Below are 123,996 nucleotides of genomic sequence, written 5' to 3' on the forward strand. Positions count from 1 at the left end.
TTGAGATCTTCCAGCATATGTCTTCACTCTCCAATTGGTACCTCTGGAGCTTCGGCAGCAGTGCTTTCATCATTGTTCCCTTCAGTTTCTTGTCTTGTTATGTTCTAGAACAGTGGTTCTCAACCTTCCTAATGCCACGACCCTTTAATACAGTTTCTCATGTTGTGGTGACCCCCAATTTCATTATTACAAATTGAACATAATTAAAGCATAGTGATTAATCACAAAAACAATATGTAACTATATATATGTGTGTGTGTGTGTGTGTGTGTGTGTGTGTGTGTGTGTGTGTGTGTGTTTTCCGATGGTCTTAGGCGACCCCTCTGAAAGGGTCGTTCGACCCCCAAAGGGGTCGCGACCCACAGGTTGAGAACCGCTGTCCTAGAAGAACCCCTGACTTCTGAGTTTAGAAACAGGTGGCTTACTCCGAAGGGTAGAAAGTAAGACTTTTAAAAGATGTTTTTATTGATTTTACAGAGGAAGGGGAAGGGAGAGAGAGATAGAAATATCAATGATGAGAAAACGTCATTGATTGGCTGCCTCCTGCACACGCCCCACTGGGGATCCAGCCTGAAACTGGGGCATGTGTCCTGACTGGGAATCCAACCGTGACCTCCTGGTTCATAGGTCAATGCTCAACTACTGAGCCACGCCAGTGAGCAAAAGTAATACTTGTTGATAAACATTTTTCAGGGCTTTGTCATTTGCAATCTTTTTTATTTTGTACATGTTATGTTTTATATTTTGCTTTTGGAAAACTTGGGAAACCAAGGACGGGCCAGACAAATAAACAGGCAAATAGAAAGAAACAAACACAATCATGTGGTTTCTTCCAGTAGGAAACAGGTCTCTCATGGCAACCAACATCCGTACATAAATTTCATTCATCATCATGACAGAAGAGGAAAACAAAGATCTTGTATTCTCCAAAGAATTTCATCAGCAATAGTAAATCCTTGTAAATTGTAATTATATTTAAGCATTCAACTTCTTTCTTTCTCACACAGTTATTAAAATTCTGCTCCTTATATTTGTTCTACTTTTTAAAAAATTAAAAGGACTTTTATGTCATCTTTATCATATTTCATATTATCAAAGATTTTGTCATGGCAAAATATTATTATCTCCATTTTGTGATAATTATAGTATTGACATTATATTTGCACAATTATTTAAAAGCATTTCATTCATAAAATAAGCCTTGAGGATAATTTCCCCATTTTATAAATGAAGAACATAAAATGTGGTGAAGTTGTAGCTAAATCGGGCTTAGTGGAGGTCTGTAACCTCACTTTCTAATTGTAACTTTAGAAAAATTAATCAACTTGCTTAAATTCTGGAAACTGAATAGAATCCTGGGCTTCTGTATCCCAGCTTGTCATTCCTTTTTGACCACCCACACTTTGAACATTGATCCCATTTGGAGACAATTACCTACCCTATGAATCCCTACCTCTCTCTATAAAAACCTGGTGCTCGGCTCCCAAGCCTCCCTGGAAGCTGCAGTAAAGGTGAAGAGAGCCAGAGCTAATGTTCAGATGCGGCAGTTGGGAGGTTCTAGCAGAATCATCACTGTCCAGTCAGACAGTTCCTTAACCAACATTGTTTGGTCACTTTTAAGGTTTACTCTCTCCCTTATCATTCACTTTCTACCCAAACCACTGTCTCTGGTTTAGCAATATGAATACAAAGGGGGGTGAATCTTTAGTTATAAAAATGCTGCTGTGTTGAGCTAACTTATTTATTCAACAAATTTAATGCTAGGAAAAGCAGAATTGGGGTCATGTGATCAAGGGTCTTAAATGTCATTTATTCAACAAGTATTTACTGAGTGCCTATTATGTGCCAAGCTGATTTCAGATGCTGATGTTAGAACTGCCAGTGCTAGAACTGGCAATATGTCTTAAATAGCTTTCAGTGATAGGACCACTATAAAAAGATCCTTCTGGCTGAAGCGTTGGGTGGAAAGGTTGAGAGGAGTGAATCTCAAGAGGAGACCAGTTATGCACCATTTGACATCCTATATAATAAAAGGCTAATATGCAAATCGACCAAACAGCAGAACGACCGGTCACTATGATGCACACTGACCACCAGGGGGCAAATGCTCAACACAGGAGCTGTCCCCTGGTGGTCAGTGCACTTCCACAGGGGGAGCGCCACTCAGCCAGAAGTCAGGGCTGGCGAGCACAGCGGTGGTGACGGAGCCTCTCCTGCCTCCATGGCAACACTAAGGATGTCCGACTGACAGCTTAGGCCCGCTCCCCTCTGAGGGCTCCCGGATTGTGAGAGGGTGCAGGCTGGGGGCTGAGGGACCCTCCCGAGTGCACTAATCTCATCACTGGGCCTCTACTTTCAAATAGAAGAAGATGGTAATCTGAATAGAAGGGTGGCAGTAAGGTAGAAAGAAGTGAAAAAAAAATGAGCAATTTTTATAAAAGTTGGAAATCTATAGTAAATGCTACTTAATTGGATGCGAAAGATATGGGAAAAAGAAGAGATGAGCTTGGGGAAAAACAAGGCATCTGGCTTGAGTGGTGACAATTACTTAGATAAGTGAGACAGGAGGAGAAGCAGGATTGCGGAGCAGGCTACATAGGTAGAGATGACAGTAGGACATATGAATCCAGAGTTCAGGAGCAAGGTCAGGGCTATAAACAAAGATTTAGGTGTCTTGAGCACATATCACAATAATAAACAGAAATCATGGTCATGGATGAGAACACCTGGGAATAATGTAGAGAAATGAGATAGTGTAGTAGTTCTCAAGGTGTGGTTCAGGGACCCTGTGGGTGCTCAAGACCTTTCCAGGGGTCAAAAAGGTGAAAAGCACTTCCATAAGTAATACTTAGATGTAATTTGTCTTTTCCACTCTTATTCTGATACAAATGACCAATGGAGTTTTTCAGAAGCTACATGAAGTGTCATTATGTGATCACTTTGAAGGCTAATGGATTGTGTGCTTGTGTATTCCTGCGTTTTACGGATTTTTCCATTTATATTTCTAATAGGGTAAATGTTGATAGATATAACCCACCGGAACATAAACTCTTTGGGGTCCTCAGAATTTGTAAAGTATAAAGGTGTGATGCTATCAGAAAATTTGAGAACCTGTGTGCTAGAGAATTTAGCATTGATTCTACAGACAAGGGTAATCATTAAAGATGTGTGGGCAGGAAGAACATAATCAGAGTCATGTTAGTAGAAAATTGTTCTGATGGCAGTCTTGAGGATACATTTTGATAGGGATAACATAAATTTGTGAAGGTGATTTGGTTAGTTGGAATTACACCTCAGGTATGAAGTTATTATGGACTTGGACTATGGAAATAAGAGTATGAATGACAATGGACAGCACAAAAGGAAAGTAAATCTGACTTTATTATGAACTGAATATGGTTGCTGTTGAAGAGGTGAAAGGAGTAAAGATAACTGAAGTTGGACCTATGTGAGGGAAGAAAGGTCTTGCTCTTCCTACAATTTTAAGCCCAGAAAAAGTGATTCCTAGCATCTGATGAGGATTCATGAGATGAGCATTGTCCAACAGAAATATAATAAGAGCTACATATGTAATTCTAAATTTCCTTCTAGCTGCATTAAAAATGTAAAAAGGTGAAATTTAATAATATATTTTATTTAACCCAATATATCCAAATAGTATAATTTCAATATGTAATTAACATAAAAACAGAGTTGGTTTTTTTAGGGGGGTTACTAAGTCTGAAACCCAGTGCATATCTTACACTTACAGTACATATCAATTCAGACTAGTCACATTTCAAGTGCTCAATAGCCACAAGTGGCTAGTTTTAGACACAGCAGCTTTAGACTACTCTTTTGCTTGAGTCAATATGATCAGAACTCTAATGTCGATTTGTCTGTGGTTGAAAAAAAAATCCTTTCTGAGTTACTTATCCAGAAAGGGATGGCTTTGTATTGAGTCATCTAACTCTCTTACCTCTTTGTGACCTCACTCTGGTACAACATAATTATAGGCGCATTCTAAGGGGATAACCCAACAGTGGTGGCTTGCTTACTTGGAACTGATTCTCTGACCTGCCTTTTACAGAGAGAGCCCCTACTGAATGCAGCTAATCAGCCCAGCACATTGACATTGGTTAGTGGAAGGGAAAACATAAAGTTTGAGTAATGTGAAAAGACCATATTAATAGTTTTAAAAGGATATGACAATCAATGAAGGGGGCAGCCATTTTGGAAGGTAGGGAAAACAGATAATTTAAGTGCTGAAAAAAAAAAACTAAGCTCTTGACAGTGGCTGATGAGCTGAGAAACTGCTTTGATATTTCCCATTATTCATGTCCACAGAGCGATCATTATTTTCCCGCATGTGAGACCCGAGCTGTCCCATAATGCAGGCACATTGAAGGCACATATGGTAGCATCTCAATAAAGGTTCCTGAACACATGACTATGTTTATGAAAAAGAATTAACAAAAGAAGAAGAAGGAGAAGGGAAAGAAGAGGCCAAGATTTCCTAATAAGCTGAGTGGAGATGAATGTGTCATGCACTTCTTCAGGGAGACTGTAGTTTAGGGAAGGAAAAATGCAGTAACACGATGAAAGATTAGACCTTGATTGTATATAGAAAATTATCATAGTATGCCTCCTCACCATATGCTCATTCCATGGTAAGTTTATATGCCAAAGTGAAATAAGAAAGTAAGATGCATGACATTTGGGTTTTTGGAAAGAATAATAATAAATAAATGAACAAACAAAATAGAAACAGACTCATAGATACAGAGAATAGATCAATGGTTGCCCAGAGGTGAGGAAGGTGGAGGGGCTAGGTGAAAAAGCTGAAGGAATTAAGAAGTACAAATTAGTAGCTACAAAATGGTCACAAGGATGTAATGTACAGCTTAGAGAAAAGAGTCAATAATATTTTAATGACTATGTATGGTCCCAGGTGGGTACTGGAAATATTGGAAGGTTCCCTTTGTAACATATATGATTATCCAACCACTACACTGACACTGAAATTAATACAAAATGATATTGAAGGTACTGTAATTAAAAAATAAAGTTAGAAATGAATAATAAAAGAAACTTGCATGATAAAAAAATTCCCAAACAACCACATCCAAAGATTAGTCATTTTCAAAGTTCAGTTATCACATACACTTATTTGCCTTATTGTTTTGGAACGCTATTCTGCAAATGTATCAGATCTTTTTAATCTCAGGTCCCTATTTTTGATTCCCTTGCTTATGTAAGAGTTACTCACCCAAAGTCTGTTTTGCTGATGGGTTATGAACTCCTCGATTATTTGTTGTTGAAGCTTTCTTTTGATTATGAGAATCTAGGAGTCATGATGTAGTGTTGCTATGGTAATGAATATGTACAAATAGAAGATTAAGGGCGGGGGGGAGGTTAAATCTTGTGACACATTAGCATGTAAATTTCTTTTCAGCGAAATAAAAAAGTCTCAAATGTACATTTTTCCATGTTACATATACAAAATATGAAAGATGTTATATCACATCTTGAACCATGCATTTGTATTGTTTACATTAAATAACAGAAGTTAGTCAATGTACTCCAAAGTGTATTTTCTTAATAATATTTCATTTAAAATATATTGGATTAAGATTGAGTTAATTTCCATGTACGTATGTGTGTATGTATAAATAAGTTATACTTTTAAGTAAAAAATGAGACATGTTGTAAGGATGAAGATCTTTTCTTGGTTGCCATAAAGGTGGCCTTAAGAACTCAAGAATATAAAAATATTATAATTGCCCAAGAATGTCCTTTATCTTCCAAGCTTCTGTATTATTGATATTGGAAGAAGAACATGCACAAGATGACAGAGGGAAATGGTTTTTGAAGACCTAGTTTAAAATACTACAAATTAAGAACTTGGATTTTTAAATTTTTAAAATTTATTTTATTTTATTTTTTTAAAATATATTTTATTGATTTTTTACAGAGAGGAAGGGAGAGGGACAGAAAGCCAGAAACATCGATGAGAGAGAAACATTGATCAGCTGCTTCCTGCACACCCCAAACTGGGGATGTGCCCGCAACCAAGGCACACGCCCCTGGCCAGAATCGAACCTGGGACCCTTCAGTCCACAGGCCAACGCTCCATCCACTGAGCCAAACCGGTTAGGGCAGAACTTGGATTTTTGACATATTAACCTTTTGTTGTTGTGTCACAGAATTTTGCAACCAGAATTCATGATTCTTTCATTGGCTGGCCATATACTGACTGTCAAGGCACTTAACAATTCTTTTGGTGTTTTATACTGTGCTTAAGACAAAGATCTTTGCTACCTGATGAGGATTCATTAGACCAGCACTGCCCAATTGAGATATTATATAAACCACATATGTAATTTAAATTTTTCTAATAGCCATATTAAAAAGTAAAAAGAAATAGGTGAAATCCATTTAATAATATACATTATTTAACCCAATATGTCCAAAATATTTTTATTCAACAAGTAAAATATATAAATTATTAATGATATATTTTATATTCTAATTTTGTATTATGTTTTTAAATTCCAGCATGTATTTCATACTTACAGCACATGTCAGTTTGAACTAACATGTTTCCAGTGCTCACTATCCATATGTGGCTACTGAAGATCACACCGTGTGGCTAGCAGATTACCATAGACACAATGCACCATTAGACTAAGAGGAAAGTGGTGAATTTGTTAAACTATTGAAGTTTTTCAACACCAGAATTCTCTGGAAAAGAACCTTGCTTTCTTGGAAGATCAGAGCTTTTCAACTTGCAAGGATGTTACTATTTTCAAGAGACAAAAGAAATATGTGGGGAGTAAATACCTGGCATTAGTGTTTACTGATGCCTTATGGCTTGGCACAGTGGTCACATTCACTACCCTTGTTAATCCCTGTCATGGGTCTGAGAAATAAAGGGGGGGGCGGGGTGCAAGTTCCATTTACTTTTGAGGAAGCAGGCCCATAGAGGACTCTACCTCCAGCTCCTTCAGTTCCAAATCTCTCCAGATTACCATGTAGGGTACAGTTACCAAATAATGAGCAAGCCAAGTCAGACAAAACATGTGTCCTAGCAATTTGTTGCCTTTTTTTTAAAGCATCTGTTTTGTGGGTGTCTGAAAGGGCTCAGGCTTGTCCCACATCTTTTTTTTTTTTTTCTGTTTTCTTGGATCCAGAATAAAATGAGAACAAAGTCTTTTTATGCTTGGGGATGTTTTGATTTAGCCAAGGTGGTGGTGGTGGTGGTGGTGGTGGTTGAAATCCTCAGGACTGTCACCATCATGCATCAAAGCCCAACCGTCATCCCACCCCGACACTGCGGGGTCCTTGGATGGTAAAGTCAGTTGTATATATCACTCCACCATAGGTCTTTCATAGACCTCAGAAAGAACACTTGGTTATTTCGAGCTGAGCTAGGTGAAGAAGCAAGTAATCTCTCTTACTTAAAGCAACTCATTTATATGACAATCACTTTTCAAGGTGCCCCATAACAGTAGAAATAACACCGGTAGTGGATTCTTGGCTTTTGGTTGTTGTTGTTGAGGTTAAAATACTACCATTCACGTCAATGTACGTGTAGGATTGAATTTAGGCTAATTTCTATTAATTGGTAACGTTGCCTTTGTATTTTCCATCACAATCCACATGGGGAGCACACCCATTATATAATAAACTCCAGGGATTTAAACAGCACTTAAACAAGTTTCTAATATATTACTTTAAATCGTCCTTCACTTCCCCTTAATCCTTGTGTATGATGTCCCCCCCGCCCCCTCCCCCCAATTTTTAATTGCTGAAAACTGTAGCTGCCCGAGATATATTCCATAGGATGAGTTCTCACCCTCATCACCTGGCGCAAGGGGGTCTAGCTTGAGTCGCCATTTCATACAGGGGAGGGTCGCAGGAAGTCATCCCGCAAGAGATGAAGTTTGTGAAACTAAAGCAAAGGGTAGCCAATGCAGTCGAATAATTGGTTATTTCCGGGGCTGAGCAGAGAGGGCGCCCTTCCACAGACTTGTGCACAGCCCGGACCAGTGGTGGGACAGGCTCGGCGGGAATGCACGGGGGTGTCTCAGGCTCAGTCTAGTTGGAAAACCCGTAGGGCACCGGACTACAAACAAACGCCAAGAGACCTGGACGGGTGGGTCTTCTGTAGCGACCTGCGGAGCGGACCACCAAAAAGCAATTGCTGCAGGGCTTAAGTTTTCTAAAGTCTTAGCAGGGCTTTCCCTGCCGTCCTGACTCCCACCTCCAGTCCAGGGGGCTCCACGCCACCCCACGCCCTTGCTTCCCCCCAGCTCTGGGCGGCCTCCGACAGCCGGCCCGACAGCGCCAGGCCCCAGGCGGTTCCGAGGGCGCAGGGGGCGGAGGCGCGGCGGGGGCGGGCCCTGGCACCCTCCTCCCCCCACCCCGCTCCCCTCCAGCGCGTCCCTGGGGTCAGTGGCAGGAGCGCCGCGCACCGCCAGCCACGAGGGGCGTGAGATGGGGGAGGCAGAAGAGGGGTGCGCCCTCACGGATTAGAGCCAACCGCGCACTTCCGAAGGCTGCGGGGCTGCGCTTCCCTCCCGCGCCCCGGGAACTTCAAAGCGGCGGGCGCTGCCCCGGCCGCCAGGTCCGCTCTGGGGCCTCGCAGCCCCGCGCGGCCGCCCGGTGGCCATGACCCGAGCGCTCGGCGCTGCGCTCCGCCAGGCTCTGCTGCTCGCCGCGGCCGCAGCGCTCTCCGCAGGTAGGACGGGCGCGGCTGCCCCGCGCTCACGCGGGGGGTGGGGGGGTTGGGCGCGGGGGAGTCGGGGATCGTCCCCGGGCGGGCGCGGTAGTTGAAGAAGGTGCTTGGAGCAAACTGACCTTCCACAGGGCGGAATGGGAAGCGCCAGTTGGATCGAAGGGGCGCTGAGTAGGGTGCGGGCACCTGACGCCTGGCAGGCGTAGGGGCAGACAGGTGTGTTGGGGACGAAGCCACCAGGGGGAGGGAAAAAGCTCTAGGGACTGTGTGGGGTTTGGGTAGTGGGTGAGGTAGGTGACAAATCTGGGGGCAGTTCGCAGAGGAGGAGAGTGTGTTGCTGGGTGTGCGCAGGGCTGGGAGCTGAGTGGCACCAGGAGTTCGCCCTGCAAGTGCCTGGGGGACGCTCTGTGCTGAGCTCCGCGCGGAGCGGAGCCAGGCGGTGGGAGGCTGCGGAGAGGTGGGGGCGATTCAGACCGAGTTTGAGGAGGCCAGAGATACCTCAGAAGCCGCTGGTGCCAAGCTATGTAGGCGGGAGTGGGAGCTTAAATCTGCGTGGTTTGCAACACACGTTGCTTTCGAGGTACGATTTTACCAAGAGTTGCAGGGGGAAAAAATTCTGGCAAGCGTCCCAGCGTTTATAACAGGTCTGTTTCTTGATAGGCTAAGTAGCCCGAGCTAGAAACCAAACGTTTCTTGATAATGTTTACTAGGAACTGGGGCAAATGCATCTTTGGTAAAAGCGAAGTGTGCCGAGATGAAAAACACATTTAACTCAGAAACTGTTTTGATTATAACATTATCCTGGGTTATGGAGAGCAGGAGCAGGATTCCTTGCTAACTCATTCTTGACACATTTCCGTCAGACATTTAAGACATTTGCACATAAAAGCCTGGTGTATTTTGGTAGAACTGCACTTGGCCCGGAGCTGACTTTGATGCGTTTTTGTTTTCCCAGATGACAATGTGTTTGACGGTAATAGCGATACTCCAGGGTGGGTAGTTTTTCTCTGAGTGACAATTCAGGAGAATGTTGTGAATAGTAGGATTGTTGCATGTACAGATTTCAGTGTTTCAGATGGTCTGAGAGAAACACTACATGCATTTAAGTGAAATTTTGATTATTGGGAGGGATTAATTAGGAAAGCAGTTACTCAGAGGTTATCAGGAAAATGATGAGAGAAAGTGACATTTTCATTCAGAGGTAATAAATTCATCAATAGGAAAAAAACAAAACTGACTGCGGAGTCTTTATAAGAAATGGGTGGGAACTCTGCTAACTTGGAAAGAATATTCAAAGTACTGATAGAATTTACAAAAAAAAAAATAGTCTTCAAGATATTTTGACTAGACACCTGTGAAATTGCCTCCGCAGGTTGTCCATTCAGTCTTATTTATTTAGGGAGCTAATAGCTTAGCTGCAGAGGTTTAAAAAAGACTCAATTATCTTTTTATATCTCTTGAAAGGTATGTTTTATTCTATGACAGAATCTTTTAGAGAATTTCAGAGACCCTGGGTATAGCAGCATGGCAAAGCAAGCCCTGCTATGTTCTGAAAAAGGAATGGAAACTTTTGACATTGAAATGTACAAAATAGAAAAAAAAAAAAAAGAATATCCATTCAAGTTTGATTGTTTCCTCAAAACCTGAAGGCTAAGAAAAATGCCTGATGTGGAGATAATGTGTCAATATAGTAGAAAGGTGCTTACCAAACTTGAACTTTACAATGAACTTTTGAATGTCACATAAATCATTTTCAAATCTCTTAAAGAAACTTTATCCTTCTTTGTATCCCACAGGAAAAAAAAAGTCTGTTGCTATTTACATTTTTGATTTTTAATATTTGTACAAATCTTTGATTATTTGGCAGGGGGATTCAAGGTTATTTATTTATTTATTTTGTTGTTGTTAATCCTCACCCGAGGATATTTTTTCATTGATTTTTAGGGTGAGTGGGAGAGGAAAGACAGAGAGAGAAACGTCAACGTGAGAGAAACACATTGATTGGTTGCCTCCTGCACGAGCCCTCACTAGGGCTCGGGCCAGGGAGGAGCTTGCAACCAAGGTATGTGCCCTTGACTGCAATCAGACCCGGGACCCTTTGGTCCACAGGCCGACACTCTATCTGCTGAGCCAAACCAGCTGGGGCTTATTTATTTATTTAACCTTCTAAGTTGTTTTTCTTATGTGGTTACCCAGTCACTTTTACAAATTACATTGTTAATCGTATTGGCCATTTTTGAAAATGTACATGCCATTATTGGCATGTTATATGAGAAGTTGTTATTGACAAGATGACATAGCAAAACTGCATGACAGAAAACGCCACCTTCCAGTTTGGCTCTGCTGAGCACCAGACCTAGGACCTTAAATATCTAAGGACATTGATAAACCAATAAAACGCCTTTTGCTTTGGCTGTTCTTCGCAGCAGCTCTCTCACCTCAGATGTGTCATGCATCAACAGCATAATAGAAACTATTGCTCTTGATGAGAATCTCAGTGGGTAATCACTGATGAGAATTTAGAGAAAATATTTATTGGTCCAGACTGGCTAAGAACTAGGCTCCTCTGAGTTACTCTCATTATGTACTTACTGGGTTTCTTGATGTTTCATAAGAAAGATCTGAGATAACCTCCCAACAGTTATCCTAGGTACTGAACAAAGAATTGGCAGAAAATGTCTCAAATTATAAGTTGTGCTTTGGATATTACATAGATTCATACATTCTCCACTAATTTTATGGAATTCCTTGGTCTTCTGGATGGGAAAGGATTACTAAACTGAAAACTGTTTCATTTAATAACCAGGGTGGGGGTTGGCTTCTCAGATAGTGAGATTCTTACCCCCGCCCCCCTCCGCTCCTCACTACCACCCTACACTTCCCACTATACATTTTAAGCTTTGCTGGATTTGAAAGTGAACACTTTGGATTGACTGGGTTTATAAATGCAAAAGGTATTGTCACCTTTGCCCTTCTTTAAGCACAATCATTTATTGGTTGATGGACACAAATGTGGCAAGAGGCTCTCTGTTTCCAAGGAACAAACTTCTCTAGCCCAGAAGAAACTCTGTGCAGAAGTCCTTGGGGGCATATTTCTTCACTGACTATAATGCTTCAACCTGTTTTCTAGCCTCAGATGTACGAAGTATAAAACAGAGAGTCCCCGGATTCACTATAATCATAGAAAAATAAAGGATTTGTGGTGTGAGAGAGAGGAAGAAAAGATGACACCACATTTTTGACCCAAGCCATGGAAGAATAGATCCTTACGTGGGTTGAGGCCTGGAGACAAGGGGACAGTGGCAGATTTGAAGCCCAGTTTTGGTTATGTTGAGTTTAAAGTGCTTATTAGACATTGAAGTGGGGATATCAAGTACGTAATTGGTTTTATGCACCTAAAGTTTAGGTTATAAGACTGGTCAGAAGATAAAAAATATGGAGCTAAGGGCCCTTATAGATAATTTTAAAAGATACATTAAATAGAGTCACAGGTTTAGTAATCATAGAACACTCAGTTAAATTGAATTTCAGATAAACAACAGATAATTTTTTATTACAAATATGTTCCAAATGTTACATGGTATATACTTATATTCAAAATTAATTGCTGCTTAATTCTACTTTAATTGGTGTTCTGTATTTTTATCTGGCAGTCCAACATTAAGGAGATATTGTGGTGAGATGACCAGCTTCTGATACATGTATTTCCAGCTCTTGCATCAGAAAGAGTAGTATAGACCCATTTCTAGTCCTTATCTCTTAAAACTGCTGTTCTAGCTCTGCTGCTGTCCCATATGCATCTCTGAATGGGTCACTGCCAGCTCTGTGCACTATCTCCATGCTTCTGAGTCAACAGGGAGGGATACCCAGCCTTTCCTGACCGTACATGAGTAGCTTATTAGGAAAGGATGTGTGAGAAAGATAAGAATAACTCTCTAGACTCCTTGCAAATGATGGTTAGTGAAAGAAGTTGGTTTTGCCAGCATTTATTGTCTTTTGAGTGTGATTGTTATTTTCAAATGTATTTTTAGAATACTTTCTTTTTGAATAAACATTTATATGTTTCTCTTATGGAGGAGCTGAGATCCAGTTTGTTGACTTTTTCTAGGCAGTGCTCGCATCACTTATTGTAAATAAGAGAAGGTTAAGAGGAGAGGTGAATGGATAGAGTCAGGGCTTGGAAGGGCTAGAGCCCCACAGGACCTGATAATCAGACACAGTTCGAGGGTTAAGAGCATGTTCCTACGAGAGTGATTGCAAGCCCTTTGGGAGAGGGGCAGGGATATGTAAATGTCAGCCAGAGGCTGTTTAGCTCCCGCTATAGCTATGTCTTGAGCTGCTACCAAATGACTGGTATTGGCTTTATTTGGCTATTTGTAGGGGAAAGTGTCCTATAAATGAATAACTGTAGGCCTGGGTCATTAAAAATCTCAAACAGATATGTTCAAATGTAAAGGGTTTATTTTAATAAACATTTAAAATGACGGCTAATTTTTAAGTATAAATAGAAAAAAGAACTAAAAAGGGGGGGAATGGAAAATTCTAAGCACAAAGATTATACTATGTATCATTCCTTATCATTTATATATGTGAAATTTTTTCTGGATTTTCCATTGCTTTGGGCTTCTGTGTCTTAAATTTTTCCCAGCTGGTATTCAAAATCTCAAGGTTTCTTTTTACATTGCTTAAGAAATTTGGATAATAATAGGATATGTTCATAAGTGATATAGAAATGCTACTTTTGCTAAGGAACCTAGGAATACCTAGATACGACCTTGGCTCAGTTGTGCCTAACTCTAGTCTAGAAGGGGTAACTAAGGGACACCTAGAAAAGGGAGGCAAAATAAGGCAAAGTAACGGTTTTGTTACTTGGTGTTTTAATCCTAAATTGCATGGCAGAACTCTAATATACTCTCCTTTTCTAAACTTTTACTAATTACTAAATAGCCTAAGGATAGAGAAAGGAGGTGTGGGATAAATCAGAATCCAGAATCCTGACACCGATACAGTCAAAAGTTTATGCAGTGCCTGGCAAAATAAAGCCAGCATACCAGAGCAGGGAACCTCTATTTTAATACCTGACCTTAGTCCATCCTCTATGGCAGCTCTGAAAAGAGTTCTGGGCGATAAACTCAAGGGTCACTGTTCAGTGAGGAAAAGTCGTGAGTCTGTGGAGAAAGGTGGTTGGGTCTCTTCTATGAGGAAGCAGGTCCTGTTATTCCCAACTTTCTATAAAGAGATGCAAAAGAAGGCATCATAAGCATGAGTCCTGTGCTTTTTGCATTCTTTGAAAGCTGGATCCCTAAAGCATGTGGGCCTCTTGGTTCCCTGGAATCTGAACAATATAAATCATTATTCCTCTCAATTGGGGATACAATAAAAAGTAGAAGGGAAGGAGGAGAGAGATTCAAAATGGCAGCAGAGTAAGTGGAAGCTACATGCACCTCCTTTCAGGATCAAACTGGAATTACAACTAAATTACAGAACAATCATACTGAATAACAAACTGAATACTAGCTGAAGGGTTTACAGAAGAAGCCACATTGATATGGGCAGGAAGCGTAGAGACATGAAAGGGGTTGGCCCCGCTCCCACGGGTGGCAGCTGAGGGATATCTCAGCTACAAGAGGGTTTCCCCTGAGAAGTTTGAGGTCTCAACCCCAGCCCAGAGCATCAGAACAGGGAAGAGGCACCCACATAACATCTGGCTGTGAAAATCAGTAGGAATTGTATCCATCAGGGAGGGACAGGAGTCTGCTAGAGACACAGGCACCCTTTTAAAGGGCTAACACATAACAGTTTATTCACAGTCACTTAACCAGGGCTGTGGTGAAGGGAGGGTGGAGCAGACTAGAGTCTGTGAAGAGAGTCTGAAGTTTCTGGCTCTGAGGAGAGCCCTGAGGGACAGCCTCCAGGATCCCTGTGCTGAGTCATTCTCCAATACCACAGTCGCCATTGCCATCTTTCTGGGGTGGAACACTCCCCTCTGTGTGGCATCAGCTTGAGGGGATGCAATAGTCCTACCCTCTGGCCTCCCTCTTGCACCACCCTGTGGAGCTCACATTCTACTGAGGAATCAAATGCCTTGGCCAGAATATAGAGGTCTGGGAAGACTCGGAGTGTCAGTGACTTAGTTGTGTGGCTTTGGGTTGGGGGCTATTCCCCCACTTTGCTGAGAACCTGACTGGTGCTTCCCCCTCACAGGAGATCCACTAGAACCACCTTCTGGGCTTCCGGCAGACCCACCCTGTGGGTTCTGGCTCCAGCTCAGAAGGCCCCGCCCACCTGACTTCTGGTGGCTCCACCCTGCCAAAATCAGGGCAAAATCTGACTGAGTGGTGTGGTTCTGGGGGAGGGGCCACACCACTCATATTTCCCGAAGCCTGACTGGTACCTTCCCCTCGTGGAAGATCCACTAGCCCCATACTCCTGACTCCCAATAACCCCACCCTTCTGAGCTCCATCTCCTCGTGGCAGAATCTGGAACAGATTGAGCTGTGTGGCTTCACAATAGGAGCCATTTTTTCCCTTGCACACCTGATCTGAGCAGAGGCCTCCCTTCACATGGCCAAATCGTGGTCTCTTTGGGCATGATAAATTCTGCCAGCCTCACCCTGATAACTCCCTGAGTCCCTGCTTCACCACAAAGGTGTGAGAGCACCCACTGGGTGGCAGTGACACCACAAGCCAGGCTCCCCAGCACTACACTAAGTTTGAATTTGTATCAGTCTGGTCAACATCACTCATCCCTATCAGGTGACTCATTGTGAATGTCTCATAGGCAACTTGAGCACACCCAGAGGTTTTTTCAGTGACTGAGCCTAACAGGTAGCCAACAGGTGGAAGCAGATGGAGGTGGATCTGGATGCCTTGGGACTTATGCTCACCTCCCAGGCAGGTGCTGGTGAAAGCCAGCCTTGGTGTACAGCTTGGTCCTTCCTGAGCACACCCAGGCCCAGCAGAGGCAGCTACAAACTTTAGATTGCTTGTAGCTCCAAACAAATTGCCAAGTGCCAGTCACAGGCAGCATCATACATTACCTGCACTAGAGTCCCTCTCAAGAGGTCCAGAACCAATAACTCAGTGGCCAGCTTCAGACAACACAAAGAAGGATCCAATAAGCTTCACAAGTGGCATATTCAAAGGGAGATCTCGGCAGGCACCAAACCCTGCTGAGTCAAATTTCACTTCATGGAGTCAGCATCTGCACAGTAGGTTGCATGCCATGGTAGGGGTTGAGCCTCACAGTTAGTCAGCCTGAGGGTCTGTCCCATACATGAATGGGCCAGGAGCAATCAAGACTCAATTACAATAAGAGGGCCCACATAATGCACACAGGGGACATTCATAGAGCACCCAGCACAGGTGATCAAGGAGACTACACCAATGGAGCCCAGAGGACACCTACTACATAAAGACTTCCCATGAAGACTGGGAGTCATAGCAAATCTAATACACAGAAAGAAATCCAAAGAGGTAGCCAAAATGGGGAGACAAAGAAGCAGGCTCCAAATGAAAGAACAGGATAAATCTCTAGAAAAAGAACTAAATGAAATGGAGGCAAGCAATTTATCAGAGTTCAAAGTAATGATTAAAAGAATGCTGAACAGAATGAAAAAGGACATAGAAACCATAAAAAAGGACCAGACAGAAATGAAAAATATAATATATGAAATGAAGAATACACTAGAAGGAATAAACAGTAGGTTGGATGAAGCAGAAGATTGAATCAGTGGTTTGGAAGACAAGGTAGAAAAAAACATCCAATCAGAGCAGAAAAAAGAGATAATAATTTAAAAAAAATGAGGATAGTTTAAGGGACCTTTGGGGCAACATGAAGTGTAACAACATCTTCATCATAGAGGTACCTGATGGAGAAGAGAGAGAGCAAGGGATTGAGAACCTATTTGAAGAAATAATGACAAGGCTTCCCTAACCTGGTGAAGAAAAAAGACATACAAATCCAAGGATCACAGAGAGTCCCAAACAAGACGAACCCAAAGAGGCCACACCAAGACATATTATAATTAAAATGGCAAAGTTAAAGACAAAGATAGAATTTTAAAAGCTGTAAGAGAAAGAGTTGGTTACCTACAAGGAACCCCAGTAAGACTCTCAGCTGATTTCTCAGCAGAAACATTTAAGGCCAGAAGGGATTGGCATGAAATATTCAAAGTGATGGAAGCAAGAACCTACAACCAAGACCACTTTACCCTGTAAAGTTACCATTTAAAATTGAAAGAGAAATAAAGAGCTTCTTAGACAAGAAAAAGCTAAAGGAGTTTGTTACCACTGAATAAGTATTACAAGAAAAGTTAAAGGGCCTGTTTTAATCATCATCATCATCATCATCATCATCATCATAGCCAAGTAGAGGAACATAGGTAAAAGAATAAAATGGCAATAAATACATACCTATCAATAATCACTTTAAATGTAAATGGCTTAAATGCTCCAATCAAAAGACACAGGGCAGCTGAATGGATAAGAAAACAAGGCCCACATTTATACTGTCTACAAGAGACCCACTTCAGAACAAAAGATACACACATACTAAAAATAAAGGCCTGGAAAAAGATATTTCATGCAAATACAAATAAAAAAAGCTGGGGTAGCTATATTATATCTGACTAAATAGACTTTAAAACAAAAGCTTTTGTAAAAGACAAAGAAGAATACTACATTATGATTAAGGGAGGAATCCAACAAGAGGATAAAGTGAAATAAACCAGTCAGAGAAAGACAAGCATCACATGATCTCACTTATATGTGTAATCTAATGAACAAAATAAACGGATGAAGAAAAAAGAAGATCCAGAGACATTGAAGCATGGAACAGACTGACATATTTTAGAGGGAAGGGGGCGTGATAGAAAGAGATTAGCCAATGAACTTATAAACACATATGCATAGTCCATGGACAGATAATAGTGTGGGTAAGGTCTGGGGAGGGGATGGAAGTGGGGTGGAGGAGATCAAAAGGGGGAGAAAAGGGGACATCTGTAATACTTTTAATAATTAAAAAAAAGAAAATAAAAGGTTATAATCCCAAATATTTTTGCACCAACATAGGAGCACCTAAATATGTAAAACAAATGTTGATGGACATAAAGGGAGTATGGAGCTTCGTCCATATATAGTCATAGTAGAGGATTTTAACACCTCACTGACATCAATGGATAGATCTTTCAGAGAGAAAATCAACCAGGAAATGGTGGCCTTAAATGACATACTAGATCAGATGGGTTTAATTTATATCTTCAGATCATTTCACTCCAAAACAGAAGAATATACATTATTTACAACTGCACATGGAACATTTTTGAGGATAGACCACATGTTATGACACAAAGCAAGTCTCAATTTTAAGAAGATTGAAATCACATCAAGCATCTTCTTTGACCATAATGGTATGAAACTAGAAATCAATCACAAGAAAAACCCCTGAAAAACACACAGAGCATGGAGGCTAAATAACATTACTAAACAATGAATAGGTTAACCATGAGATCAAGGAATAAACTTTAAAAAATACTCTGAAACAATTGAAAATGAGAAAAAACAACTCAAAATTTATGAAACACAGTGGAAGCACTTCTAAGAGGGAAATTCATACAGGCCTATTTCAAGGAACAAGAAAAATCTTAAATAAACAACCTAACTTTACGCTTAAAGGAACTTGAAAAAGAACAGCAAACTACACCTTTATAGTCAATATTTGACAAAGGAAGCAAAATCCTACAATGGGGTAAAGATAGTCTATTCAATAAATAGTGTTGGGAAAATGGACAGATATGTGCCAAAAAATGAAACTACACCACCTTCTTACCCCATACACAAAATGAACTCAAAATGGATTAAAAACTTAAATGTTAGACTCAAAACTATTAATATCCTAGAAGAAAAATAGTAAGAATTCTTGGACATTTCTCATAGCAATATTTTTTCTGATATATCTCCTTGGGCAAGGGAAATGAAAGAAAAAATAAACAGATGGACTTCATCACACTTAAAAGTTTTTGCACAGCAAAGACAACCATCAACAAAATGAAAAAGACAACCAACTGAATGAAAGAAGATATTTGTTGATACATTTGATAAGGGATTAATATTCAAAATTTATAAAGAACTTATAAAACTCATCACTAAAACAAACAATCCAGTTAAAAAATGGGCAAAGGACCTGAATAGATATTTCTTCCAAGAGGACATACAGATGTCCAATAGACATATGAAAAGATGCTTAATGTCACTAATCATCAGAGAAATTAAAATTAAATTTGCAATGAGATATCACTTCACACCTGTCAGATTGGCTATCATCAATCTACACTAATAAAAGAAAAACATGGTAATTAGCTTATGACCGCTACCCTTCCCATTGGCTAATCAGCATATCCTTATGCAAATTAACTGTCAGCCAAGATGGTGGCCGGCAGCCAGGCAGCTGGAAGCAAACATGAGGCTTGCTTGCTCCAGTGACTGCAGACTCCAATGTTCCCCGCCTGACTTGCCGGCCTCTGAGCTGCAACTCTAAGAAACATTGTAACAAATATAGAAGCTAAACAAAACCCCAGAAACCAGCTTTCAGCCAGCCGGGATCTCAGAGCTGGAGTTATACATTGTTTCGATTATAGAACGGCAAACAAACAGATACCTGCTTTCAACAGCAGAAGCTTCAGAGCTAGAGCCAGAGCTAAAGCTGGCCCAGAATAAAAAAAAAAAAAAAAAAAAAAAAAGGAGCGGTTGGGAGCTTCAGTCAACTGCCAACCTGAAAGCAGCCCTCAGCTACTCACCCAGACTGGCCAGGCACCCCAGTGGGGACCCCCACCCTGAAGGGTGTGTGACCAGCTGCAAACAGCCATCATCACCTCATCCAGGCTGGCCAGGCACCCCAGTGGGAGCCCCCACCCTGATCCAGGACACCCTTCAGGGCAAACCAGCCAGCCCCCAGGCCTCTATCCTATATAGTAAAAGGGTAATATGCCTCCCAGCACTGGGATCAGCGGAGCTGCGAGGCCTCCTGGCATCGGATCAGCGTGACAGGGGGCAGCACCCAAACCCCCTGATCGCCCTGCGGCTCTGTGTGTGACAGGGTGCGGCGCCCCAACCCCGCCCCCCCCACAGGCCCTGCTCTGTGTGTGACAGGGTAGAGCCATAACTTCCCCATCGGCCCTGCCCTGAGTGTGAGAGTGGCGGTGCCCCAACCCTCTGATTGGCCCTGCTCTGTGTGTGATAGAGGGCGACGCCCCAACCCCCCTCCCCACACGGGCCCTGCTCTGTGTGTGATGGGGTAGAGCCATAACCTCCCCATCGGCCCTGCCCTGAGTGTGACAGTGGCAGCGCCCCAACCCCCTGATCGGCCCAGCTCAGTGGGTGATAGAGGGCAGTGCCCCAACCCCCTGATCCGCCCTGCTGTGTGTGTGACAGGGGGCGGTGCCCTAACTCCCCTATCGGCCCTACTCTGTGAGTGACAGGAGGGAGCTCCTTAACCCCCTGATCGGCCCTGCTCTGTGCATGACAGGGGGGAGCTCCCCAACACCCTGATCGGCCCTGCTCTGTGTGTGACAGGGTATGGAACCCCAACCCCCCTGATGGGCCCTGCTCTGTGCGTGACAGGAGGCAGCGCCCTAACCCCCTGATTGGCCCTGCAGGGTACGGAGCCCCAACCCCCCTGATGGGCCCTGTTCTGTGCGTGACAGGGGTCAGCACCCCAACCCCCTGATTGGCCTTGCTCTGTGCGTCACGGGGTGGTGCCGCAACCTCCCCATCGACCCTGCCTTGAGTGTGATGGGGGCGGTGCCCCAACCCCCCAATCATCCCTACCCTGAGCATGACTGAGGGTGGCATCGCAACCTCCCAATCCGCCCTGCTCTGTGCATGACAGGGGGTGGCGCCCCAACTCCCCATCAGCCCTGCTCTGAGCCCCACCAGGGGCTGCACCTAGGGATTGGGCCTGCCCTCTGCCACCCAGGAGCAGGCCTAAGCCAGCAGGTCGTTATCTCCCGAGGGATCCCTACTGCGAGAGGGCACAGGCCGGGCTGAGGGACCCCTCTTCCCCCGCGTGTATATATATATATATATATATATATATATATATATATATATTTATATGAAGAAAACTCAGCTATTCTTTATATATATATATATATATATATATATATATATATATATATATATATAAAACCCTAATATGCAAATAGATCCAATGGCAGAACAACTGGTCACTATGATGTGCACTGACCACCAGGGGGCACGCGTGGAACATGGCAGGCATCGGCAGCAGGTGGTAGAGCACAAAACATGGCAGGTGTTGGCTGCAGCGGGATGGTGGAGCAGGTGAGCAGGGGCACCAGACCACGGCGTGGCACCAGTTGCTGTCATCAGGATGAGCCTCTGATGGTTACTGTGTGCCGTGGTCCCGTCCGGCGCTTGCACCTGCTGACAGCGCTAAGTGATCGGAGCCAGCGCTGAGTGCCAGCAGCAGGTGCAAGCAGTGGCTGCTGTCCCCTATTTCCCCGAGGGCTTCTCCACCTCTCCCTGCTTCTGAGAGGCAATCAGGGCAGTAGCCACAGCTTGTACCTGCTGCTGGCACCGACCCCAATCACTCTGCGCCGTCAGCGGGTGTGAGCGGGGCCAGCACCATCAGCACCTGGGAGCCGTGGCTGTGGAAGCGGGGTTGCTGGCAGACAGGGGGCGGGGTGCCACAGTGGAAGGGGCCAGATGGGGGTGTGGAGGATGGGCCGAGACCTGCCCCTGTGCCGACTACAGCCTTGTGGCCCATGGTTCCTTTCAAGGTGCACAAATTCATGCACTGGGCCCCTAGTAAATCAATAAATAAGTGTTGGCGAAGATATGGAGAAAAAGGAACCCTTGTGCACTGTTGGTGAGAATGCAGATTGGTGCAGCCACTGTGGAAAGCAGTATGGAGCTTTGTCCAAAAATTAAAAATGGAACTGCCTTGTTACCCAGAAATTCTACTTCTGGGAATATAGCTGAACAAATCTGAAACAATAATTCAAAAATATATATGCACCCCTATGTTTATTGCAACGTTATATACAATAGCCAAGTGTTCATCAGTAGATGAGTGGTACATTTACACAACAGAATACTACTTGGTTGTGAATAAGAGGGAAATCTTACCCTTTGCTACAGCATGGAGGGACCTACGAGCATTATGCTAGGTAAGACAAGTACATGATTTCACACATATGTGGAATCCAATGAACAAAATTAACTAATAAGCAAAATAGAGACAAACTCATAGAGAGCAGGCTGACATCTATTGGGGGCAGGTGAGGGTAGGTGGGGGACAATGGAGAAATTGACTAAAAAATAAAAAAAAGAAAGAAAACTCATGGACATGTACCACAGTGTGGTGATTGGGGAAATAAAGGTTTGGGGTAAGTGGAGGTGGGTATAGGAGGGATAAATGGTGATGGAAGGATACTTTATTTCGAGTGGTGAACATAGAATACAGAGTACAGATGATTTGTTGCGGAATTGTGCACCTGGAACCTGTATAACTTTGTTAACCAGTGTCTCCTCAATAAATTTAGTAAAAAGGGATAAACAAAACAAAAGGAAGAGCTAGCAAGGAGGTGAATAGGAGTATGAAATAGATAAAGAATACTTTTTTTCCATAGAAGCCAAAACTCAGGTATTCTCAGGAGATGTTCCCGTGCATTCTCACATGGCTCTTGGCTTCATCTACTTTGATTGGCCAACCAGGCTAACAAGGTTATGCTCTGTCCTGATTCTTCCCTTTTTCTCCTCTGGACTAACTCCCTGTTCCTTTTCTTCTTCTTTTTTTCTCTTTTTTCTCTTTTTGTTGTTGTTATGGTAGGTATGTGAAGATACTGTTTCTTTGGAACTGTTTTAAATTAACCCCCTCAAGAATTCATGGGTGAATCATTTACTATGACTCAAGAACTTGGCTTATTATTTTTTAAAACAATTTAAATGTGCCAGTGACTTAAGCATCCCAAATTAGATCAATCTACTTTTTCATTAAACTTTTCACATCAAGAAAATGATTAGTATACTCTAATTTTGAAAGTGAAACACATTTTTTCCTGATCTGTCTTACCATCCTTATCTCATGACAGGGTAAAATGACAAAGATAGATGCCATATCTCTGTATGTTGATTAAATTTCTTAGAAATTTTTGTTCAAAGCCATAATTTTTTTTGGTTACATAAATATATATTTATTCTCTTGTTTTCCTAACAAGAATGAAAGTTGATAAACCATAGTATTTCTTGTAATTTTTTAAAAATTAAATCTTTATTGTTCAGATTACATTTGTTCCTCTTTTTTTCCCCCCATAACTCCCCTCCTCCTAGCTCCCGCCCCACCCTCCGCCCTCACTCCCCACCCACTGTCCTCATCCATAGGTGCACGATTTTTGTCCAGTCTCTTCCCACATCTCCCACTCCCCTTTTCCCCGCAAGAATAGTCAGTCCATTCCCTTTCTATGTCCCTGATTCATTATAATCACCAGTTCATTCTGTACATCAGATTATTTATTCACTTGATTCTCACATTCACTTGTTGATAGATGCATGTTTGTTGTTCATAATTTATATCTTTACCTTTTTCTTCTTCTTCCTCTTCTTAAAGGATACCTTTCAGCATTTCATATAATACTGGTTTAGTGGTGATGAACTCCTTTAGCTTTTCCTTATCTGTGAAGCTCTTTATCTGACCTTCAATTCTGAATGATAGCTTTGCTGGATAAAGTAGTCTTGGTTGTAGGTTCTTGGTATTCATCACTTTGAATATTTCTTGCGACTCCCTTCTGGCCTGCAAAGTTTCTGTTGAGGAATCAGCTGACAGTCGTATGGGTATTCCCTTGTAGGTAATTGAGTCTCTTTCTCTTGCTGCTTTTAAGATTCTCTCTTTGTCTTTTGCTCTTGGCATTTTAATTATGTGTCTTGGTGTGGTCCTCTTTGGATTCCTTTTGTTTGGGGTTCTCTGCGCTTCTTGGACCTGTAAGTCCATTTCTTTCACCAGGTGGGGGAAGTTTTCTGTCATTGTTTCTTCAAATAGGTTTTCAATATCTTGCTGTCTCTCATCTTCTGGCACCCCTATAATTCTGATGTTGGTGTGCTTGAAACTGTCCCAGAGGCTCCTTACACTATCTTCGTATTTTTGGATTCTTTTTTCATTTTGCTTTTCCGGTTGGGTGTTTTTTGCTTCTTCGCATTTCAAATCTTTGACTTGATTCTTGTGCTCCTCTGGTCTGCTGTTGGGTGTCTGTATAATAGTCTTTATTTCAGTCAGTGAATGCTTAATTTCTAGTTGGTTCTTTATCACAACATCGAGGGTCTCATTAGATTTCTTGAGGCTCTCATCAAGTTTATCCGCAGTTTCTAGCAAATTATTGAAAGCCCTCAAAAGTGCATTTTTTGCTCTATATCCTCCATTTCTGTCATGTTTTTTTGTCTCTGCATTTTTTATGCTTTCTTGGTGCACCCCCTTGTGGTCTTTGTGTGCAGTCTTGTTGTAGTTAAGCCTTAATTGTTGTCGGCAATAGTAGGGGTGAATTCACCTCCAGGCTAACTGGCTATGAGAGCCAGCTGTGTCTGCAGTGGGAGAGCTTCTGTGCTGAATCTCTAGGGCGGTGCTAATCTAGCCTTTGCCTGAGGCTATCCGGCAAATGCCTCTGTGCAGGGCTTGGGCGGGGCGGGTCCCCGGGGATCTACAGGGCGGGCGGAGCGAGCAGTTATGGCTGCTCTCAGTTCCGTCCCCAGCTGCTCTGCAACCCCTGCAAACCTCGGAGAGAAAGCTGCCTTCCCACTTCTCCCGTTTGAGTGTGGGTCCCTAGAGACTCGCCCTGATCTGGAGCTCAGAGTCTGAAACTCCCTCCGGATTGAAAACAGCAACCGCGCCCTCCGCCGCCGGCCCGCTCCACATGCACTCCGAACCTTAGTATTTCACCTCCGCACTGCGCCTCCTCTGAGTCTCGGGATGGATTTCTCTTTCCTTCTAGTTGTAGAATCTCTCCTCAGCCAGCATTCCTGTGGTTCTGGGTGATGTCCATTCCGTCTTGTAGTTGTATTTTTGAAGTGGTTGTTCGAGGCAGCAAACTCCAGCGTTAACCTATGCCGCCATCTTGGTTCCTCTCTCTCAAAGCCATAATTGATTGAAATAAATACTCTGTGGTCAAAAACAGGATTAGAAAACAACCTAATCCATCCAGATCTGGACTATGATCATTTCATTATTTTAAATTTATCTTTATTGTTGAAAGTATTATAGTTGCCCCATTTTATCCTCCCATTGACCCTCTCCACCCCACTCCCACCCTCGCCCCAGGTCTTCACCACACTATTGTCTGTCCATAGATTATACACATATGCATATCAGTTCTTTGGTTAATTTTTATTTTAATTTAGTTTCTTAAATGCATGCTTATCCAAGAGATGTTAACTCAGAGGGTCATAATCTAGATTAACACAGCTTTAAAGAACCAGATTCATAAGTGGTGCTATGTTGTGTTTTCAACTTGAAGATGGACCAATAGAAATTATTATTATAAAATCATTACACTAAAGTGGGCACTGTCAAGAGGTGAAGTGGGAAGAGTGAAAAGAACCTAAACAGAGCATCCAAGAGGTCTGAGACAATATCAAGTGGTATAGCTTATATGTAAGTGTAATCCTAGATGGATGTAATAAAAAAATATTTTAAAAGGTATTGGTTAATAATTTCCCAAATACAATGAAAGATATCAAATTAGTGGAATAGAAATAGACTCATACATATATGATCAATTGTTCTTTTTATTTTAAAAAAGAAATAAAGGCAACTTAATAAAGGATAGTCTTTTTACCAAATGATGCTGGAACAGGGAAAAAAACCTAAAAACATGCCTCGCACGTCTATAATTGTTAATTCAGAATGACTCATTGACAAAAAAATCTAATAACTATAAAACCTTTAATAAAAAACACAGAAGAAAACCTTTTGATCTTGGGTTAAGAAACATTTCTTAGATGACAGTACCAAAAGCATATTCCATAAAAGAAAATATTGATGTATTGGACTTCATCAAAATGAAAAACTTCTATTTTTTGAAAGATGGTGTTAAGAGAATGAAAAGACAAGCTGTGGGCTGGAAGATAGTATATGCAAAACACATATTAGATAAAGCACTGAATCAGAATACATAAAAGATTCTCAGAACTGAATGAGAAAAACAAAGAACCCAAAAGAAGTGTGCAAAGCAATAGGCATATGAAAAGATCCTTATCATTACTAATCATCAGACAAATGTAGATTAAAGCCATGATGAGATATTACCTCATACCTGTATGGCTATTATCAGTAAATCAACAAACAATAAGTGTTGATGAGAATGTAGAGAAAAGTGAACCCTTGTACACTATTGGGAATGCAGATTGATGAAGCCACTATACAACACATTATGGAGATTCCTAAGAAAAATTAAAAATAGAAGCACTTTATGATCCAGAAATTCCATTTCTGAGTATATATATCCAAAGAAACATAAAACACTAATTTGAAAATATATATGCACCACTGTGTTCATAGGTGCATTACTTATAAGAGCCAAGCTATGGAAGCAACCCAAGTGTCCATCAATAGACAAGTGAATAAAGAAGATGTACATTTATCCAGTGGAATATTACTCAGCCTTAAAAATGAATGAAATTTTACCATTTACAACAATGTGGATGGACTTGGAGAGTATTATGCTAAGTTAAATAAATCAGTCAGAGAAAGACAAATACCATATGGTTTTACATATGTAGATCCTGAAGAACAAAATGAACAAATAAGACAGAAACTGACTTAGAGATACAGAGAACAAATCAAGGATTGCCAGATTGGAGGGAGGTTGGGGGAATGGGTGAAATGCAAACGGATTAAGAAATACAAATTGGTGGTTGCAAAATAGTCATGGGGATGTAAGGTGCAACATAGGAAATACAGTCAATAATATTGTAATTACTATGTATGGTGCCAGATAGGTACTAGAATTATTGGGGGATCACTTTGTAAATTACATAAATGTCTAACTACTGTGCTATACACCTGAAAATAATATTGAATAGAAACTATAATTGGAAAAAATAGTGCTGAATAAAAAGGGGGGGGAAAGAATTGGACAAAAGATTTGAACAGATAAAGAAAATACATGAATGGAAAAAAGAACACCCAAAATGCTCAATATTATTACACATTAAGGAAATGCTTATTAAAACCACAGTGACACCTACTTAAATGGCTAAAACAGAATGCAAATAATCCCCCAACAACAAACAAGCAAACAAAAAACAAAGTTAATACCAAGTGCTGACAGGAATGCTAAGTAATAGGAATTCTCACACATAACCCGTGGCCTATAAAATGGTACAGCCACTTTAGAAAACATAAATACACACTTTCTATCAAACCTAGAAATCCCACTCCTAAGTTTATAATGAAGAGAAATGGAACTTATCCTATATAATAAAGAGCTAATATGCAAATGGTCATCAAGCCCTCATGCCCTTGTGCCGGGGCCAGGGGACCTGAGGCCAGGCTGGGGGACCTGAGGCTGCGCTCCCCGCCCCAGTGCCGGGGCTGGGGGACTTGATGCCAAGCCTGGGGATCTGAGGCTGTGCTCCCCACCCTAGCGCCAGGGCCGGGGGACCTGAGGCTGTGCCCCCAGCCTGGTGGGGCTTGACAGGGGACCTGAGGCTGTGCCCCCCCCGCCCTGCAGGGCTTGACGGGGTGGGGCTGGCCGGGTCTGGGTCTCGCGCGATTTTGAGGTGCACACAGTGGGTGGGGACTTGACTCTGGGTCCCGTGGCTTGCCCCAGACTCTGATAGGAGGGAGATTTTCATATACATTTTACTAATTTTCTTTCATCTCTGACACTTCTATTATAGAGAAAGGGCAAATAGTAATATTAAAATATTTCCTCTAATTAACTCCCTTTTAATGTGCCTGAATTTCATGCACCAGCATACTAGTTTCATAAAATCTGTATGTCATTATTTGTTACAGGTTTATTCTTAATCCACAAAACCTGGGGATTAAGAATAAACATTCTTTATCTAGTGTATGGATCAACAAACTGTTGTACATTCATGCAATGAACTACTGATGTATGCAACAACATGAATGAATCTCAAATACCTTAAGGCAATGATGGGAGCCAGAATCAACAGGCTGCATTCATTTCTCATGTTGGAGAGGGGAAACCTATGGAAACAGAAAACATCATTGCCTGCCAGGGGCAGTAGGAGTTGTCTAAAAGGGTGTATGAGAAAATTTGGGGGGAGGGTGATTGAACTGCAGCTATCAAATCTCATAAGACTATATAATAAAAAGGATGAATGTTATCATATGTAAATTATATTTCAACTAGAGGCCTGGTGCACAAAATTTGTACACTTGGGGGGTGGTCCCTCAGTCCGTCCTGCGCTCTCTTGCAGTCTGGGAGCCCTCGGGGGATGTCCGACTGACAGCTTAGGCCCGCTCCCACCACCGCTGCTGCTCTCACCAGCCGAGAGCCCGGTTTCTGGCTGAGTGGCGCTCCTCCTGTGAGAGTGCACTGACCACTAGGGGGCAGCTCCTGCATTGAGTGTCTGCCCCCTGGTGGTCAGTGTGTGTCATAGTGACCGGACGCCCTACCTCACACCATATATAAAAAATAACTCAAAATAGATCAGTCCAGGCTAGTCATTTGCATATTACGCTTTTATGATATAGGATAAACTTGACCTCCTCCCCAAATTGGAGTGCATGTGTGTGAACTAAGTCTTATATAAATCAGGAAGTCAACAGATAATGTTTCAAATTGGTTTATCAAGAACAGCAGTATATTTTTAGAGGTAATGTCTTAAGATAGCAGTTCTCAACCTGTGGGTTGCGAACAATGAAAATACATCCTGCATATCAGATATTTACATTACGATTCATAACAGCAGCAAAATTAAAGTTATGAAGTAACAACGAAAATAATTTTATGGTTGGGAGTCACCACAACTTGAGGAACTGTATTATAGGGTTGTGGCATTAGGAAGGTTGAGAACCACTGTCTTAAGATAATGTCCTAAAGAACAACAACAAAAATAGTTAAAAATGGGTGCTTCTGGGAAGTGAGACTGGGTAGATGCTTTACATTGTCATTCTTTCTATACTATATTTTTTTATCATGTGCATTTGTGATATTGATTAAACAAACAAATAAAAGTATTATAAAATTAAAAATATTTGATTTACTTTTGTTGTACAAGTTCTATATAAGTAAGTAAGCAAAATGTGTTTTGTGTATATAATCTTCAATCTGTAAAATGGCATCAAGTAGATAGAAATGAAACAAAATAGGATGTTAGGCTGTGTTTTGTTCATGGGAGTGGTAATTTCTTCTCTTAGCAAAGGACATTATAACTGAGGGACATTATCCATACATAGATAAAGCCCTTTGCAAATGCAGCATTACTCACCTGCTCTTTTAGGTTAAAGCATTTGGTTAAACTTGAAAGGTCATTTATCACCTAAAAGGGAGCACTTATGGGCTGTTTGGGCCCTTTTAGCTGGTTTACTATAGCATTAAGCTTGCTTATGGAGAGTTTTGCTTGCATCTGCAGTCTATACACGAGCTCATTAATGCATTAAGAAACCTCATTTTGCTGAGTCAGGTTAGAGGTATCCCTTGTTCAGTACAGTGTCATGCACACTGTGGGCAATCAGCATTTTTTTTATTGTCTTTTTCACAGTCAGGGAAAGTCACTATGCCTGTTTTGACTCAATTCCAAGACAAATTACAAGATGACATGAGAGGTTATGGAAAGGTCATCAGGCTAGGCTAGTCTGTTGGTTTTGGTCCCCAAGGTCGGGTCAGTGTCCAGTGTAGCGTGGGAGTCATACTGTGATACTCATGAATTTTCAGGGTCAGCCCTGCTTTCAAACATGCTAACCTCTTTTCAGACTACAGAATCCAATTTTGAAAGAGCAAGAAGTGACTTTAACAAAATAATGTTGCCATTAGTTTCTGATCATTGCATTTATATGCATTCATTATATGAAATTAGGGAAAAGTGTTGAAAAATGTAAAAATTATATTTAGTTTCATACCTCAGAGATAGCCACTATTAATATTTTGGTATATTTCCTTCTAGTTTTTATTTCTATACATATATATGTTACATATATGTAAATTGAGATTATATCATGGGTGTTCTATGATCCTATTTTTTTTCATATTTATAGTGAACAATTTCCACTCTAAATATTATTAAAAACAGGATATTATGCCATCATACAGATTTTCAAAATTTATTTAAATGTGTTGTTGATTTGGGGACATTAAGGTTATTTCCATTTTTTACTTTTGTGAATAATAACTCTGCAATGGAAATTTGAAATAAAATTTTATCTTTTGATTATTTGATATAGAGGAAGTAGTAATACGACCCAATGATCATAAATATTTTTAGGACTCTTGAGACAAATACATAACATTGTACTCTGAGAAGTTTATACTAACTGATACTCCACCAACTGTGTATAAAGTGAAATTTAATTGATTCTCCCCTGCCATTTCTGGGTGTTGCAATTTTCAGTTGGGCAAATGAAAATTATATCTTTTTATTAATTCTCTGTTTTGATTATTAATAAAATTAAAGTTTTTCATGTTTATTGACAACTTTCCTTTCTTTGTTCATCTACTTTGTACATTTTTCTGTTGACAAATTTGTCTTTCCCAAATTTATTTGTCAAATTCAAGAGTTGACTGAGAAGCCAAAAGATGTGCAGTAACCAATATGAGAGTTAACAGCTTAGATACTCTTATTCTTTGATCATGCTCAAATGCCAAAGTTTTGTTTGTTTTTATTTTTTATTTTATTTTTATTTTTTTAAAATATATTTTATTGATATTTTGCAGAGAGGAAGGGAGAGAGATAGAGAGTCAGAAACATCGATGAGAGAGAAACATCGATCAGCTGCCTCCTGCACATCTCCCACTGGGGATGTGCCTGCAACCAAGGTACATGCCCTTGACCGGAATCGAACCCGGGACCTTTCAGTCCGAAGGCTGACGCTCTATCCACTGAGCCAAACCGGTTTCGGTTGTTTTTATTTTTTAAGCAAAAATGTTTGCTTTTTTGGAGGTGCTGATTTTATCACTTTAGTGTGGCAGTGTCATTATAGAAGAAAAAGTTCATCAAAGCTGGAAAGGAGTGTCAAAAACACGGAAAGTTATTTTTAAGGAGTGTGGTTTGGGCTTTGAATGTTGAACTCTCAACAGCTCATAATTTGTAATAGCAGGAGCTTAATTTTTAGGTGTTTTGTTTTTAAACATCTACTGTGTGTCTAAAATATCTTTTAATCACATAAAAATCCTGTGAGATAGGAATCATTATCGGTGCTTCACCATTGCATACTTGGATTCAGAGAGGTGGAGTCACTTTCCGAGCCACACAGCTGGTCTAGCAGTGGCTCAGGATTTCAGCTACAGAAGTGAAGTCTCCCAAAGCAACAGGATTCTTGCTGAATTCCAAAAAGATTAAACTCAATTGAACAGAGTTACTAAGATAAGGTTGTTTGTTGCTGTTGTTTTTTGTTCTCACCTGCCTTTGACTTGCCTTTTGTTCAGTCTAATATGAATCTTTGAGAATTCTCTGAGGTCCTCCAATTTCCTTTTTGTAATTCTTCACTTTTACGTCCTGAAATGTATTTATGTTGCTGAAAAAAAGCAGTTATTTTGTTTAATAATGCTTTGATAAAGAAAGGAAAGTACAATTCTAGGAAAACCCTTTAAACCACTTTCTAAAGCAGCTATGATATAGATATTAGAGGTCTGATGCATGAAATTCGTGCAAGAGTAGGCCTTCCTTCCCCGGGCTGGCTACCAGCACCGCTTCCCTCTGGCACCCAGGACCCAGACTTCCCATGCAGCCCTGGCTTCGCCCAGAAGGTTGTCTGGAAGGATGTCTGATCTAATTAGCATATTATGCTATATATATATATATATATAGCATATATATATAAAAGTTATAGATTGAAAAATTTTATCTCCCACTCCTCAGCTCCCACTGCCACCCATCTTCTCTGAATAGAGGGGCTGGTGATGCTATCCTTTTTAGTTTGCACAGTATGAGTTCTTCAGAGTATCTAAGCTAAATCTTTTGGGGTCAGTGTTAAGAAGGGCCCAGTTGGAATTAGTCTTTAAAAACTTTTCTTTAGAACAAGAGAGAAGATGGCGGCATAGGTAAACACTGGAGACTGCCGCCGTGGACAACCACTTCAAAAATACAACTAAAAGTCGGAGCGGACATCAACCAGAACCATGGGAAGGCTGGCTGAGGAGAGTCTCTTCAACTAGAAGCAAAAACAACAGCATTCCGACGCTCAGCGGAGGCGCAGTGTGGAAAATTTAAAGGTACGGCGGTGCGGTGGTGAGGGTGCTCGCGCAAAGCGGGCTGGCGGCTGAGGGCGCGATTGTCGTTTTCAATCAGGAGCGAGTCTCAGACTCTGGGCTACAGATCCGGGCGAGTCTCTAGGGACCCAGACTCAAACGGGAGAAGCGGGACTGTCTGGCTACGGCCCCTCCGAGGTTTGCAGCGATTGCTGGGACAGAGAGGCAGAACCCCTGGGGATGGACTGAGAGCGGCCATAGCTGCTCCCTCCCCCCGCCCTGTTGAGCCTGCCCCGCCCAAACCCTGCGCACAGCCATTTGCCGATCGCCTCAGGCAAGGGCTGGACTAGCTCCTCCCCTGAGGACTGAAGTTTTCCCACAGCTGATTTCCACAGCCAGTCGGCCTGGTGATCAAATCCCTCTAGTGTTAACTACAACAATTAAGGCTTGGCTAGAACAAGACTGCTCACAGAGACCACAAGGGGGTGCACCAAGAAAGCATAAAAGATGCGGAGACAAAAAAACATGACAGAAATGGAGGATATGGAGCTAAGAATCGCAATTTTGAGGGCTTGCCATAAATTTGTGCAGAGCCTCACGAAAACTAATGAGACCCTCGATGCTACGATAAAGAAATTAGAAAGTAAGCATACACGGACTGAAATAAAGACTATTATACCCAATAGCAGACCAGAGGAGCACAAGAATCAAGTCAAAGATTTGAAATGTGAAGAAGCAAAAAACACCCAACCGGAAAAGCAAAATGAAAAAAGAATCCAAAAATACGAAGATAGTGTAAGGAGCCTCTGGGACAGTTTCAAGCACACCAACATCAGAATTATAGGGGTGCCAGAAGATGAGAGACAGCAAGATATTGAAAACCTATTTGAAGAAACAATGACAGAAAACTTCCCCCACCTGGTGAAAGAAATGGACTTACAGGTCCAAGAAGCGCAGAGAACCCCAAACAAAAGGAATCCAAAGAGGACCACACCAAGACACATAATTAAAATGCCAAGAGCAAAAGACAAAGAGAAAATCTTAAAAGCAGCAAGAGAAAGAGGCTCAATTACCTACAAGGGAATACCCATACGACTGTCAGCTGATTTCTCAACAGAAACTTTGCAGGCCAGAAGGGAATGGCAAGAAATATTCAAAGTGCTGAATACCAAGAACCTACAACCAAGACTACTTTATCCAGCAAAGCTATCATTCAGAATTGAAGGTCAGATAAAGAGCTTCACAGATAAGGAAAAACTAAAGGAGTTCATCACCGCCAAACCAGTATTATATGAAATGCTGAAAGGTATCCTTTAAGAAGAGGAAGAAGAAGAAAAAGGTAAAGATACAAATTATGAACAACAAATATGCATCTATCAACAAATGAATCTAAGAATCAAGTGAATAAATAACCTGATGTACAGAATGAACTGGTGACTATAATGAATCAGGGACATAGAAAGGGAATGGACTGACTATTCTTGGGGGAAAAGGGGTGTGGGAGATGCGGGAAGTGACTGGACAAAAATCATGCACCTATGGATGAACTCAGTGGGTGGGGAGTGAGGGTGGAGGGTGGGGTGGGAGCTGGAAGGAGGGGAATTATGGGGGGAAAAAAGAGGAACAAATGTAATAATCTGAACAATAAAGATTTAAAAAAAAAAAACAAAAAAAAACTTTTCTTTATATCACTTGCTCTCCTCTTCCCCTTTCAACTCTTCACTGCTATTCTATTTTACTTAGATCAGTTTCTGACTTTGGGTAGTTTCCTTTTATTTCAAGATTAATAATTATCTATTCCTTACCATATCTGATTATATAAATGAACAGTTGTGGATTGTGATAGAAATTTCTGACAAGTGAGCCCCTGAGAACTCTTGAGGACTTTAACTTTTCCATTTTCTTTGGCACTTTCATGCTAAATTTGAGACAGTTTTGTGTCTTTTTCTCTCTGCCTATACTTTTTGCCCTGTAGTTTGATGATTAATTGTTGATTCCTTACTTTTTCTTTACTGATTTTTTTAAATCCTCACCTAAGGATATGTTTTTTAAAAAAATATATTTTTATTGATTTCAGAGAGGAATGGAGAGGGAGAGAGAAATATCAATGATGAGAAAGAATAATTGACAGATTGCCTCCTTCATGCCTCACACTGGGGATCGAGCCCACAATCCGGGCATGTGCCCTGACTTGGAATTGAACCTTGACCTCCTGGTCAGTGTTCAACCACTGAGCAATGCTGGCCGGGCAGGATATGTTTGTTTTTTTTAAATTGATTTTTAGAGAGGGGAAGGGAGAGAGAGAAACATCTATGTGAGAGAGAAACATTGATCAGTTGTCTTCTGTATGTGCACTGAGAGAGGATTGAATCCACAACCTAGGCATGTGCCCTGATTGGGAATTGAACCTACAACCTATTGGTGTATGGGATGATGCCCCAATCAACTGAGCCACCTGTCCAGGGCTTTACTGATCGTTTTTATTTGCCTCCTTTAAACAAGTCAGACCTTCTTTAGCTTTTAAAACCTTATGTTTTTTTATCATTAAATTTTTGTATTTTCTTCCATCTTTCCCTAACAGATAGACTGTGTCACACTCTGTTTTCATCACCAAACTCTCTGTACCCTCTCCCATTTGGTTTTTATCTCCCCTATCTCATGAAGATTATAATATAAAATTAGTCTTCTGTGACTTAATAGATCTCTAAAGTATTAACTCAGAGTATTTGCTTCAATCTTCACCAGAGTGATACAGTACTGTCCTGAATGGTTTTTATTGTGAAATCTACTTCCAGGACAGCAGCTTCTTTGTTCTCTGGGTGCGCAGTCACTCAAAGTGCTCTTTCTGATACTACATGGCCATTGATGCACTCATTTCCTAGGGTCCTAGGACTTTAAGGACAATTAGAAATCATCTAACTGAATTCTTTCTTGGACAGATCAGTTGAGGACACAGAAGCCTCAAAGCCCACATTCAAGATCAAGGATAAGAACCCTAGGTCTTCCACGTAGACCCTAAATGCACCAGACTGGATCAGAATTCCTCATGTTTCTCATCTTTACATGGATTCATTTTCCCATACATTTCAGCCACATAGTAGGAGCTATTTCCCCCTACTGTGGGGGAGCATGAGGCTGCTGTGTTTTCCTCAGGCTGATGGGGGCCAAAAGGAGGGTCTTTGAGGACTGCTGGGAGAGTGGGGGGAGGAGCAGTACTCTGCATCGGGGAGGGGAGAGGACTGAAGATGATGAACAATTGTGCTCCTCAAGACACACCACAAAGAAGCCTTTACTATCGCCCCTGCTCCTAACCCCAGCTGTATTAACCAGTGCTCCACCTATGTGTCCAAAGACACTATGTAGCCCAGTTGGCATGGCTTAGTGGTTGAACATCCACCTATGAACCAGAAGGTCACAGGTTTAATTCTCAGTCAGAACACATGCCCAGGTTGCAGGCTCGATCCCCAGTGTGGCGGGTGCAGGAGGCAGCCGATCAATGATTCTTTCTCATATTTGATGTTTCTATCTCTCTCTCTCCCTTTCCCTTCCTCTCTGAAATCAATAAAAATATATTTAAAACAAAAAAACAAAAAAGCAAAGACTCTATGTACACATCCCTGACTTGGTTTACCACACTATCATAATACTAGTGTCCTGGTGCATGGATTTGTGCACATTGAAAGGAAATTAATTAGAAGAAATATTTTAATATTGCTATTTGCCCTTTCTCTATAATAGAAGTGTAAACCAAATTCACAATCCACAATGACAGATCAAAACACATGCATGCGATTGGCGCCAGTGAGAGCTTTAGATGTATCGCGCATGCGAGAGTCAACTTAGCCTTTTAAATCTATACTAGAGGCCCAGTGCACGGGATATGTGCAGTCGGAGGGTTGGGGGGTCCCTCAGCCTGGCCTGAACCCTCTCACAGTCTGGGAGCCTTCAGGGAATGTCTGACTGTTAGCTTAGGCCTGCTCCCCGCCTAAGCCATCAGTCAGACATCCTTAGTACTACCGGGGAGGCAGAAGAGGTTCCTGCCACCGCCGTTGCACTCACCAGCTGTGTGCCCGGCTTCTGGCTGAGCAGCACTCCCTCTGTGGGAGCACACTGACCACCGGGGGGCAGCTTCTGCATTGAGCGTCTGCCCCCTGGTGGTCAGTGCGCGTCAAAGAGAGCAGTCGTTCTGCCATTTGGTTGATTTGCATATCAACCTTTTATTATATAGGATATATAAAAGCCTAAGTGACCAAACTACCGGTCAACCGGTCACTATGATGCACACTGACCACCAGGGGGCAGACGCTCAATGCAGAAGCTGCCTCCTGGTGGTGAGTGCACTCCCACAGCCAACCTCCTGCCTCCATCCAACTTCCCGCAGTCCCTCCCCCTGTTGACTGGCCCTGATGGCCCCAATAGGGCCGGCTGGCCAATCTCCTGTTGGCTTTGATCACCAGCCAGGCCGAAGGACCCCACCCATGCAAGAATTCGTGCACCAGGCCTCTAGTATATAGATAAACTTGCTTAATTAGACGTGCTTTCTGACTTAGCTAACCTTTTTCCAGCCAGTAAAGCACCCCAACTTCTCTTTCATGTAATTGTCAGCAACATAGCAGTAAATATCAACACAAAGCTGATTACTATTGTAGATCACGCAGGGAGAACAAAGGGTAAAATATTTAACTGTAGCAGTGTTTGACTATATTCTGCGTAGTGAGAAAACTGAAGTCATTTTCAAGTTCCACCATTTCTTACTTCTTTTCAGTTGGGTCAAGTTTCTAAACTTTCTAAATCTCCATTTTCCAGCTAATGAAAAGAAAATAGGACTCTACTGAGTCTCCTCTCTACTTACTCTAGGACTTCTGTGAGGATCAAATGAGAGTTGGCACAGGAAAATGCTTCATAGACATTTGGTTAAACTATAAAATGTTTGCACCTGGCTATAAAGCAAGTTGGGTTCCTGGGCTGAAGAAACTCCAAGGAGGCTAGTTGCTAGGGAGAGGAAGCCAGGCATTGCTACATGATGTCATTACCTGTCACCCACAGTGACCATTTCTGGGCTGGGCTGGGCTGTGGGCCACATTTTGTGCCATGGGGTCTTGGCAGCATTGGCTGCGATTTGGTGGGGTGTTGCTCTGGGGGTGGTGGCAGGGCCTGTGTCCCACTTGGGGGAAGCCAAGTGTTGGTTTGTCGGTGCCAGGTCCGTGGTGCCATTTATTTTTAAATGGCCAGTGCGCATCATGGCAGCTCCTGTGTTGAGCATCTGCTGCCTGGTGGTCAGTGTGCATCATAGCTACTGGTCGGATGGACAGACACTTAGCCTTTTATATATAGACAATCCTTGGGTTACGTCGGACTCAGTGTACATTGTTTCGTGGTTACGTCGCCATCTCCCATTTATTTATATAAAAAAAAGTTCCGTCATTTGGACGTATGTACACATGTGCTTTATGTTTTCTACTATTTATTTACCACAAGGTCAGGAACTGTTATCTTTCTTTTAAATTTGTTTACTGTTTCACTTCATTACTGCTGTGTATGTGCTCCATATGAATGATGTTGGTGTTTATGTAGGGGGGTTCTGACTTATGGAGAAAATCGTGTTATGTTGTGTTGTAGGAACGGATCTCCGACGTAACCTGAGGACCTACTGTATATAGATTCTTTAATTCAATAACACCTGTAAGGAATGTTCTTTTGGCTTTCCTCCTCTTTCTTTCTTAGCTCTTATCATAGTATTTGACATGTAGTAAATACTTGTAATGGTTAATTTTATGTGTCAACTTGGCCACAGTCACTAGATATTTGGTCAAACACCAGTCTGGATATTGCCATGAAGTTATTTTTAGGATTAGATTAACATTTAAATTCATAGTCTTTGAATAAAACAGATTACACTCCATAATTTGAGGGCCTCATCAAATCAGTTGAAGGCTTTAAGAGAAAAACAAATTGAGGTCCCCTGAAGAAGAGGGAATTCTGCCTCCAAACTGTCTCCAGAGTTGCAACATCAACTGTTCCCTGGGTCTATAGCCTGCTGGCCTACCCTCCGGATTTTGGAGTTGTCAGCCACCACAATCCAGTGAGCCAATTCCTTAAAACAAACCTCTCTCTACATATAGAGATAGAGATAAACATGTATATGTATGTATCCATATAGTATGTACTATTGGTTCTGTTTCTCTGAAGAACTTTAATACAATATTCATGTTTTTTAAATATATTTTTATTGATTTCAGAGAGGAAGGTAAAGGGAGACAGAGAGAGAAACATCAATGATGAGAGAGAATCGTTGATTGGCTGCTCCCCACCCCCTGCGCCCTGATCAAGCTGGCAACCTGGGCAGGTGCCCTGACCGGAAATCAAACTGTGACCTCCTGGTTCATAGATTGATGTTCAACCACTCTGCCATGCTGGCCAGGCACAATAGTCATATTTTTAAGTCTAGTTAACATCCATCACCATACATAGTTATAAGAAAATGTAAGATTCCACATATAAATGAAATTGTATAATATTTTTTTCTCTCTCTGACTTATTTCATTTAGCCTTATTTCATCATGCCTTTAAGACTCATCCATGTTGCTGCAAATGGCAAGGTTTCGTTCTTTTTTTTATGGCTGAATAATATTCTAATATATATAAACACAGTAGTCTCTCTTTATCTGGTTTCACTTTCTGGGATTCCAGTTACTTGCAGTCAACTGTAGTCTGAAAATATTAAGTGGAAAATTCCAGAAATTCATAAGTTTTCAATCCATGTTGTGTATGTTACCTGCTTGTTAGTCACTTAGCAGCTGTCTCAGGGGAGAGAGAGAGAGAGAGAGAGAGAGAGAGAGAGGGAGACCATATTTACATCACTTTTATTACAGTATATTGTTATGATATTTCATTATTAGTTATTGCTGTTACTCTTAATGTACCCAGTTTATAAATTAAACTTTATCATAGGTATGTATGTATGTATAGGAAAAACATAGCAACTATGAGGTTTGGTCCTATCTATAGTTTTAAGCAACCATTGGGGGCCTTGAAATGTTTCCCCCACACATTAAGGAGGAATACATTACCACGTTTACTTTATCCATTCACCCACTGACAGACATTTAGGTTGTTTCCATATCTTGGATATTGTAAATAATGCTTCAGTGAATATGGGGTGGACATAGCTTTTCAAGTCAGTGCGTTTGTTTTCTTCAGATAAATACTCAGAAGAGAAATTGCTGGATCATATGATAGTTCTATTTTTAATTTTGGGGAGAGCCTCCATACTGTTTTCCATATGACTGCCCTAATATACATTTTTGCTAACAGTGCACAAGAGTTCTCCTTTCTTCATATCCTTGCCAACACTTACTATGTTTTGTGTTTTTGATAATAGCAGTTAAAAAAGGTGTGAAATGATATCTCATTGTGGTTTTGATTTTCATTTCCCTGATGCAAATTCTTTCAATTCTTTAAAATTGTAACATTCTATGAATAATGATTTAAAAAATAATTTTTAATATCTGGGACTTTACCATAAAGTAATTCACTTATCATCTATCAAGGAGATTGTGTATTATCTCACACCACTATCAAATTCTTTGTGAATTTAAGGGTTAAGAGTGGAAGAAAATATTGAACATTTAGAAAATATCTGGGTGGGGGTTTGCCAAGTTTGAAGGCAAGAGAAGCAAGTGCTAACTAAAAGACTGGTAATCAAAAGGAAATATTTGGAAACAGTTTTTTTTTTTGTTTCTTTTTAAAAAACAATGAGGGTGGCATGTTAGGAAAAAAACATAAATATGAATGTGGGATAAGTTATATGTAACACATATGACAAAGGACGTATGTCTTTATAAAGAGCTCTTTCAAACTGAGAAGAATAAATTTAAAGTTCATCCAAGAGATAAATGGCATAAATAAAAAATTTACCCAAGAGGAAACCTTTGAAAGGAAAGGAAATATTTGAAAAACAAAAAGTTCAACCCCATTAGTAGGGAAATGCAAATTAAAATAATGCAACTTCCATCTATCATATTATTAAGATTTTAGTGAGACTAATGCTGACAAGTGTATTGTGAAATGGGTACTTTCATACAAGGGCAGTGGAAATCATAATTGGTACAACTTTTCTGGAAAGCCCTTTGACAACGCCTATCAAGAATGTCTGATGTTATAATTACACTTCTGGGATTCTAGCCTAGAAAATTAACTTGGTTAAAGATTAATCCACAAAGATATTCAACAGAGTGTTATTTAATTGCAAAAACTGGAAAGAACTGAAGTGGCTAAGAGTAAGGAAATTCTATAAGCCATCATTTAAGCTAATGTTCGGAACTATAAATGCCATCAAATAACTATAAAGAAGAGATTATAAAGCTCATGATGTAATGCTGTCAGAATAAAAAAAAACACTTAAAGCTGTGTATATAGGTAGAATTTGACTATAAAAAACTGCTATAGGAAAAAAAACACTGAAAGAAAACATAACACAATAATTATAGGGTTTTGAGTCATTTTATGAATTTGGCTGTTTTTCATTCCTCTGTACTTTTCAGTTTTCTACAATTTTTAATTTAATACATGTGTACTGGTTTTTTTTCTCATAGGCCATATCCTACTCTAGGTGTTGAGGATATGATGGTAGATAAGCCTGGAAAGTTCCCTGTTTTCGTTTTAGTGGGGCAGAAATAGTAAATAAGCTAATTTAATTACAGATTGCAATAACAACCAGAAAGGACGGGGAGCAGAAGATCATTTGTCCAGAGGAGTGTGTGAAGGTCTGTCTTAGGTGATGTCATTGGAGCTGAGACCTGAAGAATTGGAAGGAGAAGAAGAGCAAGGGCTGTGAGGGGGAAAGAACTTGTTATTTAAAGCTACAAAAGAGACCAGTGTGCCTGGGGGACTGAGATCTAAGAAACTGGGTTTGAGAAATAGGAAGAACCCAAACTTACTAGCCATTAGGTCATAATAACAATTACAGATTTTGTTTTATTTTAAATGTAATTGGAATCCATTGAATATCACTCTTCTCCCAAGCAGGAGACAATAAAATGTGTCTAGACTGAGCAGTTTGATGAGACATCACTTACACTGCCAATGCAAGAAAAGAAAATACCTTCTCAAATTCCATGAGAATTATATGGGAGGATAACAGAAGAAATGTGTCCTGTGATAAGGGACACTGTTTTTTTTGTTGTTGTTGTTGTTTTTGACATGATGCTTCAGATGGGAGACCCCAAATAGTTTTGTTTTTTTTCTTCCTTACATGACTACAAAGTCTAAAGTTGTGATCATGTGTATGTTGTGATTGAGGGATCAGGTCAGAGTCTGGATCTAATCCAACTAAGAAAGGCTGTGAACTTTCCCTCCACCTCCTCAAAATATCGGACTGGTATTGAAAAGAACATTAGATTCTCATAGGGTAAATATAGGACAAGAAAAATCATCTTGTTACCCACTGCAGAAGTTTCATTGAAATAACAGTGCATGATTTGGGGTACAAACCTGTCCTCCTTGGATGCTCTTTTGTAAACACAACTCCCTCTTTTTGTCTATTATGGATAAGATAACCCTAATGTTACTTATATAGAGAATTGGGACGCGAGCTCAGAGCAGCAGAGGGCTATAAAACTGGAGGGGTCTTTAGAAATCTTTTCATCTATTTCCTGATATCATAATATTTTAGGTGAGGAATCTACTAGTAAGATGTTGAGGTTGAGAAACTTGTCTGAAGCCTTACGTAGTTCATGGTAGAGGGGGGCTGAAAACTCAGGTTTTATTTAGTGCTGCTTTGGGACTGAGGACATTCAGAATGACCAGTACTATCATTCAAAACATGCTAGAACCTCTGTAAATAGAGCCCTGTGCTGGAAGTGAAAGTTCTCCTGGGCGGAATCCAGTTAGGGTGGACCCATCCCTTCTCAGCTAGAAAGATGAGGCTTTCTTGAATGGGAAACATAAATGCCACTTTGCATAAAGGGACAGTTTTCCTTTGTCCTGAGTATATTCCTCCTATATTTTAGGAATTCTGAATTTCCTTGGATTCAGCCTGGTAAATAGAATTTCTAAAAGTCGAGTCTCTATTAAAAGCTCATTTGATCCAAAAGTTTGCATTTATATTGCCCATATATTATTGCTTTCCTCTTCTACTCTACTTTTCCTTACTAATAAGAAAGAAAAATGCTTTTAAATGCTCGTATGACAAGAAATCAAAGTTCTGAAAAGGAACAGAAAAGGGAAAGAAAATCTTTGCCTGATTTTCTTTGCTTCTGTCTGGCTTTACCTCATAGTCATGATTATTAGTTGTATTGGCTTCTTTCCTGTTTCCATACTTTCAGATTCAGCACACTGATGAGCTTGAGTTGTATATTTTTTTAAATTCAAAAGCCTGCAAATGATGAATATTACATATTCAGCAGGTCAAACTTAAGAGTTTTCTGAAATTAAAAAATATTTTGTGTTCAGTAAGTAACCTGCTCTAAAATTAGGAATATTGGCCTGGCCGGTATAGCTCAGTGGTTGAGTGTTGACCTATGAACCAGGAGGTCACTGTTCGATTCCCAGGGTCAGGGCACATGCCTTGGTTGCAGTCTCGATTTCAAGTAGGGATTCATGCAGGAGGCAGCCAATCAATGAATCTCTCTCATCATTGATGTTTCTATCCCTCTCTTCCTCTCCCTTCCACTCTCTGAAATAAATTTTAAAAATATATATTTAAAAAATAAAAATAAAATTTGGAATATTGAATCAACTAATGTTTGGAAAAGAGGAAAGGGTATGTGTCAGAAATTTACATAACACACTGGTCAATAGTTATTTTATTATAGAGAACCAAAATGGAGAAAACTTAGGAAATATAAAACCAACTTATTGCAAATCGTATCTAATTCAAAACAATGATTATTTCTCAAGAAATATTTGATCACTTTGGTTCATTTTTTTGTAGTGTGATAGTTTTCACATCTCTGGACACCAGCGTGTGCTTGCCATCATCTGTAAACATGGACAAAAAGTTATTTTCTGGTTGATTAGAAATGTGCACATCCATTGGTTTCATGCAGGCAACAGATGTCTTGAGGGTAACAGATGTCTTGGCTTTTACAGACTAATTGACAAAAAGGCGGAAAGAGGATAATTAAAGGGATGGGAGGAGACACAGGGAAAGTGCAGTCTTCCTTGTGGGGAAAAATCCGATAGACCTCCTTATTATGGGTAATTACCTTCTTCTTCAATTTCATTTGCTATCTCTTTCCATATGACTCAAGGAGAGTATAACGGGAAAGTATAAAATAAAGAAACATAGGGCTGGACTAGTCTGCTAGTAACAGGATTTATCCTGTCATGGAATATTCTAGTATAATTGACTCATTTAACAGCAGTTTAAAAAAACAACACAACAAACAAACTATGAAAGCATAAGTCTAATCACTAATGGCAACTTACGTTTTCATTGGCAGTACAAAGGTTCTATGTTGAGGATGGTTGCCATAAATATGGTTTAATTGTATACCAAATGTGACCATGTTGTGGATTGGTGGGAAAGAAAAATTGCAAGACTGAATGAGGTGTGTGTTAGATATACATCTTAGGCTCTTGTAATTTGCTCTTTGTTCTCTGTCAGTGCTATAGTACTGCCAATTGACCTGAAATAAATGAGAACATTTAGCAGATGTTTGCAGCTGTTATCATCAACAAATTCTCAATTTTGTCAGTGTTTTCCATTGTGCAACATTCAAAGTAAGGTGTCATTTACTACCTCTTAACTGTATAACCTGAATCTATATTCGTCTGATTTATTCCTTTCACTTTAAATGAAGGTAATTTTATAGCCTGTTAGTCAGTGAGTATCCATGTTATTCCTTAATGAGAACTATAATGCAATCATTTTCTAAGGAGCTAGTATTGTTTTGAAGAGAAAGTATCAGGTTAGGTACCTAGAAGCTTACACTTATTTCAAAATTCAGATAACCTGAAAGATAAGGTTCTTTGGGCTTGATGCAAGGCCCAGGCTATTGACTTTTATTGGACCACCTGTATCCTCATAAAATAGGTAGGTAGAATTGTTTTAAACATATTAAATGTTTTAAAAGGTAATTGGGACAATGCAGATCAAAATCTCAATTATTAAGTTGGTTATTAATTTCCTCCTGCTGAATAAATTACATTTTATTCACATTCATTAGAAACTGGTGAGATGGGAGAATGCTTTCTGTCCCCATTTTTAAAAAAGTCAGCTTTAGTAAAATAGAAGCAACATTTGCTTGAGTAGTCTAACGACCACATTAATTCAGTCACTTGATCTTTTTGAGCCTCATTTCATTATCTATAAAATGGAGATAGTGACAGGTAACACCTACAGTTGCACTGGGAATTATACGCAGTGATAAACACATGAGAAACTAGCATATGTCTGGTTGTTGAGTACTTTACAGTTGTGTTCACTCAGTGGGTCCATAGTCCCTAATTGCCTTGGTTTCCAGGTTAGGCTTCTCTTGGAAATAGAAAATTCAAGGAGGCTCTGATGAGGTGTCTAGTAACAAACAGATTGAGATTGTGTGTCAGGAGATTTATAATCTCAACTTCAGCCCCTAAAAATATGAGATTGAAGAATAAACAGAGTAGAGTCAGTTTCTTTAAATCAAAGAATGTTTCTTATTTTGTAATTGTGAAAATCCATAAATTATAAATTTATAAAGTCATAAAATGCTGGTACCATATGAGACTTCAAGATTTCTGGTCTCATATGAGACTTCAAGATTTCTGCCTCCCCCAGTTTATTTCTCATTTTTTTAGAGGAAGGCAGTGAGAGTCCATGGAATTAAACATCTTCTCCAAAGTCAATCAGCCTGTGAGTGACAGAGCTGGGACTGGGACCTTCATCTTTTTATGACCTTTATCTGGACAGTCACCAGACACCACCCTGCTCTGGGACTGTCTACCTAGGTTCTAGCATAAACAACGAAAAGAATGAGAACATTGAATTTACTGAGCAGAGCAGAAAAAGATATATTTCCTTGTTATGCCTCTGAAATGGTCTGTGCACCTAGTTATTTCAGCCATTCCTTTATGGATCACAAATATATTTTGATTGTTTTCATAGGACAAGTAGCTTCATTTCCTTCAGTAAGAAAAAATACATATTCACTAATAATCGCATAGTACTTTCTATGTACCAGGCACTGTTCTAAGGACTTTACATAGGTAAACTAATTTATTCTTCATAACAACACTATAAAGAAGTATATTTCTCTTATCTTTCATGTAAAGAAATGGAAGCACAGAGGGGCCAAGTAATGCCCAAGATTACAAAGCTAGTATAACAAGGATTTGAAGGCCTTGAGGTTGGAATTGGAAGATGCTGGAGAGATTTCACTTTCAGAAGACACCTGGTGGATGGATCCTCATTATATGAGCTCTCTGTTTGCAAAGAAAGTGACTTAAAACTCAAATCACTTAGATTTTATATATCTAGTTCTGCTGAATACCAACAAATCTAGATTATAAAGTTCCACCATAGCACACAAATATCAACAACAGAGTACATTTATTTTATTAAAAAAGTTAAAAGTATATCCACTTTATTCATGTCCTTTCCCCTCTGCCCTCTTCCTCTCACCATTTTTAAAAGTAATTCTTTATTGTTGAAAGTATTACATATGATACCCTTTACCCCCATTGACCCCCTTGCAGCCCGCCCCTGCCCGAATGTACATCTGTTACCCTCAGAGTACATTTAAATTGATCACAATTGGAATAAATAGAAGAATAAGCCATTATGCTTGGTCCAAAGTTGTTAACAAAATAGTATTTTAGTTTATGTTTGTATTTCTCTTAGCCCATGGGAATGAAAATACTTATGGGGATGATATTCTACTGGTCAAGAAAAAATTATCAAAAGAAGATATAATTTCTATTAATCACTATGTAATTTTTTCTTTCTAACTCACCCTCTTATATAAGAATATTATCCATATTTGCTCTTATATTAGTAGTTGAAGTTGAGTATATTAATTGCCATTTATGTATTGAATATTTTATAGGTATAAGCTCAGCTCCAAATTGACCAATTAGTAATTTAAAGACTTTCATTTGAGTAAAAATGATTGCATTGTAAAAGTTTGGATAGTCAGATAATTGTTGGGGGCAGTTATAATTTTTTAAAAAGTTTCTTAAAGTAAAAATACAAAAGGCTTATTCAGTATTGTATTATTTTAAAACAATGGGACTAATAAAATTTAAGTAAATTGCTCACCACCACTGGACTTTTCTCGCTGATAGATACTTTACATCAGAATACAAGTACTGCATCACTTGGACCATGTGAGCTAATGTGTGTGTGTGTGTGTGTGTGTGTGTGTGTGTGTGTGTGAAGTGGGGAATGTGGAGGAAATCTGTGAAGCAAACAAATTAATTTAGCAAAATGTAGTTTTTTTGAAAGTTTCATTGCAGTAGATATATGAAATTGTATAATTGATGTGTTTTGCTTTATTGAATAGATGTGTTCATTAAAGAAAATTGCCTGAAGGTCATGGTGTATGTTCAAATGACTCTCATTCTAAGATGTATTCTTTAGTGAAGAGGGGGAAGTATAATGGCTCATCAGTGCCTTAAAGTTACTAGAAGAATAATGTTAAATGTTACAAAATATACCTGTAAAGACTCACACTACTTTTTTAGCTGTAAATATCTATGGTTAGGTTTGTATTTAGCAAATTCACTTAAAAGATTACAGGAGGAAGAGTAAGTGAACAGAATAAACTGTGCCGTTTGGTTACACAGCTGCTGTGATCACACTTGAATGTTCCACAAGTGATGCCAGACAGGCCCCTCTTGGTTGCCGTGTTACTGTATCCTAGTGTTTCATAGGAGCTATTGATTTAGGAATGAGCTGATTAAGCTTAAGAAGAAGGGATTTAGACAGACCATGGATGAGAAAATTGTTTTAAAATATAATAGCAATAAATTCATAAGAATCCAAACAAAGTAAGTGATGATTGGGCAACCTGTTTAAACAAAACACCTGACTGAGAGAGCGTTAATGTGTTCAGCATGTATTTCTCTGGTGCTGTTTATTTAATCCCTCCCTCAATTTTCATTAAGATTGGTTTTCTACACCTACGTTTGATGAAACACATTTGCATGATGTCTTTTGTATCTTAAAGCTTTTTTTGCTTGCCTTACACTTTTCAGGACTGAAGTGTGTATGTCTTTTGTGTGACTCCTCAAACTTCACCTGCCACACGGAAGGAGCGTGTTGGGCTTCAGTCATGCTAACCAATGGAAAAGAGCAGGTGATCAAGTCCTGTGTCTCTCTCCCAGAATTAAATGCTCAAGTCTTCTGTCATAGTTCCAACAACGTTACCAAAACCGAATGCTGCTTCACAGACTTCTGCAATAACATAACACTGCACCTCCCAACAGGTAAGGGGTTCATTTTTGTTCATTCCAAGTTTAATTTTACTCTTGGGAAATCATACACGTAGTAGAAATCAACCTGTTTTGTGTTTCTTTAAATAAAATCTGTTTTACAGTTCTCTTTCTTCTTTATCTTCCTTTGGACTGGTAAAATTGTCAAACGTTTAGGTGAGGTTGATTTTTTAAAATTGTGCAAGACTGTCAAAACATTGACAACACATTATAATTTTGAAGAAATTTGCCTATGTGAATTACATTTTTGGAAGTGATGAATGGACCTAAAGTAAATATAAATTTTTGTGGATTATTTTAAAGGAAAGACACTTAAATATACACCAAGGAAAGAAAAAAAGAGAGAAAAATAAAATATTGTAGACTTCCAACTTTTATGGAGACAGAAGCTTTTATTATGGGTACTTTCTGCATAGCTTCGTTATGTGCCCACACTCATGTGAAAACATTCAGTAGCAGAAAGTTATTATTGTTCAGATATATTCCTGCTTTCCTCCAATGTCATGGTGTTTTATCCCAATTTACAAAATACTGAAAATCTTAATCTCATATTTTATCAGCAATATGGGATCTGAAACTTTGGGGGATATTAATTCAAACCAAAAACTAACTTATGACATGAGAATGTCATGTTAGTGAATCTTCTTCGGTATTTATTAATATAGTAATAAGTAAGTGCTTGTTGATGTGTTACTGTCTATATACAGATACATACCCTTCCTTATAAATTAACATTTTAAGATACTGTTATCCACTCTTAGGCATTTGTATATCACCATATCAATATTCCACTATAGTACCTTTAAAAATTTTTTTCTTTATTGATTAAGGTATTACATATGTGTCCTTATCCCCCCATTGCTTCCCCCCTCCCACCTCATGCCCTCACCTCCCCATTGTCTATGTCCATTGGTTAGGCTTACATGCATGCACACAAGTCCTTTGGTTGCTCTCTCCCCCTTACCCCCACCCTTCCCGACCTTCCCTCTGAGGTTTGATGGAAGATCTGATCGATGCTTCTCTGTCTCTGGATCTGTTTTTGTTCATCAGTTTATGTTGTTCATTATATTCCACAAATGAGTGAGATCATGTGATATTTATCTTTGTCTGACTGCCTTATTTCGCTTAGCATAATGCTCTCCAGTTCCATCCATGGTGTTGCAAATGGTAAGAATTCCTTCTTTTTTACCGTAGCATAGTCTTCCATTGTATAGATGTACCAGTTTTTTAATCCACTCATCTGCTGATGGGCACTTAGGCAGTTTCCAAATCTTAACTATTGTAAATGGTGCTTCTATGAACATAGGGGTGCATATATCCTTTCTGATTGGTGTTTCTAGTTTTTTGGGATATATTCCTACAAGTGGGATTACTGGGTCAAATGGGAGTTGAATTTTTAGTTTTTGAGGAAGCTCCACACTGTTCTCCACAGTGGCTGCACCAGTCTGCATTCCCACCAGCAGTGCACGAGGGTTCCTTTTTCTCCACATCCTTGCCAGAACTTGCCTGTTGATTTGTTGACGATAGCCATTCTGACAGGTGTGAGATGGTATCACATTGTCATTTTGATTTGCATCTCTCGATTAATTAGTGACTTTGAGCATGTTTTCATATGTCTCTTGGCCTTTCTTATGTCTTCTTTTTTTTTTTTAATTAAATCTTTATTGTTCAGATTATTACATTGGTTCCTCTTTTTCCTCACCATAACTCCCCTCCACACAGTTCCCACCCCACCCTCCGCCCTCACTCCCCACCCAGTGTCTTCATCCATAGGTGTACTATTATTGTCCAATCTCTTCCTGCACCCCCACACCCCTTTCCCCCCCAAGAATAGCCAGTCCATTCCCTTTCTATGTCCCTGATTCTATTATAATCACCAGTCCATACTGTTCATCAGATTATTTATTCACTTGATTTTTAGATTCACTTGTTGATAGATGTGTATTTGTTGTTCATAATTTGTATCTTTACCTTTTTCTTCTTCTTCTCTTCTTAAAGAATACCTTTCAGCATTTCATATAATACTGGTTTCGTGGTGATGAACTCCTTTAGCTTTTTCTTATCTGTGAAGCTCTTTATCTGACCTTCACTTCTGAATGATAGCTTTGCTGGATAAAGTAATCTTGGTTGTAGGTTCTTGGCATTCATCACTTTGAATATTTCTTGCCACTCCCTTCTGGCCTGCAAAGTTTCTGTTGAGAAATCAGCTGACAGTCGTATGGGTACTCCCTTGTAGGTAACTGACTTTCTTTCTCTTGATGCTTTTAGGATACTCTCTTTGTCTTTTGCTCTTGGCATTTTAATTATGATGTGTCTTGGTGTGGTTCTCTTTGAATTCCTTTTGTTTGGGGTTCTCTGTGTTTCCTGGACTTGGAAGTCTATTTCTTTCACCAGGTAGGGGAGGTTTTCTGTCATTATTTCTTCAAATAGGTTTTCAATAACTTGCTCTCTCTCTTCCTCTGGCACCCCAATAATTCGGATGTTGGTACGCTTGAAGGTGTCACAGAGGCTCCTTACACTATCTTGGTATTTTTGGATTCTTTTTTCATTTTGCTTTTCTGGTTGGGTGTTTTTTGCTTCTTCGTATTTCAAATCTTTGACTTGATTCTTGTGATCCTCTGGTCTGCTGTTGGGTGTCTGTATAATATTCTTTATTTCAGTCAGTGTATGCTTAATTTCTAGTTGGTCCTTTATCATAACATCCAGGGTCTCACTAGATTTCTTGAGGATCTCACTACATTTATCGGCGGTCTCACCAGTCTTTTCGAGGGTCTTACTAAATTTATCGGCGGCTTCTAGACAGTTCTTGAGAGACCTTAAAAGTGTGGTTTTGAACTCTATATCCAGCAGTTTGCTTTCCTCCATTTCTGTCATTTGTGTCCTGTTTCTTTGTCTTGGCATTTTTTATGCTTTGCTGTGTCAATAGAGTGGCTTTCTGTGCTAAATGTCCCAATTACCTGAGGTAGACACTCTTGGTGCACCCCCTTGTGGGCTTTGTGCACAGTCTTGTAGTTAAGCCTTGATTGTTGTATATAAAGCTGGGAGAATTTGACCTCCAGGCCAATTGGCTGTGAGAATCAGCTGTGTCTACGGTGGGAGAACTTCTGTGCTGAAGATAGCCTTATGGGGCAAGACTTGCTTCAGTGGGGCTTTGGTGCTCACTGAGTCTGCCCCTTGAATGTGTCCCTTATAGATCTGAGTAGTTGTAATTGGATGGTCCCACTCTGACCACTGGGTACACTGGCTCTTGGATCTAAGGAGGTGCTAATCTAGCCTTTGCCTGAGGCTACCCAGCTGAAGCCAGCTGTAAAGCAATGCAAGTTGCCCTGGGGCCTTGGGGCAGCTGCAGTTTGTTAAATTATTTTCAGATTTCCAAGGGCCGGGCCTTTCATATGCAAAAGCCTCCGTGCACGGCTTGGACAGGGCGGGGTCCCTGGGGATCAACAGGGCAGGCCGAGTGAGCCAGCAGTATGGCTGCTCTCAGTCCTGCCTTCAGAGGTCCTGGCAATCGCCGATAGTGCCTCGGAGAGAAAGTTCTGACCGATGCCAGACAGTCCCGCTTCTCCCGTGTGAGTCTGGGTCCCCAAAGACTCGCCTGGAACTGGAGCTCAGACCCTGAGACTCCCTCCCGATTGAAAAAGACAATTGTGTCCTCAGTCACCAGCCCGCTCCACATGCACCTCCGCACTTTTGTATTTACTTCAGCACCGCACCTCCTCTGAGTCTCGGTATGCTTTTCTCTTTCCTTCTAGTTGTAGAAATTCCACTCAGCCAGCCCTCCTGTGGTTCTAGATGATGTCCGTTATGTCTTTTAGTTGTATTTTTGAAGTGGTTGTGTGAGGCAGCAATCTCCGGTGTTTACCTATGCTGCCATCTTGGTTTCCTCCCTCTTATGTCTTCTTTCGAAAATTATCTATTTAGTACTTTTAACCTATTTTAAAAATAATTTGGCTGTCCCTCTTTTTTAATGAATAACTTTTATTTTATTTAGTATCTTGGGATCACTACCACAAGTGTAGTCCATAACCATCTTTTTTAAAAAACAATTTTATTATGGTATAATTTAGATATAATGAAACACATTTTAAGTTGATAATTTGATGAATTTGACACATATAGGATGTCCCCAAAAATGTATACACTCTTTAACAGCTGATAGCTCAATTTTGAAAATGAAATGTATTATAATAAACACATACTCTGTATGTGAATGGTTTTTAATATCTCAATTTCTAAATGTTAATTGCTAGTATATTAAAATTAATTTTGTATATTCACCATATTTCCTACAAAGCTGCCAAAATAACATATTATTTCTAGTAGATTTTTCAGATTTTTGATGTTTTTACATATATAATCATCTGTGAATACAGGAAATTTTAATCTTCCACTCTGATCTGTATGCATTTTATTTCTTTCTCTTGCCTTTTTGCACTGGCTAACACTGCCAATATGATGATTAGGAGTGATGAGAGTGAAGTTCCGTGCCTTTTTCCTGTTCTGGGAGGAATGTCTTCACTTTTTTACCATTAAGTATGATGTCTTTTAGTTCTTTTAATGCCTGTCATCAAGTGAGGAAACTTACTTTTATTCTCACTTAAGGGGAAAGTGTTCATATTGTGAATAAATATTAAACTTTTTCAAGTATTTTCATGAATTTATTGAGATTATCACATGATTTTTCTCTTTTAGTCTATTGATATCACAGATTACATTAATTGCTTTTTCAACTATCTTTCATAATAGGGAAGATGTGTGTTGTCTATCCAGTAATTATTCCTATGTGATAATTCATTGAATTCATTTTCTCTTTACTTAAACTAAGAATGTGCTTCTGATCAAGGCATTGTGTGATCAGCTGACATGAAGTGGAACAGCACTGTATATGCAGTCGTCCAGTGGCAGGTTGTTCTCGCTGGGAGGCAGCACTAAATGGTTCTTAGCTGTGTTGCAGCAGCAGCTGTTTGGAGAGGCATTGGGAATCTCCAGGCTGAGCGCCGACACAGCCGGTGCCAGGAACACCGCTGCTTCAGTGTCATCAGTGAGTGTGATTGATATCCCCTGCGCTGCCTAGCAGGGATTTATCAATTTTAAATGCGATCACATACAGATGATATATACCGTATATATAGGAGCATTCTGAAAAATAGATCGTATGACATTTCTATAGTCATTAATACTCTGCATCACTTCCATGGGCCAAGAAAAGGTTGGGAGGTGATCAGAGGAAGTTGGAGAAAATCTGAGACATCTCTTTGAGGGAAGCCAAGTGGATCCTTGCCTCTTCGGCTCATTCATTCATCACCCTGACTGTGGGGCCATTTCTGGATAGCTGTCTTGATGTAGGGACGGTAACTCAGTCTTGTCATATTTCAGCTGGCCCTCTTGTTCCTTAGAGCCTGTGTGTAATATTGGGCTCTTGCTTCATTTCTTTGTGACAAAGTTCCCACCTTGAATACAGCTTGTGACATTTTTCTCCTCGCTCCTCTCCCTACTGGTTCTCTAGTACTTGGCAATTAGAGAACTGTAGGAACTCAAACTTGCCCTCCTAAAAAGCCTCTTATGTGTTTGACTAATTCCTAAAACTTTAGACTAATGACTCTCATACATGTTTCCCTTGTGACACACAGACAGATGTAAATTTTACATAATTTTCCCAACCTGCATTCACACACAACTGAAACAAGAATTTTATAAAATATTCTTACCATTAAAATGTGTGAGATACTCTATGCTCTTTCATTAAGTAAAAATGTTGGTCAGACCCCGCTAATAGGTTCTGTTTACAGTTTAAGAAACACTGTTTTGTTGATATTTAAAATGTGGTGATTTTAAATGGAGCAAGGACATTTATTATTTTAATTTATTAGTAAAATACCTATTAAGAATCTAGTTAATATTTTAATTTCAAGTGTTTTTTCTTTTAAAAGGCCTTTTTAAAAACCTTCTTACCCATTCACTTTTAAAACTAAATTGAATTAAATTTTTGTGTAATTAACTCAGATCTTGGTAAGCAGTATTTGCTTTAGATCATATTAAATTTAGTCACTTGCCCTTAAAACATACTTTCTTCTCTGACATTGCATGTGGATTTAATTTTTAGAAGTTAATAATTTTTTGATAGAAGTAATTCCATAGTTTGGTAGAAATACTTCCTTCCCTGAAATTTATTGAGGTAGATATGTTTTACGTCACTGGAGTGACCTTCCATGTTCAACTGTTATCACAAACTAGAGGCCTGGTGCATGAATTCGTGCATGGGTGGGGATCCTTGGCCTGGCCAGTGATCAGGGCCTATCGAGGCCATCTCGCCCAGTCCTGATTGGGGCCAATTGGGGCTGATTGAGGCCCGCCGGCCTGGGGGAGGGACCAAGGGAGGTTGGCTGTGGGAGTGCACTGACCACCAGGGGGCAGCTCCTGCGTTGAGCGTGTGTGTCATAGCAACCAGAAGATTGGTTAGGGCAGTGGTCGGCAAACTGCGGCTTGTGAAGCACATGCGGCTCTTTGGCCCCTTCAATATGGCTCTTCCACAAAATACTGACTTCTGCGCATGGGCCACGAAATTTCAATCTCACTGTACGTGCGCTCCTGCACATGGTATTTTATGGAAGAACCATACTGAAGGGGCCAAAGAGCCGCATGTGGCTCTCGAGCCATGGTTTGCCGACCATGAGGTTAGGGTCTACTGGTCTTAACGGTCGCTTAGGCTTTTATATATATAGATACTTAGAGGATTTTTTTCTATGTAAAACTTGATAGATAACAACCATTTCCAGAAACAACCATTTATTTGACTAGTGCTTTAAGTTAATGTTCCCACTAATGAGAAATATGTTATTTTCACAAAAGAAATTTGAAAAATTAAAAATAGACTATGCAAATCAGTTAAATAACAAAAGCATGTATATTTTATGTAGTGTACCCTGTCTAATATCGTCTTCCTGTTTGTTTTTAGACCAGATAAGAGTAGCTATCTTCAATTACAGAAATATCTGCCCATCTTTCTGGGATTCTACTTTTCTTGCTCTCTCTCCAGTGACCTTTGACCTAGTACTCTCAGACACCATTAATATACAGTAACTCATGCAGATTGTCCACTCTTAGCTTTCTTTGAAATTAGGAGAAGAGCCATGTTGGTGGGGAAAATTCACCTCCAAAAAGTAACTTATGTATTCTGAACTCTTTAAGAATATTTCTGGTTTGCCCTGACTGGTGTGGCTAAATGGTTAGTGTGTTGTTCCACGCATTGAAGGATCTCAGGTTCGATTCTCGGTCAGGTCACATATCCAAGTTTTGAGTTCGATCCCTGGTCAGGGCACATACAGGAGGCAACTGGTAAATGTTTTTTGTTTTTTTTCTCTTCCTCTCCAGATTCAATGAAAACAAAAACATATCCTCAGGTGATGATTAAAAAAAAAAGAATATTTCAATTTCAAAAATATAAGACTCATTTATACAAATAATATGCACTTTGGGGGTGGGGGACACCAGGTAAGGTAAACAAATAATAAACAAAAAAGTTTCATTCACATAGGAAGATGTTTTGGGTGCGTTTTTCTACAATGTGCTCTCTCTGTGAGCCCTCTTATAAGTTCTCCTCAGTTCTCACAATTCCTTCACTGATTTTACATACATTTGGCCTTCTGTAGCTATTCCCCATGCCTCTTAAACTCTCTTTCTCATATTTGAATTTCTGATAATTCCAATATCTATAGTTAGTTTGCTATTTTTATTCTACTGGCTCATATTCTTTGTGGCTGCTTTCCTTGTGTGTTTTGTGATTTTTGATTCTAAGGTCATGTTTTGGGGATCCATCTCTGGAGGAAATGTTTGAAACCTATATTTAAAATGAAATGTGCTCCTCCAGAGAAGATTTACATTAGCTCTTGCCAGGTATCTAGGGGTAATGTTTTGATTAAGATTCTTTGGCCAACATATGGCATGAATTCTGGCTTTAAGCCTGCCTGTATGGGTACATGCTTGTAGTAAAGAACTATTGAAGATATTTTTTTTTCTTCTGTGCCCAAAATCAAGGTTGAGACAGACAAATAGATGAGTATGTTCACTGTCTGTCTCTGAACACCATGTTCTATTTTGTCTTGTTTCCAATATAATGCCATTCATAGTTTCCTAATTTATACAAGGATCTCTAATCTGACCTTTCACTATTTCAGGAAGCAGGTTTTTTTAAAAAAATATTTTCATTGATTGTTTTAGAGAGAAAGGAAGGCAGAGAGAGAAAAACATCTGATCATTGATCAACTGCCTCCTGCACTCTCCCCACCCACAACCTGGGTATGTGCCCTGACTGGGAATCAAACCGGCAACCTTTTGGTGCACAGAACCACGCCTAACCACCTTAGCCACACAGGTTAGGGCAGGAACCAGTTTTTATCTCCTGATCTTGTGAACCAGTCTGGTAAACTAAGACTTAGCTATCAAGAACTGGCCAATACCTGTAGGGCAAACGGCAGCCCTGGTGCTCAAGAACCTCTCTCACTTTGCATTGTAATTTTGCCTGTTGAACAGTTCTTTTATTTTCCCAGCAGCTTAATTACATAATAGAAAAAAAGTCTTTTATTTATAGTTTATTCAGCATTTTTTGTTTGTGCTACACCAAGAAGGGCGTCTGTGGACAGTTAAGTGTAACTTGATAGAAGTGGAAATTCCAGGACAGTTTATTTTTGAAATGATGCTGGCATAATTATCTATCCATCTGGAAGAAAATAGGGCTCTACAACAGTGTCATACCATATACAAAAATAAATTACAGCTCAATTAGATATCTAATTGTGAAATGCAAAACAATTTAAATGTCAGAGGAAAATTTAGAAAAAAATGATTTTTGTGACTTTATAGTGTGAAGGCTGTTCTTAAATAAGACAGAAAATCCAACTGCTATAAAAGGAAAAGATAAATATAATTGGCTACATGCAAACTAAAATAAAAATGAATGGTAAAGATAACATAAATAAAACCAAAGATAAATTAAACATGGGATAGAAATATTTGTAGCATATATGACTGAAAAAATAGTAACTATAATATTGTCTCTATGATTTATTAACAGAGACTCAGTAAAGTCACCAGCCTACTTCCAGATTTCTTGTTATGTGAATCAGTGAACACCCTTATTATTTAAGACATTATTATCTAACTTTCTCATAATTTTATCTGATACTTTTTCTCATGTGTATCTTTTTATCTAATAAGAAAAATGTTGGGTTTTGTTATGAGGGATCTCAAGGTTCAAAGAAGATAAAAGTTAAGAAACATAGTTTGCTCAGGTTGGGTTGTCTAATAGAATCCCCATGTTTAGCGGAGATATCAAAGGTCTCTTTCCTTATTGAAAGTGTAAACCAGATATAAGCCCATCTTCTTATAATCCCAGAGAGGAAACTTGGGCTTATTATTTAACAGAGCAGGGAGAAAAAAGAAAGAGGAGAATGAGAGAGAGAAAGAGAGGTAACATAAAGAAATTATCCAAATATGTCAATAACACTTAAATGTGAATAATTTAATGTAAATAGATAAAACATTTCAGTTAATAAACAAAGATTATCATATAGGACCATCCAATTTAATTTTTTAATGTATAAAAATGAAAGTTTATAGAAATGTTGAAATTATTGTGATGAAAAAAGATAGACCATGCACATATTAAACAAACAAAAATGTTGATTTATTTTTATATTAAGAGCAGACAAAATAAACTTTAATATTAAAAAAAGAGTAAAAAAGGGTCAGTTTATAATGGTTAAAGTTTCAATTTACCAGCTATTCTTAATAAATTGAAATTTCTGTGTGCTTAAAGAGCATAGTCTCAAAAATAAGGAAAATATTTACAAATCTATAAGGAGAAATAGAGAAGTCAACAATTTCAAAAGGAGATTTTAATAAACCACTATGTTGGTAATTGATAGAAATAGATTAAAAAATTAGAAAGACTATATAAGGTTGAAAGAACATGATTAATAACAACCTAATATTTTAGAAAATTACAATTTACCAAAGCTGAATAGTCTTATGACATTAAAAACTTGAATGAGTAGTTTTTTAAAATGGTAGTAAAAATACCCATAAAGAAAAATTTAAAGCCCAAGAGGCTTTAACAGAAAATTTGCTAAACTTCTAGGAATAGGTAATTCTTGTACAAACTCATCCAAAACATAGACAAAGAGGAAACATTCCTTAACTCATCTGATGCATATCCTCGAGATAAAAACCCACCAAAGACATTATGAAAAAAGAAATTTAACACATTCTCATTTATGAAGATGTATGTAAATATCCCAATTTCAACATGGAACCACATAGGAAAAGGGGTTCCGGGAAACACAGTACAAGGGCGAGGGAATGAGTATTCCTTAAATCAGGGTAATGGTTACTCTTGGGGAAGGGATAAAGTTGTGATCATGTGGGAGTAAGGGGTCTGGGGGATTGGGATTTTATAATTATTTCTATGCTCAACCTGTATACATATTGTATGTACTGTTTTGTATATTTATTACATTTCATGACAAAAGAACAAAACATCATTTTAAAGTAATTTTTGAATATAGTAACTTTATGGAAGTTACACATTCTATTAACATCTGGAGTTGGTATTGTGAGCTATCTGGCCAAGGACATTATTTAACCCTTTTCTTATAAATTCTTATACTGACCTGTTTTGTTGCACATATGTTTTTTTTTCTAACGAAAAGAAATCTAATGGATGGATCAGAGTTTTTTGTTTTGTTTTGTTTTGTTTTTTTGTTGTTGTTTTTTTTTTTTTATTTTTCGCTTAAAGTATTACAAAGGGTATTACATAAGTGTCCTTTTTTCCCCCCCCGCCCTTGACAAGCCCCTGCCCTCCCTTACTCCCCAGTGTCTTATGTCCATTAGTTATGGTTATATGGGTGCATACAAGTCCTTCGGTTGATCTCTTTCTCCCCTCCCTCCTGTCCCCCAACCCTCCCTGGCCTTCCCACTGCAGTCTGACAATCAGTTTGAGGCAGCTCTGCCACTGTATTTATTATTGTTCAAAAGTTTGTAATGGTCTTAATTATCCATGAAAGAGTGAGATCATGTGGTATTTTTCCTTCATTGACTGGCTTGTTTCACTTAGCATAATGCTCTCCAGTTCCATCCATGCTGTTGCAAATGGTAGGAGTTCCTTCTTTTTAACAGCAGCATAGTATTCCATCATGTAGATGTACCACAGTTTTCTAATCCATTCATCTACTGATGGGCACTTAGGCTGTTTCCAGATCTTAGCTATGGTGAATTGTGCTGCTATGAACATCTGGGTACATATATCCTTTCTGATTGGTGTTTCTGGTTTCTTGGGATATATTCCTAGAAGTGGGATCACAGGGTCAAATGGGAGTTCCATTTCCAATTTTTTGAGGAACCTCCATACTGCCTTCCATAGTGGCTGCACCAGTCTGCATTCCCACCAGCAGTGCACAAGTGTTCCTTTTTCTCCACATCCTCTCCAGCACTTGTTGTTTGTTGATTTGTTGATGATGGCCATTCTGACAGGTGTGAGATGGTACCTCATTGTTTTGATTTGCATCTCTCGGATGATTAGTGACTTTGAGCATGTTTTCATATGTCTCTTGGCTTTCTGGATGTCCTCTTTTGAAAGGTGTCTATTTAGATCCTTTGCCCATTTTTTGATTGGATTGTTTATCTTCTTTTTGTTAAGTTGTATGAGTTCCCTATAAATTTTGGAGATTAAGCCCTTATCAGATATGACGTTGGCAAATATGTTTTCCCACGAGGTGGGTTTTCTTGTTGTTTTGTTGATGGTTTCTTTTGCTGTGCAGAAGCTTTTTATTTTGATGTAGTCCCATTTGTTCATTTTCTCTTTAGTTTCAACTGCCCTAGGAGCTGTATCAGTGAAGAAATTGTTTTGGCATATGTCTGAGATTTTGTTGCCTTGGTATTCTTCTAGAATTTTTATGGTTTCCTGTCGTACATTTAAGTCCTTTATCCATTTTGAGTTTATTCTTGTGTATGGTGTAAGTTGGTGGTCTAGTTTCATTTTCTTGCATATATCTGTCCAATTTTCCCAACACCATTTATTGAAGAGACTATCTTGGCTCCATTGTATGTTCATGCCTCCTTTGTCAAAAATTAATTGAGCATATTGGTTCGGGCTAATTTCTGGACTCTCTATTCTATTCCACTGGTCTATATGTCTGTTCTTGTGCCAGTACCAGGCAGTTTTGAGAACAGTGGCTTTGTAATACAGCTTGATATCTGGCATTGAGATCCCACCTACTTTGTTCTTTCTCAGGATCCCTGCAGCTATTCGGGGTCTTTTTTTATTCCAGATGAATTTTTGGAGAGTTCGTTCTAGATCTTTGAAGAAGGCCATTGGTATTTTAATGGGAAGTGCGTTGAATTTATAGATTGCTTTGGGTAGTATGGACATTTTAATGATGTTGATTCTACCAATCCAAGAACATGGTATGTTCTTCCATCTGTTTATGTCTTCCTCTATCTCTTTTTTCAACTTCCTGTAGTTTTCTGAGTAGAGGTCTTTAACCTCTTTAGTTAAGTTTATTCCTACGTATCTTAATTTTTTTGGTGCGATGGTAAATGGGATTGTTTTTCTAATCTCTCTTTCTGAAAGTTCACTATTGGTGTATAGAAATGCCTCAGATTTCTTGGGGTTAATTTTGTATCCTGCTACATTGCCAAATTCATGTATTAAGTCTAGTAGCTTTTTGATGGAGTCTTTAAGGTTTTGTATGTATAATATCATGTCATCTGCAAATAAGGACAGTTTTACTTCCTCTTTTCCAATTTGGATGCCTTTTATTTCTTCTTCTTGCCTAATTGCAATGGCTAATACTTCCAGTACTATGTTGAACAGGAGTGGTGAGAGTGGGCATCCCTGTCTTGTTCCTGTTCTTAGGGGAAATGGTGTTAGTTTTTGACCATTGAGTATGATGTTGGCTGTGGGCCTGTCATATATGGCTTTTATTATGTTGAGGTATGATCCTTCTATTCCCACCTTTCTGAGAGTTTTTATCAAAAATGGGTGTTGGATTTTGTCGAATGCTTTTTCTGCATCAATTGATATGACCATGTGGTTTTTTTCTTTCAATTTGTTTATGTGATGTATCACATTTATTGATTTATGGATGTTGTACCATCCTTGCATCTCTGGGATAAATCCTACTTGGTCATGGTGTATGATCCTTCTGATGTACTGCTGGATCCGATTTGGGATGGATCAGAGTTTACTATGACTATAAATAAGTATTTCAAAGATATCTAGTTTCTTCCAATACCCATTTAGTCCAGAGCCTAGACTTTTAGCTGGTTGTGTGGCTGTCCACCTAACAGACAGTATTTTCAGCTACCTATAAGGTTATAAGTGTGGTCATATGACTGAGTTCTGGCTAGTGAAATGGGTGGCGTGTTTTGGAGAACTTCTGAGAAGACTCCAAAACATTACCATGCCATCCTCCAGCACACTGCATGGAAGTAAAGGATGGAGTTTTAGCAGCTGCCTCGGACCATGGGGATAATGACTACACCTCAGGGATGGCAACAAGGGAGATGCAAGGAGCCTGGCTGAACTCTTCATGGAGCCACGTTGCTAACATTGGATGACCCATCTTCCAATTCCTTTTACATGAAAGAGAAGAGAAAACTTCTATTTGATTTCCTTTGTTATTTGTAGTAAACCCAGTTCTAATGAACACGGAAACAGCAAAATAGGTCATCCAGAATTTTATCTACTTATTGTATCTGGCCCACAGACAAGTTTTGTGTGCTCTACACAATTTCTGGAAAATAAAAGTGAATTTTTTATAATGTTAAAAGTTAAGAGTCTTAATATGAAAATCCTAATGTGTGATTTTTCATGAAAAATCAGGAGGTTTAGCATCCTCGATGTCTTTCTCTTCTTACCAGTTGGCTGGAGCTGAAGTGACTGACCCTTCCTTATTGGGCATGGGCTTTCCCTCTTCATTCATTCATTCAATATGCACTAGTATAGCCAATAGATATTGAAGTTGGTTATTTATAGGATTAATTTTGATAGGAATTACTATTTAGTTCATGCTTGCACTAATTACTACCCTTCATATGGAAATAGACTATTCAACAAAAACACTCAAGTCCCTGGCATCTTTTTGTTCCCCAAACACAGTGCTTGCAAGGCTAAGTATAATAATAATTTCTGATGTTTCCTTTCAGATTTCAATAGACTGTTTTAATAAAGCTATTATATTTTTGACTAACTCAGATAATTAGTTTTAATAAAGAAAATACATGCACAACATTAAAACGTAGGTGCTTTATTAACCTCAGAACAATTCCCACCTACCTGTTTTATTCTGTGTGTAAAGAGAAAAAGAAAACTGATTATTTGTATCAGTTATGAGTATGTGAACAATGCATATTGATTAGGCACATGTCCAAATTAGTCTTTCAATATAAACCAAACTGAAGGAAGATAAACTGCCAAAACATTAGAATTTAATGTATCAAAAATTAGTAATTTTAAAGCATGTTATAATTATAAAAAAATCCAACATTTAGATAGTGAACAATATTCTTTTGGGAGTTTAAAAGCCTTATTTGCATTTCTTTACATATTCATGGTTGTCTCTTTTATGGTTTTTTCCTTTAAACATAAATTCATTGATCTAGTCAGTGTAAGGTGACATCCACAGGCTGAGAAATGCTCATGGGACCCCTTGTGGAATTGCTCTGCTATCACATGAACAATCCATTTATAGCTCATTCTCTGAGAATTCAGTGCACACCTGGCAGGTGTGCCAGATGTTCCTCCCTCCACCCTCCCATAAAATGAAAGAAGCTATGAATTTTATATTTTGGAAAGTGCTGTGAAATACAAGTATACAAAGAAGTCGAACTTATGCTTTAAAAGTTTAATGTAGGAAGATAGGAAGCATTTCTTTTCTCCAGAAACAAGTATACTGATTTCAATTATGAAATTTTGTTCATAGGGATGTAATGGGACATTGAAAGTAAAATTTATAACCAATATTAAATTTAGGATTTTACATTATGTAAGCCCCTACTTTCTCAGTTCTATAGACACTATTACCTATTTACTCAACTATCTTTACGGGTGATTGAGCTGGGTCACAATACGATTATCTTACATCAATCTTTTCTAAGTGAACAAGCTGCTCTGTGTGAATGTGTTACCTGTGGGAGAAGTTATATTAGTATGAACTTTAGGACAGAAAACTCTAACTTTTCCTTTGTCATCAGTATTTTAATGTGCCTTCTCAGAACAAGGCTCTCTCCTGTGAGCTGGGGAGACAGAGATATGACTATGGGTGGGGCTCCAAAGGAAGTTTTCTTTTCCCCATGTAGAAGATTGGCTTGAGGAAAAACTAAAATATTCTTCGAGTAATTACTATCTAGGGTCTTCACAGAGGATATGCGTTTTGATGACAGATTAAGAAATGAATTTCTGGGTCCATGCCCTGAAATTAAGAAAAATGGTGGGGTCCATTTAAATTCTCTTTCTTATGTTGTATTAATCTCACTTCTGCTCGAGTCAAACTTTCTTCATATCCCTTGTGCCAAAGACTATATTCTTCAGTCTAACATTTCTATTTTCTTAAAATATAAAAGTATTATTATACTTACGTTCAGATGCTAGTGGATGAAAGAAGATTGGAAGCTTCTCCGTGTTCCTCACATACTCCCAGAAAATCAGCGGCACAAGAACTGTTCAGGAAATCTTTTTATGTGTGGTGTTCCCTGCCTGCCATACTCTCATCAGATCAGGCCAGATGAAGACAGTGTATGCTTTTCCATTTAGAGATTGAGCACAGACCAACAAAATGGTCTGTCAATGGCTCATCTGATACAGTTCAAAGGCAGAAATAATTCTCATGTTATTTCTATCACTGTCATGGCTCAGTGATAGAAATATTTTATAATCTCTAAGATAAAATATTTTATAATCTCTAAGATTATAAAATATTTTGATGCTGTTCAGTACTCGAGGTCCATGTTGATCAAAACCAACCTGTTTGACATGATTATTCTTGCTCTGAGAAAAAGGGAGACCATTTGCTGTTCTCTATAGTGGAGAATGTTGGAGGGATCTAACTGGAATAACTTCTAACTGGATTATTCCTGATGACATTTATAAGGGCGACTATGAGGACACAGGAGGCTAGGACAGGCGCAGGGTGTGGAGGGGCTGCCTGCCATCAGCGAGTATAGAATTGCATGGGGGTGTTAGATAAATAAAACTGGTGTTTGTGCTCCAAAGACCTGTACTCAGAAAACTACAAGACACTGGAAAAAAGAAATAGAGGAAAATACAAGCAAATGGAAGAATATACTATGTTTATGAATCGGTAGAATTAACATCATTTAAAATGTCCATACTACTCAAAGCAATCTATAAGTTCAATGCAATCCCTAATAAAATACCAACAACATATTTTACTATGCTGTGCACCTGAAACTAATATAATATCGCATGTCAACTATACTTTAATTAAAAAGATCTTTACACTCCAAATTGAAATTAGACATGAAAACAAACAAAAAAATAAGGTGTTTGTGACTTAGCTCCTTAGACTCATTAGTTACATATTCTTTTATATTGGACTAGGGGCCCGGTGCACGAAATTCGTGCACTGGGTGTGTGTGGGGGCGGGGGGGATGTCACTCAGCTCAGCCTGCCCCCTCTCACATACTGGGAGCCCTCAGGTGTTGACCCCCATTACCCTCCAATCACAGGATCGGCCCCTTGCCCAGGCCTGACGCCTCCGCCAGAGGTGTCAGGCTTGGACAGGGGACCCCCATCTCCCCCCGATCACTGGCTCTGACCCCTGCCCAGGCCTGATGACTCTGGCCCAGGAATCATGCCTGGGCAGGGGACCCCCATCTCCCTCTGATCGTTTGCTCCACCCCCTGCCCAAGCCTGACGCCTCTGACCCAGGCTTCAGGCCTGGGCAAGAGGACCCTCATATCCCCCCAATCACCGGCTCCACTCCCCACCCAGGCCTGATGCCTCCGATTGCTGGCTCTGCCCCCTGCCCAGGCCTGATGCCTCGGCCAGAGGAGTTGACCCTTATCACCCTCCGATCGCTGATCACCGGATCAGCCCCTTGCCCAGGCCTGAGGCCTCCGGCAGAGGTGTCAGGCCTGGGCAGGGGACCCCCAGCTCCCACCATTCCCGGCTCCGCCCCTGCTACCCACGATCTCTGGCACCGCCCCTGCCAAGACCTAAGGCCTCTGGTGGAGGCATTAGTCCTGGGCAGGAGACCCCAAGCTCCCCATGATCTCCCACTCTGCCCTGCCTAGACCTAATGCCTCTGGCCAAGGCGATAGGCCTGGGCAGGGAACCCCCAGCTGCTCACGATTGCTGACTCCACCCCTGCCCAGGCCTAACGCCTCTGGCCGAGGCCTTAGGCCTGGGCAGGGGACCCCCAGCTCCCCGTGGTTGCAGGCTCTGCTCCTGCCCAGGCCTAACGCATCTGGCCAAGGCGTTAGGTCTGTGTAGGGGACCCTCAGCTCCCCACGATTGCAGGCTCCACCCCTGCCCAGGCCTAAGGTCTTTGGCCAAGGCTTTAGGCCTGGGCAAGGGATCTCTAGCTCCCCGGACTGCCGGCTCTGTCCCTGCCCAGCTCCCATTGCTGGCTCCACCCCTGCTTCCCACTATCACTGGCCGGGCGGCAAAGGCGCCTGGTTCTCTGATCACAGCTGGGGGGCAGGACAAAGGCGGCCCCCAGGGCCGCCTTTGCCCTGCCCCCAGCTCTCAGCTCCCCCCCTGGGTTTCCAATCACCGTCAGTGACAGGGGGCTTCTTCCGTCCTTTCCCTTTCGCCTCCCAGCATTGTGCTACATATGCAAATTAGCCGCCATCTTTGTTGGCGGTTAACTGCCATCTTGGCTGGCAGTTAATTTGCATTTCGCCCTGATTAGCCAATGGGAAAGGTAGTGGTCGTACGCTAATTACCATGTTTCTCTTTTATTAGATAGGATTGATTCATCATGAATGGAACTCTTCATGATGATTTTTTTCTTCCACCTCCCTTGATCTTACAATAAGTTTCCTCCATATTTTTACTTACAAAATTGCTTTGGAATTGTCCCCTAGCTGGATCATGTATTTCTTGGTAGAGTCTAAATGCCACAAGGGTGTGGATGGTGCCCACCTTCTCTGGCATCCCCCTTAGAGAGTTGTCCTCGGTGCAACATTATACAAGCCAATCCATCTGGACCCAGTCTTTGAACCAATTTAGTAAAGCAACAAGAAACCAATTAGAAATGTATTTTCATTACCATCAAGCAAATGTTTGAAATGATGGTACCCACATATAAAGATGCTTTAAAATGGCAGGTTAAAAGATGGTCATCATGAAGGTTTGGTAGATTTCTCATTGCTTAGTGTGTCACTCTGTTTTCTTGAGGAATAAAATTATTAATTATTCATTTGTTACTACTCCCTTTCTCTGCATTGTCTTGGTTTAATGCATGTGGAACTTACATAAGGGAGATATTTGTGAGCTAGGCTATGACTAATCTAGACTAGTGCTTTTCTCTCTTTTGCTCCCCATCCTCTTCTATTTAATTACTAGGGAGTGAAGTAACTATAATTAGCAATGCAGCATTTCCCAGACCTCATTTTTGGGATTAACATATCCTCCCCCCCCCCATGGGGAATGCGTCTCAATTGACAATCTCAAAAATTGGGAATGATCAAATAATAAGTGTTCCCTTATGATAAAAAATGTAAAACCTGCTCGTAAAATTAATATGCTAATCAGAGGTAACTTATCAAAATGTCTTCTTAACTGCACCATTGTCTCCTTTTACCATGACTCATAGAGTGTAGACTACAGTTTTTTTTCATTTATCTCCTATGAAGATGACAATCAACATTTGACTTAGAAGGCTGTTTTACAAATGTTTGCTTTAAAAATTGCTCAGTGTTTTGGGAGGTCTTTCTGGATGGTGTTGCTAGCATTTTTCTAGCTGAGTAATCTTTTTTTCTTACTAACTTGTATCAGTAAATTTATTCACATGAAAAAGAAACATTACCCTTGTGTAATAAACATTCCTGAAAGCAGTAGCCTTCTCTCGAGCATTATTCTATTTTCAGGGTTGCTGACCTTTTGCTTCCTTATTGGTTGCCATAGTGATGATCTGAGCAATGCATAAGGGAGCTTTACTAAAATGAGGGAATCAATAAGCTTTTTAACTGTGATGTTTATATTGATAGTTCCTTATAACATATATCAAAATAAAATTTACCCATATAAATGTATCCAATAGTGGGATTTTATTTTTTAAAAATGTTTAAATAGATGTTTATGTAAATTGCAAGTGATCGAGTGTATTCTGTGGCTTTCTTAGAATACTTTTGTGAGCACATAAACATATAGATAAAACTTGAGATGTAAATTTGAAAGATCCATGCGAAAGGCTTAATAATGCTTTTATAAGCAAACTTCAGAAGTTGCAAGTGCCATGGTTAATGATTCTAAAGCAAAGTCAAGTTAGAAAACTCTTACCCTTTGTCTGTCGTAAGAACACTCAAGGCCAAGCTCTCCCCGTATGCCCCTGTACAACTTCTAATGATTTCACAGGAATCCTGAGACACGCAGGAGAAGGCAACCTGGTGATCTGCCAAAATGCAGGAGGCAAAGTAGAAGAACATGAGTTATGTTTGTTTCCAAAGTTCACTTAACAGCTTTAAATCTTTTACTCATTGGTTGTAGCTAGACTACTATTTTTAGGATTATAATGAAACTTCTATGTACACAATTTTGAGGATTTTGATTATTTGTCCTTTAGAATTGCATAACAATTGTTTTCAAATTATATTAATATATTCTGGTTGCAATGGTAAGTAAAATGTAATTACATTTAATATAAGTCTGTGGTTGTCAGTTGCAAAGAAGGAAGTCTGAGGAGTGACTTAATTCACAAGGTCCATTATCACGGTAATTTGTCTAGACTCTAAGGTGCAGGTGTTATGCTATTGATTCCGATGCCTCATGTCTAACTATAACCCTCTCACTGGCCTATGCAGAGCAACTGGTGGGGTGCTAGGGGAGGGTGCAATTTGCTCAAGGCACAATAGCCACATATAACCTGCTTCTCTCTCTCCGAAGCCTGCATTTTTTTTTCTCCTTGATGTTAGAGAACCTATAATTAGGTTAAGACTCCAGAATTATGTATCCCTATTCTATTAAATATACCCTAAGGTTTATTGAAAACAAAAATCAACATCCCCTGATGCTAGGACTAGAGGATAAAATTAAATTAATGCTGAGGCTGTCTGTAGTGCGTGAAAAAAACGAACTACATGCTTATTTCAAGTGTCAAAATAACTTCTTTGAAAAACGCAGGCAACATCTGACATCATAGATTTTTCATGTATCACTGTTTTTTTCTAAGTTAAAAAGATTTCTTAGATATAGGACGAACTTTAAAAAAAATTGGCTACATGTATTTTAAAATTAAAGTGCCAAATTTAATTATATCCTGATGTTATTTGGTTTCAACTATCATATTTATTTTTCTGAAATGAAAAATCTTATCTTTTACTTAATAAAAGTACAAAACTAGTAAAACTTCTAGTGACTCTGCTATTCAAGATCTAGTTACTGACCATCTACCACTGTAAAATGGGACATCGTTGGGAACAAAGCAGGCAAAGTTCTTCCTTTCATGAAGCGTATGCTCTTTGGAGGAAATCAAATAATAGATAAATGAATATATGATGTGCCAGGTGGCAGTAAGATCCAGGAATTAAAATAAAACAGGAAAAGAGTATAGAGAGTGAATGGGGGATGAGAAGGAAAGACTATTTTAGATAGGGTTGTCAGCCAAGACCATCATTTCCTGCCAGGATTATTTCATTAGGTTTCTCATTTGTCTCTTCTTGTGCTCCTAGTGACTTCACATAGCAGCCACACAGAATATTAAGTTGGATTATATTTCACTTGCTCAAAATCCTGCAGGAGCTTCTACTTAGAATACAATTCCCAGTCCTTTGAGCCTGTAAGACCTCACATGCCCTTCCTCTCTTTTTCTTCCCTGGCCCCATTTCTTTCTATCTGTCTCCTGGTCTACCTCACTCTAGGCCTAGGTTGTCCTGAACACACCAGTAGGTCTCTATCTCAGAGCACCTTACTCTTGCTGTCCCTCTGACGGAACACACTTCCCTGAGACACCTTCTGTGGTAGCTCTCAGAGCAGCCTTCTAGGATCAGTCTATCTAAAGTAGTGCTGGCCATCACACTGTCTCTTTCTTCTGCTTCCTTTATCTTCATAGCACTTATCTCCTCCTGCTGGGTGCGTGGAACATAAGTATCACAAGAGCAAGGATTTGGTCTCTCTCACCACTGTATCTCCACACCTGGAAGGGTGGCAACAAATTATTGCAGGAGCTCAGTAATTACTTGTGGCTTGAATGACTATGAATGAATGTGCTCTAAGAATAGGCTGCTGGAAAATGGGGAGAAAATAGGAGAAAAATGTCAAATGCTTAGAGGTTTTAAAAAGGACCCCTGCCCTCGCTGGTTTGGCTCAGTGGATAGAGCGTTGGCCTGTAGACTGAAGGATTCCAGGTTATTTCTGATCAAGGGCACATGCCTCGGTTGCAGGCTCGATCCCTGGCCCTAGTTGGGGCATGTGTGTGAGCCAACCAATTGATATGTTTCTCTCACATTGATGTTTCTCTCTGTCTCTTCCCCTCTCTTCCACTCTCCCTAAAAATCAATGGAAAAATAGTCTTGGGTGAGGATTAACATAAATAAATAAGGAAAGAAAGAAAGAAAGAAAAAAGAAAGAAAGAAAGAAAGAAAGAAAGAAAGAAAGAAAGGAAGGAAGGAAGAATCCCCCGTGTGAATGTTTTCCGTGGTCCTAATTCTGTCTCCATTGGCACCTGGCATAGCCATTCCTAGCTGTAGCCTGACCTCAGCCTCCTTTCCCATCCTTGTACACAACACAGCAAACCTTTGTCAACTGTCATCAGTGTACACTGCACATTATTGATGTGAAATGTTGGTGATCACATTTCCAGTTTCTAAAATATTTTAAATGGGTTGATTTATGGTCATGTTCTTTTTAAACTGCAGCCTCACCAAATGTCCCCAAACTTGGACCCATGGAGCTGACCGTTGTTATTACTGTGCCAGTGTGCCTGCTGTCCGTGGCGGCAGTGCTGAGCATCTGGGCATGCCAAGGTCGACAGTGTAGCAACAGGAAGAAAAAGAGGCCGAATGTGGAGGAGCCCCTCTCTGAATGCAACCTGGTAAATGCTGGGAAAACTCTGAAAGATCTGATTTACGATGTGACCGCCTCTGGATCCGGATCTGGTATGTGCCCGTGGTCCATTTCTTAAGTAAGGAAACTCTTATTTAAATGCTGGAGGCCCGGTACAGGGATGTGTGCACTGGTGAGGTCCCTCAGCCTGGCCTGTGCTCTCTTGCAATATGGGACCCCTCGGGGGATGTCGGACTGCTGGTTTAGGCCCGATCCCTGCAGGCCACCTGGGGGATGTGGCTGAAACCGGCAATCCGGGGAGGAGCCCAAGCCCGGGCCAGGCGCCACGCTGCTCTTGCTCATTCTGGCCCTGCTGACCTGCCGCCACTGCTTGGTAGCACTGTTGTAGAGGTGGGTGAGGCTCGCGGCTGCTGCAGCTGCGCTCACTAGCCATGAGCCCAGTGTCTGGCGCCCATCTGTCAGCTGAGTGGTGCTCCTGCTGTGGGAGCACACTGACCACCAGGGGGAAGCTCCTGTGTTGAGCATCTGCCCCCTGGTGGTCAGTGCGCATCATACTGACCAGTCATTTGGTCACTTAGGCTTTTATATATATAGATAAATAAAAACAGCCCTAGCCAGGTGGCTCAGTTGGTTGGAGCATTGTCCTATACTAGTACACTAAAAAGTTGTAGGTTTGATCCTCAGCTGGGGTGTGTATGGGAGGCAACCGATAAATGTTTCTCTCTCTTCCTCTTCTCTCTCTAAAATAAATAAAAACATATCCTTGGGTGAGGTTTAAAAAGTAAAGAAACCAGTAAAAACAATTTTTAACAAAAAAGGGCCCCAGTATGAATTCTGTCATTTCAAATGCTTGATCTGGTCCATGCTAAGTTCTGACATAGAAGTTAATTTTAGGATTAGAAGAAGAGAAAAAACTGTCATGGCCTAAAGAATGAAGTCTTTTCTGTTGGCTTTTGAGCCTTTAGGTATTCAGATTCTCATTCTGGCAGTCCTTCAGAATTCCTGAAGCATGAAAGAGTCTCTCTGCTCTCCCCTCTCCATTATGATGAGGAAGAAAAATTGTTGCTCTCCTGGTAATGGTTCATGTGCACAAAGGAGTTACTGTATCTAAGGAGCTGAGTTCTGAGCAAGAGAACTCAGTTATGCAAAGTGATGTACTCAGAGCACCTTCACTTGTGGTTATGAAGGTCTTCTGAATCTGTAGGTACCCCTAGGATGTGTGGGGGAAGTTCCCAGGGAGCTGACCTGAAATTAAAATCAAGACTATGTTCTTAAAGCACAGAAACGAAAGATGAAAGGGAAGAGCAGAGCATTGGTGTGCTGGCTTTTGCTGCTGAGGTTGTATGATAATTCTCTTCCTCTTTAATGGAACTCCAGGACCTGCTGACACAACTCAAGTACAGGGCTGTGTTCTGGCCTAAATGAGCCTTTCTCGTAGCACAAAGCGTCTGAGGGCTTTGTGGGATTCTGGTGATAGAGCAGAGGTTCCCCGTGATAACAAACTCCCGAAGGGGCAGCAGGCTCCCTGCCCTCATGTACACGTCCAGAAATCCTGTCAGCATGCGGTGCTGCCGAAATGTGGACTAGGGTGAAGCTAGCTGAGCCATGTCAGATGCCCCTGCATCTCCCCTTGCTTTGGAAGGATTATTAAGGATGATGACCCCGAACATATTTCAAGGAGCACACAGACAGGCACAGTTAACAGGGGTAAATGAGAGAGAGGCACTGGCATCTATATGAGCATCATATGTAATATGATATAGCTATGCACTTACCACAGAGTCCAGAAAAGAGAGGCCTGATCGTGTCACCCAGGGAACCCAGGTAGTTGGCTGCTTCTGGGGCAAGATTGCCTGCCCTCTCACTGACCAACATCTCAACGTTTACACCCTCACTGCACAGATTAGGTGGCGTATGTCCAGGGGAGGAGCATTGGCAACGTGTCTCCAAACGACAAAGTTTATAAAACTGAAATCCAAATCAAGTTATTGCCTAGAAAGATGGTATTCTTTCTTTAAAAGTAAAACTTGTTCAGTTCACTACTTTTTTCTTCCCCGAGTATTACATTTTGGGGCCCATTGTGCCCTAATATTTTGAGCGCTGGCAACAGTGTAGGCACAGAATATGTGCACAGAGAGCTCTGATTTGTGCCAAGTTCCTTGGAACCTTAAATAATTTCTTCACGAGGTTCAAGTGATTAAATAACCGTCTACTTAATTACCACCCAGACATTTCAGTTCACCCGTGTTAGGTTGAAATGTGTATTTTGGAGCAACTCTGAATATGTTTAATATGACCAAGGATTTTCCTTTCAAATAAACGCTCTAGAGATTTTATAACTGGAGACTGTATATTTAACTTAACAAAGTAGTCATCAGCCAGGACATACAATGAAAAACTAACATTCAGTTTTTTTGCTCCTTCTGTGCGTCTCTAAACCCGAGTCTGGATTTACTGATTGCTGGACTCTCTCCTCTTTAGGTTATCCTAAAAAGAAAGCTGTAAATGTACCCGTGCAGGGATGACTTTTGTAATGCACAATTCGAAAGAGCTTTAGGCACTGTTCCCCTAGGCCAGCTGCATATACGTCCTTGGCAGTGGCCACTGGCTAAAGTAAGTGAGGGCAGCACTGCCTTTCATAAGCAGAGCTGGTTTGTCTGCAGCAAGGCTTCTGCCACAAAAGCTCCCTCCCCCATCCCTCCCTGCAGAGGGGATCGGCGGTTCTACTTCTTTTAATTGGCCGGTGATCTTAAACGAGAGGCAACTTTGTTAAGTGCTGAGAAACAAAAATTGTGAAGCTTATCCTTGACCTGGTCAGGGACCAATTTCAAAGAGATGTAATGCCTGCGAGAGAGGAACATGGACCGCTGTGTTCCTGGGCTGTCTCTGAGAGTGGACAGTGTCTCAGTGGCTTCTAAGAGACTGGATAGGCTGCTGCTTTGCTCTCATGATAGAGCACTTCTGTCTGACGGTGACATGAAGGTGCCATGTTCCATCAGACATGTCCCATCAGACAGGCATCCGCTCCTACAACCCCCATGAAAAAGAATAAAATGAACCAGGAGGAGAAACAACATCCATGTATCTTCAAATGAAATTTCTAAGTGGACAACCCAAGAATTAGATTATCTTGGGGGGCTGCTTTGAATGATACCAAGGCAACTTTCATTTAGTTTTACAGTCTCAACTTAATTGCTGTACTGAGTACCTTAGGTCATGTCTTACTTTGTCCCTGGTGTGTGGCACTGATTGGGTGCTTGATCAATTTTCAGTTTGAAAGCATTGGCTTATCTAGTTCTCTAACCAAATATTGTTGCATTGTTGTTGGTAACGATTGTTGGTGGTGATGTTTTTGTGAGTATGTGTGTGCATGTCGGGGAAGGTAGGAGAGAGATGATTGAGGTTGAGATTTGGTTTAATAATTGTTAGTACAACTTTTATTGTGTGTGGTCAAATGGTAAAACTGACTGTAGCCTACAAAAATAGCCCATATAGTTTGCTGCTAGCAATCTTCCCAGCAGGGGAGAAATGCATCTTAGCCACTAAATCAGTGGTTCTCAACCTGTGGGTCGCGACCCCTTTGGCGGTTGAACGACCCTTTCACAGGGGTCGCTTAAGACCATCCTGCATATCAGATATTTACATTATGATTCATAACAGTAGCAACATTACAGTTATGAAGTAGCAACAAAAATAATTTTATGGTTGGGTCACAACATGAGGAACTGTATTTAAAGGGCCAGAAGGTTGAGAACCACTGCACTAAATGGTGAGAAAGCAAGAATCTGGACCAGCCGTGGGCAAACTACAGCCTGTGGGCCGGATCCGGCCCATTTGAAATGAATAAAACTAAAAAAAAAAAAAAAAAAAAAAAAAAAGACCGTACCCTTTTATGTAATGATGTTTACTTTGAATTTATATTAGTTCACACAAACACTCCATCCATGTTTTTGTTCCGGCCCTCCGGTCCAGTTTAAGAACCCATTGTGGCCCTCGAGTCAAAAAGTTTGCCCACCCCTGATCTGGACTGGAGACCAGTGGTTTAGTTGTAAATCTGCCTCCCCACTAACAGCTTATTCCGGGGCCGCTTCGTGATTACTGCGCGCCACCCCCCCCCCCCCCCCCCCCACCATTCTCTCTTTCCTAAAATGAATAAGTTGAATCAGATGATCTAAGAAGAACTTTATGGCTGTGGGGCTTTGTGACTAATTGTTGAGACCCATAATAGCAAATTTACAGTCTGTGCTTATTTAGCCATAGTGGGTGGTTCTCATGAGAATGAGAACATGTGAATACACCTTGGCTCATCTCAGGAGCAGAGGCGAGTCCTCCGGAGCTTGCGCAGTTGTTACTCTGAGGGTTTCCCCACTATCGAGCACAGTGACAACAACTGCACATGACTCTCTAGATTAAATTCTACTGTAAACTCTTTATCTGTTTTTCTCTAATTATAAGAGACATATACCCACTGTAGAAATTAAGAAAATGTACAATATTAGAAAGAAGCCTATCACAGTTCCCTTTGATGCCACTAAATAGAAGTAGCATTTAGTATATCTCCTTTTTCAGTCTTTTCCCTGTGCATAGTTTGAATAGCTGGGTACACTTACTTAAATGGATAGAATTTACTGTGCTTATTTTATTTAACACAGCAAAAGCATTTAACCAAATCATTAGGACATACCTCTTCGTAAGCAGCATCATTATTATTGGCTCTGAGTAATTTGACCTAAGACATAATATTAAGGACTAACTATTACTGAGTGTGTAATATGCTAGATACTGTGCTAAGAGCTTACCATGCTTGCTAATTCTCATAGTATCCCTATGAGATGAGGGATACTATTACCTCCTGTTTTTCAGACAAGGAAGCCAAAAATTAGAGAAGTTCAATAACTTGCCCATGGTTACCATGTGGCACAGCTGAAATGTGAAGCCAGGTTTTTCTTATTTGTGCTATTAATCTCTGCACTATCTATAATAATAAAAGCATAATATGCTAATTAGACCTGATAGCTAAACGACCTTCCGGACTAAGGACGTCCTTCCAGACGAAGCCACTGCAGCGGGGGGCCAAGGCAGAGGCAATTAGGGGCAATCAGGCCGGCAGGCAGGCGAGCTGTTAGGAGCCAGCAGTCCCAGATTGCGAGAGGGTGCAGGCCGAGCTGAGGAGATCCCCCCCTTCCCCCTGACCCCTGCACGGGCCTCTAGTATTTAATAATTTTCTATTATCAGACACCTTTCCTTATTTTTCCTATAAATAATAATATGTTAAACATTTTGACAGAAATTTTGCAATTACATTGAATCTTTGGGATAGAATTGTAGAGGTAGAATTATTGATTCAAAGAATCTAAATATTTTACATGCACTTAGAATATATTTTCTTTGATGTCTTTTATTCTGCAGAAAATATCCATTTGATATTTTCTATCATTGCATCTTGCTTTTAGATAACATGATTATCTTACTTGATTGTTGAATTTGATTCTTCACTTTCCAATTATAATTTGTTTTAAAAAAAATTCTCAAAGAATTCTTCTGCATTCCCAGTTGTACTAGGAACCAATATATTTTATTTTAAAGGCTAACAGCATTTCTTATACTTTTGTGTACTTAGTAATCTGACTGGCTTTAATGTACAAATCAGGGAATTCAGCAGCACTTCTAGAAAGATCAGACATCTGCAGCAGCAGGCTATGTCTAAGAAATTTGTATTTGTGAATAGGAGAAGAGAAAGTCATATTAAGAATTTGGAATATGTTTTTAGCATGCTTTGACATTAAAGTTTTGGTATAAAGGTGCTTATTTCTTCATCAATAAAATTATTAAAGTGCTTAAATTTTGGCCTTTTTGTGTGAAAATACCGGTCATTCTGACAGTTCTTTTCTGGCACTTACTGTTCTTCACCCTCCATCCCATCTTTTCTTCGGTTAGGGTTACCTCTGTTGGTTCAGAGAACAATTGCCAGGACGATTATCCTCCAGGAGATTGTAGGAAAAGGCCGATTTGGTGAGGTCTGGCATGGAAGATGGTGTGGGGAAGACGTGGCTGTGAAAATATTCTCCTCCAGAGATGAAAGATCCTGGTTTCGCGAGGCAGAAATTTACCAGACGGTGATGCTGAGACACGAGAATGTCCTTGGTTTCATTGCTGCTGACAACAAAGGTATTTTCAATCTAATCGGTTTCAGCAAAGAAAGTGTTTATGTCTATTATCAGATGAGAATAAATCATCTTTTTATTTTAATAAAGTCTACATAAAAGTCTAATTTATTTATTGAGAAAAGAAAAAATCCTTTCTCTTCTCCATAGATACACGTGCGTAACCATACAATAAAGCAGGGCAAAGAGCAAACTTGTCATATGAAATGATGATGACACTGTAGCCAGGTTGACATTTTAAATATTTGATGACTGGTGAACTTCCCAATCAGATCAGAAATTTCAACTGGAACAGAATCCTTGGAGAATCCTGCCATGCTGGTTTTTTATCCCTGTGGTTGGTGGATCATGAAGAGATCTGGAGGCATCTTGGTGGGGGTAGGGGTTGGGGTTGGGGCCGCTTTGAGTGTCCAGGGGAAAGGAATGTCACTGGGAGTTTTCAATAGTAGCTCTTAGCTAATCAGGACAGAAATACTTCAGTATTTTGATAATTGATACAAATATATCAATGAATGCTAGTTGAATGTTCACCTTTGCCAGGACTATAGTTTTCGTCTGTGCAACAAGCTTAAACTCCAGGATGCAAGCTTTCTGTGACCATTATGGGAATGGCTGCAAGCAAGACAATTTCAGTGAGATTTTCTATTGATGTACTTTGAGTATGATTTATATCTTGACCTTTAACATTAACAGCACCAAACAGTATCACTTTTTGAGTTTTGTGGAACAAGACAGAGCATCAACTTTCTGGTATTTAAATAATACTTAAAAAATATTGTATATATCCCTGAGCAATCAGGGACTGGATATAAAGTTTGTAGATTACCTATGCTCTCTTTTCTTTTTTTGCATAGCTTTTATTTATTTAACTGTGCATTAGTTTTCTTAAAGGGGAACAGGGAACAAAGGTGAGCGTATCTTCAGTCCATTGGTTTTTATTCGATTCAGTAATACATAAAGAAGTTTGGGAGGTAGAGATTGTAACCTCTAGCTAAAAAAAGCAAATTATCTGTGGATATCAGGTACCTACCAATACCTACAAAAATTAAAAATCTATGATTATTTTTATATAATACTAGAGGCCTGGTGCATGGATTCATGCACTAGTGGGGTTCCTCAGCCTGGCCTGCGCACTATTGCAATCCGGGACCCCTCGGGGGATGTTGGCTGGCCTGCGGAGATTGGGCCGAAACCGAAACTGGCAGTCCAACACCCCCCGAGGGATGTAGTAGTGCGCGAAGTGGCAGGCGGCCATGGAGGAGCCTGAGCCTGGGCTGGAGGCCACACTGCTCCTGCTCATCCCGGCCCCTCTGCACCTGCCACTACAGTGGCTCAGTAGCGCTGTCTTGGAGGCGGGAGAGGCTCGCACCGCCGCAGCTGTGCTTGCCAGCCATGAGCCCGGAGTCTGGCACCCATTGGTCAGCTGAGCACGCTGACCACCAGGGGTCAGCTCCTGTGTTGAGCATCTGCCCCCTGGTGGTCCATGTGCATCACAGTGACTGGTTGTTCGGTCGTTTGGTTGGTAGCTTAGGCTTTTATATATATAGATAATCTGGGTCATGAAAGTATTCATTATTAATTACATGGCAAAAGAGAAACTTAGGTTATTATACATTTTGGCCATGATTACATTTGCTGATGATTTATCTTATCTGGTTTGCTAGAGAAAAACTGTGTAAAGCCAAGATGAGCTTTAAAGAAAGATTCTTCCAGGAAACTTATATGCATACTAGAGGCCCGATACATGAAATTCATGCAAGGGGCTCAGCCCTTGCAGCCATGGTGGCTTGCTTCGGCCCTCGCAGCCACGGCTTCATCCAGAAGGTCATCTGGAAGGATGTCTGTAATGTCTTTTGGCTGTCCAGTCTAATTAGCATATTATGCTTTTATTATTATAGATATGCATAGCCCCTAGGCACAGACAATATAATGTGGTGAAGGCCTGGGATGGGTGGGTGCCAGGTGGAGGTGGTCAATGGGAAAAAAAAAGGGACATCTGTAATACTATCCTATATAATAAAAGCTTAATATGCTAAGTGTCTGGTTGTCCAGTCGGCCATTCAACCAATCAAAGCATAATATGCTAATGATATGCTAAGGCCACTCAACTGTTCTCTGTGACGTGCACTAACCACCAGGGGGCAGACAGTTGACTAGTCAACCAGTTGCTATGATGTGTACTGATCACCAGGGGGCAGATGCTCCAACCTGTAGGTTAGCTTGCTACTGGGGTCTGGCTGTGGAGCCCTCCCGTGCAGTCCCTCCCCGGCTGGCCAACCTCCCACATCCCTCCCCGGCCCCAATCGTGCACCGGTGGGGTCCCTCGGCCTGGCCTGTGCACTCTCTCAATCCGGGACCCCTCAGGGGATGTCGGAGAGCCAGTTTAAGCATGATCCCTCAGGCTAGGCCGAGGGACCGCACTGGTGCATGAATTTGTGCACTGGGCCTCTAGTCAACAATAAAGATAAATTAAAAAGAAATAAAAGATGCTTTCCAAATTCTTAACTACATATTCTTTGAAAATATATCCAGCCTATTGAAAATGAAACATTTCTTGTTAAGCTGTTAAGAAATTCTTTTCCTTCCTAATGTTGAGTTAAACTACCTACTGGTTAGATTAATTAGAATGTGGTGAAAGCAGTAATGACTTATAGTTATATGGATCATCTTGATGGGCTAATTTAATCATGATGTTTATTGGATTATAAAACAAGAAAGATCATTTGCACAAGAAAGATCATTCTTGATTTTCTCTTCTTCCGTTACTGGTCTACCTCTGTCAGTGGCTTCCTTGTCAGTAGCTTTGTGCCTGATTCCAAATGGTCTCTAACATCACTTTCATCATCATGCATTTTTGTATTTTTTGTAACACTTACAGTTTCACTTTTTAGTCAACTGTCTGACAAAGACATTGATGTGAGAAGGCAAAGATAGCCACTGGTGTTAAGCTGGGAGAGAGGTGTGAGTAAGGGTTAGTTTTATATAAGGTCAGTTTATTAGTAAACTTTATGATGTTATGTTTATTTTTTTCATTGTTAGGAAGTGTTTTCACTACCAGCTTTGGAAATTAAATGCTTGGATAAAGAGGAGCTCTTGTACTTAACACTAGGTAGAAAAAGTCCTTAGCAATGATTTTTTTATAGTTTTGTTTCTCTGAGCATCAGAACTGGTCAGGAATGCCCAGGGCTATTGTAGACACTTTATCCTGAAAGCTAAAGCTAACTCTAGGGACTATAATACCTAAAGAAGACTTAGGCTGGTTTTTTCTTCTGCTAACAATCTTTTATAAGCTTGATTAGCTTTTGGTTAAATGGGGGAGAACTATTTGAAAATGTCTAGTTATTGTATTTGGCTCTTAATATACAATATTTGGGGGAAATCATCAACTTCATATTAGAAAGGTAAGTAATATTAGCATTCTTAGAATGTTAGAGCTCCTATGGCAGTATGAATACTTTGTGTAAATTTTTTATATTTCTATTTTTTATTGGTACAATGTTTCTTAAAATCTCAAGAGAAATTTATAACACAACACTGAGCCTAAATGCATCTCTCAGTAGTTTCTCCTATAATGTGGTTGCTATCACTGGCAAATATCAATGGAATAAGAAAGTTGTTCAGTTAGAATCACTGCCTCGCAGCTTCCTATAGCTATGGTGGGAACATATAACAGATTATAATATATCAACATCTTCAGGAACTCCTTCAGACTTTTTACTTTACAAATTCGAACCGTCAGCATTATCCATGAAGGAATTAACTTTGCTTTGTTAATAATACAGATTTACTAGACGCACTGACATTTGCTAAAAACTTTTGGCTTCTTTTTCAACATATATTTACAGCACCCCAATTTTTTCCTGTTAGATAATGGAACTTGGACGCAACTTTGGCTTGTCCTGGAATATCATGAACAGGGCTCCTTGTATGACTATTTGAATAGAAACGTAGTGACCGTGGCTGGGATGATCAGACTGGCACTTTCCATAGCTAGTGGTCTGGCCCACCTTCACATGGAGATTGTTGGTACACAAGGTAGGTATTTTATTTCCCAGTTTTTCTCCTTAAATATGAAGATAGGAACACTAAGTTGTATTTTATTTATTTATTTTTGTTAATCATCACCCCAGAATATTTATTCCATTGATTTTTTTAGAGAGTAGAATGGAAGAGGGGGAGAGAGAGAGAACATTGATGTGAGAGAGACACATCATTGGTTGCCTCCAAAAGCATCCCAACTGGGGCCAGGGATCAAACCTGCAACACAGGTACATGCCCTTGACCAGGAATTGAACCCATGACCCTCCGGTCCACAGGCTGATGCTTTACCCACTGAGCCACGCTGCCCATGGAGGAATACTATGTTGTATTTTAGTATTTAGTTGTATTTTATTTTATTACAGTTATCAAATGTAAAGAAACACTAAAAGTACTTTATAAAGCTGAAGATTTTGTCATGATAGAACCAACTATCATCTACATACTTGTCATTTTGTATATCATCCATAATAACATTTCTTTTCTGTTTACTGAATTAATAGAATATTGGCTCTAGAAAGTCATTAGTTCAGTCAGAGTACTGGTTCTCAAATTTGGATTCATGATCCTTTTGATTTCTTAAAAATGATTGAGGACTCCCCAAAGATTTTTTTGCCTGTGAATTATATCTATTAATATTTACTATATTAGAACTAAAACTGAGAAATTGAAAAATACTAATTTACCTAAAATAACAATAATTAAATATTAGCATAAATGACATAATTTTAAAAAATTCACAGAATTTTTTATAAGGCAAAAACCAGTTTAGTAAAAATTATGGTTTTGTTTTACATTTCTGCAAACCTATTTAATGGCTGGTGTAATGTCTGGATTTTCATGCCTGTTCTTCATTCAATCTGTTCCAACATGTTGCTTTGTTTGAAGTATGGGAAGAAAAGGTGACATCGCACGGACATATAGTTGAAAAACAGTCTCGAGGACCCCCAGGGATCTTCGGGCCACATTTGAGAACAGTTCATCTAGGATCGTAGACGTTTGAAACTTGTTTTGTAAGAGAATATTTGCTGTGTTTTCATGTGTACATAGCAATGCTAATTCTTTGCTGTTCATTCAGCAAACATGTCTGAGTGGCTACTAAATGTGACCTAGTAATCTAAGCATTGAGGGCACGGTGATGACTAAGACACAATCTCTGCCCTTATGCAGTGTACAGTCTAGTTGGGAGAGGCAGATAATTAAACATATATATGAATAAGTAAGACATATGAAATAGTGATATGAGCTATAAAGAAGGCAAAATGGGGTACTCTGATGGAGAATGACTTGGGCTGAAGAATGGGTGGTCAGAGAAGACCTCTTTTAGGCGACATTTGAGCCAAGTCTTCAAAATAATTCCTTTTAGAGAGATTCAGTCTTCAGTAATGACAAAAGTGAATATGCTTGTCTCATCCTTCACAGGCAAACCTGCCATTGCTCATCGAGATATAAAATCAAAGAATATCTTAGTGAAAAAATGTGAAACTTGTGCCATAGCAGACTTTGGATTAGCTGTGAAGCACGATTCCATACTGAACACTATTGACATACCTCAGAACCCTAAAGTGGGAACCAAAAGGTAAGCCAACTTACTTTGGCAGCACACTAAGACTTATGATTGTCCCGTACACATGAATGTCCGGGATGTGTGTAGGGACAGGGGCAGAGGTCCAAATGGGAAATCATTAGGCCCAAGAAAACAAAAAAGTCTTCTCTGGGTCACTGAGAAATGAGTGGCACAATGGTTATAAAGCAAGGGGAGTTGGCATTTGGTCATACAGAAAGTAGCCAGTTGGCCAGAGGAGAGGCTTGGTGAAGGAGATGGTGGTATATTGTTCGTAGTGTGTCACATTCTGAGAACATATTTTCCTACAGAAAAGAGGAAAACAATGTCCTCCAAAGCCTTTATACCTCACAAATGAACTGAAACTCAGGGCTAGTTCTACAAGTTCAGATTCTAAACAACAGATACGAATCCATATAGTGGACTAGAGAGGTGAGGACTGTGCATAATGCTTACATATATGCACTATTGTGTTCTCTCAGTATTTGAAAATGTTCTGTAACAACTTCTGCATTTACCCATAGTTGCATTTAACCTTAAGTCTCCCAAATTGATGATGAGTTTGGACACAGTTCCCACATTCTAGGAACAGAATCTCTGAGAGTTAAGAGCAGGCATGATATTATCAAGTATAGCACACATGTGTAGGACGGCCCCATTTGCAGTGGGACGTCCGGTGTTTTCTTGTTGTGGCCAGCCTGTGACCATGGGGTCAGCATGCTTCATTTCCTTTTATTTGTATTTCAGGCTCTGTGCCCCTTTGGCATCCTCCCAGGTTTCTTGACCTTGAAATGAGAAACAACCCAAACATTTCCTGGAGCTGTTAAAGGCCCTTGAGAAAGGAGACTTTCTAAGCTGGCATAGTCGACCTCCAGGCCATAATTGAGAGTCCAGGCCAGTCCCTCTGAGTCCTCCACTTGGTTCCTGGGAGACTTGAATGAGGCCCCAGAAACACTTCAAGACAGTTTATTCAGACTGGGCAGCCCTATGGGGCCTCCTTTCTTTTCCTTATAAAAAGCGAGCTTTGACTTTTGCCCATCGGACTGTCCCCACATTAGGGGCCCTCAGGGGAGCCTTGGATGCCAGATTCCCTGGGATCTGAAACTTTTAAAAGAGTTTGGGAGCGTGTTGCACCCTCACCTGAAAACTCTGAGTAGTTCTCGTAATCTCCCTAGGACAGCTCGCTAGGCTCAGTCAGGTCTCAGAAACTGTATATTACTTTGGTTTAGTCCTGTTAGATAAGACTGTAATTTTGTTGGAGCCAATATAAAATGTACTAGTATATGTTTCTTGGAGCCAGTGTGTCCATTCAGAACAGATTATTGTGGGACACTGCTGAGCTCTGTGTTGGAGGACTGGGCCCACCATGAATAAAACCTACTCTTTGCCCTCAAGGAGCTTTCCTTGGCAAGGAGCTACTGGTGGAAATTGAGTTTCGTCTCTCCTATTGAGTGTTGTGCTTACTGAATCCACTCCGGCTTGTGCTTTCCAGCACACATGCTTTAATACTGAGGGGGATGACCCCTCGTTCTATTAAAAATATTTTTTAAATGATGGTCGAGTCAATAACTATTATTCAATTTTATTCTGTTATAGTACAGGGTTCAGATCCACCTGTAAAACTGATGTAAGCTATCTTCACTTATATTTTGTATCAGGATTTAGTAAGATTATGTTTTGCTGGACTGCTATAAAGCCATACACAGAATCTGACATGTGCATGTTTTGAAGGTATATGGCCCCTGAAATGCTTGATGATACAATGAATGTGAATATCTTTGAGTCCTTCAAACGCGCTGACATATATTCTGTTGGTCTGGTTTATTGGGAAATAGCCAGAAGGTGTTCAGTTGGAGGTAAGATGTTGGGCATATTCTTTCTGTCTGCTTTTCTTTGATGTTCTGAATACGAGATACGATGTTCTTTTTTTCTAAGCACTATATTAAATGATTTCTTACTAGTTAAGAGAATACCTATTGGCATATATTTTAAGTGGCAAAGGTAGAGTGTCCTGCACATAATGGGAGATTTTATATTATGATTACCGCTTATGTGGGGGTGACAGTTCTCCTGATAATTCTGATTTTCATAACGATACTTAGCGAAGCACTTGAAATTTTTACTCGAGTTTGTATGCCATTAGCTATATCCCTATTTTATACCAGAAATGAAATCCAAAGAAGTGAAATGGCTTGCCAAGGCCACAGGACTTGAAATGAAGTCTTCTGATTCTCAGACTTTTCTTATTCTTTTCTTTCCTGTGATGAGGAATGTGTGGGGTATAAAGTGGAGGTCAGAGGTGAGCCAAGACTAACTCCTGACTCTATTGCTCCCAGCAGTTAGAGATGAATAATGAGAGGAAGACTTTGAGAGAATGAAACCCTACCAATGCAGTCTGATGGGACTGTTTCATCAGTGGGAGAAAGTAAATACTGGGATTAAATGGTTTAGAGTCTTATCTTTCAAGTGAGACAGATTTAGGGCTAAACCTTGGTTTAACAACTTCCTGAACATCTGACTTTAGGCACGTTACTTGGTATCACTTTCCCCAATGGTGAAATGAAGAAATGATAAAACGGACCCCACTGGCTTGGAGGATGTAATGGATTAATTCAGTTAATTCAGGTGAAGCTTTTAGCACAGAGCAAACTCAGATAAACATTCAATGAAAGAGCTGTCCTTATTTAACCACTACCAACTTTTTGCATTTTGTATTGATCTCATTTTACCTTACATCAATCTCATTTAAAAAAAGAGAAAAACTTAAAATTGTGTTTGAATGAGGAAACATACGTTCCCCCTGTATTCACTGACGAGATAATAAAACATTCAGAAAGATTAAACTATTTCTAGAAGCACTGTAACTACACTGGAAACCCTGAGCCTGTGGCTGAGTTCCAGATCTGCCACTAATAGCTGTATGACCTTCAGCAACCTCACGACTCTCTTTGTGCCTCAGTTTCCTTGTTTTGTAAAATAGGAATAATATAGCACTTTCTTTAGTCAGTGGTTTTGAGGAATGATTAGTTAAAACATCTAAAGGGCTTAGCACAGTGCTTGGTAAATATCAAGATTCAAACATATTTGTCTAGCTTTGCTTTTCGGTTTTTGTCCTTAAATTTTCTTCAACTGTCAGAATAGTAATGTACTATTAACACAATTTAAAGTTCATTTTCCAATATTATGACACATCTTAAATGTTTTAAATTAAAAGAACTGTAGTTAATTCAAATGATTTCATCAATAAATTCTTGAATTCAAGTACTAATCTGATAACTAAGGTTTAGTCTTTGTCTAAGTATTTGAGACTCTTTACATATTAACCTTCATGTTAAACCATCCATCTTCAAATACTTTGCTTACTTCTTTGGAACATTCTTAGTTATAGAGGTTCTAAAATTCAAATGTAAGAAATTCAGCTCTTAAAAGATTGCCTAACAATTTTTACAAAAGAAACCTATTTTATTTTGAAAAAGTTATTTAATAGAGAAATATACTTCACTCATAGCAATAAGGCCATGCTATAAATTTTATAATTAGATGTTATTTTTTTCTGAATTGCACAGTAGAATGATATGTAAATAAAAATTTATAGACTTTTCATACTATAAATTATATTTTATATAACAAAATTATATAAATTTAATATATTTACATTAAATTACATATAATATGTAGTAGATAGTTATATAATAGTATTATATAAAATAATTATATAATTTTTGTCTAAAATTTATGTAATTATCAAGATTACATAAATTTTTATGAAGGTGAAGGGATTAGTTAAAGAACATATTAAAAATAGCCCATGGACACAGATAATAGTGTGGTGAGGGCAAAGGGAGGAGAGTGGGGGTTGGGTGCAAGTGGTCAGAGGGGTGGAAATGGTGGACATCTGCAATAGTGACAACAAAAAATTTAAATAAAAAATTTATAAATGTATATAATAGCTATTCAACTGAAAATTTTAAACTTATATATTTAAATTTTTAAAAATATTTTTATTGATTTCAGAGAGGAAGGGAAAGTGAGAGAGAGATAGAAACATCAATGATGAGAGAGAATCATTGATTGGCTGCTTCCTACATGCCCCACCCTGGGGTGGGGATCGAGCCCACAACCCGGGCATGTGCCCTGACGGGGAATCGGGCTGTGACCTCCTGGTTCATAGGTTGATGCTCAACCACTGAGCCATGCCAGCTTATATATTTAATTTTATAGTGATGCATAATTTTAATAGACCTGACTTTCTAGTTTCCCATGTTACCATTTGTGCCTAGAAGACTTAACTAATAAATTATTTCAAAGTAAGCATCTTTGTTTATTATTCACACTGGGAAATTTAATGTGCAAATTTCTTATAGGAATTGTTGAGGAGTATCAGTTGCCTTTTTATGACATGGTGCCTTCAGATCCCTCAATAGAGGAAATGAGGAAGGTTGTTTGTGATCAGAAGTTTCGACCAAGCATCCCAAACCAGTGGCAAAGCTGTGAAGTAAGGCTAAATTCTTATGTATATTTTTTCCTATTGTAATTGTGAGGTAAGTATCAGGGAGGATTTTCACAGACCATATAGTTCTTCTCTTTTAATCTAGGCATCCCATTCATTTCATATATGTAGGTTTATGTCTTTGATGTTATTCCCTTTAGCTGTAGTATATACACCTAATGCTAAGTTATGGGGGTGTAACAATCCCAGGTTAGACAACTTTCAACAACATCTCCGCTCCCTGTGGTGATTCAGAAATCCAGGTGACTTTGATTTTGGGATGCTATCTCAATGCATAATTTTTAGGTGTCTAGGCCAAGAAAAGAGAGGAGCTAGAGCAGTGGTCCTCCGGAATGAGGCCCAGAAATCAGGATTTTAAAAAAATTCCCAGGTGATTCTAGTGTGCAGCCAAGGTTGAGAACCACTGAGCTAGAGAGTCACACACTGGCTCTTTAATGATTTGGCTCCAAGTGACTCACATCCCTTCCAGAACCTGGTCCCATCTCACAGCCAGGGGCCGGGAACTGTGGGGAGCGAGGCATATGGGGGGCACTCAATGTCTGTGCCACACAGAGTATTGCAATTTCAGTCATCCTTTTATTCCATAAATTATTCCCAATCCCAAACCCTGAGAAGCTTGAGTGCATTCTCTTTCCTCAGAAAAGCTTCCTTTTCTGGCAGGGACAGTTGTTGTTTATCTCTTAATCCCCAACACCACACGCACTAACCATCATAGAGTAGACACACAATAAGTGGTTATTGCAATGCTGGTTCTGCAGTACCTGAGGATACTTTTCTGGCTCCCACAAAGAGAAAGGAGGGAAGGTGGGGAAAGACTGTAAACCATCTCCCCCATCCCGGTTATTACTGTATATCTTCTGCCATACTTAAATGCAATGCTTGAAGTCTTTTTGTAAGTTACATGTTTTAATTTGGCTTTGTCATAGGCATTATTTTATACAGTCTCCCCCCCCCCCCCCCCCCCCCCCCCATTCTTCACTCAGCTCTTTCTATTGAAGGCAAGACTTATGTCTTGGTGTTTCTATGTAGATAGCTTACCTACATACTTACTGTAGAGGTAGAATTTGAGGCATTTATAACCAAATTGAAATTAAAATTTTTCTTGTGTTAATAATTTCATATATACGAAAGAATAAATGTCATATCTGTAAAGTTTAATGTGTAATAAAAAAATGAAAAGCAGAAAACCCACTACCAAGTTTTAAAAATGGAAAATTTCCAGCACCTATGAATATTCTTTATTCCTCTGAGGGGTTTCTGTCGTAACTAATTATTTATTGCCTTGCTTTTCTTTAGAATTTTGTCATTTACACATATACATATATATATCGCTTACTTTTGTATATTGTGAAACTTACTAAGTCTCACTGTAGATTCTTCTTAAATTTTTTTTTACTTTCTCTTACATATTTATCTCAGATCTGTTCCTTTTTACATCTGTGTAGCATTTCATTGTATGAACATAGCACAATTTCTTTAACCACTGTACTGTTGATTGTCAGATCTGTGAATTTTTATTTTTTTAATAATGCTGCTATGTATGTATGTATCTCTGTGTGGAAAAATTCCTTTAAGGTATTAAATTATAGACTCTTTTGGAGTGTCCACATATATGATTATGTCTCTAAATAATGAGAGTTTTGGGACCAGTCCTCATGCCTTTTCCTTCTTTCTATTGCACTTTTGAGGATTGCCAGTGTAATATTGCTTACAAGTTGTGATAGTGGATATCTTTGTTTTGCTCCTTAGAATTTTGTATTTTCTACACTTAAATATGATGTTTGCTGCAGTTTTTGTTTTTAAAAACTTTAATTAGGGTAAATAAAAGCTAACTTTTATTTGATAAAATGTGAGGTGATTATATAACAGGGGTGGGCAAACTTTTTGACTCGAGGGCCACAATGGGTTCTTAAACTGGACCGGAGGGCCGGAACAAAAGCATGGATGGAGTGTTTGTGTGAACTAATATAAATTCAAAGTAAACGTCATTACATAAAAGGATACGGTCTTTTTTTTTTTAGTTTTATTCATTTCAAATGGGCCGGATCCGGCCCGCGGGCCGTAGTTTGCCCACGGCTGTTATATAGCATTTCTTCTTTAGTCTCTTTTTTTAAAATTTAGTAAATTTATGGGGGTGACATTGGTTAATAGGATTATATAGGTTGCAAGTGTGCATTTCTATGATACGTGATCTGTATATTGCATTGTGTGCTCACCACCCAAAGTCATATTATCTTCCATCACCATATATTAGGCATCTCTCCACCCCAAACCCCCTCACCCTCTTCTCTCTGGTAACCACCACACTGCTGTCTTGTGTTCAGAGTTTCAGTTTTATGTCTTACATATGAGTGAAATCATATGGTTCTTACCTTTTTCTGACTAACTTATTTCACTTAGCATGATATTCTGAAGGTCTATCCATGTTGTTGCAAATGGCAGTATTTCATCTTATGTCTGAGTAATATTCCGTTGTGTATATGTACCACATATTCTTTATCCAGTCCTCTATTGAAAGACACTTTGGTTGTCTGTATTTCTTGGCCACTGCACTCCCAGAATAGACCTAATAGTCATTTTTTATGTAATTAACTTTGTATATTGCTGACATATACAATTTTTGTCTATTTTTGCCCAGAATTTTAGTTCTATCTTATTTTGTTTTAACCCCATGTATTAGATATTGGTGTAATTTTATACCATTATTGTTTGTTTAGACTTATGAACATGTTTATAATTTTCTTTGTTCAACATTCCTTCTTGGCTGTCAGAGCTTTCTTCAAAGATCATTTTCTTACTTTCTAATGTGCATCCTTCGACCATATTTTATTTAAATTGTTTTTTGTTAGTGAGGATCTAGTGGTTGTAAGCTCTTTCAGCATTTGGGTGTCTGAGAAAGTCTTTATTTTGTCCACAATCTTAAACAAATAGAATAGTTTATCTGAGCATAAAAATTTAGGTTCAGAGTTGTTTTCTCTAAACACTTTAAAGTATTATTTCACTGTCTTCTGGTTTCCTTTATTGCTATTGAGAAGGCATCTAATTTGTATCTCTTTTGAGTTAATTTTTCTTTTCTTCCTGACTACTTTAGTATTCTGCAGTTTCTTATGATGCATTTGGTCTTGATGTCTCTTGATTAGTCTTGGTTGGAATTTTTGGACTTTCTTATTCTGATGATTTGCAACTTTCCTTGATTCTGCAAAATTCTGAGCCATTATCTCTTCAAATAATTTCTCCTCTCATTGTCTCTATTACTCTTTTTTAGAAAACTCACTGGATACCTGTTAGACCTTTTATTTTACTTCGCTATTTTCTTATTCTCCCCTATTTTCCATATTTGTGTCTTCATACAGTAGCTCTCACATTTATCTTCCAGTTCATTAATTCTGTCTTAAGATGTATCAAATTTGCTATGTAACTCACCCATTTAGTTATTTTAATGATTATGCCTTTTCTTTCATTGTTTTGTAGAGAGAGAGAGAAAGAGAGAGAGAGAGGGAGAGAGAGAGAGAGAGAGAGAGAGAGATGAGAGATGAGAGAGACATCAATTAGTTGCCTCCCACACATGCCCCAACCGGGGACTGAATCCGCAACCCTTTGGTGAACAGATGATGCTCCAATTGACTAAGTTGGCCAGGGCTTAATGGTTATACTTTTTATGTCAATAAGTTTTATTGATATTTCTCTTTTTAAAATATGCTCTTGTTTTATACTTACTGTTTGAATTTCCTCTACTTTAAACAAATTATTTTATATATTTATTTTACATGTTATATCATTTAGTTCTAGCATCTAATGTTTTGATGGGTCTGATTTTACTGCTTCTTGTTTCAATTGACTCTTGCTTATGTTACTTTCTTTCCTCACGTGCTTGTGAATTTTCATTATGAGCTCAGGCTTACTGCAACAGTTTAAGACTTGGGTTTGATTTTTAAAAAAAAAACAAGAGCTAAGAGTAAGACAATTTTCTTTACAAAATTCCTTCTAAGTCTGATTTATCCTTACACTCAGAACTTTGCAAACATCTTGCTCTGACACCTTCTGGGTGCTTCAGGCTGTGTTTCCTCTCTCACATGTGGTCCATCAATTCTGAAATTCTGCAGTGAGGTCAGCAGATGCCACCAGAGCAGCCACTAGGCTTTAGTGACTTCTTGTATCTCTCTGGATTCGTGCAGTCTTGTTATCTTCTGCTCGGAGTATTTATTTTACTTATTTACTAATTCACTTATACTGATGTTTAAATTCAGAATTTTTAATATTTCTCTTTAGATCATTATTTTATTGTGGCATACTTTATGTATGCACAAATCTTGATATATAATTTGATGACCTTTTTAAAAATGTATGCATGTGTGTGCTTACCACCCAAATAAATATATGGTAAATTTCTAAGCCATCCCATTTCCCTTATTTTTTTATCATGTCTCTTCTTAGAATATTTTAAACAATAGCCATTCTACCATACCCCCAAGAATCAATGGATGAATTTTCAATTAAAAGTTAGCCTCTGCCTTAACTGGTTTGGCTCAGTGGATAGAGCATTGGCCTGTGGACTGAAGGGTCCCAGGTTCAATTCTGGTCAAGGGCGCATGCCGGGGTTGTGGGCTCGATCCCCAATGGGGGGCTTGCAGGAGGCAGCCAATCAATGATTCTCTCTCATCATTGATGTTTCTCTTTCTCTCTCCCTCTTCCTTCCTCTCTAAGATTAATAAAAAATGTATTTTTAAAAATAGTTAGCCTCTGTAAGGTAAATATACATGTGTATGTGTTGACAGGATTGTTGAAGAGGTTTGGTCCTAATCTCCTCATATTATTTTTTATTTACCATTTGTTCATCAGAGCTTAGCATCAATTTCTGGGTTTGTGGTTTTGCTTCTCGTGTACTGTGTTTTGTGTGAGTAAAGTCTTTGGTATCTTTCTCTCTTAAAGGCACTCCGAGTCATGGGGAGAATAATGCGCGAGTGTTGGTATGCCAATGGGGCAGCCCGCCTCACTGCCCTTCGTATTAAGAAGACTATTTCTCAACTTTGTGTCAAAGAAGACTGCAAAGCCCAATGATGATAATCATGTTAAAAAGAAATCTCTTGCAGCTTTTTTCCCCCCGTTTTCCCTCTTTATGTGAACGTGTTTTGCCTTTGTTGTTGTTGTCTACCTCAATGATAATGCAGTACAGTATTTAAGTGTGCAAAGGCAGCATGAAAAAAATAACTCACATCAAGCCGGAGTTGACTTTATCCAGTCTTCATGTTGTCTAATTTTGTTTTGAAAAGCAACACATCAGCTCATGTATTTAATAAGAAAGATACTGTAAAGGTGTAAAATAAGCTATATAAAATAATAAGCATCATTAAGGTTTTATTTTACTTGAACCAAGAGTGCATGAATGAATGGAGAAAATGTGTTGAAAAAAAGTGAGATGAAAACAGTCATTAAAAATATAAACTAGAATATGTTATATCTAATCAAAATGTAACATCATTCAGTCTATGGCAGTGGTTCTCAACCTTCCTAATGCCGCAACCCTTTAATACAGTTCCTCATGTTGTGGTGACCCCCAACCATAAAATTATTTTCGTTGCTACTTCATAACTGTAATTTTGCTACTGTTATGAATCGTAATGTAAATATCTGATATGCAGGATGTATTTTCATTGTTACAAATTGAACATAATTAAAGCATAGTGATTAATCACAAAAACAATATGTAATTATATATGTGTTTTCCGATGGTCTTAGGTGACCCCTGTGAAAGGGTCGTTCGACCCCGCAAAGGGGTCGCAACCCACAGGTTGAGAACCGCTGGTCTATGGTGTTCTCTATTTTTTAAATTAAGCAGGATCTTTAAAAAAATAAATGTTGCTCCAAATTTAGTATACAAAACAGAGAAGTGGAGCTTCTCAGTTGGAAGGTGGAAGTGAGTTCTGGGTCCCAGTGACTTGGTCCCCCAACCCCTACCTTTCCCTACTCTTCATAATCCAGCAGCCCCTGAAGCAAACAGTTAGAAAGCCACTGAAATTGTTACTTCCTATCGTTTACAAAAGAGATGCTTGACATCTGGAGACATGGAGAAATGTCTCAAAGTCACACCACTAGTGGGAGAGCTGGCTCTAGGTCTGAGTCTTGGGACCATCCACACTGCAGAGTTAGCTAGCTTCTTACTGCCCTTTTAATTCCAACAGTATTTCTCTTCCTGTGCCAAAACATCTTTCATGATGATATTTGTGGTTTAGTGACACAAGACAAATTGAGGGTTTTTTTGTTTGTTTGCAGAATCATAATGGATCTGCATGAACTCTGATGTTTTTTCCATAGAGCTGTCAGAGTCACCCTATATGTGAGACAAGTACTAATGTTTTCTAAAAACATGCAGAGGTAAATCAAACATAAAGATCCATTGTCAGAAGATGTCTTTAAGATGCATTTCAGAGGTCCCTATTACTTTTGTGCATACACATTTAGAAGGAAAAGAACAGAAAAAGAAGAGGAAACTAGGAAATATCTTGAAAAAAATTAAGAAACCCTTAAATGAAGTATAACAACCAAATTCTATAGAGGGTATCAGTAAGTATAAATAAACATTTCCTAACCTTTCAAAATGAGTGAGTGGATGCAGAAGAAGGCTCATGATAATATTGCCTGTATTCTACTTCCTATGGAGATACTAGTAGGAGTGATGAATTCTGAAAAATACATAGAACATTAAATATTTCCTACAAATCTATAATTCTGTTTTGGTGAAGGAGTTTAACATGGTATCTTCTATTGTTCAAAAATACTATTTTCTAAACTCTGTTCCTTAGAACACTCTTCTACTGAGATGATCCAAGACCAAAAGGATTATTTCATAGATTCTTAGAATGTGATCCCACACATTAGTGTGTCATGTGCTTTGATGGGTCTAGCAGTAAAGAAATGTTACTTGGATTTCTTTAGAATGGATTTCCCAAATTATTTGACCATGGAACGTTTTTATTAAGAGGAGGGCAAACCTTTTATTACTCCGCATTTCAATGTACTGCAAAGCACAGCTTGGGTAACAGTGTCTGAAGAATATCTATATCTATATCTATATCTCTATATTTTTTTTCCCCACATAGACCACACTGCAGTGCTTATAATTTACTTATCTGTGGACGTATGTTACTGAACCCTTCTTCATTTGACTGGGATGATATATCAAAGCCAAAAACCTGGCAGCTGTAGTTTGTATATACTTTCACTCTTACTTACCCATTCCTTAAATAATGTGGGGTATCCCATATATTCTTTGCCAATATTGGGCCCAATAGGGAAATTAAAAGATAGATAGGTTCTGCCCTCAGGGATTTTAAACTCTAACTTGGAAATGGGAACAGACATGTAGGAGTGTGGGGGAAGAAAGCAAATTGACAAATAAATATAGCACAAAGTAGTATGTTTTGAGTTCTATATGACAAGATGATTTGACTTCTATATGACAAATTAGGATGTTTTCAATTCTGTATGACAAAGTAGGATGTTTTGAGTTCCATATGACAAATTAGTTTCAATTTGCAATACATTTAGAAACATCTTTACTTGGCTATTCCAGACAATCTAAATAATATGTGAACTTTTAAAAATTGCATATGTGAAGGATTTTTTAAAAAGCTTATGTGAAGGGAGTAATCTTGCTCATGTTTTTTACCTTCATTTCTCATAGATTGTTTCTGCATATATGAGAATGAAATTATTTATTTACTATGGTTGTACTATAGTTTCAAATAAATGAGAATAACATTTTCTGTTTTACTCACTTATGTTGGGTGAATATACTTAATTTTTAAGAAAGGCTGTTTTAACCTCTCCATTTTCCTTGTCATTATGTTTATAATTTATTTGAGTGTGTCCAAATATAATTTCATGTTTTTATTGGTTCAACTTTCAATTCAGAAAAATCTGTACATTTTGAGATTTTTTTGTTTTTATGTTGACTAACTAGAACTCCTAACTCAATAGTTTTATATTTTAATTACCAAGTACATTATTTTTAAGAAAGGGGGTAGATTAACAAAAATGATTAGAAAAATTGAAAGTTCTAATTTTTCTTAATTCTCAAAATTATAAATAGGAACTGCTCACTTAAAAATAAGATAAAGTTTAGAACATTAAGCAAATTTACTGTATATATATCTATGCTGTAAAACTTTGTTTTTTGTTTTTGATGGAGTCTTATTGTGTAATATTTATTTCTTTTGAATTGTGTTAAAAACAAAAGATATTGTTCTTTGACTCAAAGTGTCATTGTTCTTTGCTCCTTTTCAATATTTTGTCTTTGAGTATAATATAAAGCTTGAGAAAATGCTATTTATGAAATTTCAGTACTGTATAAAATATGAAGGAATATATATATGCAGCATCACTCCCTTAAAATAAGGGAAACAATATTTGTTGACAGTTATTTTAGCATGAACTTGTTGCCTTATAATCTTTGCTTGTAATTGGGTACAGACTCATGTGCTTTCTTCTATGTCTAAAATATTTGGCATGTAACATCAAAAATTCTCAATTTTTGTTCTTGAAAGTTAAGTGAAATATGACTATGTCATGCACTATTTTAGGTGTAGCACTTGCTTTTTGTCTTTACACTTTCAATTAACTTTGCATTTTAAATTCCATGATTGTATGAAAATAGTATCCTGATTGCAGTGTCTGAAGACTTAAAAATCAGGTTTTAATTTAAAATGAAGATCTTCAATAGATTCATTAGAAGTCCCATAATAATTTAGTATTGCTTTTACTTTAGTAGAATGATTAAACAAAACAAAGGAAAACTGCTGTGCTGGAATTTTACCACCATGTGACTTACTGGGGGCAGAGGAAACTCAGGGCTATCTTTGAGTTTACACAACAGGACGAGGGCACCTACTAGCAAATCATCTGAGAGCAGGGAGCCCACGTTTGCCATTATACAAAATCCAATCTAAAATTGCTTGGCAGGGAATAGTGTTTGGTTAATTATTTAAAATTAATATGGAAATGTATTTTGTTTAAATAAATGTATTTAAAATATGGATATTTTATTTCCCACCAGGAAGTTAAGAAAGTAGACGTAGAGTATCAAATGAATACAGTTGATGGCAATTGATGTTTTCAATATTCGTTCCTTTAAAGAAATTTACAAATATGCCATTTTAATTTACTTGGAATGTTTGAGAATTAGTATCTTAAAATGTTATTGTTGTGGTCTTTGGATATATTCTAAATATCATTTTTCTTGGGAAACATACTACTTTTATGTGTGACAATGCTGTGCATTAGCCCTCCATAAACTAAGACCTAATGTGGACTTTATGTCCTATTTAGTGAAGAGCATGATCTTTCTGCTCCTGAGGGATTCTACTAAACAGAAAAAATGTCAGTTGGAAAATGAGAAAATTAATCAAAGAGCTAATGTTAAAAAAATTCTATAATACAGGCAGTTTTAAAAAACATTTCAATGCATATGTTCAGATATTTGACTTTCTTTTTTCCCCTCTAGATTTTCTTTTACATTTCATTCTTTTTCTCACCTCCTTTTCCCCTCACTGTCTTCCAAAATTAGGTTTAGTCTCTAATTAAAAAAACCCACACTAGTTATTATTTAATTTAATCATCCCAGTACTTACTCTAATGATGGAGAATCTATCGCTGGTCTAAATTATTACAGATGTGTCACAGACAAAAACAAAACCAGAACTTGGGAATCATAAAGGATGTAAAAGATTTTATAATTCAATTCCCATATTTTTGTAAATGAAGAAACCAAGGATCAGAGATGTTATTTATTAGTAGAACTGAGAACCCAGTAGGGACACCCACCATGATGCCCTACTATATCCAACATTTATAAATGAAAACATAATTAACGTGCATCTAAACCTACCTTGAATGTGCCATTTGATAGTGATGATCAAATCTTACTCTTTATTTCTGCTGAAATAATTTGCTCACTCATGGTGAGGTCGGTGAGAAAACAAAAATGGGCTAAGGAAGAGTTTTAAATAGCTAGGTAGTGCTGAATAAATTTTAGGAATTGTGAGAACATGGAGTTTCTTAGTGCAAGTAATGATAAGAGATCTTCATAATTCTCTTTTTCTCTCCTTTCTCTAGGATTGCTGTTTCTTTATGCATTGGAATGGGAGTGAAAGATGATTTGGTAGTTGAATTTGAGACAATGTTGATAGCATATTATCTTACTTCTCTCCTAGTTTCTCATTAGTTTATCTTTGGTACTCATCTTTTTTATTACATTAAAAATTTGTATTTCCTCAATTCTAAACACTCTGTAATTCCTGTTCTAGTAGTTCTAGCCCCTGCCAGATTGCTACAAAATATTAAATTCTAGTTCATTTCCACAATGACTAGTGTCAAGCTCTTCTACTCTTTTGATCCTAGACTGGAGAAAATTATTCAAACTTAATCTGAGTTCCAGGTTTTAAAATGTCCTAAAAACAGAAAATGAGATTCAGATCTCAAAAAAAGGGATTTTGGATTGCCTTTCAAAGTACTAATACTAATTATACTTTTGGTAGTGTGACTTTTCTTGTGCCTAAGAGCACCAAACTTCTTGACAAGATTTTACTTTCCCATACCCACATATGAGAGGTTGCATCTCATGCTTTCTCTAGTAATGTTTCACTCGGCCTGATGAAGAGGGTGTTTGTTAAAGGCGGAGTGGCTTTCTTTTACACTTTGAAGAAGACTATCAGTCTACTTATATTCTAGCTTTCAGCTAACATATAAGGAATGTGTCTACAGTTGCCTTAATGCTAAAGTCCACTTAAGAAATAGTGACTTGAGCAGAGAATGTGAAATCTATGTCCCATAATGTGATTGCTAATGTTATTTCTGCATACTATTGCTTGCTTTGCTTTGGCCATCTTTTAAAATTAAGCTATTATACCATATGGTTTAAATACAATATTATATTGAAATTAGGTAATAATCCCCATTTTAATATCTCTCTAATGAGGGCTGCCAGGGTACTTCTTAATTTAGTTGGGAGAGTATCTCATCCTAGATTTTAATATTTTCAGATAGGACTATATTTTCTTATTATTGGTCCATGTTATCCTACACAAAGTTTTCCTCTCCAGATCTAATAGTTTTGACTGCAAGATGCTTACCCTGGGTTACATGCACCTGAATGGTAAAGAGCCACTAGGAATCTGTGTGTATTGGGAAATTAGCCCATGCTGAGTGCCACCGGATCCAGCTGGGCCTGTGTGCTCTGCACACACACTCTCAGGGCCAGGTAGGGGCTGAAATCCAACCTGCAACTGGCTCCTCAACTCAGAAATAGTTTTATATTTTTCAGAAAAGGGCCCTGCTTATACATCTTCAGAAAATGAGAATGAAAATTTCTAAGTGGTTTTGGCATCTGCAGACACAATAGGGAACTGAGAGGGGAAAAAAGACATTAGATTTTGATCCTAATATTCCCAAGACAGCAAAAGACAGTGTATGATTTACCCTGTTGATTAAGATTTTCAACTCAGACATTCTGCACCAAAATACATGGACCCTAATTTTGGTATATCTGAGTTTTCATTCCATTTGCAAACATATTTATTGACTTTGCCTATAAAGGGGCAATTACTTGCCTAAGTTCTGATTAATGCAGGTATAGAATGAGACTTACCAATGTCCCCATTTCCTCCAGTAGGCTAAATACAAGCAATTAGATTTTTTTTTTAAATCCAACTATTTTTTTTTACCTTTATATAAAGTAAGGACATCTGAGCCAAAATATTAAATTCCAGTTCATTTCCACAATGACTAGCAAGCTCTTCTACTCTTTTGATCCTAGACTGGAGAAAATTATTCAAACTTAATCTGAGTTTCAGGTTTTAAAATGTCCTAAAAACAGAAAATGAGATTCAGATCTCAAAAAAAGGGATTTTGGATTGCCTTTCAAAGTACTAATACTAATTATACTTTTGGTAGTGTGACTTTTCTTGTACCTAAGAGCACATTACAAATGTCAAAACCATTGCAGTTTGACATTGTGAAACATGCCTTGAACTCTTGAACTACTGTGAAAAAAAAGCACTGTTGTAAAGACTTATTGTAAGCTAGCTGATGTTCTTAAGTGTTTAACATATAGTATCTTTTAACAGGCCCAAGTGAATGTATATAAGAAATATGAAGAAATAGGTCTTGAAATGAAAATTGGGCAATAAATGGTGGCAAAAAGTATGCAGGTGGCAATTTTAATAGTTGCAATTAATTGTTGAAGCTGAAGAGAATTCCAAAGAGAAATGAATGATATTCAGGTGTTTCATGGATTTCTAGTCTGTGGAAATATATATGTTTTTTTGTTTAGAAATAATATTATTTTAAATTTAGAAAGAACTCAGCGATAGCCTTCATACCAAAATGTTTAGCTTTACTAACAGCAAGTCATAAAGTATTTATTTTAAAGCTTTTTAAATATAACTTTTAGCTGCTTCCTGATGTAAATACTTATTGGCCTAAATGTTATATTTTTATGTATGCATTTTCTGAAAGTTTATTGTTTTGTAAAGTGGCAAAGATAATAAATTAAGCACTCCTTGCACTTGTTTCTGTGAAGCATATAGAGCTCTATTTTAAATAAAATGAAAATGTGTCATTTTTTGGTTTCTATGAAATTATGTTCTATTATTTAAAAATTATATTTATATTTGCATGCATTATAGGGAGGGGGTTTGGGAAATTGAAGAGTTGGCCCTTGAACTTTGCTTCCTTCCTTCCCGGCAGAGACACTTTCTTTTTCAACAGCCCCTTCTCTAGAAGGCACGTAGGATAATAGATTTTGTTTGATTTTTCTTGTATAGTAACCATTCTTTGCATTTATTTAAGCATTTATTCAAAGACTCCTGGGTTGGCCTGCTCTCAAGTCTAAAATAGCTTCTTTTGCACTTAAATTTCTAAATAATCACACGGTCTACCAGTGCCTTAGGCACAGGGAACCTGACCCCCTCTCTGCCTTCATTTCAGGTATCCCCCTACCTCCAGCCCCAACTGCTTTCCTGCTTCTCTGTCACTGAACTTGCCATGCATGTGCCTGTCCCAGGGGATTTGCTCTATTTCCTCGGCATGGAATATTCTTCCTCTGGATATTTGTATGTTACCTCTTGTCACCCATACTCGATATAGTAGCACGCTTTGTCATTCACTATCCATTAATCTGCTTTATTTTCCTTTATAGCACTTTGTATTAACTATTTTATCATATCTTTTAGTATATATTATCACAGGGACTAAAGCCTTGAGCACTAGAATTAGGAGTTTTGCAGTCAAAAATACTCTGTGCTACTCATGGCCCTCCACCTCTCCCCCCAAAAGTCTGTAATAAACCTTAAGAGATAATTATAAACCCAACCAAGAATAGCTTAGCCAAATTTATAGTGGCTTTTCCAGAATAACATTATGAGAAGATTAGGTTGTTTGGTTTATATTTTCAACCCTACACTGATTCTTTCCGCCCCCTCCCCAGCCCTCTGGAACTTAGTGTAAGAGAGGCGGAGCACAGTGTTGGTTTTACTTTTGGTATGGGTTCTTAAGTTCTTTCCTCCCACCCTCAAGCCCCATTTTGGGGGCAGTTCTGTTATTGTGTTCTCAAAATTTTGCATTAAGTGGGTACTAACCAGATTCACAAGCCAGATATTCTTGCTCAACAGTCTTGAGGTCAGGTTCTCATCTGGCTTCATTTAGCTTCTTCTTGGGGTTGTAGGGAAAGGGCAAATATTTACTTCATGTCAATCTAGATTGTGAAATTTATGCATGAAATAAAACAAATGCTGTAGATTCAGCAATACCACTAGTAGTGTTTTTCCCCCCTTCAGTTATAATAACTTTTCAGCATTTTGATTTTTTAACACTAAAGTGCAAAAGTTGGTGAACATCACATTGTTGACATAGTTTACCTATGAATGAAGTTGAAATTGAAGTTACTGTTGTCCCCTTAGGATGACTCCTAGAGATTGAGGGAATCACCAAGTCCAAGCTGTTTTACAGGATGTCCTAAAGTGAGATTTTTAAGAATACTTAAGAGAATAAGAACTGAAGGGGGAAGTAGAGGGACATATATAATACTTTCAACAATAAAGATTTAATTAAAAGAAGAATACTGTCTGACTTTTAGAGGAACTATACATATTCTGCGGTTAAGAATAGTTATTAAAACTTTTATTTGACTACCTTCTTTAAAATTTATTTAATGAGAAACATTTTTCAATAGAGAATTTTTTGTTAGCACTATATCTAACAAAATTGTAAATACAATCACCTGTTTTATTGTTAAAACATTAAAATTCTTTTCCCCTCAAATATTAACCAACAGATCTTTATCAAACATTGCTACTAAGTGCATAGTATAACCATCATTGCCGGTGGTGCTAACAATAAGCTCCCGCATTTAAGAATATAATCTATTTAGGAAGACAAGTCATAGGGAAGAAATTATTAAGGCTGATTGTGAGTACAGATATTGGGGTATGAGTTAGGTTGGAAGATTCAAGACAATGAACAAGTTGAAGTTGTAGGTTAGGAAAGATTTTTATTATAGGTGTTATGTAGACAGAAAAGAAGTCCCTGATAAGAAAAATGTAAGAATGCTCATGGCAGTGAGTAACCTATAGGACTAGAATGGAGGGTTTTTATAAGGTTCAGATTATAGCATTTGAACTTGATTTGCCTTTGAGGGAGACTAAAGATTTTACAGTAGCAATGATAATGTGAATTTGGTGTTTAACAAAGGCAGTAAAAGTTACTTTCTTAGAAGATTTATTAAAGAACCCTGAAGATTCTACCCTTACTTCCCCGCCCCCCCTCCTAAATTGGTGAATATTTGGAGATAGACAGCAGGTAAGGAATTTCAAGATGAGCTGTACATTGAGGTGAAGTAGGTGTCTTTCTATGGTGCTTTCCCCCTACATTCTAGTGTGTCTCAAAAGCAAAGCAAAATATATTCACAAGAAAGAGAAAAAAGAAATGAAAGATTATTAAAGACATGACCCAGAGATTTTTAAAGCGCACGCACACAGAGGAAAAAAAAAATCATTTAAAAAGGTCTACCTCATAATTCCATCTCCGCCTGAAGAAATTCCCAGGTGCCACTGAACTGTGCGCAGTAAATCTTAAATATAATCAAATTGGATTTAGAAATACTAATGGTGATTTCACAGAAGAACCCTTGCTTCAGCAACTTAGGAAATTACACTTGATTTTCTTTTGAGTGTTACTCAATTGTGCTTGAAATTGTTCATTTGAACTCTTCTAAACAAGAAGCAGGTGGTTCAATGTGGGTGCTATTTAACATTTACACAAAACGTTGCAAACACAATGCACTTTTGCCCTTTGAATGTCATCCAGCGTGTGCTGTCCTTTTTTTGCCGGTCGATTTGACCTCACTGCATCCCTGAAAGGAGAATCAGTTCAAAAGTAGTTACCTGCTAGGGAGCATTAGACTATTTTTATAATCTTCCAGCTAAAGCTTTTAATGTGGCAACTGCTGGTTACTGAAGCATTTTAAGAAAAAGGAACTGCTGAGTTTGCCTTTAACTTTTAAATGGAGAAACACAAGGTGACACAATCACATGAGATATAAATGAACCAGAACAGGGAAATAAAGCTTAGTTTTCTGCACAAGAGCGAAAGCAAGACTTTGCAAAAACACATTTCAATTCTATAACGCAATCTGGATCTTTGCTTTTACATAATACATGAACTAGTTCATGAAATCCACTTTTCTCTAAGTCAGCTTTTTTTTCTTCTTTTTTACCAGAAACACATGGGTGATATTATGAACCTTTTACTGAGAATCCACTTGCTGCAAAGTAACTATTAAATACCCCAAATTTACAAACAGGTAGGAAGATGAATTTCAGAAATACACAGATGTGGCTACTTCTTTGTTTCTTTTTTCCTTTCTGAAATAAACTTTTGTGGAAGTAGGGTACATTCTCTGTCCCTATCTCTTCTCTTCCCACTCACTCCTCGATCCACCACAATTCACCTTTTGCTCTCATTGCCCCTCTAAACCTTGATTTCTCTACACTCATGAATGATATAGCCTAGTGCAAGGAGCATTTTACTCTTTTCTTACTTAGTCCCTCTAGGATTTTTGACACAGAATGTCCTCTCCCAGCATGATTTTCTTTTTTATTTCTGAAATACTACTTTCTTCTGGCTCTCTTCCTTATTCTCTTTTTCTCAGTGCTCTTCACTTATTTCCTTCCTTCCTTCCTCCCTCCCTCGCTCCCTTCCTTCCTTCCTTTCTTCCTTCCTTCCTTCCTTCCTTCCTTCCTTCCTTCCTTCCTTCCTTCCTTCCTTCCTTTTCTGTGTGTGTGTGTGTCCCTAAAATGCTAATCTTTACCCAGGATTGTGTCTTTCTTCTCTTCATCCTAAATTTCCCTTTTTGGTGAACTCATCCACTGTTTTGTCTTTGACAAAACTACGTATTTGTTTCTGAGTTCTCTTCTAAGATCCAGTCCTAATTTTTTTTTAAATATATTTTATTAATTTTTTACAGAGAGGAAGGGAGAGAGATAGAGAGTTAGAAACATCGATGAGAGAGAAACATTGATCAGCTGCCTCCTGCACATCTCCTACTGGGGATGTGCCCGCAACCCAGGTACATGCCCTTGACCGGAATCGAACCTGGGACCCTTCAGTCCACAGGCTGATGCTCTATCCACTGAGCCAAACCGGTTTCGGCAACCCAGTCCTAATTTTCAATTGCTTCTTGATGTATCCACTTGAATGTATTATTGTTACTTCAGACTGGAATGTCAAAATGTACTTTTGTGTGTGTCTGACTTCTTTTGCTTAGATAATGTTTTTGAGATTCATTCATGTTGTTGGATGTGTCTGCAGCTTGTTTTTTTGTATTTCTGAGTAAAATTCTAATGTACTAACATGTTACAATTTGTTTTTTTTTTCAATCATTTGTTGGATTTTTCCAGTTTGAAGCTATTTTGAATAAATCTGCCACAACTATTCATGTATAGGTCTTTTGTGGATATACATTTTCATTTCTCTTGAATAAACAACTAGGAGTGCAATTTCTAGGTCATATGGTAAGTGGGAAATTATTGTCCAAAGTATTTGAACCATTTTACACTCTTGCCATCGATGAGAGTAATAGTTGCTCCAATTTTTTTTTATTTGAAACTTTCTAGTGGATATGTGTAGTGTCTCACTGTTATTTTAATTGTATTTTTTGTGATGGCTAATGATATTTAGCTTCTTTTCCTGTGAATATTGACTCCTATACTGTGAAGTATATTAAAATATTTTGCCTGTTTTTTATTGGTTTGTTTTCTTATTATTGAGTTGTACGTATTCTTTATATATTCTACATACAAATATTTTGTCAAATGAACTCATTAACTTATGTCCTTCAGGACTAACCTATGCTCATGCCTATGATCCCTCTTGTTCCACCCCCAAATCAAGTTGTACTGTTTCTACTTCCTTAGGCTATCTCTCTCTCCTCTCCAACTTTATGCCACCACTGTTTTAATTTGTTTCCACTCCTATATGTTTTCTCCCTTTCAGATAACATTAGCAATTGTTCTCAATAATAGATATGATGGATCTAAATAATAAAAAATAGGATGGGGCAAAACCCATTCTCCTTCTTTCCACTTATCAGATAGGAACGAGCAAGTTCTACATATTTGACCAATAGGTTCCTGGGAAATAGAATATCTTCCCAGTGTTTTGCAGTATTTCCCCTTTGCAGATATGTTGTCCTGGCTATTGGAATCAGTCTCCTGAGCCCAAATCTAGTTCTACTTACTCATAGTTTTGTCCTGAGTTGTCCATACCCTAAATGGTTTCTATCTTCTTCTATTTATTGAGATTTGATTTGTGGACCTGAATATGGTTTATCTTGGTGAGTGGTTTTCTGTGTGCACTTGAAAAATATATGTATTCTATAGTTTTTGTGTATTGTGTTCTATAAATATAAAGTCAAGTGGCTTAGTAGACTTTTTAAAAATATATTTTTATTGATTTCAGAGAGGAAGGGAGAGAGAGATAGAAACATCAATGATGAGAGAGAATCATTGATGGGCTGCCTCCTTTACTCCCTTGACTGGAATTGAACCCAAGATCCTTTGGTCCACAGACCGACACTCTATCCACTGAGCCAAACCAGCTAGGCATTAATAGACTTTTTAAGCCTTTTTGTCCTACCTGATATCTCTCTGTCCTATCAATTACTGAAAGAAGCTAATTGTGGACTTGTTGGTTTCTTCTTCCACTCAATCAGCTTTTGTTTACATATTTTGAAGTTCTGTTTTTTTTATGTATACATTTGTAGATTTTATCTCTTTTTTTTAAAAAAAATCCTCACCTGAGGGTATGTTTATTGATTTTTAGAGGGAGGAAGGGAGAAGAGAGAGGAAGAGAGAGAAATACCTATGTGAGAGAGAAACATCAATCAGTTGCTTCCTCTACACACCCCAACTGGGGATTGAACTAGCAACCTAGGTATGTGCCCTGACCTGAAATTGAACCCTGAACCTTTTGGTGTTTGGGAAGATGCTCTAACTAACTTAGTCACCCAGCCAGGACAGATTTTATGTCTTCTTGATAATGAATCCCTTTATTCTTATGAGATGTCTATTGTTATATCTCATAATATTCTTATTCTGAAGTCTATTTTTTATGGTATTAACAGAGATACTGCAGCTTTCTTGTGATTAGTTTTTGCATGGTATATATATTTGCATTCTTTACTTTCACATATCTGTGTCTTTATATTTAAAGTGGAGTTCTTAAAGATAGCTTATGGTTGAGTCTGATATTTTTATCCAGTCTGATAATCTTTGACTTATAAAAATTGGAGTGTGTAGACCATTTAATAATTATTACGTTTTATTTTAATTTCTGCCTTGCTATTTTTTGCATGTGTTTCAGCTGTTGTTTCCTTTTTGCTATTTTCTTATCTTGTGTGGGATGAGTTCAGTATTTTCAGTATTCTAATTTATTTCCTCTATAACTTAATAGTGATATCTCTTTTCCTAGGGATTGTTCTAGGGTTTACAATATGAATTTTTTTATGATAAATGTTAACTTACCATAATCTACCTTCAAATACTATTGTGTCAGCTCAGCTTATAAATAATATAAGAATTTTAGGAAATATATTTTTATTTTCTCCCTCCTGTCCTTGCTTTTATCATATAATTTACTTTTATATATGTGTAATTTCACAAAATATTGATCTAATTTTTACCATAAACTGTCAATTATATTTTAAATGATTAAATTAAAAATTTTGTATGAGGACTATTCCCCCATTATATTTACTATATACAATGGTCTTTATTTATCTGTGTACTTTTGAGTTTTAATCTGATATTATTTTCTTCAGTCAGAAGATTTTCCTTTAATATTCCTTATATGTCACAACCTTTGCGGTGGGGTTCAGGATCTGAAGGAGGAGCCAACGCATAAATGAAAATGCTATACAAGAAATATGAATTTAGGAGGCATTGGGGGCCAGGTGGAGCCTCTTTCTTAAAGAGACACACTGACTTCTGGCCTGGTCCACTATTTACTTGAATACACATTTGCCCTTTAGCAATGCATACAGGCATATCAAAGGTAAAGTTTGGTAAACAGTAAAAGGATTATCAGGTTAGGGAATTGCCTTGAGCCTCCACTTATCTCAACACTAACCATCTGTGCTTAGCATCAGCCCTGCTAATGCCCAAGGTCCATCGGCCTTCTGTGTTCCTTGGTGCACTCTCCTGACAGTATTGGCAAGTGGTGGCTTCCTGCACTTATACAGTACTCAATTTTCTCAGCTTTTGTCAATGTGAAGATACTTTCATTTTTGAAGAATATTTTTACTGGACATAGAATTCTAAATTAACAAGTTTTTGTTTTTTTGTCAAACCTTTAAAGGTGTTGTTTCATCATCTTCTAGCTTGTATTACTTCTGATAGGATTAATGGTAATTCACATCTTCCTTTCCTTGTATTGTACCCTTTGTTTGCTCTCCTAAGATTTTCCCTTTTCACAGGTTTTTAGCCATCTGATTATAATGGACCTAGTGATTTTCTTTGTTTTTATTTTACTTTTGTTTTTGTTGAACTTTTTGGATCAGTGTGTGTATAGTTTTCATCAAATGTGGATATTTTCTCTGGCCCTTAAATTTTTTTCAGATTTTCTTCTACTATCTTCTCTTTTAAAGGAGCTTTAAATACATGTATATTAGACAACTTGATAGTGTTATATTGGTAACTGAGATTATATTCATTTTGTATACTTCTTTTCTTCTGTGCTTCTATTTGATTCATTTAGATTATGACTTCAAGTTCATTACTCCTTTCTTTTGCATTTTCCAATCTCCTGATATATGCTTATACTGAAGTTTTTACTTCAAATATTGTATTTTTTAGTTCTAGAAGTATCATTTGGATTCCTTTTGCATTCCTCTAGGTCTGTTTCTTTTAACTGCTTTTTATCTTATTTATGGATTATATTTTACTTCTTATTTGCATGTCTAATAATCTTTTATTAGATGGTGTACATTGTAGATTACCTTATTAAGTGTCTGGATTTTATTTGTCATCCTTTCTGGAGTGTTAAAGTTAGATTTAGAAGGCATTTAAGTAGCTTGAAGAATAGTTTTATCCTTTCAAGTCTTATTTTTTAAAACTTTGTTAGGGTAGGCCTAAAGTAGCCCAACTCTAGGGCTAATTTTTTTTATTAGTTAAGGTATTACAAATGTGTCCTCATCCTCTAGGGCTAATTTAATCACATTATAAATTGTGGCCTTCATGAGATTTCAACTGAATACCCCAGATTTTAATGAGCTCTCTACAGTCTGCCTGGTCAGTACTCAAACATCTCCTAGTCCTGTGAGAACTCTGGGAATTTTCCAGTTTACAGCTACTCAAAAATTGTTCTTTGTCTTTTTTCATAAAGATTCACCTAAGTAAGCAGTAAATTTTGCTAAATGCTATTAGCATTTAGCAGAAGACTCAAGGGTACCTCCATGCAAACTTTGGAGCCATTTCTCTGTGAAACTTGCTCCCGTTATGCGAATATGAGTTATTTTAGCTTTCGCAAACCCAATCTCTGTCTCCTTAACTCACTGAGACTACCATGCTTACCTTGGTTCCTCCTTTTGCCTTACAATCCTCCAGGAAGTGCTTTCAAGGAAAGATCCTGGACCAACGGTGGGATCCTTGTTTCATATGTTTTCCTTGTTTTAGGGATTATATTCCTGTGTTTACTGTGGGTATATGTCTGGAGACTATCATCTATCTATCTAACATTATATATAATATAAAATGTATAATATCCCATGTATATTTCACATATCTATTTCACACTTAACCTGCAGCATTGCACATATATTTTGTTTATTTTAGATTTTTAACTATTTATAGCAGGAGGACAATTATTGTATTGAGAGTCTGTCTTGGATGGAAACAGAAATTTGTTTTTATTATTAAAGCTTTTACTATACTATATTTGTTTTTCAAAAAAAACTTGGCTATTTATGTACTAGGTCTCTACGACTCAATCAAGTTGAATGCATCAGCACAAGTATCTAAAATAAAATATTGGACACATTTAACTGATTATAATTTACTAATAATGTAAAAAGTTCCATGTATTTTCCTTGAAACTCTTTACAGGGAAACAAGCAATGAGAAAAAGATCAGAAGAGCTTCAAAATCATTTGCTCATATTGAGGAGTTGGTATAGACCAGTGATTTTCAAACTTTTTCATCTAATGGCACACATAAACTAAATTACAAAAATTCTGTGGCACACCAAAAAAAATTTTTTTGCCTATCTGGCAAAAAATAGGTATAATTTTGATTGATTTACAACAACAAAATAACAATAATAGTAATTAGCTACCCTTTTTGTTCCAAAGTAACTTTAAAAATAATCTGGTGCCTATACTTGTATATAAAGATTTCAGGTACCAAGAATTAAACAAGCAGATGCAACATTATTATGCGGTGTTACCAATAAGATGCAACTCTACTCTATGACCTATATCTTTATGGTTCAATATAGGGCATTCATACCGGATCCTATTGTTGCGTTGGCTGTTGTCATTTTTTGATTTGACAACGTAAGGGAAAAGAGGTCAGTGCCCCTGACTAAATAGTCAGGTACTGAATGTTTTAGAAATTCTTCTGTCACACTTGTCCCAAATCGCTGGTATAGACAGATGGTGGGAGATGTTGAATGATAATAGCTTTTTAGGGATGGATTACTTCTTAGCAGTGCAAAATCTCCAAAATACCTCCTGAAATTTTAAGTTTCATTATAGGCATAGTTTGAACATAATATTTTGTATGGCACCTAAATTACTTGCATCTTTAGTATTATAGTTCTCTATGAATTTTGCAATTTTTACAAAACTCTAGAACAAAATCAGTATTATTCTAAATGAATATAGGTAATTATACATACTTTTGACACTCTATCTTATTTCTATCAGTTACTTTGTTTTTCTTCTCTGGAATAGTGGGATTGGAGTACTAGGTGATGAACATGCTTCCTAATATGGCACTAATGCTCCCCTTTATAACTATTACTTTTTTTTCTTTTCCTGATTGTGGGTATTCTTCAATTTTCCACTCTTTGTGCTCAACAAGCAGTAGATAATGAGAATTGATTTAGAAACAGAAAATAATTTTGCTTCATTACTTTCTCTAAGGCTTGGTCACCTAGGTGCTCTGGCCAAAATAATCTAGCACAATTGACATGCAGCATTACAGGAAATAAGTCAATTTTCTAATAATATATTTTTAAAGCATTGTACTCTATGATATATACTATAGCATTAGTTCTTAATCATATTTTTCCTAGTATTTTAAGAATCTGATGGGTTCTCTTCACATAAAAAAATTATACACACATATATATTCATGAGATTTTTTCATTCAATTTAAGGCATCTTTAAAGACCATGAATTTACCCTATGTTAAGTTACTACTTTGGATAAGGATAGAAGACAAATGTATGTTTTTCTTGAGGCAGGGAGCTGACATGTGTTGAGCATTTGTTTTTGTGTTTTATTTATTTATTTATTTATTTTTATTTGTTTTACTTTAGCACCATTTATTAAGTGATCTCAGCTGTTATAGCTGCTATGTGTCATCATGTTTTTAAACATAAAATGCTCTTCCAATTCCTCCTGTCAAGGAAAGAAGGATTTTCCAACTAGCATACCAGTAGAACAAGAGACTCGATGATGACAGCTTCAATGATGGTGCCATTCTGAGAGGAAGAGGGTCATGGCACATTCAACTGTGGCTTCCTGAGGCTTGACAAAGGAGGCTGTGGAGCTTTTTTTCCTCCATGTAAATTATTTCATTTAACTCTTTTGAGGTAGACTGTATTTTCTAAATATGGAGGCAATAATATTTTTAGTCTGACATGCTCTTCCAGAAACTTGCTATTGCTCCATCTGTGAAATATATTTCTCCTGCACTTGGTCTTATGGGTCCTGTGTGACTCTCTCAATGAAAAGAATGTGGCAAAAGTGACATACGTGCCTTCTGAGGCTAAGTCACCAAAGGTAATACATCATATCCTGGCTCACTATTTCCCCCAAAATGTTCACTCTTGGAATTCAGCCACAGGTTGGAAGCTCTGGACACATGGAAAGATCATGTGTAGGTGCTCTGGCCAACAGCCCCAGGAAAGATTTCAGCCAACAGCCAGTGTCAACCATCAGGCATGTGAGTTAAGAGGCCCTCAGATGATTCTGAGAATCATACATAGGTTTTAATTCTACCAACTGAGGTCCCAAACACATCATGGAGCAGAGACAAAATGTGAATTCAGTCCTCAGTCTTTGAGCTGTCCCTGATAAGGCTGAGTTAAGCAGAGATAAGCATCACCCAGAGTCTTCCTAAAATTGTGGATTTCTGAGCAAAATAAATATCAATCTTTTAGGCCATTAAGTTTTAGGGTGGTTTATGGGCAGCTGTAGGAACCTGAAACACATTTTGATTTCAGGAGGTAAGTGCAGCCAAACTCAACCTAATACATGTGGTAGCAGCTTTAGGACCAGAAGGTAGGAGGAAATGAAAAGCATCTTTACAAGATGGTTATTGAAATCTTAAAGGGATCAAAGAGACTATTAGAGGGAACCTCGTGGACCATTAGAAGGTTGTTGGTGAGGACTTTAAGAGAATAAAATGGTATTGAAAGCTAGAGGAGAGGGGACTCTTTTATGTAGTGATGGAAAGTTTAGCAACAATGTGTCCTGCAATAAGGTAGGAAATGAGAAATGTACCTATTTCTGAGCTTAAAAGATTTGCAGAAAGAGGATTGAAAGCGCATTGCTTTCTATCTGCTTCTAGCTTCCTGTAGTAAAATATAAGGAAAGGATATGAGCTAAAGACGGAAATGTTATATATAAAGTCTCCAAGACTTGCTGGGTTGGAAAAGAAAACTGTTTCTCATTCCCAGCCTCTCCAGATGGCAAATGATGCTAAAATTAAGATATGGCTTCTGAGTAGAGATCAAATCCAGAGTGCTGTCAGGAAAACATGTCTAAATATAAAACCTTTTGTTAAGGCCTCATAAAGTTTTAAAATAGTGCCTTATAGACCATTTCAAACAGACAAAAGGCCCTCCAAGGATCTTAAGGGGTGCTTCACAGATTCCTTCCATAAAACAATGGAGTTTCTAGGAATCATAAGGTAGGTGCTCTTAAAGAGGCTCAAGTTAGAAAGAGGCTTATCTCAATAGGATTTGGATATACTGTAGTTGTTTAATGGGGTGGATTTTAAATTGATTCATAAGAAACCCACAGAGTGTTTAAAGGAATTTTTCTCACCTTCTACTGAAAAGGGTAGAAGAGACAGTACAACACTAAAAGAGGTCTTTTTATTCCTCAAAGTCTATGAGCAGGTAGCAGATAAAGAAAACCACTCAACTGCAACGATTACCTACATTTTATGGAATAAGAAAGATAAGTTAATGGGTTGAAAGAAGCCAAAAGGCAAAGAGCGATGGAGAATCCCAAGGTAGTAGGGCTGAGCCCTAATCAAGGAACTGGCAATATGTACCTGTCTGTATTTCAGAATTGGTATGAACCAGTGATGGCTACGTTTCATCAGTTTTCCCTTTTTGAATGTGAACACATTTAATGATTATCCTCCATCTATCATATCTTTGCTTGTCAGGGGTTTGTGAAATATTTGAAAAATCTTTTTTAGTTCACAGATCTACATATCAAGAGGAACCACAACGAAAGAATTTCATCTGATTTAGACGACAATTTCCTGGACCTCAAGCCTATGCCTGTAGAGCTTAGGAGATGGGTGATGGGGAAGAAATGAGTGTATTTTGCATGTGGAGTAAATGTGAGTTCATGTGACCCAAAAGTGGATCGTGGCAGATTTTAGTTCTAAGAATAGCGGAAGCAATACTTTTGGTCCCAAATGCTCTTCCAGAATGTTGCCACTCCTTTATTAATAGAATTTATATTTCACCCCCTAAAACCTGTGTAGTTCATAGTGACTATGAATAGAATGCTGCAAAATGGATGCTGTGTGGCTTCGGAGGCAAGGAGCATATAATGAAATAGGGCTTCCAACTACGCATTCTCCTAAAAGCTTACCTTTGGAACCCCATATGTGAGGAAGCCCAAGACACTGGGAGAGATCACGTATAGATTTTGGATGACAGTACCAGCTAGGGTATCAGACAACACCCAGAAAAACTCCACACTTGTGAGTAACTAAGCCTTTACATGATTCTGCCCCCAGCCTTCAAGCTGTCCCAGTGACATCAAGGGGAACAGACAAGAGCTCTCCCTACAAGACCTTGATCAGACCATAGAATCAAGAATAAAATACATAAGCAAATTTTAAGCCAATAAATTATGAGTGTTTAAAAAAATACAGGAATAGATGACTCAAACAACCACCAAGAATATTGTAAGATAGGTATGCTTGTCTATTCACAGACAACAAAATATGCTAATGGCCACACAGAATGTAAGTGGCAGAGCTGAACTGTGGATGTGAGGGTATCTGAGTCCACAGTTTGAATTCTTTCCACTCCTTGACCCACTCCTGAAAGAGGGCTTAGGTGGACCAGAAAGACCACTAAGCGCTACCCTGAGAAGATTGAGCCCATAAGAAGGAAGGTGAGATTGTAGCCTGCCAGAAGTAGAGGCCTCTTTTAAAAACAAAACACACTTTGAAGTAAAAAAAAAAAAAAAAGTCTATGGTCAAATTCTGTCCTTATATTTGTGAGCTTTGGTGCAACCTTGAGCAAGCTACATAATTTCTCTGTGTGCAAGTTTCCTCAATCGGGAAATAATGACATATTATGTCTTGCAAAATAGTTATACTTTAATTTTTAGGTTATAATTTTAAATGGAAATAAGAGAAACTATTATTATTATCTTAATGAGGTCATGTGAAAGTTCTGCTCAATTATGAGTGGCACACATCCATTGCTTTCTGACCTCTGATCAGATGTCAACACTGAACTTGACCATTGTCCATTTCTCTTTTGAAATCCTGCTGCCATCTTTTCCCCTAGTTTCAGACACTCACTGCCCTCAGGGCCTCTAGCTACCAGTTCCTCTACTCCTCAGAACAGAGCTTGACATCTCCTTCCCCTTCCACACTATTCTGCCTTGACTTTCAGCTAAAATTGATTATTTGTTTAATGACATTCAAGTGCAAATGAGCTTTACCCTATAAGAACTTTGACTTTAAAATAACAGCTTATTAACTACCATGAAATCTCTAATTGATAAAATTAGTGGGAGAGACACTTTTGTTCAGAGAGTTCTTTGCCTACTCTTTCTTTCCTCCCACAATAAGCAAAAAATAGTCCTGAAAGCTACTTTGTAACCTCTCTGCACCCATTTTGGAAAACACTATATAGGGTGGGGCAAAAGTAGGTTAATAATTGTTCATATGGGAAATAATACAATAATAATAATACAAGAATAAATTGTGTTTTGTGTACTCACAACTGTAAACTTAATTTTGCCTCACCTTGTATATCCCAACAGGGCCCAATATAAATGAATTTGTTGCCTTGGGAGGGAACTAAGGTTGGCATCAAAACACAAATCATGTGCAGCGTTGGTGGTATAGTGGTGAGCATAGCTGCTTTCCAAAACACAAATCAACTTTTTTTAAAACTAGAGGCCCGGTGCATGGATTCATGCACCGGTGGGATCCCTTGGCCTGGCCTTTGGGGATCGGGCCAAAACTGGCTCTCTGACATCCTCTGAGGGGTCCCAGATTGCGAGAGGATGGTTCTTGGGTAATGCACCCTGAAATCAGGCTCCCTTCTCTCTGGTTCTGGGTACATCACCTGAGAACCACAGCTGCCAAGTCACTACAGCTCGGCAGCTCCTGCATTGAGAATCTGCCCCCTGATGGCCATTGTGCATCATAGCTAACAGTCGGCTGGTCATTTAGGCTTTTATATATATAGATTGTGACTTTCTTCTACCTCTTACCCTCCTCAGATAGTGGACAGAGTTGGGTGGACAGAGTTAACCATCCTTACATAGCAAGTGCTTGTTATAGCTCTCATTTAATGCCATCACCTGCTTGTGTCTAACGGTCTGGATTAGCCAAAGTTTATTTTCTTAAAGATATACTCACTATTAGTGATGATTTGGATCCAGTGAGATAGAGAGAGAGAAGGAAAAGGGTAATCATGTTGTTCCTTTGACTATAGGTAACTTCATTCCATTTTGACTGACACTGAAGCATTTCTCTGTGCTCTGCTGTGGAAGCTCAAGAGGTAGAAATTACAGAGAATAAAGAGTATAACTATAATGTATTTTGAACAGGCATTTGATTAACTCTTTAGGAAATATGCAAAGGAGATTTTTATAGCTCAAGATAAGGAGGGAGATGAAAAGAAATAGGAGTAGGTAGTACTTTTATCACATATGTTTGTATCCATCCATACAACCCCTCCCCCCAAATACATAAAATAAAACTTAAAATGCATAATTTAATAAATATAAAAATATTTTATAATAAACAATATTGAACAGCCTCCATTAAAACTTCTGGCTCTGTTTCTAGTCAATGTAGAATTGTCCATTTTATCACATTCTTTTTAGATTTATTATTTTGAATTTTCATTTTGTTCAAATGCTTTGTCTTATACTAATTAAACCTGCATTTTACCATGGTAGCCTTCCATTTTTCTTAGCCTCAATCCAGTTTCCTTGAACACTAATTTCTGTGTCCAGGGCTCATGTCTTTATTAATGTCACCATATGGTGCCAGTACCCATTCTAGTCTCAAAGTTCCTATGTCTGGCTGTGTTTGGAATTTTCTGGGGAGCTTTTAAAAATTACACATCTCTAAAGTCTATACAGAGCTGCTGCATCATAATGCTTTTCATATCTGTCTCTTCCTTTCCATTCTCATTACTTTCACAAAGTCCAATCTCTATTAGCTGGCTTGTTGCAATGATGTATTAATTGGTGTCTCTAACTAGTCTCTTGTCTCCCCAAGAATGCCTTTGCCAGATTAATCTTCCTAAAATAGTACATCACACAAGTTGTTTCAATGTTTAATAAACATTAATGGGTCCTTATCGCCCTCAGGAAACAATCAATTATCTTTAGTCTGACATTTAAGGCTTCTACAATTTATCTTCTACACACCTGTTCAACATACTCAGTACTTATAGCAAATAAGTCTATGAATCTTTATGTTTCAGTTTGGGCTGCATAAAGCAATTTTGTTATAAAATGCTTTAGGCTTAAAAAATAAACATGTGTTTTCAGTTTGGAGTGCTGAGAAGTCCAAGATTAAGGTGCTGGCAGATTCAGTATCTGGTCAGGGCCCTCTTTCTGGTTTGCAGATCCAGCCTTCTTGCAGCATCCTTATAAGGGCATCAATCCCATCATGGGGCTCTACTCTTATGATGTCACCTAGACCCAATCATCTTCCAAAGGCCCGATCACTTAGTACTATCACATTGGGTGTTAGGGCTTTGAGGGAGACATAAACAGTTGGTCCATAACGCCTTTCTTCTTATTAAAAGGCATTCTTCCTATGATTTCTTTGAGATCATAAATTCTTTTAAATTTATGTTGAAATAATTTCTGACTTACAGAAAAGTTGCTAGTATAAACAATTCCTGATTACCCTTCACTCAGCTTCCCTGTTAACTGTTTACCACATATTCTACATAATTCTCTCTCTCTCTCTCTGCCATATATAATATTTACATTCTCTAAACACAAGGATATTCTCTTAGATAACCAAAACAGGAAATTAACATGGATACAATACTACCCTCTAATCCACAGAAAATGAAAAGATAAGACACTAAATGGAAGATTGACAATATATATATATCTGTAAAGGCATTGCATTGACAATATAAAAAGAACTTTTATAATTTAACTATAAGAAGATAAATGCTCCCCTCCCCACTGAGCCAAAAACTTAGATATCTCACAAAGAAGAGTGACAAATAGCCAATAAGCATAGGAGAAGGTACTCAATATTAAAAATGCAAGCTAAAGCCACAGTTAAGATAGTATTACACACTCAATAAAATGCCTAAAAATACAAAGTCAATATAACAACCCCAAGTGATACAAAAATATGGACGATTGGAGCTATCATGCTTATGGATTATAAAATAATTCAATCACTTTGAAACTATTTGGCAATTTATTACAAATATAAAAGTAGATTTTTCCTATGATTTATCAATTCCACTCCTCTTTACTTATCTAAGGAAGATGCAAAAAGGCCCACAAAAAGATTGTACAAAAACACTCATAATATTTTTATGTAGAAAACCCAATTACTAGAAACCCCCCAAATGCCCATGAATAGAAGAGTTCAATTGTAGTACAGCCATACAATGGCGTACTATTCACCATAAAAGGAGGCTTTATATAAGGAATCTCATAGACATGATGTTGAGAGCAAAAATCAAGACAATTATATAAGGAATCTCATAGACACGATGTTGAGAGCAAAAAGCAAGACACAAAAGAACAAAAGTTCTGTGATTTCATTTATAGTTCAAAACAGGCCAAAGTAATCTGCGGTGCTAGGTGGCAGTGCTTGCCGTGGCAGAGAGAGTACTGACTGAAAAGGGTCATGAGAAATCATTCTGATGTGATTAAATGTTCTATATCTTCCTTGGAATGTGGGATTTCCAGCTGTATACGTTTGTCAGAGTTGCTTGGCTTCTGTGTATTTCACTGCATCGATTATACCTTAATAATAAGTGTAAAACAAAAGATGTGGGTGAGACCTGGCTGGATAGCTCAGTTGTTTAGAACGTCATCCCAGTAAGTCAAGTTTGCAAGTTTTATCCCCGTCAGGGCACATACAAGAATCAACCACTGAATGCATAAATAAGTGGAGCAACAAATCTATTTCTCTCTGTTTCTTTCCCCCTCCCCCAACTCTGTTTCTCTTTTCCTGTCTTTAAAATCAATTTTAAAACATTGTGGGTGGGTGCAGTGGAACCCAGGTCCACCAGCAGTGAAACTACTAATGTCTCTAGAGGGGAAGGCTTGAATGGGAACAGAAATCTCCAACATCTAGGAAGGAGAGCGAGTCCCCTACAGCAGGCCAGTGAGCTGACTTCAACAAGAGACACAGATAAACTTTGGTGAATTTGTAGGGTTGGAGTCAGTGGAATAACCAGAATTCAATTATCCTCTGTCCCTTCTATCTCACAGCAGGGCTTGCCATTGGATGACCATTTAAAAAACCAGAGGGCGTGGGAACTTTGCCTATGTGGTCCTTATAGGTAAGCTTCTCAGGACACAGAGTGGGGAGGAGAAAGAAGGAGATTGGGTCCAAAGGGGAAAACAGAAGACATTTGGCATACACCTTATTTTTACACAACTCCAAAGCGCATCACTTACTTGTATAACGGTGGCTTTGCCAAGGTATTGTATACATTGAAGGGGCATAAATGGGTCAAGGGTATATGAAACAGAATTGAAGCTGCTTAGAAGTGAAATTGAGCATATGATGGGATGAGGGACAGTGCAATTGTGGTAGGATCAATAGAATGAAGGGCCTGATAGAGTCAAAGGATGATTGGAGTTGGAGTATTAGAAGGGATTTTTGCGAATGAGACTATGGAAGGATTTCAGTTCATAGTAATAAAAGGTCAAGTATCTGTCCATGGGAATTAGTGGCTAAGGTGACATAAGAATAAAAAATAATTGAAGGAGAAGAAACCAAGTAACTAAGCAACCAGGATAATGGAAGGATTATCTGTACCTATACTGAGAACATCAAGAATTATTGCAGGATACAGAGAGCAACAGAAAGCTAGGAGTTAAAAGTGCCAAAAAATGATGAGAAATGGTGAGGAGGAGGGCAACAGATGACTGCACAAAGGAGAAAAAGTGGGTGGCATAGTCTCTTAACTTGAGTCATCCTTGATACCTTTCTCTCTCAGCCCCCTGAGTCAACCAACGATTAAGTCCTGTCAATCTATTGCACCACTCCAGTCACCAGTCATTTTTTAAAAAAATATTTCTCACTGTTTCAAAGCATTTGTTTTCTAATTGGTCTTCCAGTAACTACTCTTGCCAGTCTGTTTTCTTTGCTGCAGACACAGTGAACTCTTCTCAGTAAATTTGATTATGTCATGCCATCCGCCTTATCTTCCTCTAATTCAGCACTTAAATTTTTTTCAGTGGGTCTCCACTGCTTTTAAGATTAGGAGCAAAATCCTTCAGGCCTAAAAGGACCTGGATGATCTGGCCTCAGGTCTGCCTGTTTAGTCTTATCTAGCAATATATTCCCCTGCCACCTCTCTGTGCACCAGTCACACTATTTCTTATCCCATCCTACTCCAGGGTCTTTGCATGTGTTGCTTGCTTGGTCTGGGATGTGCCCTCTTTTACCTCCGGGTGTTTCACCAGGTTAATTAGTGTCATCAGTGAAAACTCAGTTCAAATATCACCTGCCTAAGGAAACCATTCGGAACATTTCCCAGACTGAGCCTATGCTATCTCTAAACCCTTCATATATGGAACAGTATGAGTGCTTCTTACGGAAGACGTTCAAAGGACAATCTTATAGGGGACATGTTTAAAATTTATATTGGCTTCTCCTTTGTCTGGGGTTATGCTCAGCTGGTTGCTGGGATAGAAAGGACTAATTCACATGAACAAGAGAATACACTTAAAAAAGTCACCAGTGAAGGCGAGTTAAATGGCATGGTTTTGGACAGTGTGTAACGTTAGCTGGCACTCCCTCAGATGCGGCCATTAGAGCCTGATTCTGATTCCACTCTGAAGAATAAGAACTGGATTTTGAGCTGCAAGCTTTGCTTCAATGTGAAACACGTTCCACTGGATCTAGACCTGCAGGGGCACTGCAGTGTAGGAAAAGTGCAGGGGCTCCAAGTAATGACACCACATGGTAGCAAAAAGCACCAACAACAGTGGGCCAGTTTAGAGCTTGAAAACATACCGGTTCTGGTCATGTTTGCACAAGTCCATAGATTTACTTTAAAAATTATTGAATTGTACACTTAGCGTGTGTGGATTTACTAGTATACCTGGGTAAAGGAATAGAAGGTATCAAAAATGATATCAATTCTCATCCAGACTCTTCAGTCAATTATGTCAGAACCTTTGTGGGTAGGGCTGAGACACTGATAGGCATTAAAAGCTCCCCAGGAAAATTTAGCAACATCTAACAAAGATATATATATGCATTTGCCTTCTGACCCAGTAATCCTGTTTCTAGGAAGTTATTCTGAAGACACACACCTCCAGCAGTACAAATCACACACACACAATGTTTTTTCATTGGAACATTGTAAATGTAAAATATAAGAAACCATCTGACCACCCATACACAGGAGAGTGGTTGAATAGCTATGGTATGTGCACACAATAAAGAGTATACGTAGCTATAAAAAGAATGAGAAAGACCATTCCAAACCAACATATAGGGGTATCCAGGATATACTTTGATGTGAAAAAAAAGAACAACACAAAGTGCCAAAATGTCTATAGCATGGTGCTCTTCAAGTATAAATGACAGAGATATAAAAAATAGGCATATATATATGCTAATTTATGGAAAAGGGCATATGGCAAAGATAAATTAGAAATGAATGTAATTGGTTATCCACAGAGGTGGGTGGGAGTGAGTGGAAAAAATGAAGAAGTGAGAATGGGTAGAAGGCATGAGTGGAGACACTTCTTTTTTTCTTTTTTCCTGAATCTATCTTTTTATTTTTTCCCCATTTTTTTCTTTATTGAATAAGATATTACAAATGTGTCCTATCCCCACAATGTCCCCTCATCCCCCCAATCCTGCCCTCACCCTCATCCCCTGTTGTCCACATCCATCACTTATGCTTATATGCATGCATACAAGTCCTTTGGTTGATCTTTCCCCCTCACCCCCACCCTCCCCTGCCTTCCCTCTGAGTTCTGAGCATCTGATCAATGCTTCTCTGTCTCTACATCTGTTTTTGTTGGAGACACTTCTTTAAGCACATCCTTTTGTACAGTTCTGAGTTTTAGAATCAAATATTATTCCAGATATTAAAAAATAGATAAATAATATTAACCAGGATGTGTGGGAATGTAAACAGAATACAAATGGTAACCAATGAATCTAACTGTACTAGAAATGAATACCATAACCATAATAAATGGGATAAAAAGGAAAATGATAAACCTAGGCAATACTGGAAAACAGTATTTTGAATATATTCTACAAGGCCCAAAACAACAAAACTGCGCAAATAGTGCACACTTTTGAGTAAGTTTGCTTTTCACAGAGATATCTTTTAATAATTGTTTAAGTACCTTATGTATATTGCAAATTTTAGTGAATGAGTAAATAAATTGTATATAATCAGAGCCAATTTATCACTGCCAGAGAAAGGAGTTACAACTGAGGAAAGAGGGAGACTCTTTGAACTCTATGCATTAGAATGGAAGGTATCAGTTTTAATTACTTATATCTCTCTATCTCTCTATCTATCTACTTACACATCTGTATCTATTTGTATTATATCTCTATATATGTATATAATACAAACAGATACAGATGTGCATGCATTTGTGTATGTACACATGTATATAATGCCTCATTATATACATGTGTACATACTTAAAAGGCCTTTGACACCCCAGCAGCAATGAGTATACCCAATACCCAGAACTCATGTTCTAAGTACCACTTTCCAGTAAAAGGCTGAATCCAGGGCTGAGTACAGAAGCCCAGATTATCTTGTGATGCCAGAAAGTAAGTATTCAGTAAATGATGGGAGCATATTAAAAAGATTAGACACCAATCTGTAGCAGCTCACAAGTGCCAAAGCTGGGGCAATTTGAGCAACAAAATAAACAATGATAATACTGGATTATAACCAATAGAATAAAATAAGTATCTGTGAGTCTGTAATGATAAAAATAGATAATTGAATAAATAAATAAATATAAGAGAAAGGACTGCTCTTCTTACCTCAGGTCTTTTCTCCTCGCCAGGCTTGATTACTTCAACAGTAAAGAAAGGCCTTTGGAGTTTTGAGTAATGATTTTCAAATTGTTTTAAAGTGTATTTTGTTGTTTTTGATTACAATGAGTAGGTTGTACCTGGTATGTTTGCCTATTTTTGTAGGCCTCTTTTTTTTAAAAGGAAATCTGTAGATAGTGCCCAGAGGGATACATAAATAATACAGGTAAAAATTAAATTGCGTCCATCTGACTGGGGGAAGGGAGGGTTGAGGGAAGGGGAGTGAGTTGGGAAGTGATGCAGAGCCTGACCAACCAGCCACTCTCCTCCCAGATGCCAGCCAATTCTGGAAGCCTTCTGGTCCGATGACAAAGTTCTTGCCTGTAGTTTGAAACTCTAAAAGACTGCTACAATTTTTCTGCCACATTCAAAAGCACTGGTCAGTTTCTCTTTAATCATGATGAAAAATCAGATAAACCCCAAATGAAGAACATTCTACAAAACATTTGACTAACTGTAGCATTTATGCTTGCCCCTTCCATTTTGCATTTACCATGCTACAATCTGGACTAGAAGGAACAGGCTATATCTTTTAGATCTAAGGCCTAATGGTAAACCTTCACCTAGTAGTTCACTTGCTACGAATTCACTTGGTGAAAGTTTGATGATCACTGGGGCTGGGATCTCCAGAAACATCCTGGAGGAGGTGCTTCTTGAGTTAGCCCTAGGGATGAAGATAGGATTTTAATTAGTGAGCATTGAGTCATTAACCCTTATTAGTGGGGGCTGTGCCCTGTGCCAGGATGACAGACGAAGGAGGCCAAGCAATGGGGAGCCATTAGGAGTTCTGAAGGACAGAGAAGGATAGCAGGTGCGGGTTGAGCTGAGATGGGGAACCCAAGACAGGGCATGTGAGTGTCAGCTGTGACCTGAGATGACCTAAAACCAGAAACAGAAATTCTTATGCTATATTTAAATTAATTCCCCAGTGTAGCCTCCTCAGCAAGATATTCCAGAAAGATAATTGGAATTGGCTAGTGTCCAGGTATCTTCAAGATCAAGTGCAAACAAAACGTAGGCAGCTTCAAAAGCAAAGCTTTGCCTGGCATTTCCCAGGACATGCCACACACCCTTATGCTCAGCTCAAGCCCGCATCTTTTTTTTCAGATCCAGGCGGGAAAAGGATGACTGCTGTCAAGTCAGAGCACTCCACCAGGTAGTCGCTCTGGTTGGGCTGGCAGCACCAGCCAGCCGGCTGTTGGTGGGAGCATCCTGCCCTCTGCTGGATTTGGCAGAAAGAAGATTTTGCATTGCCTGCTAAGGAATTAATGAAGGGTGAAAGTTTGGAGTTTTATCTGAAAATAAACATTTGCTTGTATGTGGATCAGGTCTGATTAACCAGGGAATGCATCCCTTAAATGACAAGTGGATTCTTAGGGGATTCCCAGTATCCAGGAAAAAATATTGTTGTGGATCATACATATACTTCCTGTTCAGTCAGCAGGTGCAAAATATACAGAGCCAGCATTTTTTAAAGAAATGTAAAGAATCAAAGCTGCATCTCTAATAATTGCTAAAGTAATCACATAGTATGATGTGATAGAAAAAACCTTGGGGGTACTATTAGCTTGTGTTATATATTAATTCTGCAAGACACTAAGTTTGTCGGAGACAAGGTTTCTTCATTTGTACAGTACTCTACCGACCATAACAGGAGACTATGAGGGTCCAATGAACTAATAATGCGTGTGAAAGAACTTCACCGTGCCCATTAAAAGTGTGAGGTTTAAACATACGGACTGTGCATGGGTTCACACAAGAGGATGTATATATATATGGTGTACACAAGTTCATAAAAAGTACAGAGCAACATTGTTCAATTACTGACTTTCTGAAAATTTGGGGGGGGGCAGTAAATTTGGGAAACATATCAATATTTCAACTTTAGAAAATGAAAGGAACCTTCCTAGACACATTGAAAGAAAGCAGGATGCCCTTAAAATAATTTTTGTAAGAGGCTCCAGAGACAGAGCATCTTTTTTACTGGGTAGTATTTATCTTTGACTGCCTATCATTATGTTCTGTACAACCTGTAAGAACATCTATATTTTTCAGTTTCCAAAAGATAAAAATGGCGAACATGGAGTCTAAGGATAATCTTACCCAGCAATTCAGTCCCTCCCTTTCTTCCTCTCCTCTTTGTTCTGGCCCCTTCCCTATCCCTCCCTTCTATTCTCCTCCTGTTGGATTTGAAAGCAGAAATCAGAAGTCTCGATTAGCATTGCCATTGCTGTCAAGCTTAACTGTTTCTTATCTCCTTTACCCAATCAGTAGGTCTACTGTTTTCAATGCTGTTATTACAATTGGAGTAGAATATGGTCCCAGCTCTTGAGCTATTGGCCATTCTAAAGGTGAAGAGCTGAATGACAATGGTGTTGATATTAATGTAATAGCTCTTTAATTTAAAAATAGATGTTTTAACTCAATAATTTATTGAATTGCCTTTATTCCCTTTCTTAGCATCTATGCTTAATAAAGAGGTTTTAAGCATCCCATTTGTGCTTCCATCTGCAGAGTCAACCCAAGTGCAACCCATCCCCTTGCCAGCCTCAGTAAGTGCTTTATGGATGCTCTGTAGAAAAGTCAACTTCAACGAAGATTTGAAACTAGACACTGAAGATACAAAGGAATAAAATGTGATCACTCTACATGAAATATTCAGGCTTTTGTTAGATACCTATATAAATAAATGTGATAAGCTAGTGGTGTGGGAAATGGGAAGATGTCATCTGATCTTGAAGAATGAATACTTTTCCAGGTGGACAAACTGTGTGTGTGTGATTGCGTGTACGTGTGTGTGTGTGTGTGTGTCTTTGTGTGTGAGTGAGGGAGCAGCCTTCAAGGCAGAGGGTATCAAATAAGCCTGATATAGTAAAAATTATAAAATCTGTAGTGGCTAGAGTACTGGGGAGATGAGGCTGAGGCTAGCAATGTAGTTTGGGGCCAAATGAAGATGCTGTTTAACTGATAAGATATGGAGCTTGAATTTCACTGGGTAAGTATGTTAACCAATACACTTGAGTAGTGAATCAATATAATACTTCCATTTAATTTAGTCAGGGATGTGTTTATTAAAGAGGGAAGTTGAACTTTAGATGATGGTGTAATTTCCTAGGACTTTTAAAATATGTGCAAATTTCTGAGTGAAACTGCAGAAGCCTGGGTTGGGTTAGTGACTCCCAGAACATACTAGAATCCTTACTAACATCTTTAAAACATAACAGCTTAAATCCCTCTTAATTCATCAGAAAGTCCTGCATTTTTAAAAAGCAGTCACCAACCTGGTCCAGTTAATCTAAATAAAATGTCTGGAGTCTGTTGCCTAAGGAGAAAGATGTAGAAATGGCATAAGTCACTTCCTGCACCTGACCTGTCATTTTGTCACAGAAAATAAAAAAGAGGCCAGGAAAAAGACCCCTGGATAAAGGCTCTCCACTTCA

The 123,996-nt window shown here is 38.7% G+C and overlaps 1 protein-coding gene across 1 annotated transcript; it reads left to right on the forward strand.

Annotated features, from left to right (window-relative positions):
- Positions 1 to 8,655: 8,655 nt before the first annotated feature.
- Positions 8,656 to 93,806, forward strand: ACVR1C (activin A receptor type 1C). The gene is made up of 9 exons (XM_070422949.1): positions 8,656 to 8,722; positions 47,281 to 47,511; positions 69,613 to 69,852; positions 75,698 to 75,928; positions 79,792 to 79,959; positions 81,385 to 81,541; positions 83,258 to 83,382; positions 85,891 to 86,021; positions 90,966 to 93,806. The coding sequence occupies exons 2-9, from the start codon at positions 47,358 to 47,360 to the stop codon at positions 91,092 to 91,094; spliced, it is 1,335 nt and encodes a 444-aa protein (XP_070279050.1). The 5' UTR covers positions 8,656 to 8,722; positions 47,281 to 47,357; the 3' UTR covers positions 91,095 to 93,806.
- The last annotated feature ends 30,190 nt before the right edge of the window (positions 93,807 to 123,996 follow it).

The sequence above is a fragment of the Myotis yumanensis genome, unplaced genomic scaffold (genome assembly GCF_028538775.1).
Source record: "Myotis yumanensis isolate MYYU_CA2020_CCGP unplaced genomic scaffold, mMyoYum1.0.hap1 SCAF_8, whole genome shotgun sequence".
NCBI lineage: Eukaryota > Metazoa > Chordata > Mammalia > Chiroptera > Vespertilionidae > Myotis > Myotis yumanensis.

What these genes read in the sequence shown, in the direction of transcription:
- ACVR1C (XM_070422949.1), top strand. Translation starts at nt 47,358, where the DNA reads ATGCTAACCAATGGAAAAGAGCAGGTGATCAAGTCCTGTGTCTCTCTC. An exon ending in CATTGCTGCTGACAACAAAG is followed by an intron (nt 75,929 to 79,791) that starts GTATTTTCAATC and finishes TTTTCCTGTTAG; the next exon opens with ATAATGGAACTTGGACGCAA. An exon ending in GGAGATTGTTGGTACACAAG is followed by an intron (nt 79,960 to 81,384) that starts GTAGGTATTTTA and finishes CATCCTTCACAG; the next exon opens with GCAAACCTGCCATTGCTCAT.